Consider the following 142,913-nt stretch of genomic DNA (forward strand, 5'->3'; position numbering starts at 1 on the left):
CCAGTTAAAGCCAGGCTGTTGAGAAGCTGGGAGGAGATACAAGCCATCCAGCCATACAGAAGTGTGATTAATGAGTAACCCCATGGGAAAGAACTGGAGAGGGTGGGTAACAGGTGAAGGGGGCAGGGAGAGGTGGGATCTCTCTAGAACTGTCCTTTATAGGTAACCACACCCTCCTACTCAGTTAGAAGGAAACTCATGACCTAGGAGAGGTGAGGAGGCTCAGTGTTAATGACCCTCCAGGTGAAGTCATTCAGGGTTTGGAGTGAGCCAGAGATGAATTTTGGACTTGAAGCTTCCTGGGTTCATCTTTTTTTTTTTTGTCCATTCATAACACTTATGTTGATTATATTCAAGCTGTGGATAATTAGGGGCTGAATACTGGAGGACAGCGTACCAACTTGGACTCAGATTTCATCTCACTCCCACACCGGAGTGTGGATCAGAAAGGAAGGCAAATGTCCGTTAGAAGTGAAGAGCCACCATCACAATCACAAATTTAGAGCTGGAAGGAGCCTTAGGGGCCATTAAATCCAACTCCTCTCACTTTATAGATGAAAAAAAATAGTCTAAGAAAGTCTAAGAAAAAATTACTAGGCCAAATCCCCACAGCTAGTAAGGCAAAATTTGAACTCAGGTCTTCCTGTTTAAGTGTAGAGCTCTGTCCTCTACAGCACCTAGGACCCAAGGTCTGAGCAATTACAGAAAAACCAAGCTGCTTGGTCTCACAGGAGGCTGTATCTCTATGGACAGATTACCTGGAACATTCTTAGAGAAGGAGATGACTGTTAAGACCAGCATTTTACTACATTCCTGGCTCTCAGTCTAGGGAACCAAATTCCTACTGACAGATGGAATGTCCCAGGGAAAATGTACTCAGCACTTGGCATAGAGCTGTCTTCATATGGGAAATGGGAAGGAGCGAGCAGGTACACAACCCCGCTCAGGTCATCCTGCCCCTATATAAAAATCTTCTACTGATTCCTCAGTGGTGGAGATGATGTCCTGGGCTTTGAGACATTCTACCAGGAGAGCTCTCCCAGTACATTGGAAGTAAGCTCCATGAGGGCGGGGCCTGTTTCATTTTTGTTGGTTGGTTGGTTTTCTTGTCTGGATAGCCCTAGGGTTAGCACAGGGCCTGGCCCCTGGTAGCTGCTAAATAAATGTTAGCTGAATTGAATGTTTGTTTCCTGAGGTCCTTGACAGGCTAGAGCATTGGGCCAAATCCAACGAGAAAAAAATGTCAGAGAGATAAATGTGAAGTCTTAACATTCAGGTCCAAAAAGTCAACTCCAGTGGTATAAAGTCAACTCCAGTGGATTGTTAGCCAGACAGTCATTTGTGCCCAAAACATCTGGGGGACTTGGGAGACTACTCTAGAAGCTCAGGAGGCATCCATAGTGCACTATGGAGGTCAAAAAGTCCATGGGATTTTGGGGTGTGTTAGAGAGAGTAGGGAAGTAGAAGTCCCACTAGCCTCTGGCCTAGCCACAGCTGGGGATTGTGTTCAGTTTTGGACCTACAGGTTAGAAAGGAGGTCACGAATGTTCACAAGAGGGGGCCTGGCATGGGGGGAGTTTGGGTTAATGATAAGCCAGGATGAGCTGAAGGAATTGTAAGGGCAGGAACTGTTTCATTTTTGGCTTCACTATACCTAGTGCCTGGCACCACATTAAGCCCTGAATGAATGCTTATCAACTGAAATTGGAATGTTCAGGCAAAAGAAGAAAAGACTGGGGGACATGATGCAATCTTTAAGTATTTCAGTGTCTTGTGGAAAAGGCTTAAGGCTGATTTGGCTAAGGATGGGGTAGTACAGTGCAAAGGACCCAGGGCTCTGGAGTTGGAGGACCTGGGTTCAAATCTTGCCTCTAACACCACCTGTGATTTTGGGCAAGTCAATTTACCACCCTCAGTCTCAGTCTCTTCCTCAGTAAAGTTATGGGACTAGACTAGATGTCCTCCAAGGTCTCTTCCACCTCAACATCAATGATCTTATGTTTTAGATCAAAGGAGGGGGAAGCCGGAGAGAGGTAAAGTTTGGTTGCCTGTAAAGAAAAACATGCTAATGATGAGAAATACCCAAATTCAGAATAGACTGCTTTGGGAGGGAGTAGTGCAACACTACTAGGCCCCTGTACCCAGTGATTGACTCAGCTGGTTGGAAGGACCCCAGGCAGGTGCTGAGTGTCCATCCAGTGCACAGGTCTGCCTGTCATGGTCATCACTCAGCACGAGAGGGCAGTCTTGGTGACCACCATCTAGCTTCCTATGCCCCTGGGAGCTGCTCATTGTGTTTGTCCTTGAGGACCATGACATCAGAGAAATGATGACATGACTTGCAGATGACTTTGATTTGAGTGAGAGAGGGCAGTGCAAGGTCACCAGCCTCACTTTCTCCTCCAGAGCCATCTGTGTCCAATGGCCAGATATTCATCAGGACAACTGGAGATGGCCCAGGATTGCGATGGGACCCTGACCCTTTTAGGCTGAGGTCTTTTCATGTTCTCATTCTGACTGAGGTAATGCCCATTCAGTGAATAGGCCTCTTTAAGAATCAAATCAAGGGATGGCCCCTTTAATAAAAAAAAAATCAAACTGAGAGGAAAAGACCCTCAGGGTTGCTGGTCAAAAGAAAAACAGTTACTATTGATATTCACTCTGAACCAGGAGGGCCCAAAAAATAGCCATTAAGTTGTGCTTGGGCAGAGACCTATTGTCCAATCCCTGAGCTGGAGAGTGAAATGGGTTTAAGGCTTGGTCTTTGGAAAAAAAAAGAAGTCAATAAACCCTAAGTTAACTAGGCAGCTTTTCGCCATCAAAATTTACCTTCCCTTGGAGAAGAAAGGCAGAGGCAGAGGTAGAGGCAGAGCTGAGTTACCCAACTGGCTGGGTCCCCATTCGGGTAGCTCAGACCACTCACAGGTTGTGTTTGTCCTTTGTTCTTGAAGAGGACTATGACATCAGGGAAATGATGACATGATTTGGGTGAGGGTGGGCTGTGCAAGGTCACCAGCCTCACTTTCTCCTCCAGAACCCGGCAGCCACTCACTCCTTTATGGGTGGCCTCATTACTTTACTCTTCTGCCATCTCCTCCATGTTTCCCTTTCCCTCACTCCCCTTCCAGTTCAGCAATTCTAGTGAGCTAATACTGACACTACTCCCGGAAACAGGGTGTCAATCTGCTCCGCTATGGCTCTATTCACCATCTCTGTGCTTTCCAAAAAGGGTAACATGGAGGTGTCAGCCTGGACTCCTCACTCTCACCTCACCCCACCCCATCCAATATGGTGCCAAGGCCTGTCAATTTCACTTCTGCAACATCTCTCAAATATGCCCCCTTCTCTCCACTGCCCTCTAGTACAGACCCTCATCATCCCATGCCTGGACTATTGCAATAACTGTTGGGGGGGGGGTCTGCCTGCCTCAACTCTCTCCCCATTCCAGTGCATCCTTCAAAAGTGATCTTCTTAAAGTGCAGGTCTGACCTCGTCACCCCAACACATGCCCCAAACCCTTATTCAATAAACTCCAGTGACTCCCTATTACCTCCAAGATCAAATATAAAATCTTTTAAAGCCCTTCGTAATCTGGACCCTGCCTTCCCTTCTTCCCTTCTTATACTTTACCCCTTCCCTGCTACTCTGAGCTCCAGGGACGCTGGCTTCCTTGCTGATCTCTGAACATGACACTCCATTTCCTGAATTGTTTTCTCTGGCTGTCTCTCCTGCCTGAAATGTTCTCTCTCCTGATCTCTGCCTCCTGGCTTCCCTGATCTCCTTTAAGTCTCAGCCAAACTCCCATGTTGCACAAGAAGCATTTCCCAATCCCTCTTCATTCTAGGGCCTTCTCTCTGTTGATTATCTCTGATTTATCCTGTCTATTGCTTGTTTTATTGTTGTCTCCCCCGTTAGATTATAAGCTGTTTGAAGACAGGGATTGGTTTGTTTTTTTCCTTTCCTGTCTTTGTATCCCCAGGGCTTAGTACAGAGTCCAAAGACATTAAGTGCTTAATAAATGCATCTGTACAGATGACTCCCAGGTCTCTCTAGCCAGTCTGGGTCTTTCTTCCTAGGCTGATCCACCATCACTGTAAGATGGTAAGATGTTAGATCTAGAGCCATGGCAGGAGTTGGAGAGCACTGTGCTTCTTTGTTGACATGATTCATGCCATTTTAGAAGAAGCTACCATTTTGGTATTCAATGAGTAGTCACATTTCAACCGCGATATTTTACTTTTTTTTCCCTCAGTTTGTGGGGAACACACTAGTTCTGTGGGAGCTCAGTAGGTAGTACCAGATATTCCTGCCCCGCCCCCTCCTCCTGAGGAGAGATTTAGCTAGCTTCGCTCTAAGGACCTGACCAGCAGGCGTTAGGAGAGGGGTCCCAGAGCCTATGTGCTGCCTGATGATGCTATGGCAGAGTGAGAGAGTGAAGGGGCATTTGGCAGGAAGTCACCATGATGCAGAAAAAGAAGAAAATATTGAAAAACTATCAATGTAACTTTTAAAAATATATAATGAAGAGAGCAGAAGTTCAGAAAGGGATGAGCAGGGAAGTTTTGTTGACAACATTTAACATGTACACACATACGCACAATCATATGTAACCAAAGTTCACAATTTCACATACAGCTTTCTTTTCTATCCTTTGTATATAAAACCATCCACATTCACTAAGCTTACAATAAAAAATAAAACTATTAAGCCAAGAGACGTGACAAGATATGAAGAGTGGCCCAGTGGCCATCAGTCCACATTCTTCGTGGTTGGAGCCACTTCTAGGAAGAGCTGAAGCTGTACTGTCGCCTCCTGCAAGAACTGGGGCTGGTATCCAAAGTAAATGATGGGGAAATACAACACGAGACCACTGAGCGTGAACAGGAAGACGTAGAGGAATTCCATCTGTGGTTGGTCAATGATGGGGGCTAGGACCAGGTAGATGGAGGCCAGCAGCATGATGACCGGGATGACGATGGGGACCTTCAGTGGAAGAGGACACCGACCACTGGTCATTCCAGAACAGGAGGAAGCGCTCCAGCCATCAGCAGCCCAGCCCCCATTTCACAGATGTGGGGAGCTGGAAACAGGAAGTGCAGTAGACTTCCTGCCTGATGTGATTTCACTCCATCCAATGGGTTTAAAGGGCTTCTAACTCTACTTTGGGGAATTTTCATTGATTGTATTTTACCTTTGCTAAGAACCTGATAGATCTCACAAGAGACAAAGAATGTAAAATGGAGTCTGGAACCTTCTTTTCTTTACAAATGAAGACTGGATTGTAATCTCTAGAGTGGCAGATGCTGCAGCCTGGGTGTTTCCTCTCCCTCTGGGATCAGGAGAGGTAGGAGGAGAGGAAGGAGAGATCAGAGAAGGAAGTCCTTCACTGAGCCGACCCAGGCTGATGAGGAGAAGGATGACAGCCGACTGCCTTGATCATACCTAGAATTAACCCAGAGCTCAGCTCCTGGCCCATAGCAGGTGCTTAATAAATGTTTGATTGACTGTTGGATCGACTTGCTGACCTCGAGTTTCTCCTGACTCCAAGGTCAGCCTACTTCCTATCATGCCAGGCTGATCACAGGTCTCTAAGACCTAGTCCAACTCTACAGTCTATGGACAACTATGATTGCAGATCCCAATAGCCCACACCAAGGAAGAGCTAGACGAGCTCTGGCTTCTAGGCTCATGAAATCTCAGCAGAATTGGAGGCCCTCTCACCTGAGCTCTTCCCTTTGCCTACTTAGTCCCTTCCTGGCCTCACACCCTGTTCATTCCTGGTGAACTCTAAGACCTGGCACCCCTAAGACAGAAGGCATCAGGAGATAACCCCAAGTTGACAGCTGTCACCCAAATGGGGTAGAACAAGAGGATGATGTAAACAAAAGCGTCCCCAACCCTATCCCCCTTCTCTTACCAGTAAATTCTTCTGGTGCCTCCACTTTAGGGAGGGCCAACCATTCTCCATTCCTCTCCTGGCTCTGCTTCTCACTCCCTGGACCTCCCCACAAGGTCTCCACCCCAGTACCTTCCTTCTTTTGCCCCATTAGAATGTAAGCTCCTTCGGAGCAGGATCCAGGTGTCTTTTTGCTTGTATTTGTGTCCCCAGTGGCAGCCACATGGTAAGTGCTGACTCAATTTACCTTGTATGATCTTGGCAGGTCCTTCTTCTTAACTTTCAGATAAAGAAGGCAGCTGATGGTAGTTCCGTGAATCATCCATAATATAAAGCTAAGAGAGAACATGCTGGTTTATTCCCTGTCTTGAATAAAGCCCACAGTCAGGGAGGGAGGCAGCTGGGCCTGACAGTGCGCTAGGGGCAGCCTGCTGGCTAGTTCCAAGGCCATTTCCCCTGCAGCCAACCCCACTAGAGTACCTGGCAGAGAAGGGGAAGGAGGCAGCTATCTGTAAGGCTATGGAGTCAGGGACACCTGGGCTTGACTTCTGTGGAGCCCTGTGACCCTAGGTGAGACTCTTCCCCCCAGTCCCTTCTCTGTAAAACAGGGATAATACTAGGTTCTTCTTCAGGGTTGCTGGGAGGATCAATGTGTGAAGGCCTTTGGTAATAGTAAAGCTCCGAGGAAATGTTAGCAGCTGCTGCCTCTGCCCCTGTGGGGATGGTCAGCAGAGGCAGCACCAGCAGCCAGCCAGCCCCAGCAAAGTCCACACACTGAAGTAACTGGGAGTTTCCCCCTCCTTGTGCCTGGAAACTACTCCTCAGGACAGAGAGCTCAGCACTGGATTCCACCTTTTGACCAGCACTGGTGACTCATCTTGAGCTCACAATCCACTAAAGCCCAAAGATCTTTTTTAGAGGAACTGCTGAGGCACAGGCTGCCTGACATCTTGTGCTGAAAAGGTTGATCTTTGGAACCCAAGTATAAAACATTTAGCCTTATATTTGCTAACTTGACTCATCCTAAGAAAGATGTTTTGGTCATCCCAGACTGAGAAGTCTGTGTTTGGTTTTCTCTCCTCTTTGACCCACAGCACAGCAGCAGGGGGAAGGGGCAGTGCACTGGGTGTCAGAAACCTGCGGCCCAGTCTCAAGCATTCTATGACTTTGGATCCGTCCTCTCCCTTCTGTCCTGCTCTGTCAGAGGAGAGGAGTCTCTAGAGCTACTAGAGCTTTGCCTTCTCACCCTTTCCTCCTCCCTACCCACGCTCCCACCCCCACTGTCCCAGCAGTAACAGGACCTCCGCCCTTGCCTGCAAAAGTTGACAATGCTGCTGAAGTTTCCAGGGATGATCATGATCAGGGCCACTACGGACGTGAATGTCAGAGCTGGAGAAGGGGTGAGATGTTGGATATGGGCCATGGACAGGATACCTGGCTGGTAGTCACAGCACAAGGAAGAAGGTGGTTAGAGGCATTGGCAGGGACCTTCTGGGAGGATAGCCACAAGGGATGGAAAGAGTATCCAGGCTTCCTCTGGGCCAACACAAAAACTCCCGGAGCAGTCCTGACTCCGAGGATAGGGATCGGGGCCAGCATGGGCAGTGAGTGCCTTTACCCCCCAGCCCCATCTGTAGCCTGAAGAAGGGAGCTCGCTGCAGGCCCGGGAAGAAGCCCCCCCCCCCAGTCAAATGGTGGGGCCCTTCCTTACCATGTGCCCCTCCCTGGCGGCAACATAGCACACGCGGCTCCCGCTGAAAAACGCTCCGTTTACTGACCCAAATGTGGAGAGAGCCACTGACACCGGCACCAGCCAGGCCCAGTCTCCCAGGATTTGATTCCTGAAAAAATGGAAAGGACAAGAAAAAAACCATGTTCTGACCTGGATCTGTTCCTTCTTTCTCTGATTTGCTCTCTAGCCAAGCAAACCATAACCCGCCAGGGCAGGAGCCTATTCTGGAACTTCAGATCCTTTTAAGCGGCTGGGGCAGAGCTGGGCCTATGGCAGGCATTGTCGTTCAGTCATTTCAGTTGCGTCTGACTCTTTGTGACCTCATCTGGGGTTTTCTTGGCAGAGGTATTGGAGCGGTTCACCTTTTCCTTTTCCAGCTGTGCGAGGCACACAAGGTGAAGTGACTTGCCCAGGGTCACACAGCTAGGAAGTATCTGAGGTTGGATTTGAACTCAGGAAGTGGAGTCTTCCTGACTTCAGGGCTAGCACCCGGTGCGCTGTGGTGCCCCCTAGCTGCTCCATTGTAGGGACCAGTGAAATACTTGAAGGCAAGGGTTGCAGGTGACTGGGGAGCCAGGGGCTAGGGACTGTTTTCCTGAAGACTTTCCTTACAAGTCTGTGAAGGAAGAAGTACCAGGATTACCATCTCCATATGAGGAGGGGGAAACTGAGGCAAAGAAGTGTCCAAGGCCAGAACTGGTTGCCATTTGCACTTCCACCTGGAATCTTCCCTGACCCTCTCCCTGCAGGCTGACTTACAGGAGCCACAGGACAGGTGCATGGATGGTAAGGGGAACTAGCAGGGCAAAGGACTGGCCACAAATGGGCATTAGAGAACAGGACAGGATGGTCTGCTCCAGGATCACAGGACCTGGGTTCTAATCCTGCCTTGGCCACTTGCCAGCTGGGTAAGTTGGGGCTGGTCACTTTCCTTCTCTGGGATGGCTGAACATGACCCTTTCCCAGTCTATACTTGGGATCCTATACAGGGAGAAGGTCCTGAAAGAGCGATGGGGGCCATGTTGAGACAGCGAAGGCATCTGCCTTTCATTTTTTCAGTGGGAAGGATATCAGGAAAAGAGGCTTTTCCTTCTCTGGGCTCAGTTTCTACCTCTGAAAAGTGGGAGTAATGGTGCTTGGGCTTTGTCAGTACTCAAACTATAGGGATCTGCATCATTCTTTCTACACAGCCCGGGGGGTTTCCCCCAAGGGACACCCTGTGGTTGCTGCTCACCCCCAGGTGACGGCCAGAGCGCTGGAGTCCCGGATATCGCTGGGACTCATGACCACCATGTAGCTCAGGTTTACCAGTATGTAGAGGCCAGTGACCAGGGGGATGGAGATCACTAAGGCCCGCACCAGGGTCTTCTGTAGAGGGAAACATGAAAAGGGACTCAGGTGCCCTCCTCCCAGCCCTTACCCCCACCCCCAGGGTGGATTTTCAGTATTCAAGCATTTTCTTCTTCTGTTCCTACCAGGGGTAAAGCCCCTAGTCCCAGTGCTAAAGGCAGACAGGGATGATACAGCCACAGCTCCTGCTGCCTTGGGGGGCTTAGGATCCAGGTGTGTACACAGCCAAGAACAGGGAACTAGTGATATGAGCAGGAGACCGGTCCAGAAAGGTCTGAGTGAGGGTAAGCTTGGGGGCCTTCATGGGATGGGGTGGGGGAAAGAGGAGGAGGAGGAGGAGGAGGAGGAGGAGGAGGAGGAGGAGGAGGAGGAGGAAGAAGAAGAAGAAGAAGAAGAAGAAGAAGAAGAAGAAGAAGAAGAAGAAGAGATTGATGATGATAAAGGAAAGAAAGAAAGGAAAGAAGGAAGAATGAAAGAAGAGGAAGAGGAAAAGGAAAGAAGGGGGCAGGGAGGAGGAGAAGGAGGAGAAGAACTTAACACTTCTATAATACCTTTAGGCCTGCAAACCTTTGGCCTCCCCTGGGCCCTAGGAAACTGTGGCAAGAGAGAGTGGCAGCTTCTAGGAAGGAGCCAGGGAGAGTCTCACTGGCTTGGGCTCTTCTTGCCCCTTATCTGAAGAGTGGCCATCAGTTCTGGGCACTATTGTGTAGAAAGGACATTGACAACTGGAGATTGTCCAGCAGAGGGCAGCCAGGCTGAGGAGGGGCCCAGAGTCTAGCTGGGCAGCTGGTGGAGAAATGGAGGATAGTCACCCTGGGAATAGATGGAGTGGAGGGCAGACAGTGGGTGGACACAGATGTCCTCAGGTGCCTGCAGGCTCTCTGCTGTAGATTAGCCTGGCTCTGCTTGGCCTGGGGTGGGCAGGACTGGGAGCCTTTGGGGGGAAGATGCAAAGAGGCTGTTTGAGGCTGTAGGTCAAAAAGAGACCCCTGACCACGAGAGTCACCCCAAATTGGGATGGGCAGCCTGGGGGTGCTGGTGGGTCCCTCTCCCTTCCTCAGCAGTGCTGAGCCCAGGCTCATCAACCTCCTGCCAAGAAAGTCAGAGTAGGGATTCCTCCCTCCCTCCTTTCCTTCCTTCTTTCCTTCTCTCCTTCCTTCCCTTCCTCCTTCTTTCCTCCCTCCCTTCTTTTCTTCCTTCCTTTCTTCCTTCTTCCTTCCCTCCTTCCCTCCCTTCTTTCTTTCCTTCCTTCCTTCCTTCTTTCATAGGGGCATAGGATCAGAAGTCAGGGTCACCTCCAGTTGTCAGATTCTGTAAAACAGCTGCTCACAGTGATGGGAATGTGGAAAGAGCATCAGGACCTCCGTTGTGCTCTAAAAAGTAAGGTTGTTAGGCCAGCCCTTTATCTCCCATAGCAGCACACTCCAGCTCACAGTGAGAGGTATTTGATCAATGCTGGTAGAGTTGAATTGAGCCTTAGACTTTTAGCACAGTGGACCCTTGGGGACTTTCTAACCTGCCTCAGAGACCCTCTGGGCCAATAGTTCTCAGCTCTGCCCAGGACAGAGAATGGGGCTGTGGGGAGGGGGGGATGCAGGGAGGGGGATGTGAGCCCATCTGAAGACAGACAGCCCTGGATTCAGAACAGTGTTAGGTAAAGGGAAGAGGAGGAGCAGGAGAGAAGAAGGGAAAGAGAAGGGAGAAAGAGAAGAGGAGGAGAAGAAGAAGGGATGTTGGACAAGACTGGAAGTATAAGGGCAAGGTGTGTCCTGGAGTCAGCTGGTACCTGCTTGAGAAAGTTGATTGTTAAAATTTCAGGATAAACATTTACACCTTGGAATGAGCAAACACAACCAATCAGAGCTTGCTTTATTGTGTGTTCTTCTCTAGTCTTAAGGAAGTGATGGGGGAAATGGGAATAATGCAGATGAAACTTTCAAATCTGTCGGGGATACATTTTGCTCCCTTTGGAGAGCCAGTAGTTAAACATTTACCAGCACACAGTCTGGTAAAGGTATGGTTACAGAAAATACTAAGATAAATCAGTTAAAAAAAAAAACAATTCTTAAACGCTCAGCGCCTGTGATGGGTAAGCAAATAAATAGGAGCTAATGCACCGCTGCACTTGTGGGATCCGAGGGCTGGTTCTCCCTTCATACCTGACCTGAGCACTGGATTCCTAGAAGAAGATGTGAGGAGAGGTCAGCTGGCCTTCCCAGCACTCTCTGGATGAATGGTTAATGCTCTCTCAGCCCAGGAGGCACTTAGGGGAGTCCCCAGGACAGCCCGAAGCCCAGAGCAGAGGTTTGGCAGCAGCTCCTCCCCAGGAGCCCTGGGGGAGGGGAGGGCAGGGATGGCCTTGGAGGACTGTCTCCCCTCTCTTTCCCCCCAACGAAGTTCACTCTTCATTAAAGCCTCCTGAGTCAAGGGATGAAGGTCTGCTTTCCATGTGAGGTGTCTATCCCTGGGGAAACTACCCCTGCCAGGACTCTCAGGTCACCCTCATTTCGCAGGGCCCCTGGAATAAGGTCATAGCAAAAACAGCAACAGCAGTACCCCCTCCCCACCCCAGCCCACCCCCACCCTGCCCCTCCTCCCACCTAGCACTCTAAGGGTTTCCAAGCCTCCTCGTGCATGGTCCTCACCACACCCCTATGAGATGGGTTCTGAAAGTATTCGTGTTCTAATTCATTGAGGGGAAAACTGAGGCCTGAGGAGAGGAAGAGGTTGGTCCCAGGGCCCATGTTAGTGAGCCTCAGAATCCCCAGGGCCCCTATGGCACTTTGTCTCCCCAGCAGGCTCCCCAGGCTCATCCCTAGCCTCTACCCATCAAGCTGCTGCCCTGGCAGTCACATCCCCCAGTGGGGCAGGGGACGGCTGCAGGGCTGGACCCCTCCCAACCAGCCTCCAGTCCCGCTCCAGGGGACCCTAGGGGAGCTAGCAGGAGGCAGAGGACCCTCCCTCATTGCCCCTCCCTCATTGCCCCTCCTGCTGTCCACTCAGCACTCCTAAGGCTTCACTTGCAGAGGCAGTGTTGGGGAATGGGGTGGGGAGCCCCACAGGGCAGAAACTTCCCTCCCAGCCCTCTCCACTTTGCCCCTCCTGGGTTCTCCTGGCCCACTGCTTGGCTGGCTTTTTAAAATGAGTTGGCATTTCAGGTTGGAAAGGGCCTTGCTTTAGGGCCAAATGGCCAGTTCCTCAGCCTGCCCTCCAGAGCCCTCCACACCTTCCCAACCTGTCTGCCTCTGCTCCCCTTCTCCAGAATGCTCCAGACCGAGCCACCATTGGTTGGCCGGTTTCCTCCTCTCCCACTAGTGCCCACTGGCACAGATGGTCCTCCTGTGGGCGATACAATCCATCCTGCAGCAGTCTTCTGGGCTTTATCCAAAGTTTTGCCCCTCTTTTTAGGATGAAAGCTCCCAGAGCATCCACAGCCCTGGGCATTTAGCATTGTACCCAGCAGTCTTCAGTGCTTGTTGACTGACTGACTGACTCTGGGGAAACTTTTCCTGATCCCCTAGCTGTGAAGGAGGAGTCCCTCCTCCAGCTGTCCTGGAGCTCTTGGATGCAGCTCCCATGCCCCCCACCCCCACCCCATAGCCTCTTTATCTGTGCAATCCCACCAGAGGAGACCGTGGGCTCCCTGGAGTCAGAGAGCCCGCTATTTTGCTGAAGGTAAGATGTGGGGGAACAGAATGGTGGGCAAGGCTTCTGGGAGCCCTGCAAGCTGTAGGCCCCTGGTCAAAGCCAGTTAAATTTTCTGAGCCTCTAAACTAAGATGACATAAAATGCTTTGCAAACTTTAAAGTGCTACCCAACTGCTTCCTGTTAGTATGGGTTTTTTTTTTCTTTTTTTAGCTCTGTGCCCTTAGCTCCAAGTAGGTGCTCAGATGGTGACTGAATTGGCTCCTGGCTATCCCTCTCGCTGCACGGCAGGCTTCCCATAGCGCCATCAAATTAAGCAAACAGCTTTTGGGAGGGCCTCTTAGGGCCCTGAAACAATGTGAAATAAGGCCACCAGGTGATTAAAACAGAGCCTCCCAACGTGTGATTGATAGGGAGGGAGGGAGGGCACTCACGTCTGCGTTCCTGAGCTCTTCGGTCACCAAATTCAAATTGTTCCACCCATTGAAAGACCAGAGGCCCTGGTAGAAGGCGATGCTGATGCTTCCCAGCTGCTGGGTGGTACCTGCAAAGGCGTTCTGGAGGGTCTCCCCCATGTGACCCTGGACCAGGACCCAGAGCCCTCCGCCAATGATGACCAGCAGCGCCAAGACCTTGGCTAAGGTGCACAAATTCGTGATCCCAGTGGCCAGCCTCACGCTCCGGCAGTTGACCAAGGTGAGGATCATGATGCAGGCAGATGCCACACATTTGACCAGCACCTCGGGCAGCGAGGTGCAGCCAGGGTAGAAGGGAGCCGCGACGTATTCTGCGAAGGTCAATGACATAGCAGCAATGGCAGCGGGTCTGACCAACAAGATGGATACGTAAATCACCAGGAAGGCAGGGAGGGACCCGAAGGTCCTGAGGATGTAGATGTAGTCCCCGCCAGACTCGGTGATGAGTGTGCCCAGCTCCGCATAGCACAGTGCTCCCAGGGTGGCCAGGATGCCGCAGGCAGCCCAGATGAGCAGGCTCCCCCCGGGGCTCCCCATCTGGTAGAGGACATGTTGAGGATTCATAAAGATCCCTGCGCCAATCATGCAGCCTGCGATCAGCGACACAGCGCTGGCCAGCCCCAGCTCCCTCCGAAGCCTCAGCTTGGCGGGCTCTGCATCCCTGGGAAATGGCGGCCTTTCCTCCTCTTCCTTCATTGTCTCCAAGCTGTCACCAACAGGTGTTGTGGGCATCGAGGGGCAGAGACTGAGCCTGAGTCTGAGCTGAGTTAATGATTACACCTGGAGTTTGGCCAACAGGACAAAGGGCCTGAAGCAGCAAATGAAGAGACTGGCCTCTGGAAGGAGAGCAGCTTGACTTCACTTGGGACAGGGTAGTCTAGTGTGAAAGGCTAGACATTTAGAATCAGGGAACTGAGTGTAAGTCTGGCCTCTGCTCTTTATCAATCACCAGATGTTTATTAAGCACGGACATATGCCAGGCACTATGCTAAGCCCTGGGAATACAAAGAGAGGCAAAAAGACAGTCCCTGAAGCTTACAGTCTAATGGGGGAGACAGCATGCAAACAAATAAATTCAGTCAAGCTATATCCAGTAAAAATAGGGAATAATTAATACAGGGAAGGCACTGGAATGAAGATGGGTTGGGCAGGCTTCCTGCAGAAGGTGAGATTTTAGTGGGGACATAGAGGAAGCCAGACAGATCAGGAGTCAGAGCGGTGGAGGGAGCATGATCCAGGCCTGGGGGACAGCAGAGTCCAGAGATGGAAGGGCTTGTTCATGGGACAGCTGGGAGGCCAGGGTCACTGGATTGAAGACCTCATGTCAGGGAGTGAGGTGTGAGAAGACTGGAAAAGGAGGAAGGGGAGGGGTGGTTAGGAAGGCCTTTGAATACCAAACAGGGGTCTGTATTTGCCCCTGGAGGCCATAGAGAATGAGGGGTTTGTTGAGAAGGGGAGTGACAGGTCAGATCTGTGCTGTAGGAAAATCATTTTGGTAGCTGGAGTAAGGGAGAGACCCAAAACAGGCAGACCCCCCCAGAAGCTATCGCCACAGTCCAGGTGTGAGATGGTGGCAGCCTGCACAGGGCAGTGTCAGAGGAGAGAGAGATGCCACCCTCTGCCTCCATTTCCTTTTTTTTAAACAGGGGGATTGGCTCAGATCAGGGATTCTCAACCTTTTTGTGTTCTGGATCCCCCTCTGGTGAAGCCTACAAGTCCCTTCTCAAAACCTTCCTTTGTTGCTTACAGTCATGACAGAAGGAAACAATTAACTTTCAGTTGGACTTTAGTGAAAATAAAGATGTAATTTTTTTTCTCATCAAAATTCATGGACCCCTTGAAATCTGCCCACGAACCCCAGGTTAAGGCCTCTTGGACTAGTACCATCTAATCCTAATCCTCTGTGTGCTGAGCGAGAACCGGGAAATCTAGCACCAGGGCAAATTTAGAATGGGTTGGGAAGGAGAAGGGGCACAATCTGAGGTATTAGCCAAGGGGTAATTATGATGAGGCTTGGGAGGTCCAGGCACACCTGACCCTGACAAGGTCCCTGAGCCTGGAGGCTCAGGACAGGGACAAAGCCACCAAGCTCCCTATCTTGTGCCCTCAGATCTCTAAAGAAAGTATTCCTGTCTGGAGAGGACATGGCATCATGTCCTATTCATCATATACTGTTTCATAACTGGCCACTGTTTCATAACAGACCCCTTGGAGCAGTTTGGGGACAAAGGAGAAAATGGCAGGGAAGGAATTTGTAATGAGGAAAGAGAGTTGTTGGAGATGGGGGAGAAGCTGGCTCCAGGTTGTAGGCAGACCCTTTTCGGAGATGCCAGAAGCCCCGTAGAGCTGTAACCAAAGAAAAGAATGGCTGTCACTGCAGAGTCCCATCTGGGGCCTGGCTGCCTTATGGATTGGCTCACACAGTCAGGGTCCCAGAATGTGACAGGGCGTGGAGGGGTCCATGGCCACCCACACCTGAACAAGGTTCCTCTCTTCTTCACCTGGGCAAGTAGGGAATCATACTCTGAAGAGTTCTGAGAGTCGGACTCCATGTGTAGTGGGAAAAGCCTTGAGTCAGAGGACCTGGGTTCAAATCCCCCTTCCCCCCACCCCGACTGCTGAGTCCCTTGAATGCCTTGGGTTTCATTGTCCTCTGTAATATGTAGGGGTTTGACTCAATGATCCTTCCAGCGCAGCTTTCTGAACCAGGCAGTCCATTTCCTTTGGGAGAGAAGGTTAGAAAACTTTTCTTTAATTTGCCTATTCATAATTCTATTCCTTGGGGCCAAACAGAGCACTCCTATCCCTCTTCTGCTGGCTGCAGCTTCCCCCCTGCGGTTTCCCATGCCCCTCAGGCCTTGGGTCTTCTGCCTAGACATTCCTAGAGTAGCTAGCTCATCCCTCAGTCTGTCCCCAAGGGGAGACACCAACTACCTCCCAAGGAGATAGCAGATTGGTGAGAGGAGGGTTGGGATGCAAGCAGCGCTGAAATGAGGGAGGAGAAGATGAGTGTCCTCAAGGGGTCAGAGAAAGGTGACACCTCGGGTTGGCTTCCTGGCATGGGGCTGGAAAGGGCAAATGCCCAGGGATGAGAGAGGGCAGGAAGAGAGCAAAGGATGGGAAGGAAGCTGCTAGTTGGGGACTGGGCTTCTGTAGGGAGCTGCCAGAGCTTTATGTGGTCCAGTAGATGAAGCCTGGACCTTGCCTCAAATCCCACCTTGGATATTTCCCAGGTGTGGAATCAGTTAGCCTCTCAGGGGATCAGTGTCAGGGGTGAGATTTCAGAGTGAGCATTGGCACCTCAGAAATCAAACAACTTGACAAATCATGGCTGAATTGATTGTTTGGTAGATTGTCTAGACTTAAGGCAGTGTTAATGCAGATTAAATTTAGAGTGTGTCCTGCTTACATTTTTTGCCTTTGGAGGACTGGTTGTTAAACATTTACCTTTACACCCTTATTAGTTACCCCTTCTATAAAATGAGGATACTCAATTTTATGAAATCACTGTGAGGCTCAAATGAGAAAATGTATGCAAAGGGCATTGTAGACTTCTAGACAGAAGGAAGGGAATAAACACTTCTATAGTCCTACTGTGTGCCAGACGCTGTGCTAAGTAAGTGCTTTACAAATATTATATCATTTGATTCTCACCACAGCCCTGGAAGATAGATTTGACAGATGAGGAAACCAAGGCAGACTTGAGGCACAGCTAGGAAGTGTCTGAGGCTGGATTTGAACTCATCTCCCTGCCACCTCGATGCTTCCAGGGGAGAAATTAAAATTAACTCTAATAAAAAGAGATCATAAACAAGAAATTCTGAAACCCTTGTCATCCTCATCTCTTTTAATTATTATTCCAACCTTTGAACAGTTCAATGCCACATTATTTTCACATTTAACTCATAGAATCCAGACTTGGCAGGTGCCTGGGGGCTGTTTGTTCATTCAGACCAGTGCCTCAACAGAAGTCTCTAAATGATTTTGCTTGAAGACCTCCTGTGACAGGGAGCTCACTACTTCCTGAAACAGCACTGTTTCTAGCACATTCTTCCTTTGATTCAGGTGGCATCTCCTCTTTTGGGGGGTGGGAATGGGGCAAAGGGTGGCAGATGGAGAGCACCTTTCTATTTTGTTGAGGAGTGGAAAGAACAGCTGTTTTGGAAACAGAAGACCTGAAATCCTGGGTCTGACAATTTCCAATTGGAAACAGTCTTTTAGATGGGGAGCTCCTTGAGGGCAGGAATTACTTTGCCTTTCTTTGTATCCCAATCGCTAGCACTTAGCACAGTGCTTGGAACACAGAAGGTGCTCAGGCAATGCTCCCCGACTTGGCTTTTTGACTGTGTGACCTTGGGCCAGTAAGATGGAGAAACTACCCACATCCCAAAGCTGTTGTGAGGGAAATGTTTGATGAGGCTCAAAGCAAAGATACTGGAGTGGTTTGCCATTTCCTACTCCAGCTCATTTGACAGATGTGGAAACTGAGGCAAACAGGGTCAAGCGACTTGCCCAGGTCACACAGCTAGGAAGTGTCTGAAGACTCATCTTCCTATCCACCGCTCCACCTGGAGCCCCTATAATTGATGACATCGAAGGATCTCACGCTGAGGCTAACACATAACCTTATCCACAGGAGCTGGAAGATTCTGGGCTCGGACCCGGGTCTCTTGGCTCCCAGCCCTGGACTACGCCCACTGCACTACAGTCGCCAACTCAGCCAACTGTGGTTTGCGCTGCCGTAGGTTTGGAGTCCGCCTTCCCGGCTGCTTTCCTTAAACGCTGTGGGAAGACGCCCTCTGGAGGCTTCATGCCTCTCCAGCTCGCAGTGTTTCTGGGACTCTCCTGTCCATCCCCACCCTGCGGGAGGAGGGCCGTCTGCATACCCGCTTCTCCTTTATTTTCATGCCTTGCTTCAGCACCATCCTCATTCCTGCCAAACTGGTCTGGGTGACTCCCCTGCGGGCGCCCCACTTGCAACAACAGCTTTAATAACACAGCCTCTCCAGGAGCCACCGCCTCCCAGCTTGCAATCGCGTCCCCGCGAGCAGCCAAGCCTCGGGGCTGCGCGGCTACTACCACGGAACTGCGGCAGATGCTCTGTGATTGGCCGACAGGCAGACACGGTCGGCAGTGAATTAATTACTGGGTCTGGAGAGACTCATTTCCTGGAGATCTCACAGGATACGGGATCATCTTGCCAGCCTTGAACTGGGTTCTCTCTGGGATGTTTTTAAGCCTGGGATAAGATTTTCCTCCAAGAAGGGAAGGACAGATGGGATGAAAAAGGACGTTAAAAAAAATGGAGCTGTAGGTGACAAGGCCAGATTTGGAGTCATCCTCCCTGCTTCTGGCTCTGCCTACTTAAAGTCACCTGTGTGACTTTTGGCAAATCCCTTCCTTTCTATGGGCCTCAGTCTTCTCTTCCATACAATGGGAGGGTGGATGAGAGCATCCCTTTCAGTTCTGAATTCTAATACGCTCTTTCTATACTTGCTGTACAGTTTCATAAATTCCCAGACGTTATGGCCCCCACTGATGATGTACAACACACAGCAGGCCCCAGCCTTGCTGTCCAAGACACCTGTTGGATGTTAGAGAGGTAACTTTAGAGAAATCCATCTTACTACCAACTTTGTTAAAATAGTCACTTTGTTAAAAAAAAAAAAAGTGAGGGGAATGCAAGGCTTTTTCTCAATTCCAGGGCCATTAGCCATGAGCTATTTAGGGTTAGATATATAAACACAAGCCCCTCCTCCCACCTGGAGGGACAGTCAACCCTAAACTCCATCGACTTGGTCTGTAAAGGAGAGGATGACACAGAAGTGCCCTGTGAGGCACCGGCCACCAAGACTCTAGACGCCAGCAAGAGGCAGAAGTCACAAAGGGGCATATCAAGGCTCAAGGTTAGCACTAGCACGATGGACTCTTCCATACTGGCGGTCTTCAGAGACTGAACAACCACTGGTTGGCGAAATTGTAGAGCTCTTGGTCAGACATGGGTTGGAATAAATTACCAGGGAGGTCTTACAACTAGAGGTTTGGTGGGGGCATTAGCACTAATTCCTATTTGGTCTATAACTTGGTCAGAAATACTGGACAAAGCCACCGAGCTCCTTATCTTGCGCCCTCGGATCTCTAAAGAAAGTATTCCTGTCTGGAGAGGTCATGGCATCAAGCGATGGAATACCCCAGGCCTCCGCAATGAAATCCATAATCACTCCAAAGAGTTTGGTCTAACCATGCACACAGGACACACCAAGTGGATGAAATACACTAGTTGCCCAGACTATGATATGTTGGACAGACAGCCCATTGAGTCAGTGTCTTGGACAGACACTGTGGGTGCAGAGTAAGCTGAACCCAGACCCAAAGAAGAATAGAGAGAAGGCTGGATTGTCTTGCGGAAAGTGGGTGGTGTCATTTTTGGCTGCCCCAAGCTGCTTCCTGGCATCGAGGGTCATCTTTATAGCACTAATATTCTGGTAAAACAGCATGGTTATAAATTATGGGCAGCTGCCATCACAGCTGAGTCACAGTAGCAGGTGAGGTAAAGAGGAATGAGACACACAGCATATGACTGTTGATAATATGTGTGAGAAAGGCTGTATAATATATTCTCCAGGTCCTGTGTGACCAGGAACATGTGAGCTGGTCAGAGGTGAGATGGAGAGGGAACAGATTTTTCTGAAAGTTCCAATAACTTGGGTCAGTCCTAGGTGGGGAGTTTCTGGGGGGACATGGTCTTGGGCCTCAGTTTCCTTATCCATAGAATGATGGGACAGTTTTAGATGGCCTTTGTGGTCCTTTTCAGCTTTTCATCTATGCTCCTATGAGCCAAATCTTAGGATACACACAGAAGGAAGAGCCGTAGAGGTGTTGTGGCCTGCCAGGGGTGCGTTGCGGTGGGGATGAGGATAGTGCCAAGAACCCACATCCAGTGAAGCCTTGGGACCAATGAAATCCTGAAGGGTCCAAAGGAGGTAACCTTGTGGCTCTTCCTTATATTCCACCCCCCCACCCCCACCCCCTTTTCTCGAGACAGTCGGAGTTAAGCGACTTACCCAGGGTCACACATCTAGTAAGTGTCTGAGGCCAGATTTGACCTCCTTGATATTCCTTCTACATTGTAAGCAATGACCCAGGTCTGAAATCCCCCTGGGGGGGAGCCACCTTGTCCCCTGATATCTGCCCCCAAAGGCCTGCATTCTCTAGAACAGGCAGGCCCCACATCCTAGGGAAAGACTCGCAAGGCCTCGATGTGCAGCTGGAAGGAATCTGAGAAACCACTTAGTCCAAACTCCTAATTTTACAGGTGAGACAACTGAGGCCTCCAAGAAGCCAATCAAGTTGTCAAGGTCATGTGAACAGTAAAAATGGGCTCTAGTATGCTGCATGTCATCAAGAGGGTACAGCTGTCATTGACCTCCAGACACAGGGTCATCACTGCCCAGACCCAAACCCTGAGTCAGACCCAGCAGCACCAAGGAACAGAAGCACCGATTCATGGGTCGGGAGAACTGCCCAGACTCCTCAGAGCTGTCCTGCTACCCCAGGTCGAGGCCCCACCAAGATCTCTGGTCCTCTCTGCTATCAACACAGTTATTTCTGCAGCCACAGTGGAAGGATCCATTTTGGGACACCCAGCCAGGGGCTAAGTGGTCTCTTCCTCTTTCTGCTGCCCTTAACCTCAAGTCTGAGAGATACCGATGCCCTCATTAGGACCATCCACAGCGGCGACCCATCTGGATGCTGTAGCTTCAATAACCTGCCTTGATATAGCAACGACTCGAAAGTTTCTCTCCCCGCTCCATCCAAGCCACCCCCTCAATAAAGTCTTCCCTGATAGCCACAGCATTCTCTGATCTTCCCTTCCCCTGCACTCCTACCAAATTCCCAGTCTACACCCCTCAATTTACATGCTTGGTTTTAGGCCGACCTCTATTCATTCTTTTCCAGTTCCCCTCTTTCTAGGCTTCTTACACTTTGCTTCCTCCCATGGACTCTCCCACCCAGCAACACTGGCCTCCTGGCTGCTCCTTGGACACTCCAATCCATCCCTGCCACCCCCACCTTGGCATCAGCTAGCCAGGCTGTCTCTCTGAACAGGCAAGGACGGCCTTGAACCCCAATTTTCATTTTAATTGTTATACCGGATGAGGGCACAGTCTCTGGGAACCCCTTGAACCCTTGAATTCTCCTTGAATCTTCCCACTGGATCTAGCCTTGGCCTGAGGCTATAACCATTAAGCCCAAATGCCTACCTTGCCCAGTCCTCTATTGTCCAGCTGTTTCCTACCCTTAATCTTGTCTTCCCAACGACCTCCCGCCCTTAATCCTGTTTCCCATCCTTAATCCTGACCAAAATATCTATACCCTAGCTCCGCTACCCCAGCCCTTTATGGGTTGTCATTTCCATATAGCCTTCAGCTATTTCCCCCACCCGGGAGTCTGACCTGATCCCAGTCCTTTCAGGCTCCTCCTTAGACTCCTCCTTAAGTCCTTCCCTAGACCCCTCCTCTGGTCACCCCAGACCACCCCTCAATCCCTCCCACAACCTTTGTGTATATAATCTCCATTTTGCCTCCATGAAGTTGGTCAGATCCAATCTAGCTCAGATTGGTCTGGCCCACTTTCCTTACAGGCGTCGCAAGGGGTGGGATGTCTTGGGGCAGGCCTATTTGGCTAACTCTTAATACACTTTATCTTTTCCCTTGGCTGAGAAAACTTGAGTTGAATTCTTTCGGCAGGACCCGGCGTGTCGGTACTTTGGGGTGTCGAGCACCTCTCACCCCAAACCCTCATCACTGGGATTGCCCTTGTGAAAATTAAAATCTAGACTCTGCCACCCATGTAACCTGAGGTGAGTCACATGTTTCTGGGTCTCAATGATTGTGCTAAGACCAGTCTCAAGCCCCAAAGGGAGACTCTCCTCTCTCTTCTTAGGACTGTCTGATCATCACATTAACAGAACTGGAAAGCATGCAAACCTCTCAAGGTGTCCAGCTCTGGGTCCCCAACGTAGCCCTTGATAACAATGGGCTCTGACTAGTTTCACCTCCTGCTCACCTGCCTCAGAGCCTTCTCTTTCCTCCTCCTTGCCCCCAGTCAGGACCCAGATCTCTGAGGCCAGAAGGGAACAGACTTGTTTCTGAGGGCTGGCTTCCCTCACCTTCTACTTTCTCCTTAATGTTAACCCACACTCTGATTTCCCCTCTCTGAACCTCATATGGCTCACCTATAAGACCAGGGGTTGAACTAGGTCTTTTTTAGCTCTGACAGTCTCTGCTTCTGTCAGAGTAACAGTCATTCAGTGACACGACCACAGAGTGAGAAGGGGAGCCATCCAGGACAAACAAAGCTCCCCCCATCTCCCCCAAATCATTTCTATATCAGACCTGACCAGTTGTCCCTCGGTTTTGGCTTCTCTCCATACCATTCCCCTTCAGCCTCTAGTCCATTCCAACCAGGAATCCAGCTCATATAGGAGCATGGAGGATTGTTACAAAGAGGGTGGGGAGGAGGATGTTCCCATAAAAATGTTTCTAGGGAAGGTCGGCCTAGAAGCTCTCCATCTTTTGGGGAGAGGCATAAGGTATGTGTGTAAGGTGTAAGGCATAAGGTGTGACAGTTCTGAGCGCCTTCAGTATCTTTCCCTCCTTGAGCACCTTCTGGATCGATCCCAGCATGGATCTCTCCTCTCTGCACAGTCTAGTCCAGCTGCTTCCCCATCTTTGTTCCCTTGATTGTCATTTCTGTCTCAGCTTCATTGTCCTGGATGGTGAAAGGAAGTTGGTCTTTGTAAGGTTTTCACCCCTCTTTACCACTTGTCTCTATTTCTTCTGTTTTCATCTTTAAATGCCCTTTGGATGATTTGCCAAACTCTGGTTTTACCTCTGCTGTGTCTCTGTGTTCCATCAGGCTCTTCTATAAACCTTTTGAAGACCTTTAGAAAGTTTATCTTACTCATAGTGACGTCTTTGTTTTGACTTGACATTCATTTCAGAGTGGATCCCTCTCCCCACCCCAGTCCCCTGCCCAGTGAGTCATCTCTGATTACAAAGATTAAAAAAGGAGGAGGAAAAAAGCAGGTCAGCAAGACAAACTATCACGTAACTGTAGCTACAGTACATGGAATATTCCATCTACGCAGTACCTACTATGTGCAGGCACATAGTAGGTGCTTTATAAATACTTATTCCCTTCCCCCCTACATTCAAGGTCCCTCATCATTCTGCAATGAAGGGAGGGAGGTTTACTTAACCTGTTTGCCTCAGTTTCCTCAACTGTAAAATGCAAATAATACTAGCACCTACCTGCCAGGATCAGATAATATTTGTAAAGTGTTGCCCCCGCAAAAAATATGCTACAAATAAATTGTTGTACATAGGACTGTTTTTTGTCTTTGACCACGATAAGAGTTTACAAATGAATTTATACCCAGTGTTGCCTCTGGCTGCCAAATGTCTCCCCTTGTTGAGTTAGTGATGACTGAGGAATGCCTTAGGTTTGATTGTTCTGACAATGATGTACATGGTTGAAAATCACCAAAATCACCAGAGCGAACAGGCAAGGTCTTTTCTTCATTCCAGTCTCTCTTTCGATCTGTGATGTGTTTCCCTAGGTCAGGAGTGAGTTGCTTCATTTGTAAGCCACCTCTGACTCTCTGTCTCTCTGACTTTGGCCTGTTTCTGATCTTTTCTCTAACAAGTCTGTAGTCTGACTGTGTGCAGACATCAGGACTTAGGAATGACTCTCAGATCAGTACCAAGTAATTTCCTGTGTGTTAAAATGGAATCATTTTCATTTTTGGTGACATTATTTCGTGTTTTCTATGTCTAGTACCTTCTGATTTTTTCCCCAAACAGTCAAAAAGCATTTATTAAGCACCTACTATATGTCAAGCACAGTGCTAAACACTCAAGATACAAAAAGAGGCAAAGACAGTCCCTGCCCTTGAGGAGCTCACCATGTGCCACTGTGTGATGGGGAGACAGGACAGAAGGGATGATATGATACCAGCTAGGTAGAGGAGGGCTTGCACATAGTTAACAGAGGGAGGCTGCATGGAGAAGGTGGGGTTTTAGCTAGGACTTGGAGGAAGCCAGGGAAACCAGGAGGCAGAGATGAGGATAATGTCAACCCCACTTCAGGTTGTGGAAGGAAGACTTCTCATCTGGGCTAATTGAAATGTCTTTGACCCTAGAAGGTATTCAGGTCTTGTTCACACTTAGTTCTGCTTGACTAGATCAAGAAGTGTTCTCTCTTAAGTGGAGTGGGGCTAATCATTGCCTCCCCATCTTACATCTTCATAGAAACGCTCTCTCTCTCTCTCTCTCTCTCTCTCTCTCTCTCTCTCTCTCTCTCTCTCTCTCTCTCTCTCTCTCTCTCTCTTTTTCTCTCTCTCTCCTCTCTCTCTCCCTCTCTCCCTCCTCTCTCTCTCTCTCTCTCTTTCTCTCTCTCTCTCTCTCCCCCCTCCGACCCCTCTCTCTCCCCTTCCCCTTCCTCTCCCTTCACCTCCCCTCCCCGCCTCCTCTGGCATTTTCTCTGGCTGTCCCCCATGCCTGGAGTGCTCTCCCTGTGAAGCTCTGACTGCTGATGTCCCTGGTTTAAGTCCCCACAAAATCTATCTTTTACTGGAAGCCTTCTCAAACCCTTCTTCATTCTAGTGCCTTCTGTTTCATTGTCATTGAGTCATTTTTGAGTTGTCTGAGTCTTCACGATCCCATTTTGGGGTTTTCCTGGCAGAGATCCTGGAGTGGTTTGCCATTTCCTTCTCCAGCTCATTTTACAGATGAGGGAACTGAGACAAACAGGGGCAAGTGACTTGCCCAGGATCACACAGCTAATAAGTGTCTTAGGCCAGATTTGAACTCAGGAAGATGAGTCTTCCTGACTCCAGGCTCTGCCCTTTATCCACTGCATCACCCAGCTGCCTTCCCGTCTGTTAATTATCTCCTGTTTATCCCGTATATAGCTTGCTTTGCATATTTTTTTGTTAGATGGTAAGCTCTTTGAGGGCAGAAACTGTTGTTTGCCTCTTTTTGTATCCCTAGAGCTTAGCACAATGCCTTCCACATTATTGTTTATGATTGAGAAGGCTGCATGTTTGAGAGATGTTGCAAAGGTGGAATGGAGAAGCCTTAGGAACAGATTGGATATGGTGGTTGAGAGATTGTATGGTTGTGTGGTTGTCCTTTGTTCTCGAAGAGGACCATGACATCAGGGAGATGATGATGTAACTTGCAATTGACTTTGATTTGAGTGAGGGAGCGCTGTGCAAAGTCACCAGCTTCACTTTCTCTTCCAGAACCATGTGGGTCCAGTGGCCAGATATTGGTCAGGATAACTGGAGAAGGCCCAGCTGGTTGAGAGATAGTGAAAACTTGAAAATGACACCTAGATTGTGAGCCTGGGAGACTGAGAAGTCCTCTACTGTAATAGGGAAGGTTGGAGGTAGGGAAGGTTCGGGGGGAAAAACAGAGCTCAATTTGGGCATGTTGAATTTTAGATGTCTACTGTATATCTAGCTCAAGATGTCTGAAAGGCAGTTGGAGATGAGAAATTGGAGGTTGGCAGAGAGTTTGAGGCAAAAAAGGTAGATTTGAGAATCAGCACAGAGATGGTAATGAACTCCATGGGAGCTAATGAGATCATCGAGTGAGGTCACCTAGAGGGAGAAGAGAAGCAAGCATTCTGGGGGATGCCTATGGTTAGAGGCAGGGATCTAGAGGAGGATCCAGAGAGGAGCAGTCAGATCTAGGTGAGAGGAGAACCAGGAAGGAGAGAGGGTGTCCCAAAGATCTAGAGAAAAGAGTGTCAAGGAAGAGAGGGTGATCAAGTAAGTGTCAGAGGATGCGGAGTGGGAGATCAAGGAGAAAGAGGCTGGAGAAAAGGCCAATGATCACTGGTCACTCTGGAGAGAGTAGGGCTGGTGGAGTGAGTGATCAGGTCAGAAGCCTGATTGTCAGGGGTTAAGAAAAGTGATAAGAGGGGAAGTAGAGGCACATTTTCCAGTCTAGTCACAAAGAACAGAAAAGACTTGGGATGATAGGGAGTGGGGGATGGAAGCATCACGTAAAAGCTTTTTTCAGGGGAATACTGTAAGGGTAGGAGTCATTTATAGACTCCTACACATGCCTACTGCCCACAGGGATACTCAGAAACCCTGGGGGAGGAATGAACACAGCCCTCCTGGCCTGCAGGCAGTGGTGGCCAGGGTGGGCAATGTTACACCTGGACGGTCTGACTGGGGCTGCCCTCATCCTTGGTTACCTTTAGGCCTGGTTCAAGGTTCAAGACTAATCCAAGGGTGATTGAGGTGGGCAGCATCTCCTGCCCATTCCTCAACCTCTGGCAGCAAATGCTTTGCATGGAGATTGAGGGGGCAGACTTAGCCCTGTGGCCTAAAGGGTGGCATCAAGAACAGAAGTCTAAGTTCGGAACATTCCCGAAGGCAGAGAGGAATTGTTGCCAGATCTCTGATGCATCAGGGGCCCTTGGAAGGCAGATACTGCTGGTCCAGCCCTCTGAGCACTTCCAGGCCCACAAGGTTTCTTTTTTTTTGGATCTGCACTGTCTTCTCCATGGGAATCCAAGCACCAGTATCCAGGGGAAGGATTCGACCTGACGTGGGATTGCTCCTGCCTCTCTGACCCCAAAGCCCTGCTGTCAGTGAGGCCCTGAAGGTGAGTGCTGATTGGTCCTATCTGAGGTCCCTGGAGGCTCTTCTGAGTGGTGGTCAGACAGGACAGGGCACAGGAGCTAAGCTCATGCCTCATCCTTGCCACACTCAAGATTCATCAGCCTCAGATATACGTGAGTGTTGCTTTGGGAGGAAACCTAAGATGGGCTGATTCCCATAATTAACCTAGGTTTACCTAGGGCAGTTATGTGGTGCAATGGATAGCGTGCTGGCCCTGGAGTCAGGAAGACCCGAGTTCAAATCTGGCATCAGACACTTCCTAGCTGTGTGACTCTGGGCAAGCCACTTCACCCTGTTTGCCTCAGTTTCCTCGTCCGTAAAATAGGCTAAAGAAGGACATGGCAAACCACTTGACGATCTTTGCCAAAAAAACCCCAAATGTGGTCACAGAGTCAGATGCAACAAAGATACAGTTAGCAGAACTGGAAAGTAGCAGTTAACACAGAACAGGCACTACAACATTCACCACATGCCAGGCACTGTGCTAAGGGCTTTACAACTAGTCTCTCATTGGAGGCAGGCATTGTGTTGTTTCCATTTTATGGAGGGACAAATGGAGGCAGGCAGACTGACTTGCCCAGGGTCATGTGGCTAGTGTCCGAGGAGGCATTTGAACTCACGTCTTCTTGACTCTAAGTCCTGTGCTCTCTCTATCCACCTGCCTCCTAGCTGCCTCTGCAGAGGTTAGGCTTTACAGTAACATGGGCTACGTTGGACTATTTCTCAAGGTAGAAGTCCATCCACCAGCAGTGCCTCAGACTGGGAGGTCACAGCCAACAGAATGAGTCACTGCCTAACAATGAGAAAGGCCACTGAAGTACTCTGTGGGTCAGAAGCCTCTTCACACCAGGGCTCCCGAAAGCACAAATAGAGAGTTTATTTTCCCTAGTAGGCAGATGACACACAGTGTAAAGATAGGACATTTAATGCATAAACCAGTAAATAAATAATGACAGAACATTTCCCTCCTAAGTTTTGTGCTTCTTCTTTCACAAATCCATACATGCATTCATTGGAAAGACTATCTCTGCACAGGGGTGCTCACATGGGACATACACAGTGGGACATGTCTGCCCAGGGCACCCATGTGAAGGGGCTGCCAGTGACTCCTCCAAAAGCCACTGACAAACTCTTCTGATGGTCTGCCACTATGCATTAATCATTAAGGCCACTTAACACCTGGTCTATGATCTGCTGGGGGACAGAGCACTCTAGGGCATCAGTCTCTTCAAACCATGAAAAGCTGCTTCTACTATTGACTGGAGAGTGATAGTGCTGTGGTTAAGAAGCCTCTCCCTTGTAAAGGAAGCCACAACTCTTACAGCTTGACCTTCCTATCAGATTCCTGTGCTGTGTGGAAGAAAAACTCAGTACTCTGCCTGTCTTGCACGAATCTGTCATCTATACATTGATACATAGAAAGCTCAAGGGCAGAGTCATCAGCATTAATTGAAAATCTATCTTTGACTCAAGGCATCGCATTCAAGAAATAAAAGGCAAAATTCCACAATGATACAATGCTGAGGTACAAAGTTCAGTTTTAGGGTTTCCACAACACAGAATTTTAAAAATGCTGGTGTTGGGAGGCACACCCTTGGAGATGATACCTTCTAGGAAAGTCAAGGACAAGTCCAGGTGAACCAAAGTTTCGTTTTCCTCAATTTAGTCTGAAACCTAGACTTAATTAAGGGATGTCTCCTTTGGTTAACAAATGGACACTCCCTCTCTAGGAATTCCTTTTCACTCTCATAGAAGTTGTACCCAAGGAAGTTTTCATGGAGATCTTTTTCTTGTTTGCCTTATAGTAGAACTGACTGAAAAGAATGGAGATCATGATTCCTTGGAATTTAAGCCCAGATAAGGGAATGGCAAACCACTCTAGTCTCTTTGCCCAGATAGCCCCACGCCTTTGGTCACAAAGAGTCAGACAGGACTGAACAACACCAAAGTTTGAGACACTGGGATATTCTGGGCAAGGCAGGTTGTGACAACATCATGTCTTAATACCTTATGAAGAGGGAAGTAGGGCCAAGCTTTGTACGCATCCAGCACCCCAGCTAAGCGGCCCAGGTGGTACAGCAGTTGGAGGTCTAGAAGCCCAGACTCAGATGCTGCACCAGCTGGGTGACCCTGGGCCAGTCACGTGGCCTCTCTGCCTCAGTTTCCTCATCTGTCAAATCGGGATAATGACAGCACAGATCTCCCAGGGCTGTAGTGAGGATCCAATGAGCTTCTCAAAGCTCCTGGCTGCAGTAAGCTCTATATGAGGTAATGTGTAGAGGGCTCAGCACAGCGCTGGGCGCACAGTAGGTGCTATATGAGCAGGACCCTGAGGTCCCTCCCTGGGAGCAGATCGAAGAATGTGGCCGTGTCTGAAGCATGAAGCCCGCGGTGGGGGGTGGGGATGCGGTGTCCAGAGGATGCACGGGAAGGACAAACCACTGAAGGGTCAGTCACCCCGGACCTCACTGATGGGGGGGGCGACCCCTTCTCCGGAGATGGAGGCCCCCCCATCTAGAATACCGGCTCTAATAGGACTCTGCCACCCAAGGGGGAAGGAGTGGGGCAGAAGGGAAACTGAGGCAGGCGGCGGGAGGAGGGGCACCCCTGGCGAGTTGGGGAGTTCTCATGATCGCCTAGGAGGGAAGGGCTGCTCTTCGCCCTGTTGGACAGATGGGAAAAATGAGGCAGGGAGCGACGGCGGGGGCCTCGGCCAGGCTCCCCCAGCTCGGGTTTCCCTAAAACCCACGCCATGGGACCCTGTTTTACAGAGGGGGAAACCGAGGCGCGGGGCACTCGGGGAAGGCTTCCCGGAGGCCACGCCGGCTACGTGCCATCCAGCCACACGTCCCATCCCGGACAGAGGCGCATAGCGCGCTGGGGAGCGGAGGGAGAGGGTGAGGGAAGGCCAACCCACGCGGGACCAGAACAATGAGGGGCTCGGCAGGAAGTGGGGGAGGGGCGATTCGGAAGTAGCCCCTCCCCCTGAGGCCGGTCACGCTCCCGTTCCACTCTTCTTTCCCTTCCTCTCCCGGCCCAGGTTGGCCCCGCGGGATGCGCGCGCAGCCGCCACCTCCTCCAGCCAATGGGAGGGGCAGAGGAGGGAACCCGCGCGCTGGACGCGCTCCCCAAGCCTGGGAGGGACGCAGGGAAATAGGAAGGGGGGAACGTGCGTGCGTGCGCGCGCTCCGCCCGCCGGGCGCCCGAGCGAGCGTGTGCGCGCTCCCAGGGCCTCTGGGCCGCAGGTACTCCCAGAGTGCCTCGCGTGGCGGCGTCGGGGGCGCGCGCGGCGGCGTCCTCGGCGTCGGGCGCGCGGCCGGGGAGGCGGCGGCGGCGGCGGCCATGTTGTTGTGAGTGCGCCCTGTGTGTCTCTCACGGTCGGGCCCCGGCGCTTCGGGGGCGGCGGAGGCGGCGGACACGGGGACGGGCACGGGCACGGGCCGGAGGAGGAGGCGGAGGAGGAGGCGGAGGCCGAAGGACGCTGAGGAGACGCCGCCGCCGCCCGACGACCAGGAGCAGCCGCGGGCCCAACGGTCGGTCGGTGTTCCGGGCCGCGGAGGCCGCCCCGTAAGTGCCCCCCCACGCACGGCTCGCAAGCCGGCCTCCCCACGCGCGGCTGCCCCTCCCCACGCGCGTCCCGCCCGGCGTGGCGCCCCCCCCCCCCCGGCTTGCTTCGCGGGGGGGGGGGCGCGCCGGACCGCCCGTTGCGCATGCGCATTTGGGGCCCGCCGCACGGCGGGGGGCCAAGGGGAGGGAAGGGGGTGGGGGCGCGGTCCCATTGTACCGACGGGGAAACCGAGGCCCCGCCTGTCCCTCCTGCTGCCCGACCCCTGGTCTTTTTGTTTCGTGATGGGGAAACTGAGGCGCGCGGTGGTAAGGTGAACTCTCCGGGCGCGGGTGTTGGCGGGACCCCGGATGGGGGAGGCGGCAAGGGGCCCCGGACTAGTGACCTTGGGCAATCCGGTTCTCCCCCGAGCCTCAGTTTCCCCAATTGTCAGTGGGTCGTGTTCTGTTCGAGGGTGGGTGCGGTCCAGGTTCCAGTAGCCCCCTTCCGGCCGGCACGTGTCCCGGCCCCCCCACCTTGGGACAGGACTGGGATGGAGGGGAGAGGGCAAGGCAAGGAGCAAAGTCGGGTTCCCAGCCCGGGGTGCGGGACACACGGGCCCATCCACGAGCTCCCCCTGTCAGGGTCGGGGCTGCCCGTGCTCCGGGACCCCGAGGCCGTAGGGGGGCCCGCCTTCGGAATCTGGTCCTTGTGGGCAGTTCTCGGGGGGAAGAGGGACCCTGGGGATGTGAGGAGGCCCGAGGATGTTTGGGGGGGCCGCTTTCTGAATCCGGTTCTTGCAGGCACCAGGGTCCCGGGTGGGGGGTGGGGGGGAGCAGTGCCCGGCGCCGTGGCCAGAGCTCGGGCAGAGGCTCGAGGAAGGGTCTCCTCCAGCCCGTCGGGCCCCTTCCCTCGCCATCTCTCGAAGCATGGAAGCTTCTCCCGAGAATGGGCTTGTCTGGGTCCGAGCGGAGTGGGGGCTTCTTTTCCTAACTCATGCCGAGCTGTCTCTCGGACACCACTGGACTTTATCGAGGGGAGGGAGGTCTGTCAGCCCTAGATGGGGTCTGTAGGTGACTCTTTAGCACGTGACCCGAGGTATGGGAGGGGATTCTTTGAAGGGGATGGTCACCTTGCCAGGGATCGTGTGCAGGGTTCGGGAGCTGTCTGATTTAAAAAGAAGCTCTGCTCCGACCCCGATGTGCTGTTTGCCCTAAATTAGTGCTCCCTGCGCTTGAGAAAAAGGTAGTTTTACTAATGATGTTAGTAACAAGTAACCCCTCAGAAGGACAATGACACTTAGGACCCAGCTGCTTTTATATACTGTTGTTTGGCCAGAAGTTGGGAAGAGTATTAATGGTAGCGCCTTAAAAAGCTCATGCAAGTCACCTCCAATCTGCATGTGTGCAGCCTTCCCAGGACTGCATGGACGGTGGAAAGAATTCTGGATTGCTGCCTTGGGCTCCAAGTGCTCTCTAGCTGTGTTTCCCTGCACCTTGGGCCTTCTTTCTGAGAAGTGAAGGCAAAGCCTGAATCTCCCGTTGGTTGTGGGATACACGGTGATGGGGCAGTCTTCTTGTCACACTGCTTGCTTCCTCAACAGTGCTACTGAAGGGTCAGCATTTCATTTTTTAGGTATGCATCACCATTCCAGCTTTAAGGGCACTTGGATAAAGTCTAATCCCTGTGCAAACCTTGCTCAACCTTTTCTTAGCCAAAAACATGAGTGGGACCAAAAAGATAAGACCATCTTGTTTGTAACATTGCAGTGATTGCCACACAAGAAAAAGTTTTCATTTTGAAAAGCTTTTTAATTCCGGAAACATAAATGCACGTGTTGGGATTTTTCCGTTGAGAAATTCCATCTTGTGTAAACTTGGTTCCAATTCAAATATAGAAAAGTCACCTTTCTGCTCCTTACCTGAGGTCAGTATGGAAGCAATTTGCAGAATGCTTCTCTTGGTGATGTAGATTCAGAAGCACAAGGCTTTCTTGCTTTTTGTCATTGAATTTTCTCAATTTTAGTTGACAACTTTTCAAAATACTAGCATAGTTGTAGATAGTTTAGGACTTTTTCAGTTGAGCACATTTATAAATCTTTGGGCCTACCAGAGAGTCATTTCAGATTTTTCAATGAGCCATCCAACAAAAGAAAGGGATATCCTAACTTTCCATTAGATGCTTTGCTTCTCTCTGCATTTGGGAATCCACTTGAATAGTCTTTTTTTTTTTTTTTAACACCAGCCACTGGATGCTTTGGAATGAATTGGCAGTGGTTGTTGTTTTAGCTTTGGGGTGGTAGCCAGACCCTGCCTGTCCTGCATGCAACTTATTCTTAGTTCTTTATGTCTGCCTGTCCACCTCTCCTTTGTACGATGCTTATTTACATGATGATAGCAGTTTACACTTGATAACCCCTCCCCTTCCACCCCCCCCACCCCCACCATGGATGGAAAATCCTTTTAGATGTCAGTGTTTTCTGTACATCTTTCCAGATTGCACTGTGGCAAATAGTAATGGATTTATGTAGAGCTTTAAAGTTTTCAAAGCCCTGTGAGGCAGCTTAATCTCATTTTACAGGTGAGGAACTGAGGCAGACAGGGTCAGGTGACTTGCCCAGCATCTTTGTGGTTGCTGGAGGGGTTTTGTGCTGTGTGCCACACTCATGGGGGAAGAGAGTAGCCTAAGGAGACCATGATCTCTGGCATCTACTGAAACGTGCATGGTTTTCATGTTGCTGCAACTCTAAGTGTGGCGGCGTCTGTTTCCCTCGCTGTTTTCCTTGTGAACTGCATTTAAATTTTTTGTTCTTGTTGAGCACTGGAAGCTGGGAGATAATATATATTCATTCAGCATGCATTTTAGTAAAAAAAAAAAAAAAGTACATTCTCTTTGTCAAGACCACATAGGCTAAGCCCTGAGGAGGCAAAGAAAGGCAAAAAGACCCTTTCTCAGAATGCCCGTTTGAATGGAGGGTGTCAGGATGATACCAGGAAAGGCATGTATGTAGTAGGTGGGCTCCAGAGTGAGATTGTGAAGGAAGCCAGGGAAAGGAGGCTGAGATGAGGAGGGAGGACATGCATTCCACACGTGGGGGACAGCTTCTACAAGGCCTGGAAAGGGAAGAAGGGTCCACATTCTGGACAGCTTTAAATGCCTAAGGGAGAACTTTTCTATTTGGTGCTGAAGGGCAGAAGTCACTGGAGCTTAAATTGAGGTTGCCGTGAGACCCGTGCCGTAGGAAAATTGCTTTGGAAAGAAACTTGAGGCAGGAAGGCCAATAAGGCTGTCACAATAATTTAGGTAAGAGGTACTGAGGGCTTGAGCTAATGATAATAATAATAGTAGCTAACATTCCTATTGGACTCCTCAGTAGTGCAGTGAATAAAGGTCCAGCCTGGAGTCAGGAAGACCCAACTTCCTGAGTTCCTATCCGGCCTCAGACACTTATTAGCTGTGTGACACTGGGCATGTCACTTAAGCCCGTTTGCCTCAGTTTCTTCGTCTGTCAGATGAGCTGGAGAAGGAAATGGCAAACCACTCCAGACTCTTTGATAAGAAAACCTCAAAGGGGATCACAAAGAGTCAGACACGACTGAAATGACTGAACAGCAAAAATAAATACAGTGCTTACTATGTGCCAGTCAACACACTAGGTGATTTTTATAAATATTACCTTGCTTGACCCTCATAACAACCTTGGGAGGTAGGTGCTATCATCCCCATTTTACAGATGAGGAAACTGAGGCAGAGTTTGAGTAACTTGCCCAGGGTCACACAGCCAGTAAGTGTCTGTGTCCAGCTTTGAACTCAGACCTTCCTGACTCCAGGCCTGGTGCTCTGCACTGGGGTGCCTCTGAGCTGCCAGGTGAGCTGGTGTGGTAGCTGTAGGACCACAGAGAAGGGGGCTTCAAAGAGAGGTATCAAGGTAGAAGGGACAGATTAGCTCTGTGGTGTGAGGGAGAGTGAGGAACCTGGTGGTGACCTTGATGATAAGAGGGAAGCCCAAAATTGGGGAGCCTTTTGGGGAAAGCCTGATGCGGTGTATTTGGGACAGAGTGTGAGATGCCTATGGGATGTCCATTGGGAGAGGACCAAAAAGGGCTGTAGCTCTGGAGAAAGGCTAGGGCTGGGGTATATATTGGTAGATTTCAGTGTCGGCACTGGGCTTGGTTCATCTCATCAGCTGCACTGCTTGGTTTTTACCACCACCACCACCACCCCTCCCCCCATCTTGTCACTGGTAGACTCATCAGATGACTTCAGTTTTGGGACTCTTCCCTCCACAGCCCCCTTAGTTTTCTTGCCCCTCTGATTGGAGGAGGGGAGCACAAATCCTCCCAGCTTCTCCCTTTTAGAGAGCTCATAAGCCCAGCCAGCTCTTCATTTCCCACTACCTGCTTTACTTGGTTTCCACTCCACCATCATCATCACCCCCCCCCCCCCCAGGTTTTCAGCTTCCTTTTGTGTTTTGTTCCCCCTTTAGGTTGTAAACTTCTTGAGGGCAGACAAGGGCTGTCTTTTTCTTATTTGTATCCCCAGAGCCCAACAGAGTAGAAACATAATAAATGTTTATTATATTGTGGTGTGCTAGGCTATGCACTTAAGATACCCAGTCCTGCCTTCAAGGAACTTACATGGGGGGGGGGGCGGGGAACAACATAAACATATATAATCAAATACAAAATGTATACAGAGTAGTTTACTATGGTGGGGAGCCTCCACACGGGCCCTCTGCCTGCTTCCTCGGGCATTGGAGCTAAGCTTAGAAGGAGATTGGTGACTTGAGGAGGGCAGGGCCTCCAGGGCTGAGCTGCAGCAATCCCCCAATGCCTTGCATAGGGACCAGCAGGCAGGCCAGCTTGGCTGGCTGTGGGAGGGAGGGAGGTAATAAGGGGCAACCTGCCCTACATCCTCCCTCTCCCCATTCCCATGGGCTTCTGCTTCTTCATCTCTTCTTTGGGATCATTATTGGCTTTTCAGTTACTTACCTTCATTTTAGTGATTTTTTGTTTACATACTTTGTAATTTGAGTATCTGGTTCCTTCAGTTCTTTGTGTATTTCACAGTACTCACATGTGTTCTCCTATTTCTCTGAATTCCTTATATTTGTAATTTACAGCACAATAATATTACATTTCTGTATTAAAGTCATTTTTAAAAAGCAATTTTTAAATTGATGGAACACCTACCTGATTTCCAGGCTTTTTTGTTCTCACAAAAAGTGTTGTATCTGTATTGTGGTATACATTGTTTCTAAATTTGACTTCCTTGCAAAAGTGGTATCTTTGGGATCAAAGAGTTTCATCACTTAATTTGCATGATTTCCAGAATGTTCGGACCAATTCATAATTACACCAATGATGTGTTTCTTAGTGATTCTCTTTCTATGTCCCCTCCCCTCTAATGGTGACTGGTTGTGATTATTGTCATCTCCGTCAGTTTGCAGGATATGAGGCAAAACCTCAGTTGTTTTAATTGGATTTTCTTGGACCTAAGGATTCGGAACATATTTTTAAATGGTCATTTGCAGTTCGCAATTTGAAAACTTTTCACATCCTTTGATCACGTATGTTAGGAAATAGCTCTTAAATATTTGTGTCAGTATTTTCGATATCCAAAATACTTCATACACTTCCCCCTTTCCCAAACTAAACAGTTTTATTTTGTCTTCATTGTCCACACAAAAGCCTTTTAATTTTATGTAGTTGAAATTGTCTGTTGTCTTGTTATGAACTCTGACCTTTTTGGTTAAGAATTCTGTTACCCATACCTGTGAAAGGAACTTAACCTCATCTTGAGCTCCTCCCTGCTTTATTTTTCCTGTTACCTTGTTATGATATTGTCTCATGATCAAAGGAGATATTTTTGGGTAGCGTAGTGGCTAGCACATAGGGGGCACTGAATATTTCTTTTCTTCTACTGTATTCTGTAGCACGGGCAGCTCTAGCTGGGGGGGTTGGGGGGGTTACCTTTACTTGGTTGACCAAAACAAACTTGAGTTTTCTGGAATTTACATTGATTTGAAAGGCAGGACACACACCTTTTGCTCCTGTAGGTCTGGCATGCCACTGAACTTTGGAAAGGTGAGATTGAAAGCTGGTACATTGCTGCCTTTTTTTTTTTTTTGGAGGGGGAAGGCAAAGCAATTGGGGTTAAGTGACTTGCCAAAGCTAGTAAGTGTGTCAAGTGTCTGAGGCTGGATTTGAACTCAGGGCCTCCTGACTCCAGGGCCAGTGCTCTGCTCACTGGGCTTCTAATTCATTCTCATTACTTCTAATTCAGTCACTGCGAAGATCAAGTGTTGCTGGTTTGTTTTGAGGGACAAGACTATGGTTTCTATGATCGATACCTCAAAGGAGGCAGGATAAGATCAGTCCCTACTTGGAGAAGCTGAAAATCCCATCTTAAAACTGATTGCTGTGGGGTGAAATCCTGACTGTGCTTACATTGCTCTGTCTGGAGGGGAGCAGCCAGGAAAGGGCACAGTGAGGGAGAGCAGGACTTCTGACATTGACAGTGTCACGCTTTCCTTCTGACATTCAGCTCTCTACTTTAAATCAGTTCTGGCTATCTCTGAGATGTCAGAGTAAATTCCCATAGCCAAGTATTACTATTCTCCAAGCTTATGTTTTGCTTATGAGATTAAGAGCCAGTATATAAGTTTAATCAATTTTTCTTATGGAGAGTTTGTTTAAAACTCATTCTCCTTTGATGGAACTTTAGTAGGTGTTGTTCAAAAGTCAGATGTTGGCTTCACTTTTTTGAAGAGGCAAGCAAGTTCATTGTAAAGTGGTTCATGTCAAGCATAATTTGGCAGGCGTATTCTGAAAGGTTTTGAAGCTCAGGGAGACATTTTCTATCAAATTTGGCAAGTTACTTGTGAGTATTTGGGGTCTATTTTTAATCACAGAGTGTTTGGGTGATGATAATGGTCATCTGCATCACCCTAAACAAGGCATTGGGTGGTGAGGGGGATATGTGTGAATGTGCATGTAGATCCGTCTTCTACTTGTATGTAGTGTGATCAAAGCATTTCTCTTCGTGTGAGGCTATTTTCACTTGTAAATGTGAAATGAAGGTGTCTTGAAGCAAAAATTAAGTGGTTTCTCCCAGGTATCCCTAAGAACCCGCCACACTATACTCAGACCTCTCGGCAAGCTTAGGGCTTTGTTTAGATGAGTTGTGATGTACATTCAAGAGTTAATCTGCTTCTGCCTCTGGTATTCGGTACATTGGCCCTGAGAGGTTAGATTGGAAGGTTGTGCTTTTCAGTTTGCATTTTTGTGAGGTAACAAGCATTTATTAAGCTACTTTTGGGTGTTAAGCACTTTAATGGAGTCTCGTTTGATCCTTAGGATACCCCTGAGAAGTAGGTGCTATTCCCATTTTGCAGCAAAGGAAACAAGACAGACAGAGGTTCAGTGACTTCCCAAGGTCCCACTGTTAGAAATGCCTGAGGATGGGTTTGAACTTAGTGGCCTTCCTGTCTCTGGGCCTGATGCGTTGCTGACTGTGGCCCTACTAGCAGTTATTTATAAAAAACTTACCTTAGTTTGGTTCCCCTGTTGAGACCAGAGGTCTTAGGATCATTACCACAAAGCCGAATGGGACCTTAGAGGCCATCTAGCTCCTCAGTCAGGAGGCATTTAGTAAGTGTCTCTGTATAGGTACCCCTTACACCCTGGGGACCCACGATCACAAATGAAATCATCTCCAGTGAGAGGTCTAGAACTGTGATTTCATTGTGTTCCCTCCACCTTTGAAGGTTGGGGAGGTGAGTGATTAGTTTATGATCAGAGGCAAGACTTGAACCCAGGACTTCCTGGCTTGGAGATTGGCTCTTTATCTATTTATGCCATACTGTTCAATGTGTGGGATACAACATTACACATGTATGTGTGTATGTATGTATATGCCAGGTCCTTTAAATTTTTGGCTGGGGTGCAGGAAGAAGAGGCAGCTGTGAAGATCTGGTTTAGCTTCCTGTCAGAGGCGGCCCTCCAGCTGAACTTTGAAGGGATTCTGAGAGAAAGAATGCATTGGAGTCAGGGGCTGCTGATTGCAAAGGTGTTGAGCTGGGAGCTGGAGGGTTGTGTTGGAGGAATAGCAAGGATCCACTTTGGCTGAGCTCTGTAGGAAGGTCAGATTTGCTGCAAGAGGAAGGTGCCAGCCAAGGGGCCCCAATAAGGGGGGTGGAGGGGAGAGACACTTGGGGTTGCTTTTTGTTTCTTTTTCCTTTTCCTCAGCAGGCATTTGAGTAGGGATGAAGCCAAATGTGGCCATTGGAAAATTAACACCATTAGCAAGATAAACAAATCATTGGTGGTAGTAGTTTATTGTGTGCATGTTCTCTTTTCCAGTTTGGAAGGAATAGCACCTTTGGAGTCAGGCCTGGGCTTGACTCTTGGCTGTGTTGCTGCCTCTTGGAAAGAGATCTTTGTGGACTGAAGGAAGATGGTTTAACTGTTAAGGTTCCAGTTTGAGATGGATGTAAATCAAAACATTTGTTATCTTGTGTTACTGTAAGATAGGAGGGACCATGTAAGATTATTCTGCCATTTTGAGTCACCACAAATTTCCTTGTGCAGGTCTTCCAAAGGAGCAAATTCAAAATGTTTCCTAATCACACATGGGGCAGCAAGTAAGAGTACCTGGCCTGGAGTTGGGAAGGTCTGAGTTAAAATTTGGCCTCAGATGTAAAGTGCTTAGCATAGTGCTTGGCACATAGTAAGTAGTCTATAAATGTTACCTATTCTTATGAAGGAGAATTTCACTAAAAATTTTGGTACTTGAAAAATTGGGCAGAGAACAGGAAGGCAACATTTCTCTGCCCACTGGTGTGTAACAGATTGGTCAGCTCTGGATTCTGGATGAAGTTTCTAAGTAGATTCTCATTATGCTGATAAAATAATAGCTGACGTTTCTGTAGAGCTTTTAAGATTTGTGAAGCCTTTTCCATTTGATCTTGTGTGGGATGAAAGACCCTCACCAATTAAAAGTTAATTTATAATAAGGAGCCATCTCAGGGTGGGATCAGAAATAAATTTTATTCCATTCTCGAGAATAGGGCATCCTCTGCTAGTGCAGAGCAGAACCAGCAAAGGAGGTGAAGTACAAGGGGCAAAGCACCAATAATTATACCTAACACAAGAGAATTCCCGCCTACCTCTGACCCTTCTCACCATTGGCTGGGAGGTGGGCTTACAATTTGAGCACAAAAGCTAGACAAAGAACCGGGAAATCGAGGCACAGAAACTCCAATTCCCATTCCTTTAGTTAATGATTACAACTGAGGTGACATCTATAACTCTAAAGGAAGAGAATAGGATAAGGGGAGGGGGAGACCCTCTCCATTCTTTTACAGTACTTATGCAGTAAAGGAAAGGCGGTCACAGTGACCCTATTCTTACTGAGCAAATCTTTAAACCAGAACTATAAGAAAGCACAAAAAGTTTCAGGGTAAACTTTCCCAGAGGGTGAGCTATCAGACTCTCATGGCCTCAGAATTTTTCCACTTCCCTATTTTTTGATTTTTAAACATTTCTTATATATTTATACATATCTTCCCTGTGAAGTCTTTGCATTTTACCTCACACAATCTCATTTGAGCCTTGAGAGAAGTACCACAAACGTTCTCATTCCTATTTTGCTGATGTGGACAGGGGCCAGGTGGGTCCCACAACCTTTGGGGCCTAGAGGTTCTTGATTTGATACTTTTCTTAGATTTTAGGGGTGAGTCTGGAAGGCCCTCTGACGGACCTTGTGAGTGAAACAGTGCTAGGTACACTTAGATGCTTTCAGAAATTGTGTGGCCAGACTTGAGAAGAGTCTTTGGGGACTCATGGCAGCCTGAAGGTGGAGGGGTCTTGTGCTCTCCTTTGAGTTGTTGGGAGGGAGAGTTTCCACTTGGGTTCAAAAAATTAGCCTCGAGAGAAAGATTTGGGAGGTATATTTAGATTGCAGTTCATCTGAAAAAGATTGAGGGTGGTGTTTGAGGTTGGGGGCAGGTAGCAGAAATAATCAGAGTTTAGGCATTTTAAGTTTATGGTGTCTCTAGAACATCCATTTTTAAATAGCCAGTGGGCATTGCCAGGCTGAAGGTCTGGGGCTGGATATGTAAAGCTGTGAGTCATCTTCATTAAGATTTTGTAATTAAGACATTATTTGTAACATTGGAGAAAACTGCTTCAGTTGCCTGAAGGGCTTAGAAACCAGATTGCCCTGGTTTTGGTGAATGAGAGGAGAGGAAGTAGATAAAGAAAGTACAGACAGATTCTCCAGGAGTTTGGTTGAAAAAAAGAGGACAGATATAGGAGGAGAGGGCCTAAACAAGTGGGATATTTTTCTTCTAATTACATGAAAAGAGTGTTTTCAACATTGATCTTCATAAGATTTTGAGTTCCCGATTGTATCTTTTCCCCTCCCTCCTCCCCTCTCCGCAGGCAATTTGATATAGGACATTCATGTATAATCATATTAAACATATTTACACATTAGTCATGTTGTGAAAGAAGAATCAGAACAAAAGGGGAAAAAAACCATGAAAAAAAAGATGAAAATAGTCGTCTTCTGCATTCAGACTTCCTAGTTCTTTCTCTGCATGTGGATAGCATTCTCCATCATGAGTTTTTTGAAATTGTCTTGGATCATTGTATTGCTGAGAAGAGCTAAGTCTATCAAAGTTGATCATCGCATAGTGTTGCTATTACTGTGTACAATGTTCTCCTGGTTCTGCTCACTTCACTCAGCATCAGTTCATGTCTTTCCAGGTTTTTCTGAAATCTGTCTGCTCATCATTTATAACGCAATAGTATTCCATTACATTCATATACACGACTGGTTCAGTCATTCCCCAATTGATGGACATCCCCTTAATTTCCAGTTCTTTGCCACTGCAAAAAAAGAGATGTAATGAATATTTTTATACATGTGAACCCTTTTCCCTTTTTTATGATCTCTTTGGGATACAGACCTAGCAGTGGTTTTGCTGGATCATAAGGTATGCACAGTTTGGTTGCCCTTTGGGCATAGTTTCAAATTGCTCTCCAGAATGGTTGGATCAGTTCACAACTCCACCAGCAATGTATCAGTGTTCCAATTTTCCCACATCTTCAACATTTATCATTTTCTTTTTCTGTCACATTAGCCAATCTGAGAGATGAGGTGGTACCTCAGCATTGTTTTAATTTGCATTTCTCTAGTCAATAGTGATTTCTAAATAATTTTTTAATATATTGTAAGAGATGAACTGAGCTTTTGTTTCCACAGAAAGTGTCATATGCCAGATAATCTTGTGTTTGTAGGGGAAGGCAAGAAGGTGAATGGATTGGAAAGTCTTGGAAATGTTGATTAACACTTAACTGAACTAGGATGTGGGTGCCTGCTTATTCTCATATCTATAGGCAAACAACTCCTTCCTTGTACTTTAGTTAAAATCCACCAGTTCAGAGGCCAGAGGAGAATTTCATTACTCTTCTTATGTTAATGGTAAAGGAAGCTTGAAACTTCCTGATCAGCCTCTTATGTATTGGGGGATTCCTTTGTAGAATCTTAAGTGTAAACAGGAGTGGAAACACATATGGGGGGGGTGTCTAGGTTTTTTTCAGATTATGAACTCTGAAGTACACCCAACCAATAAGTGGCAGGCAGGAAATTCAAATAATATAAAAAGGCTGGCGTTTGTCTGAACAACCTATACTCTCCATATGGGAGGCACCCATTCCCTAGGAATGTAGAATAATTGGCTGAGTCCCTGTACTCCGTTAAGGGGGCTACCCATTTATTCAGAGAGAATAAATGTAAAATACAATGAACACCGTCCTGGCTTTCCAACGAGTATTGTTTGTTCCTAGACTAAGTATGTTTCTTACAATTTGGGGGCTCATTGCTGGGATTTCTATAGCATCAGGGAGGAGAGAACTCACTGGGGACAAGGGGAGGCGCTCCCGCTCGTTTCCAGTGGTCCCAAGTATCCACAGGTTGGAGTTTCCCTTCTTCAGACTACTAAATTCCTGGAGCTATTTTTTGGAATCTTTGGGAACCCAGGAATGTAAGTAAAGAGATTGAATAAGAAAAAGTGAAACTGGATGGCTGGGGATTGCTTAAGTTAGGTCCCTGAGCAAGGCAAGGAAAATTTGGGATCTAGGTACTGCTTTGTCAAGTCTCAGATTCTAGTTTGATAAGTCAGGTTTGCCTAGAATGGGGAAAGGAGCTCTTAAAAGAAAAAGGTACTGAGGACAAGGATAAGAGTTCCTCCTAACATTTTATCCAAAAAGCCTATTGGGATAAATGCTGGCTAACTGGAAAATCAGTGGGTTAACCCAGGATAAAGATAGAATCTGGACTTCCTGTTTAATTTGTTTATATGCTGGAAAAGGCAAGTCAAAGAGTGTAGGGGAAGTGTCAGGTCAGGATTAGAAAGAAATAAGATATGTGCAGTTTTAAAGGGGCTTTAATTAAAGTCCACCAGAAGGATAAATAGATAGAAGGAAAGGTGAGAAAGTTTAAGCATGTAGGAAGGAGAGGAACCTGGGTAGAAAGGAAAGTATAATCTATTTACAGGAAAGCAGAAAAGGTTTGGAAATTTTGGGGGAAAGAGAAGCTTTCGTGTAAGAGGACACAACCAAAAGGTAATTGAATTCATTCTGGTCATATTTAGAAATGTGAAATGTGTCACTCTTAATGCTTAAGATAGGTCTGAATTCAAATTCTAAATTGGTTTCCAAATTATCATTTTTTTTAATGTATGCTGTCTTGTCTAATGTCTGTGTGTTTGAGAAATGTTTTGTGGTTTGTGGTGAGAAATTTCTAAGAGAACATGGGGAAAGAACTCCTACTTTTAGGCTTTCAGTGGAGATTAAGATTTTTTTTGATTCCAACACTGGCCAAAGTTGGAATACCAGACTAAAAGTTTAATTATAAAAAGCCAGCACCTTTTAGAACAACCGATAAGGAATCAGAGCCAAAGCAGCCCAGAGGAAACAGGGCTGATAGGGAAAATAGAGCTGAGGTTTTGAATCCAGGCTATAAAGTTTGTATTTTATGTTTGAATCAATGTATCTGATATCAGGCAAAGTGTTTTAAAACTGCAAAAGTAAGGGCGTCTTCTGTATGATAATGGAATCACTTTAGGATTTCAGTGTTCTGTTTAAATTGCATTATAAAAAGCTCTTTGCAGAGGTTGGGGGATATTTCACTCCATATAGTTTCCTTAGGTGCAGAAGAGCAGACAAAATTGGGAAAGTGTAATTCTTTTATCTTATTTGAAATGTAAAGGAGTGTGGAGGTGGTCTGAGTGAAGATTAGGAAAGAGAAATAGAAGCTAGAGCAAAAATATGGAAGGTAAAATATAAACAGGAATGGTTTAGATGGGGTTGGGGGAGCAGCAAACCCATGTGCTCTTGGCCACTCCCTCCTCCATCTTTCTTTAGATGACTTGGGGAGGGACAAGGAAGTTTTAAGTGAAATGAAAATTTGTAGCCTGACTTGTTAAGCAACAGACAAAAGTTATGGTAAGATAGAAGAAATTATATCTATCTGTGTTTCAGGATGGACCTGGAGGAGTTTTATTAAAAACTGGGTTTTAAAAAAATGAGTGCTGACCATGGTAAAGATACTTATTTGAGGCAACAGTTAGAATATTGGCCTAGCACGTTTTAAGCTAATGTGATTTCAGACTTTTAAACTTTTCTCAGAAAAGCTATTCAGGGCTGGGAATATACAGCTAAATAAACTGTATTTAAGGGAATATATATAAATACCAGGATGTAATTAAAATATTTACTTATTGTTATTTGGCAATAACTGGCTGTACCTGATGGTTTTGAGGTGGTTTTTAAATACTAAAAGTAATAGGATCAGTAATTTCTATATGTGATAATCTGGAAATTAAATTGATGTCATCCTATTTCTAAATTGTATTTTTAGAGTTCTCTTAGGTTGTAAAATTTGAGAGACCATCATTAGGTAGAAATGGTGTTAAAGCAATTTTTAAAATCTGGACTTTCTTGTATATGAATTGGTCTTTTATAAAAGGATGTGATAACAGATGTGATAATTTGAAATGGTTATATTTGCTTATAAATAAGTGATAATAATATAGCAGATTTTCCATTTGAAATCTTGGCTACTTAAGAAAATACATACCGTGGTTTAGGGTGATAGTTTCCATGTGTTGGTGATAAGGTGAATGATTCTCTGTGCAAGGTGATTTAGAAATACATTCACCTAAATTGATAACGGGTTGTTTAAAAAGCAATTTCTCTCAACCTGAATGTTGTTAAGAATTGTACTGTCAGAGAAAAATGATGAATGGGTTAAGAAACTGTTCTATTGGACCATTGCTGTAACTTAAGAAACCATAAACTTCCAAGTTTTGTCTTTATTTAAAAAGAAGCTTCAGTTAAAATTGTTTTGCTATAAAAATATTTACAAAAGTATGTTTGTGAAAGGAAACTTGATAATTATGCGAAGACTTTGTAGTAGCTCCTCTTGTAATTTTTCTCCATTATGTACAAGAGGTTTTATGACCAGAAAATTTGGCACTTTGTGATATCTAGGAGTTTAGTTGTTATAATATTTTGGGAAACTATCAGAACAATAACTTATGAAATTAATGGGAAAATTTTATGAATAATGGTAGAAGTACATGCAGGCTATTTAAGGTTCACTTTAAAGATGTTTCTTAACCAATGTGAGATTATAGTTATATCTTAAACTGATTATTGGACCTTGCTATCAAAGACCTAATGGGACTGTTAACTGACTGTTTTTCTGAGTCTGACTCCAGGTTTGGATATCAAGAAAGGTTATCTGAGCCACTAATCCACGATGCCTGCAACCATATGGGGTACATCTATGAACTGCAGAGGGTGAGCTTATGGGAAGGTTGTGAAAATGGCTATTCAGCTTGAGCTGAGATAGGATCTTTCAGACTTGATCTCTCAACTGAAACTTGGCAGACATTAAGCCTGGCTCAATGCAGTTTGACATAACTTCTGCCTGGAATTGATGTGAAGTTGGGGAAATATTGTTCCCTTACTACAAGTTATGTCTCTAATCTCTTAGTGGCAAATTTCTATAACAGAAGATTTTTAAGCACAATAACAAATCTATTAAATAATTGATTCTGGAACATCTTAGGTTACTATAAGATTGAGCCATCAGCTTAGGATTTTAGTCCAAACAGCAACTGGCTATTTAGTCTTGATATCTGTTACTCGTGTGTGTTCCTGTCTGAGTTAGGGTATGGAGACAATTAGGTCAAGGGCTTGTGAGAATAGAATTTTGTTACATAGTTAACATCATACTTGTTTCAAGTTTTGTTACAGTTAGTTAATGTTAAAAGAAGAATGGCTTGTGGTTTATTTTATAAATGCCTTAAAAGAAACATGGCATGACTAGATGACTTAATATGTACTGTGTTAAAAGTTGATTACTTAATGTATTTATATATGTATTGGAGCCTATTACTAATTCCATAGTGAAATCTCAGCCTCCTGATGGGGGGATCAATATTGGATTAATGTAAAGTATAAAAAACTAGGTTTTAATGTGAATCTCTTAAACATAACAATTGGCCAAGGTTCCAATTTTGATTTTTGTAAGAATGATACGAGTGTAAGGATTAGGAATGGTAATTTAAAATTGTGCCAAAGTCACTTTTGTAGGAGAGGGGACAAAAGAAAGCGAGTTTCTACAAGAAGACAAGAAGAAGAAGATGCTGAGGTACTTTGCTGGAGATGTCTGGAACAGGTGCCCAGAAAATTTCATAGGATGATGTCCCTCTCCCCCAGACTGCTGTATGAAATGGGGCTTCTAAATGGACAATTCATTGATTTACCTTTTTCTTTTGGGTCTCCGTATCTGTATTTATAAAGGAGACTGCTCCCTTTGAATTGTCAATGCCTTGTTCAACCTTTACCCCTTTCTTTCCCTTATTTACTTCAAAGGGAGATAGGTGAGGGGAAGAATTCATATGGGAAAGAAAGTGGGGAAATATTGATTAGATTTGAGAAAGATGTAGAAACAAAAATACTTTGATTAAAAAAAACAGAAGGGATTGTAAGATTTGTTTCCACAGAAAGTGTCATATGCCAGATAATCTTGTGTTTGTAGGGGAAGGCAAGAAGGTGAATGGATTGGAAAGTCTTGGAAATGTTGATTAACACTTAACTGGACTAGGATGTGGGTGCCTGCTTACTCTCATCTATAGGCAAACAACTCCTTCCTTGTACTTTAGTTAAAATCCACCAGTTCAAAGGCCAGAGGAGAATTTCATTACTCATGTTAATGGTGAAGGAAGCTTGAAATTTCCTGATCAGCCTCTTATGTATTGGGGGATTCCTTTGTAGAATCTAAATGTAAACAGGAGTGGAGACCCATATGGGGGGGGGGGTTTCTAGGTTTTTTTCAGATTGTGAACTCTGAAGGTGCACCTAACCAATAAGTGGCAGGCAGGAAATTCGAATAATATGAAAAGGCTGGCGTTTGTCTGAACAACCTATACTCTCCATATGGGAGGCACCCATTCCCTAGGAATGTAGAATAATTGGCTGAGTCCTTGTACTCCATTAAAGGGGCTACCCATTTATTCAGAGAGAATAAATGTAAAATACAATGAAAACTTTCCTAACTTCCCAGTGTGTATTGTTTATTCCTAGATATATGACTATAGATAGCTGTAATTTTGAGAAGTGTTTTTTTTAAGGATGGAGGAAATTTGGGCATGTTTGGAGGCAGTAGGGATGGATAGAGGATAGGGAGGGATTGAAAACTCAGCAGAGGGGATGATTGAAGAAACAGTCTGCTGGAGAAGATGGGAAGGAACGGGATCCGAGTACATGGTTAATTTTCAAGGGGCTGTCTGTCATGTGGCCACAGAGAGGGCAGAAGTTACGGCTGGATGTCAGCAGAAATGTCTACCCCCCTTTGGAGGTCTTCAAGCAAGGACTGGGTGATGGATTCTGAGGAAGTTGGCATGGGAATACATGGGGCCTTTCTAACTGAATCCATGATCCTATGAGCTGCAATTCTGTGATTGTGACTAGGTGCAATACTCTTTTAATGTTTTTTAAAATATTTAAATTTAATGTTTTTATTTTTAAAACTTTAAATTTATGTGTCATAGCTCTTGGTACAGATATATCAAAGAAGAATGACATTATTCAGTGTGAGGTCAATTTACCAAATGTTTCTTTTTTTAAAAGTAAGTTTTAACATATTTTGTTGTATCCCTCCCCTCTTCTCAGAGAGCCAACTCATACAACACATAGCATTTTTAAAAGACAAAAAAAGGTGGGGGGAAATCAACATTAAAATCTGGAAATATGTACAGTGCCCAACATTTGAGGACCTCCCACTTCTCCAAGGGGTGAAGAGTGTCTTATGTCTTTCCTTGTGAGCACTGTGCCATCCATCTCCCCAAACTATCCTATATCTCTTCCGCCCTTTGTAGCTAAACACCTTAAAAAGGCCAACTCTACACTAGGTGCCTCCACTTTCAGTGCTCTTTACTCTCTTTTTAACTTTTTAACTTTTCCAACCTTATCATTCAGCCCAAACTGCTCTTCTAGAGTTATCTGTCTGTGATCTCTCAGTTGTCCAGTCCAATGGCCTTTTCTCAGTCCTCATTGTCTTTGACCTCTCTGCAGCTTTTGACACTGTCGATCACTCCTCCTTGATACTCTCTTCTCCCTGGGTCTTTGGGACTTCCCCCTTCCTCCCATTTTTCCTATCTGACTGTTCCTTCCCTATTCCTTTTGCTGGATACTACTCCAGAGCCCTCTAACCAGAGGTGTCCCTCAGGGTTTTGTCCTGGTCCCTCTACTTCACTTGGCTATCTTATCAGTTCCCATGGATTTAATGACTCTCCCTGCTGATAATTCTCAAATTTCCAATCCTGCTTCAGTCTCTTATCTCCACCTGCCTTTCAGACATCTCAAACAAGATGTCCAATAGACATCTAAACTCAACATGTCCAAAACAAAACTCATGCTCCCCTCCCACCCCCCTGTTACTGTAGAAGGCACCACCATCCTCTCAGGCTCTCAACCCGGGAGTCATCCTGTGCTCCTCACTTTCTTACTTCCATCCCTTACGGTGCTAAGGCCTGTTGGTTTCTCCTCTGCTATGTTTCTGGTCAGTTTCACCATTGCATCATCTCCAATATGTCCCCTTCTCTCCTCTGACGCTGTCCCCATCCTGGTACAGATCATTATGGCTTCAGGCCTGGACTGTTGCTCTAGCTGTTGGGTAGGAGGGGTGGGGGGTCTGTCTGCCCCAAGGCTCTCCCCTCTCCAGTACATTCTCCATTCAGCCACACAAAAGTGATTTTCCTGAAGTGATCTGACCTTGTCATTACTCATTAAACTACAGTGGCTCCCTATCACCCTCAGGAGCAATTACAAAATGCTCTGTTGGCATTCAGTGCCCTTCATACCTAGCTTCCTCCTCCCTTTCCAGTCTTTTTATTCCTTATTTCCTAACATGTACAGTGACACTGGTCTCCTGGTTGTCCCATGAACCAGATCCTCCATCTTTCAGCTCAGGGCATTCTCTGTGGCCGTCCACCATCCCTAGGACATTCTCTTTCCTCTACTCTGACTACTGAGCTCCCTGGCTTCCTATGCTAAGCCTTCTCTATCCCGTCTTCATTCCAGTGTCTTCCCTCTGTCCATTATGTCCTACTTAGACTTGTATGTATGTGTTTGCACATTGTTTTCCCCCATTAGATTGTGAGCTTCTAAAGGGCAATGAACTGTCTCTTTTGTATGCCCAGTGCTTAGCACAGGGCCTGGCATGTAGAAGGTGCTTGTTTGTTGGTTGGTGTATTTATGATTTTGCAGTATTCACTTTTGATATTTGGGGGGGAGGTTTCTCCATTTACATTATTGTAGTTATTGAATCTCTTGTTTTCTTGGTTCTGCATCAGTTCATGCATTCATTCATTACATTCATGTACCACAGTTTGTTTAGCTCTTTTCCAATCAGTGGGCTTCTATTTTGTTTCCAAGTCTTTACTATCACAAAAAGTTCTGCTATAATAAATAGTGGCCTCCTGTGATATAAGCCCAATAATGGAATCTCCAGGTATGGACATCATAGTCACTTTATTTGCATCATTCCAAATTGCTTTCCAAAATTGTTGCACCTATCCACAGCTCTGCTAACTGCACCATTGGCAGCTGGGTGTCTTAGAGTCACGAAGACATGAGTTCAGATTTGGTCCCAGGGACTTCCTCACTGTGGGAGCCTGGGCAAACCATTTGCCTCAATTTCCTCATCTGTAAAATTGGAAGCATAACAGCACCTACCTCCCAGGGTTGTTGTAAGGATCAAATGAGGTAATATTTTTTAAAGTGCTTAGACCAGGGCCTGGCACATAGTAGGCACTTAACCTCTCCCTCCCTCTTTCATGCCTTACTGTCCTGCAGCATTGACTGTTGCAATTTTTCTTGGTCTTTGCCAGTTTTTGCCAGCTATGAGGTAATTTTGATTGGCATTTCTCTTTTTAGGATTTTGGCCCCATTCTTCTGAGAAGTGTTTGTTCATATCTTTTGACTACTTATTTATGGGAGAATGGCTCTTGGTCCTATATCTGTCACTGATTTATGTATGTTGGATACCAAAACATCATCAGAGAAATTTGATAAGAGACTTTGTTCCCATCAGCTACCTCCCTCCTGGTCTCAGGTGCATGGTACATGCAGGATCTTTTCAGTTTCAGGTACTCAAAGTTTTCTTTGATAATTGCCTCCGCACCTTGTTTGGTTAAGCTCCTACCCCCAGAGATTTCTTAAACAGAAGTACAAACCTGAAGTTTATTGCAGATTCATTTGCTGTTTTTTAAAGATGATTTTTTTAGGAAGACTTGAGACAACAGAATGGCTAAAATAGGTCTTCATTAATTGCCCAAAGTTGTTCAGTGACCCTTTTCAAGTAACGGAACACAAAACATGAATTGATTCAAAGTGGCTAAGGAAAGATGTCAGCCAATCAGTGACTTGCGAGTTTTCGCTACGATACTGGCCAAGAAGTCTTGAATCCAGGTTGACTTTTCCTTCCGTACTGTCTGTGGGTAGCTTTTTGTTGATGATTATAATAGACCACAGAGCTGTATTTTACGAAATGTTCTCTTAATGAGAGCATTTGGAAAGCAGGGCTCTGCCTAACAAAATTTTTATTTACTTTCCATCATCAGAGCTCAAGACTAGATTCTTTGTCACTTATTGCTTTATCAAAATAGGGCCTAGAAGGCCTGTTAAGAGGCAAAGGCGCATACCATAATACTTGAATGTTATATTACTTACCTTCTCTAGGGAGCTCCAAAAGCATTTCAAAGCTATCATCTCACTGAGCTTTTTGAGATAGTTAGCTAGCATTTATATAGGACCTACTATGTACCAGGCACAACGCTAAGAGCTTTACAAATGTTCTCTCATTCAGTCTTCACAACCACACTGGGAGTTAGGTACTTTTATTGTCCCCATTGGACAGGATTCCATAGCTGGGAAGTGTCTGAGGCAAGGTTTGAACTCGTTCAGGACTTCCTAACCCCAGGCTGGTGCTTGGCACAATGTGGTGTCTCTTGTTTTGCAGGAGTACCCAAAACTGAAGTGGATGGGGTGTCCAGAGAGGACTAGCTCTTCTAGGGTGAGAACTGCTGAGCCCTTCCCGGGGCTGCTCATCCACCTTTACCCAACTCCCAGCTGTGGTTCCAGGAATCTGGAGCATGCACAGCAGCCACACCCCAGCAAACCCACCTCTGCAGATGGACTAATCCAGGTTGAGAGCAACTGTCAGACCTCATATCTGCCAGTGAGTTGGGGGGATGTCTACCCCAAGCATGTGAAGATACCCACACCCCCCACCCCACCCCACGGGTGAATGGGAACAATTTGTCCCAACAGCCCCGAAGGTGGCCGAAGCAGGTGCTGTGGAGACCTCTACTGCTTCCAAGTGAGTTGTTGATAGTCAAGAGGTTTCGTGATGTATTCTCTTGATTGGGTAAATTGCCAAAGGCAACTGAGCCCATCCCTTTGTTCATTTGTTGTGCGGTCATGTTATCCATTGGTACTACTTGACCAATATTAGGAGCCTTTCAGACAACTGCATATCCCAATACATCATAGGCATTCTTTACCCACTTAGTTTTTCTAGTAAGGATACTTTAGGCCATACTACTTTAAATGATTATTCATTTCACTAGGATGTTCTTGTAGTAAATGGGAGCATCCAAAGGACCCTCACTTTTCCCACTTGGGCTTTGCATTGGACATCCTTGGGGACTGTCTAAATATCCTCGGTGCTGAACACTGCCTAGTCTGAAGAATAGTATTTTGAAAGCCTGCCTGTTCCCTTCTACCTTCATCAAGGATACCTTTGAAGTATTGTGTAACTTAGTTTTACTCCTTTTTATGTGCATGTCTTTACTGTTGTTCCTCCTTGATTTTCAAAGAGGACCTATGACATCATGGGGTGATGTCTTAACTTGCACATGGATTGGATTTAAGTGAGGCAGAATTGCACAAAGTTGTCAGCCTCACTCTCTCCTCCAGAGTCATCAGAGTCCATTGAAGTCTGGATAATTTGTTGATGCCCTAGGATCCAGTGGATGACCTTGGCATATTCGATGTCTACCAAGCTCTGAGGGCTCCACAGCACCTTCTTGAGCCAACTTCATGGCTGTTGGGACAGATTGTTCCCATTCCCCCCTTGAGAGGGGTATCTTTACATGCTTGGGGTAGACATCCCCCCAACTCACTGGCAGATTTGAGGTCTGACAGTTGCTCTCAACCTGGATTAGCCCATCTGCGGAGGTGGTTTGCTGGTGTGTGGCCGCTGTGCATGCTCCAGCTTCCTGGAGCCACAGCTGAGAGTTGGGTAAAGGTGGATGAGCAGCCCTCACCCTAGAAAAGCTAGTCTTCTCTGGACACCCCATCCACTCCAGCTCTAGGTACCCATGGAAAACAGCCAAGGTGGAACTGGAGTGTTCCGTTAGACAGCATTTAGAGCCACACTGGGCACCACACTGGGCACACTAGGTCCTCACCATCTTGAAAAATTAAAGATCTAGAGGGTCACTCCAGCTCAGTGATGGCAGCTGGTAATGAATTTGTACTGGCTGGAGCCCCCCCCATGCCCCTCAAACCACCCCCCCACCCCACCCCAATTTTGTGTATTGTCTTCCCTAAAGGTTGTAAGCTCCTTCAGGGCAAGAACTGTGAATGTTTATCCCCAGGGATGCACAGTACCTGGCATATAGTAAGTGCTTAATAAATGTTTGTTGACTACTGACTGTTAGCTTTTGCTAGCACTTTAGTAAAGGGGTGGGCCAAGTTTGGGCTTTTCCCCAGAGATACTTCAAAACCCAGCAGCAACTCAGAAACAAGCCACCCCCTCATTTGCGTCTTTGAAGTCTGTTAACTGACTCATTTGCTCATTGCTGTTCTAGGGAGTGAAGAGAAGGGGCTTTTTCTTTTGTAGCAGGTGGGATGTTTACCAGATATATCTTCTACAAAACGCGCGCACACACACGCTCTTTCTAACATGCTTTTCTGATAGCCAGGTTTAATAGGTGTATCTAGTAATGTAAAAAACACAGTAATTAGGGTCTCCTTCTTTGAATTATAACAGAATACCATTGATGGATTTTGTAACTTATTCTCCACTTTTTATGGGGCTATCTTTATCAAGGTTCTCTTGGTGAGGGTTAAGGCTTTTCCAATCTTACTATACTTACCTCCCTGAGGAGGTAGGTAGCCTTTATATAGTGCTTTAAAATTTGCAAAATGCTTTACAAACACTGCTCCATTCGATCCTTACATATGGTGCATTTAGGTAAACAGATGACATTGTCACTGATGAAGTCACAAGACATTCAAGTCTTCAGCAGTAAATGACTGTTGCTGTTTCCAACTCCATTCTTCCCAAGGCCTCCCTGCCATATCTGATATCTAGGAGAGAGGGGAAAAGATAGGAATTTTGCAAAGTAGTTTTCTAATTGGACAGTTTTGTCGAAAACAAAATTGATTTTTGAAGCCAAGTTAAATATGGAGCCTAATGTATATACTTAATAGGTCTTTATTTTGTAGCAGTTCAGGCCCCTAGGTTCTAAGGAATCATTTCACATTCTGGTCTTTGCATACCCACACCCCTTTGGTGCAATTTGCTAAATGTGGTAGCTCAAGGGAAACAATACAAAGTTTTAGCCAGTTCCTTTTCCTCAAGTGATGGTGATTGCCTGTTTGTAATCTTAGGGATATTTCTAATCCAAATGCTTGGAATTAATTTTATTATTTTTATTTGTTACCTTTGCATATTTGCCAGGGTTTGCACACAACCTGTTTCCATGTAAGGGCTATCATATGCTGTTAGAATGTTCTTTCATAGAAGAAAATGGAATGGGTTAATTAGATGATGAGAGGCATATGGTGTATTAGAGAAATTGGGAGGCCAGAAATGCCGTGCATGGACCTAGATGGTCTTGGGTTAACTGCTCAATGTCCCTGAGCTTCAGTTACTTTTGTAGAATAATGTGGGTGGATTAGATGAGAGTTAGTGAATGAGTTCAGCTTATACTCTTCAGATTTTTTCTTTCCAATCACTTTTTTCCCCATTTCATCACCCATTCTGGTGATTTCAAATTCTGCTATTTAGAAAAACATACCCTATTTAATTTGGCATTACAATTCTTTTTCCATCATTCTAGTAATCATAATAATACAGAAAGGGTTATATAATTATAGGAAGGGCCCAGAAGCAACCACTGTGAAAATACCACTCATTTTTTTATGCCATCCACTGCACCTTATATTGATTCATTGAACTTGTGTTCTGTATTATATGGAGTCAGCTGTTCTCCTTGGTGAGATTAGAGAATCCCAGTCTGGATGGGAAGGGGGACAGGGAGCAGTAGGATCTGCAGTTGTCTAAGAATCTCTTCTGCCTTGTTCTCAACAAGTGGTCATCCAGTGCTTGCTTGAAGAACTCTTGGGACCCACAGTCCACTGGAAAATTTCTAGGATTTTTACTAACTGTACCTGGAATGACATAGGAATCTAACTTGGTGGCTGACCTCAAGTTTGCTGACTACATTTTCTTGCTATTTTTGAAATTTGAGGCATTGTTTGCTCTTCTTTAACCCTGCCAGACCCTCTCCCATTCTTCCTAGTCTTTCAGAGGTTGCAGGTACTCATCACCTGGCATTCCTTTTTTAAGTCCTCAACGAGATGGTTTGCTTTGGGCTGTCGAATTCTCTCTTCTCTCACCCTGTTTAGCCCCATTAGCCATTTAGGTTCTGTCCTTTCCAGGCCAAAGAAGGTGGCAGAAAATCCAGTTGAGCTCTTGTGCCTTCTCCTTTGTCAGTTCTCCCCACTGTGTGCACGGTGGGCTTGTCTTCTGATCTCCCCTGCTCCCACCAGATAACTGCCCCCCCCCACCTTCTTGTAGACCATATTTTTGTAGGCTAGTGCTCTGTGTCCCTGTTTATTCCCCATTACTTGCTCTTTCTTCAGTCTTCTGTATACATAGCTCTTAAATCCGCATGATTTCGAGTTCCCCAGGTCCACTTCATTTTTGTTTGACAGTTTCCCCTTTTTCTCCTCAGGAATTGTCTCCAGAATTTCATCCTTAGGCGCTTTGCATGCCTTCCTAGTTCATCTTCTGTCCATGAGATGCTCCTGCTTCTCCTTTTTCTGGATCTTTGGAAGTTTGTTCTCCAGAAGGCCAGTGTGGATGTCACACAGGCTCTGACTTTTCCTCTGCCATCTGTATCACAGACTCTGAGATGATGGTCATTTTCCCACCAGCTTCCTGCTTCTGCCCCAACAGTCAGTTCTTCTTGTTGATAGGAATCTTAGCAAGAATAGGCCTTTGGGGATTCCTCTCTTCTTTAGAGAATGTGAACAGATGTCTGGATCGTTGAGTCTCAGTTACTACTGCATCTTCCTCTGTACCAGACCTGGGTTGTTTTTCCTAATCATCTTTTTACTCTTTCTGTCCATCCAGGGGGTCAGTGCTTTACGGATTGCGTGTGTCCTTTAGGTGATCCCTTCAGCTTCATGCATGAAGGTGTGATGGCATCCAGACACTCCTACTCTACTTTTTCCCTCAGCTGTATCCAAATACTTTGATTTTCATTTTATTAATGAACATGTTGTTACAAATCACTTTTCTGTAATTGTTATGCATGTATCTCCCATCCCCCATTCCTTCCAACTGCTCCCTAACAAGCAGGTTCAGATTTCATAGCTTCTGAAACCTCTCTGTGCTTGGGCCCCATCTTCCTGTCAAGTTAGGTTTGGCACTAGAGGGATGTCACAGGCTGAAGCCTCAGCCCTTCGTTTTTCCCCCACCCCACCTTAGTCAGACCTGTGGAAGAGAAGCTCTTACGGGCCAATCTCCTGGTCATTCCTGCCTTGGTCCTAGTCCTTCCTTCTGGGGGGAGTGGAGCAAGTGGAAGGCCTCACTAAGTTCTTTCATCTTTCGCCCCCTGGGCTTAGTGTGTTCACTGTTTTCAGCAAACCTTTCCTTTCTCACCAGCCTTGTTTTCTGTCCAACTGTGGCGCATTTTCCCATGTGGCTAAGCCTCCCAGCCTTTACTTGTTCAAAGCCTGCCCACCCATCAGGGCCTAGTGGAGTCGGTGAACTCCTAGCTACTTTATCAGTTTTGTTTCATGGGTGTGTGTGTGTGTGTGTGTGTGTGTGTGTGTACATACATGTGAGTGCATGCTTAGGCAAGGATTCCCTGGTAGTATCTGAAACACTGTCAGCAGCTGTGAGGTAGGGCCATGAAGCCATGGCTAGAGCCCTGTGCGAAGCCGTGGAGATGGGAGGTGGCATTCTGAGTTTGGGGAGAGCCTTAGAGGTACAACCTAGAGGTGTTTGTCCTTATCCTGGGTGGGGAAGGCAGTGTTCTCAGCCCCTCATCTGCAAAAATGGGAAAAATAATCCTTCCTCCAGGGGGTCTTTCAATGACTGAATGAATTCACGTGTCAGGTTTTGGCAAACTTTGATGTGCTTATTCTTGTTGTTAGTACTTGTTGGAGGGGTAGCACCGGGAGACCAGGAGGGATTCAGCTGCTCATTTGCCTTTCTGTGTCCTAGAGAAATAAGACAGGGGCCACTTGGTAATAACATGTTGACTGACTGCAGGAGTGTATGACAAGGTGGAGACATCTGGGGGCAGTGGGGGGAGATAGTCTCTTTGCTGACAAGGGCTCTTGGTTCCCAGGCAGGCAGGTAGGAAGGAGGGAAGGAAGCAAGCAACTAAAGAGCAAGACTAGACCAATAGCAGACAAAGAAATGACAGCTAAGGGAGAAGGGCGACGTTGTTGTTCAGGCACTTGGTGGAGGCTGCTCTTCCGTTTGAAGAACTCAATTCTGAGTGGCAAGTAGAACCCCAGGAGCCCCTTCCTTTCCAGGGGAGCTGTGATGCGTGCCCTAGGTTTAAGCTTCTGCCCAGGACATGAAGAGCATGGCTAGATCTACTCACTGGTTTTTTGTTGGCATGTGTATGTTATAGATGGGCATAAAAAAGGACTGAACGAAACCTCAGTTCTATTGGAAATGATAAATTCAGAAGTCTTAAACATGAAATAATGAGCTGTGACAGACAGGGATATGAGCACCTCCTTTGTTGAGGGAGAGTGAGTACAAGTGCTCTCGAGCCAGCATTCCTACTCCTCTGCTCTGCCCTAGGTTTCTCACCAAAATCTCTCTTTTCTGTGGTGGGGGAGGGGAGAGGGGAGAGGGGAGGGTTGGGCAAAAATGCCCAAGGCTAAAGGTTAAGGTGATCTTCTCCAGGAAGAGTCTAATTCTTTCCTTTTCTTTTTATTGTTCAACAGGTTTGATCTGTGGATGAAATGAATCATGATTTTCAAGCTCTTGCATTAGAATCTCGGGGAATGGGAGAGGTAAATATTTACAGACTCGAACATTCACAGAAGACTATGGACTCAGTCCCTGGAAACATCAGTGAGAAATTTATTGACACATTGAAAGTAACAGTAGTTTTTCTGAAGTGCCCCAAACCATACTTCTCAGGCCACCCCCACCCCCTCCTCCCCAGGTTTTAATTTACAGCTCCTTGTGGTTGTGGGTTTTCAATGTGGTGATTTGCATCTAGGGGATTCACTGAGTTTGTTAGAGAATTTGGGGCTCAGGTAGAGTGTGAACCCCTTGGGTAGTTTAGTTTTGTTTTCAGAGCTCCAGGTCAGGCCCCTTCCTGCTCTGCTTTTTGGCAAGTGCCCGATCCTGAGGGCTGCGGTTTGTGGCCAGTTGTGGGTCAGTCCAGTGGCCTGCAGCCTCCTGAGCTTCCCTTTTCTCCTCGCCTTCAGCACCACCACATCTTGGAGGGAAACTGCCTAATACAGGTTGCCATATCCCAAGCACCTTAAGGTTTACAGAATGCTTTACTCACCTTTAATCATTTAATTCTCCTAGTGACCCTATTAAATGAGTCATTATAGGTCATCTTATTTCTATTTTATACCTGAATCAGCTGAGGCCCCAGGGAGGCTTCGTGTTTTGGTCAGGTCACACAGTGCTAAGTATCCATGAAGATTTGAACATGGGCTTCTTGACTCCCAAGTACAGCCTCCTTTCACACTAACACTCCTTAGTGCTCCACTGTTTAACATTTAAGAAGCATTCATGGATGGCAGTAAGCATCACAATGGCTTCCATGTTGTTGTCTGAAGTATCTCCTGCAGTGCCAGTGTTAGAATTGTGTCATCCTGAGCTGTCCAATAGAACTGAGAGCTTGTGAAGTCTCTCAGTGTTCAGGCGTAGCTTCTCCCTAGCAGGACAAGGCCCGGCCCCAGTCTCTCCTCCCCTTCTCCAAAGAATCTGCTATATAGCCAAGTCAATTCTGGGTCCCAAGCCAGGGACATGAAAGGGTCCCCAGGATAGCCTTGCCACAGCCACTCCTGTCTCCTTGCAGATGAATGACATTGGCACTGTGCCAGGGAGAGAAAAGAAGTAAAGGCACAGACCTTGCAACTTGGTGCAACAGGCTGGGGACCAACTGCAGACTTTAAGGGACCAGCTAGCACCTCCCCAATGGCCCCAGGCTCATCGTTCATCTTAGGCACAAACACCAGCCACATTCTTTGAAAGGGAGAAGAGGGAAACCCAGGATCTGGGGATAGTCAAGATAACTCCTCAGCAAACCACTGCCCTCAACCTAACTACTACCTGAGAAAGGGCAGCTGGACAGCTTTCCTTCCAAGGGAAATGGTGCAGTTATATTGTTACATGAAATATAGGTACTGCAAAATCCCATTTATTGGTAATCTCTTCCATAGAAAAGCGAGTTTTTTGGGAAGTTGGAGGGGCTGCAGCATTGTCTGGTTTGTAATCTTAATTGATAGCCGGGGTGTTGCAGCAGCCATCAGAGCCTCATTCCCTTTCAGCTGTTTAAAAGACACCATGAGAAACTTCTGTTGTCCACAGTCAAATTTCCTTTTTCGTCATCTGACCCCCTCAATCCTGCCCCCTGTGACAGGTGACTCCAAAACCTGTGCAGCTTTTCTTCTCTGGGTATCTGTCTCCCACCAGCCTTTCTGTCTTTCCCCGTCTCACAGGCAGCTAGGAACCTTCAGGGATTTCCTTCTTTGCCTGTGGGGGTCTCTCACCAGCCTTCCTCTCCTCCTGCCCTCTGACAGGTGAGGTGTTTTTGTTCCACCCCAGAATTTCTTCCACTCTGTAAACTTAAGTGTTGAAGTAAGTAAGTGTCAGCATCCATGAAGTTTTTCTTTGTTATTTTCTTAAATCTCCAACTCCTGTTTTTATGAAAAGGTCTTTTCCATAGAATGACCTGGGTCCGAACTATTGTGCAGAAATGGGATTTTGCTGTTCTCTAACTCAGCACATTGGCTTTCTAGGAAGTAACTGGAGCTATCTACATCTAAGGTTCAAAGCACTGCATGTCTGTGGGATGCCCCTTTTTGATGATGATGATGGTGATAATGATAATGTACTCTCCTTCAGTGCCATGATAGATAACTTTAGTAAGCCACCATCTCTCTAGACTTGGCTTTTGTGTTTTAGTTCTTTTTTTTTAATTTCCTTTTCCATTAGTGAGGATGAATTTGCATCAGTCTGTCCACGGAGCTCCAACCATTTCAGCTTGTGACCAGTGGAATGTTTTGTCTGAGTGGCCCCCAGGAAGTGGGATGTCCGGGTTGATTTAGCCTTATGAGCAGCAGAGCTCTCCACCCACTTCATTTAAACTTGCCTCCGAGTACAGGGGATTGACCCTCTAGAAGTGTATTTCTGTTGTGGGTAATGGGGGAAGAACTCTCACCTGTGATCATAGCTTGGTTGGACCAGAATTTAACTTGAAGTACTTGGGGAATGAGTTGGGGGAGGTGGGGTTCTCCTAGCTTGAAACATCACCCTTATTGACTCTGCCTCTTCCCTTTTCCTTTAATATACCATATACTAGGGCTTGGCTTTCCGGAAGGGGAAATGGGGAGGGAAGGTAGGTGTCCTGTGGCCATCTTGGACAAATGGGGGGGGGAATGGAAGAGGCCCAAGGCTGGACAAAGGCAGAGGACATGTTCTGGCAAGGTGCTGAGTGGCAAATTAGAGACCGGTATGCTTGACTTGGGTTTCTGTCAAAATCCTAGAATATCTTATCAGAGAGCTTCTTTGTGAGCATTTAGAGAGGGAGCTAATGGGGCTCCTCAGGAGCAGGTTGTGCTAGAGCAGCTTACTTTCCTTTGTGGACAGGATCATGAGGCTGATGGGTCAGGGCAGAGCTGGAGATGACATCCACATTTCAGTGGAGAATTGGAGGAAGTGTCTCCCTAGCTTTGAAGACAGATAGAAACATGGCCTAGAAGCTGGTATCTGGGTCTAGAACTGGTGGACTGGTTAGACCTAGAGAGGTGTCAGGAGGGAGTTTCCACAAATGCTGAACAGCCAAAGAAAACTTCTTTGGATGCTGACAAGATGGTCACCCAAGGAGGACTCCTTAGTCCCAGGGAGGTGAGGGGCTGGGGTAATAGTTTTGAAGTGTTGCTGTAAGGTCAGGAAGGCAGATCCCTGAATAAAGGCCAATTGACTTGTCAGGGAGGAGGATTTTGCTGACTTGGGAGAGAGCATGTTTTCAGTAGAGCTGGATTTCACAGGTGACTTAGGCAGAGATCATCTGATTGGGCTGCAGGGCTTTAAAAATAAAGAATTTGTGGTTTTCATGAATAACTTTTGAGTTAGCAGAATTAAAAAATGGGAGGGGTTGTGCAGGACTTTTCTGGGCATTCTTGGCTTCTTAGCAGCTAAAAACTTGTAGGTTTTTTGGAAATTGAGATGAACCTGTTAAAGCCATTCCAGGAAGAGGCTGACACCATGAAGGGCAGCACCTGCTACTCTGCCCTCAGTGGGGCCAGTGCTATATGGTTGGAATTCAAAGGCCATTTCAGAAAGACTTAGGACATAATTTTTTCCTCTTTAGTAGTAAAGATATAATGTTCATTTTAAGTATTTGACTTACCAAAGCATCTGTTGTGAGAATCCTAGAGTGAGGAATTTACTTGGGATCATGTGCCAAGGGAAGGGTATATTTGTTACAGTGATTCCAGTTTCTTATTTAATGTCAGGGCTTTTAAAAGACAAATGTGAGGGTATAGACTGCTAGCATTTGGGATAAGTGACTTCCACCCTAACTTCAAATCTGTAGTATTCAAGTACCCTTCCCTGCATGGCATAGTTAGTTTTGCTGAGAAAACTGATGGGCACCTTAGCCTTCTGTGGGGTAAAGCCCAGTGGGGAAAATTTCTTACTTTTCTCCCATTGAATCTGAAGCAGTCTTCAATAAAATTAGCAGTGTTTCATGTTTATATTATAGCTAGGGAGAATGTCTGTGGTTCATTGATTGAGTATGCGTTGGATTAAAGGCCATATCTGTAGGACAGAGCAGAGATAGGTAGTTCTGGTGTATTGTTCAAGTGGTAATTAGATTATGTTAGGCTTAGCAAAGGTTGGTTCATTTGAACCTGGTGGTATCTACACTGGGAGGTAGATATTAAAGGTATTAGAACATTTTACCAGCAAGGCTGAATAAGGCTCAGAGATTTCTCCTGTGGTCACACAGGGATGATCAGGGGAGGGCCCAGAAACAAAGCTGATGGTTTCCAGTCCAGGTTTATATCTGATTGTGCTCGCTGCCACTGTCAAAACCCAGAACAATACTGAAGAGAAGAGGGTAGAATGCGAGAAGTGAAGAAAGGCAAGGGAATGCTTCTTAGAGATAGAACTGTGTTCTCAGAATATTGGAGAGACAGAGTGGGGGTAGGGAAAGAAGCCCTGAATTCAGAGGTGGAGACTTGGCTTCCCTCCCTCTGTGACCTTTGAGAGGCCCTTCACCTCTGGGGGCCCGGAAGGGGGAGACAATGGGGATAGAACATCGAATGTGACTGACTTTGTGAGGTATTGATTACTTTTTATCAACTATTTCTTTCATTTGTTTGTTTTTTTATTTTAAAGAAAAAAGTAAGGAATGGTTCTCTAGAAGGGAAAGTGAAGACATATTGGAAAATGTGGGTCATGTGAAAAATAGGCATAACATTTTTTGAAATAGATAAGGGGATTGTTCTAGATCAGCAAAGACACTTTGTAGTCTTAGGGCCCCTTTATATTCTTTAAAATTATTAAGAACCCTTCTAAGAGTTTTTGTGTATGTGGGGCAGAGCTATAGATATTTACCGTCTTAGAAATTAAAATGTCTCAGTATGATTATGAAACTGGCCTTGACCTTGTCTTCCTGTGCTGTCCCCCATACACTTCCCTCCCCCTTTGCCCCCCATCCCTGGTATCCCCTGGATGTTTCCCATGGTCTGTCTGGTTGTGGGAGGTAGCCTAGCATTCAAGGAACCCCACTTGGCTGTGGCCTCAGACCTAAGTTTACATCCAGCCAGAGGCTCAGGTAGCTCTGTGACCATGGGTGAGCTGACTTCCCTTGAGTGTCAGTGTTCCCAGCTGTGAAATGAGTCACATGGGCGGGCAGAAAGGCAGCTTCTGTTCTCTTCCCTCCGTTCACTGGGGAGCAGATGGAACAAGAAGCAGCGTTTCCTGTAGCACCTTAAGCTGCACTTCCTCTTCTGGAAAGTAAGCACTGAGCATTGTCAGAGGACAGAGCATTCCATTGTGCTGGGACGTCTCAGGGGCTCTAGCTTGGTTTTTTTTAACACACTGCTGACTGATAGGTGGTCATGGATTGCAAGGAGTTTTGAAAGATCAGTTAGACTCAGTTTTTTTTTCCTTTTAATAAACTTGTCCCTGTCTCCTCCCCCCTCCCCTAGTGACCAGCTCTCCTTTTGGTCTTTTGGCATGTACTTGAACCAGACCATTTTCGTCCTCTGCATTTTGGCACTGATGTTGTCCCACACCTAGTCCAGCCAGTTGAGGGGCCACACACTTCTTTGGTCCTAGGCCCACATGGGGAGATTTGGGGGGACTGCTTGTTGGGGAATTTCCTCCCCCCAAGCAGTTCCAAAACAGGGTCCCAGGGAGGGCCTCACAGTCCAATTGGAACCCAGGTCTTCAGCCCCCTAAGTCTGGCCCTTTTGGCTCGTTGCATCCATCACGTCTTCCTTGTTTTTGCCTAACTGTTAAACTCCATGATGTCCTTGTGCCCCAGTGTGTTTGGCTGCTCTCCGTTGTGGTCTGTCTATGTTGCTTCCCATTTCTAGTACCTTACCAGTGGTGCTGTGAACACATTTGTACAAATTCATGTTTTTAGCTTCTTGATTTGAGTATCAACCCTAAATGTGGAATCACCATGTCAGAGGATGAACCATTTGATCCATGTGTTTTGAATAAGTCAGAGTGGACTGCACCCCTCCCAGGTTTTTAGTGTAGTTTTAAGTATTAAATGTATTAAAATGCTTTCCCTTTGACTGCATGATGAATCTTGGTGTTTGTAGCAAAACTTAAACGTTACCATTTTTTTCTTTCCAAAATAGCTTTTGCCTACCAAAAAATTTTGGGAACCTGATGATTCCACAAAAGATGGACAAAAAAGCGTCTTTCTTGGGGACGATGAATGGAGAGAGACTGCTTGGGGTACTCCTCGTAAGTGATGACTTTTCTGTGAATCATTGCTCCACTAATCCTCACTTCCTTAACACTGAACTCACGAACAAGATAATATTGACATTCTTGTTGTTGAGGATGTAATGTTTTAAATTGAGTTCCAGAGCACATACCTACCTGCCACTTTCCAGATCCCTAGCTAACAGCCTCCTTGTCACTTAAAGAGTTGACAGACTAACTGTGCTATAGGGAAGATACCCCCAGCATGTGTATCTGAACTTTGTCTTCCCGGCCCTGATCACACAGGAGATATGGAGAAGAGCAGGCCACACTGGGAGGGCTGCTGAGATTGCCAGAGTGGGGAAGGAGTTCCTGTGGTTCAGGCTGCTGTGGACAAAAATGAACTGCTCATTTTGGATTTTAACCCTGGGAGTAAAGAGAGTGGGATAGCCTGTTTTTCAGCCTTAACATGGAAGCTAGATATTTACCATCTTAGAAACTAAAATGTCTCAGTATGATTATGAAACTGACCTTGACCTTGTCTTCCTGTGTTGTCCCCCATACATTTCGGGTCCCTGGAGTCGGTGTAGCTTCAATGCTCTCTCACCTGGAGCCTCCCTACTGGCTACCTCTTCTGGGGTTCCTGTGCTCAGTATCCTCTGTCTGCACTGTCTGGGTTCATTGCCTGCTTGTGTTATTGCCCCTAATGGACTTTGTGGAAGACTTTCCCTCCTGGCCTTCTCTAGCACCCCTTCTCTACCTCTCAGTGGGGATGGGGTGGGGGGGTCTCTCTGAGAAAATAGAGGCTCTTCTCCATAATCTGTACCCCTAAGCCCTTGGCCTCACCTCCCATCCTCTCCTCCTTGATTCTTCTGCCAGAGCACTTCGTGTCTCATTCCTTCAAGGAGCTCAGCACATCCCAACCAGTCTAGTGCCAGCGAGAGTTTGGAAGGGCTTCAAACTCTGGATTTCTGAATTGATCTTCCTCCTCAGTGCCCTGCAGCATTTGGCACTGGACCCCTTCCCTTCCTGAGACTCCTTTCCTTTTGTCCTCTCCCTCCCTTTGTGGCCTCTGCTCAGCCTTGAGGCCACAGCCTTTCTGGCTGGATCATCCTCTGGGTTCTGGATGCACTTCACCCTCTGCAATTTCTCTTCTTGGCGATCTTATTAGCACCAACGGGTCCTTTAATTTCTGGGCAGGCCCTTGTTTAACTGCTGTGGTCCAATCCTATACCATTGCCTGCGTAGGGCATGTTTCCTACTGGAGCCCAGAGGCACCTCAAACTCATAATCTCCAAATCTGGCACACTTCCCTCCCCCCCAAACCCAATCCTACTTTCTGATTTCCCTGATTCATTTGGACACTGCTGTTCTTGCAGTTACCCTACACTCTTCATTCTTGTGCTTTCAGCCCCTCCCGTTGTTGGTGCATCTCTCTGTGGGCACCTGACCACCACTTGAGCCCAGGCCCTCAGGTCAGGACAGGAGCCCTCTCCCACCTGCCCAGCCCATATTCCAAATCCCAGGTTTGACCAACTCCTTCCCCTTGTCTAAAATTCGAGTGGTTTGCTGTTGGCACAAACCTAGGATACACATTTCCTTGGATGTAAAGCCCTTCACTTTGCTCAAGCTTTTCCTGAGGATTTCTCATTGCTGAGCTGCCATTGCCAGAGGATCAGGCTCATTCACCATGTCCCCTCCTGATCAAGAAGTTCCCAGATAAGCTAGAAAGCCACCTGTTTGGCGTGCCTTCTTTTCCTGTCTCTCACACTTGACTGTTCCTTCTTCCCTTGATAGCCCAGCCCTGCTCGGGCCCTGGGCCTGGACCTCCTCCCTTCTGATGCTCCCTGCCCTCCTTCCCTGGCCAAAATGGCTTGCTTTCTCTCTCTGATTACTTCCAGTCTTTAGCTGGGTAGAGCTTGTGTGTACATGGTTGTTCGCATGTTTCCTCTTTAGATTGGTCATGTTTTTGACAAGGGGAAGGAGCTGCTCGGGCCTGGGATTGGAATATCCGTTGGGCAGGTCTGGGCTCTGGTGTTGTCCTGGCGGTGTGCACAGGGAGAGAGATGTGGCAGTGTTGGGACAGGCTGAAGGTATGAGAGGGAGGCGAATGGGGGACTGCCCTCCTTGGGTTGCCTTCTCTGTCCCCAGCCCTTAGCAGCAGTGCCTGTGGGAGCATTGAGGGAATGTTTATTGACTGACTGCTTGGCCCCTGGGCCTTTGCACAGGCCCTCAGCAGTGGACTTGTACATAGAATCCCTAATTTCTTGGAAAGCTCAGCTCCAGTGCTGACTCCTTCTCATCAGAAGCTTTTCTTGTCCACCCCACCCCCCAAAACAAAACAGAATTAGCTTATTTGGACATGAATGTACATGAATCTCTGTGGATGCATCTATTTCTTTTTCTTCTTCCTTTATGCTACAGTACATGTTCCTAGAAAGCAGGGACTTTGCTTTCGGTGGTTGTGTCCCCGTGGTCTGGCACAGTGCTTGTCAAGACCCACAGAAGCTTAGTTAATGCTTGTTGGAGAAATGTGGAGCTTAAAATACTCCAACTTGTGCTGTTTGTATGTGGGCCTAAATTTCTGATCCTACAGAAGCATGTTAAAAGTGATTTACTTTATGGTGAGTTTTCTAGAAGACTCAGGGAAATGAAATGTTGCTTAAGGGGATTTGAAACACCCTTAAGTTATACCAGATCATTTTACTATATTTCCAGAATGAACTTTTCTTTGAAAGTAGAATTGAATGCAGCACTGCTTATGATAGTAATTAGACAGTAACTTTGAACAGCTCTTGCTGAGTCAAGTTTTAGGTTAATGGTGGTGTTTAGATCTATATGATGTTTGAGTTGTTGTTACATTGCTCATATTTTGAGGTAAAAATGGCTCAATTTTTATTATTCAAGCCTAAACACTTCCTTAAAGCAATCCTTAAGCACTGAATAATTTCTAAGGTCAGGAATTCCGCTTGAATGAATGGGCCGGTTCAGAGCCGGATTATGCCCTTTTAACAGAAATCAGGGCATTTGTAGTTTGTGTCAGTAAGCAAACATATGAGCTTTGAAAAGTGACATCATTATTAGGTCAGTGCATGTGAGCAGTTAACGCTCTTACCTAGATGGAATCCTTGAAGACAGATTTAGAGATGGTAAAGATTTAATTATGGGAATTGCATTTAAGGAATGAAAAATTAGAGGCAAGAATTTAACCAGATTTTTCATACTAAAGCTCCAATTCTTTATGTAAATTTAATGCTGCTTTGCCAGAACTTTGCCTAGTTTACTTTTTTCTTTGAAACGGCATATTGTGAATTTTGAGATTCTTTTCATTCTATTTTCAAAAATTCAATGAGACTAAGATTCCTTTACTATGTTGGTGGTCATTTCAATTTTATTGTATTTTAAGTATCAATAGAAGACTTTGGGAAGTGAACCATTCCTAGTTGAGTTAGACATTTATATTTATATTCAGTATGAATGGTTGGAAAATAGGTGGTGTGCTAGATAACCACTAGCAACATACATTAGCTGTATGGTTTTGTTTTTTAAAATGCAGTATTGTGTTCTACAAATTTGTCTCTGATAATGACTGTATAATTTTAATTTTGGAAAATGTTATTAGGTATTTTTAATTCTCTTGAGGTATTGATGGAGTTTTTTAAAGCCAAAAGTAAATTGCTTGCTTTCTCCAGGCTAAATCAGAAACTTTGGATGAATGGCTGAACAAAAAGTAAGTGCTTCCTCTGCGTGTGCCCGGCACTCTGCTAAGCTCTGGGGGCACAAAGAAAAGCAAAGAGACAGTCCTTGTGCCAAGAGAGCTTGCATTCTCGTGGGGAAAGACTCCCCATTGGGAAGACTTGGGCAGCGGTGATTGGGTGTCATAGCTGATGAAGGAGAGAAAGGTCTGAATGTGGTGGGGTGATCTGGAGAAGGTCTGGGCCAGCACTCAGCAGCTCAGAGTTGAGGCGCCCAAGATGTGGACCTCTGTAGTGGCATGTCCTGTGGACATCCCCTCTTCTTCCGAGGTGCCCTACTGCTGTCAAGGGGACCATCATCTTCCCAGTTACCTCAGCTCCTGACCCTCATGTCATCCTTGAGCCCTCACTTTCACCACTCATATCCAGCCAGTTGTCAAGTCCTGGCGATTCTTGTAACCTTCTCCAGTATATGTGTGCTCCTTTCTTTCTTCTGACTCTCGCCGTCTTGGTCCAGGCCCTCATGACTTCGTGCCTGGACTATAGTAATAGCCTGCCGGGGGGTCTGCTTGCCTACAGCCTCCCCTCTCCAGTCAGCTTTCCACTGAGCTGACAAATGAATCTCTCAGAAGTGCACATCTGACCATGTCACTCCCTTACATTATTTCCCACCCGGTTGTTCCTTTAGACTTCTCCAAGAAACTCACTTGCAGCATCAAATGAACTCTGAAACTCCCACCTCTTCAGCACCCCCTTTCCCCTTCTTTGGAGAGAGTAGAAGTGGACATTGGAGAGCTCCTTGAAGGTCTTTCACAAGTAAGGAGGGGGGCCTAGGGCAGACATGCAGTCCCACTGGCTGTGGGACTTCACCATGCCCTGAGTCCCCTCTCCCCCAACCCCTGATGAGATCCCCAAATGAACTAATCTAGAGGGAGAAGAGGGCCAAGGACAGAAACCTGAGGGACATGTAGGGTTAGAGGGTGTGGTGTAGTCTGGAGGAAAGATACAGCAAAGGAGAGGGAGGAAAAGAACCAGGAGAGAAGAGAGGATTCAGGAGGAGAGGGTGACCAGCAGGGTCAGAGGCTGCAGGGAGGTCAAGGAGTGTGAGGATTGAGAAAAAGCCATTGGATTTGGCAACCCAGAGATTATTGATTAACTTTAAAGAGAGCAGCTTCGGTGAGATGATGAGGTTAGAAACCTGATGGTAAGAGCTTAAGAAGAGATTGAGAGGAAGTGGGGGCATTGATTGTAGATGACCTTTTTGAGGAGTTTAGCCATCAAGGCAGAAGAGGAATAGGGTGATAGCAGGGAGGCACGTCTGTAGGCAGGAGGGAGAGATTGAGGGCAAGTGAGAGACGGGGCAGTCTGCTGGAGGAGACGGTGGAAGGGGATCAGCCCTGGTCAGGATTCAGGCCATTAAGGAGCAAGTAAAAGTGATCATTCTTCACTTGGAATACGTCGGACGTCCAGCCTGCTCAATACTGAACAAGAATATCATTTTCAGTGTACTTGGGAGCGTAGTAATGTAACATTTAGAACTCTAAGGAGGTAAGCTGTCCAGTCCACCTCCCTCTTTTCATGGATGAGAGAGAGAGAGATTCAGAAATGTGGCTAAGGTTACATAGCTACAAAGTGCCTGAGGAAGGACTAGAACTTGGGTCTTTCTGATTCCAAACCCAGTACTCTGGACTGTGCCAACTAGCTGGCTTTTTTAAGTGAGTACTTATATTTCTGTGGCTAGTTAGTTGGGCTAACCACTTCCTTAGCCTTTCAGACTTGATTTTCCTATTGATTAGATTGATTAGAGAATGAGCTGTGATTCTGCACCCTGTTGGGAACCATTTGTAAAACTTTGTGACAGAAGTTCCTTTAATAAGTTTTGCCTCAGTTACTATATCTGAGTGTGTATTGTGATCATTTTTACTTTCCACTTCTCTTAAACTGTCTATCCTTTTTTCCCTGGCATCTAGGATGCACAATGGCTGGAGCAATGGACCTAGAGTCAAGATTCCTGAGTTCATGTCCAGCCTCAGACACTTAATGTGTACAAAGTAACCAGGGCAAACCCCTTAATTTCTGTCTGCCTCAGTTTCCTCTTCTGGAAATGGGCATTATAGTAGTAGTTACCTCCTAAGGTTCTTGAGGATCAAATGAAATAACTTTGTAAAGTGCTTAGCACAGTGCCTGGCACATAGTACTTGCTATATATCCATGTTAGCTTACACACACACATGCATATAAATGTTGCCCTTCCCTCTCTCCCTTCCATAGTAGTAATAAAAGTAGTAGTAACAAAAAATATTACTGAAGCTAAAAGGACTCATTTTTTATCTGTATGGAAAGCTGCAGTGCTAGGAATGGGATTGCTTATGAGTGTTTCTTAAACTAGCTAGTGGAGTAGGTAGCTTGGAATTAGTGGTCTTTGAAAAGTTACTCAACTTGTGGGTAAGCCAGGTTCTGAGCGGGGAATATAATCTTGCTTGGTGGCACCTTGGGCTGTGCTGGTGAGAGTGCTTCCTGTTAGGGGAGCATCAGTCTTTCTCCCCTCCCTCCTAGCTTGTCCTAATTGTTCTTTTTTGGGAATTTTTTTCCTGAGGGTGCCTGTGATCCCCTGCCTGGGCCCCCAGTCCTCTATCTTACCTGTTATTTTAACCTCTTCCCCAGTGCCCTGACTTCCTCTGACCTGCTTTCAGGTTGTTCTTTCTCTCTACTTCCCAGTAGCTCAAAGAGTCTTTGTCATCTGAGCGACTGTCAAATGAGTGTCCTCCCATTGAGTTTACGTTGAGCAGCATTTAAGCTGAAATACGGCAGGGGGTTTCTTCCCTTCTGTTGTCTCATGACCTGTTTAACTTGGAAGTTGACGCAGTTTTCGTTTTATTCTTTCTTCCAAACAGACCATTCGATGTCCCAGCCTATTATGGTGCAGAGAAGACCTGGACAGGGTTTTCATGGAAACAGTGAAGTAAATGCAGTTCTGTCTCCTCGGTCCGAAAGCGGAGGCCTCGGCGTGAGCATGGTAGAATATGTGTTAAGTTCTTCTCCTGCAGATAAATTGGATTCTCGATTTAGGAAAGGAGCTTTTGTAAGTACCTCTGTGCTTGGAGGAAAGCCTCAGTCCTTTGCTTGTGTCTAATTCGGTTATCTTGAATACGGTTAGGGAGGATGCCTAGTTCTTGTCCTCAGTCCTCCTTATTTAAGGAGTCCTAAAATGGAGAAAAAGAGCAGCATTTGGGGAGGGATTTGGGCTTCATTATGACACAAAGCATAAGCCCCAGTAACTTCCTCAACCAATCTTCAAGATGAAATTTTAATGCCTTGTAGGGGAGCCGTGCACATTGCAATTCGAATGTGGCACCTTGTAATTGCCAGGAGATTCTCTCTGTGTGAAGCAGTCATTGTACTTTGTGGTGTTAGTGCTTTCCTTAGCCCCGCTATAGTTAAGGTTGCCTTAGCGCTTCCATTATAAACGGCGATGGTGTTGTATTCCAGTTCTGGCCTTTGGTAAACAAGGGAACCACTCCATTCAACTTTGAAGTGTATTTGTTGTTTCTGTGCACTGCAGCGTAGACTGAGGTCACCTTACGGTGCCTTTTTTGTGTGCTATTAAATTTTCAGAATCAAACAGATTCTTTCTCCTCAGGGCCCTAGAGATGCTGAAACAGATGGACCTGAGAAAGGAGATGAGAAAGGCCAGGCTTCTCCGTTTGAGGAGGACACAGACAGAGATCTTAAACAAGGAGATGAGGAGGATTCTAAAATAAAAGGCAGAGGGTTGCCAAATGGAATGGATGCCGATTGCAAAGATTTTAAGTAAGATTTTCGCTTTCTCCAGAAGACAAGCATGTCCTTACTGGGCTGTGGGGCTCCTTCAGACACTTTTCCAGGTGCCTCCCATTATGCCTGGGTCACCACTGCCTGGGACTACGGTTTTTTTGTTACTTGGGAGCTAGGCTAGTTGGTTTGCTCAAAACCTTTGGATCCTCAGAATAATTCATGGGAAATGCAAGTCTTTTGCAGCATTTCAAATGAACAGCACTGTGATCGAGAACTCTCATTTGTTTTGCTCTATTCTCCCCTGCCCAACAGTGCCTCCTCTTGTCTGAGCTCCTGGTGGTGAATCCTCCCTTCTCCTTCCCCCTCCTCCTCTTCCTCCTGCCCCTCCTCCCTCCCCTCCTCCTCCCCTTAATAGTTTAGTCAAAAGAAATGAAGGCTTTAATGTCACTGAGAAGCAATGACCCTATTGAAGGAGTCTGTTGGTTTTGATGGCAAGAAGACAGTAGATGGTGGAGATTTGGGAGTTAGTCTGAGAATGCACTTCATTGCTTTGAGGAATTAGTGTGGCCCAGTCATCTGCAGATGTGCTTGATCTTTTCCTTCAAAGGCTTGGTTCTTACAGCACCAAATTCTATAAATCTTACATATTATTACTTCCTATTGGTTTCCTGTTTATCAGCTTGTATCGAAACAGATACTAAATTAATTGTGTCTAAAAGCCAATTATCCACATGTCCAGAGGGACTGGTGTTTAAATCTGTTGCTTTTAGATAGCCATAGTGAGGGAGATGTTGGCATAAAATGATTTTAAAATCACGGATGCAGCCCACTGGGCTGAGTGCAAAACAGCATCCAGTAAACCTCTTTTGAAAATAGAAATGAATTCAGTGAAATGCAAGGAATTATGTTTAGAAAACGCATCTTGCATTTGCTTCCCAGCTCCTATGGAACACAGATTTCATCCCAGACTAATTAGTTAATACTAATAAGCCTTCAGGGTCCACATCTTTATAATTGAAGTGTTAAAACAACATTAACTATAGCAAGAAAAAACGGCACCACGGAAAGGGGCAGACCCTAAACACAGTAACCATGGAGAGACGGACTTCCTAGCAGCAGCCTTTCTTTTTTAAACAAATTAAGATGTGTTTGGTGGAGAATACTGCGGTTTTGGTTTTCTGCGTAGAAATGCTTTGCACTCGTATGAATGTTCTAATTCTGTTCTATGTTAATAGTGCTCTTATTTTGTCATGTTACTAAATAGGGGGATTCAGCTTCAGTTACTAGATGACAGAAAACATTTTTCCAAACCAGAGCCATTGGTGTGTCATCCTAGCATCCTAAACAGTGGGATGGAATCGTTGAATCTCCAAAGCTTTCCTGAGGAATTTGGAAGGTTTATTGTCAGTTCTGTTCATTTTGTCCTTCCTGTTTATGCAACATGGAAATGAGTCTGAGCATTAGCCTGAACAAATAAAATGAGAGTCACGTGTGGCTTCTGATTATGGCTGGATTCGTAGACTTGTCCCTAATATCCGTGGTAGAGAAGGAGCCTGATCTTCTCTTCAGTATCTGGAGAAGAACTAAGGGTGTTCTGAAATCAAGTCCGGCAAGGCCCTCTGGCCCACCACCTTACCAGGACATCATTCTAGCTTCCCTTTCGCCTCTCTGGGTCTGCTTGGAGTTAGGGTCCATGCTCAGGCGCGGGCCCCCTCCCCATGGCTTGCCCTCAGATACTCTCACCTCCACTTGCTCCACTCCATTATGATCATATACAAAGATGGCCACACTCTGATCTTGCCACCACTCACAGATCTATCACGTCTGTGTCCATGAGCTCTGGAATGCTGGTCTTATTCTGTTGTCAGGCCACCTCTCGCTCTGCCTTGTAACCCCAAGCTTTGTTCCTTGTCCTCCCTGTGACTTCCACTTGACCTGCAGTTCTCTGCCAGCCCATTCCTCCCTGCTCTGTCCACCTCCTCCTTTCCCTGTCTCAGCCCCTTGGGGAACCAGTTCATCTCCTGTCTCAAGTGCCCAGATCTCTGTTCCACTTGCTGATCTTTCCCTGCCAAGCCTTAGGCCTGCATCACTATCACCATCCTCTGCGTTTACTCCCGCTCACAGCTTGCTGAATGAAGCTGTGCTTACATAGGTCATCAGGGTCCTCCCTGCTGCCCGGCAGTGAGGTGGATCCATCCCGATCTGACACACTGTCCTGCGCTCTGCAGCAGCTCTTCCCAACCTTTTATCCCTCTGTGAGCTTCCCATGGCTCCCCCTCTATACCACTCTCCCAGCTGAGAGCCTGGCTTGTATTTCACTGAAAATATTGATACTGTTTGATGAGAGCTCCATCTTCCCCTTTCCTCCTGCATATCTCACATCTACTAGATCCCTTCTGCAGTCTGAAGGCCTTCTCTTTTGAAGGGCCAATGCCTCTTAACTGCGCAAGCGATCCCCATTCCATTGCCTCTCCTGCATCAGATTGCCATCTCCATTCCATCTTCTCACTTGTCTTTAGCCTCTCCTTATCTGTTTGCTGCCTCCTTGCTCTACAAACCTTTTCCTCCACCCTTCCGTGTTAGCTATTGTCCCATATCTGTCCTCTCTTTTCTGGCTCAGCTTTTTGAGAAGGCCATCTCCAGCAAGTGTGTCTACTTCATTAACCCTTCCTCTCTTCTTCATTCTCTGTAGTATGCCTTCTAGCCTCATCATTCAGCTGCAATGGCTTTTTCCAATGTTAGCAGGTATCTCTGGATTGACAGCTCTAATGGGGTTTTCTCAGGCCCCATTCTTCTTGCCCTCTTCTCCTGGATCCTCTCTTGTCTCCTGGTTTACCTGGGTCTTCTCTTTATCCTACAGCGTCTTCTCAGTCTCTTTTGCTTGCTTTTCATCTGGGTTGTGCCTGTGTCCCCAGGTCGCTGTGCTGTGCCTCCTCTCCCCTGCCTTCCCCTCCTCTCCATAAATTCACTTGGTGGTCTCACCAGCCTCCCACCTTCTTGCATCTCTTTATGCAGCCCTGTCTTCTCTGCTGACCTCCAGTCTCATATCTCTTGCTACCTCATTGTCCTCTTAAACTCAGCGCAGCCCAACTCATCCTCTTTCCCTAAAGCCTTTCTGTCTTCCCGACTGCCCTGTTCTTCTCAAGGTTTTTGCTGTCCTCTCATTCCCCCGAGCTCACAGTCTCGATGTGCTCCTGGACTCCTGGCTCTCTCTCATCCCCCCGTGGTTTCTACCTTTGCCCACCTTTCCTCTGTGCTCTCTGCTCCTGACATTGCCATTTCCACACTGTGTATGCCCTCATCACACCCAAGAGCCTGCTAGCTTCTCATTCAGTGTTAACTCGTCGCTTTGCTCTGGCCACCTGCTCTGCCCAGGCTTCCCTCTTCTACAAGTAGCCTTTCGTAGTTTCCCCTTAATGCTCGTGCCTTCCCTCTGGTGATTGCCCCTCAGTTTACCCTCTCTGTACCTTGTTTGTACACATGTAAGCATGAGGGCAGGCACCGTGTCTCCACAGTGCATGGCACTTAGTAGGCACTTAAGAAATGTTTCTGATAGACTGACTTGGTAGAGCCCTGTTTGGGAGGGCCCTGGGATCTGGCTTCTGGAAGGGCCTCTGCTTGGAGAGTGGGGTTGGGAGGGAGGCCAGAAATCATGCAGAGAGAAGGGGGGGTGGTGTGGTTATAAGTGACAAGAGTTGAAATGAAGGAATGGATTTTTTCTCTTTTTATTCCGTGTCCACAGTTTCCAGCAGTAATGTGGAGGAGCCCTTGCAGGGGGAAATGCTGCTGTGTGGTGCTGGGAGCTATTGGCACAGCCTGGCTTTCAGAAAAGTCAGGGATATCTGTGTGTATACGTATCCTCCTTATCCCTGGACACAAAAGAGAATTATTTAGGGGAATGGCTAAAAAAAACCATTGGGGATGCATCCATGGAGATTTTCACACAGGCAACTTATTTTGCTGCTTGCCTTCTGTTTTATTCAAGTGACCCAGATCTCTGGGGCGAGAGCTTTTGCTTCCAAGCTTCAGGGGAGCCCCCATTTTTCTCCTGGCCTTTCTCCTGGACACCAGGTTAAGCCATGTTTTTAGTCTAGGTGACTGAGCCTTCCATCTCTTGGTCAAGTCATCGCTTTTCATTGATGGCACAAAAAAACCTGCTGGCTGATTCCTGGAAGTTCTTTCAAAATTAAAGTTCAGGGTCTTTTTTTCATCATGAAAACTGGAGTTTGGTTTCCATTCTGATGCATTTATTCTGTTCTGGTTGGCAGTGATTTATTTGCTCTCATCTACAAAGTAGAGAGGTTACTTCCTAGCTGTCCCAGCGACAGCTCAGTGGAGTTGTTGCCTGGAGTGCTGGGCCTGGAGAGTCAAGAAGACTTGAGTTCAGATCTAGCCTCAGATACTTAGCATGTGACCATGGACAAGCCATTTCACAGTTGTCTTCCTCACTTTCTTCAAGTATAAAGCAGAGATAATAGCTTCTACCTCACCTCTCAGGCTCAGTGTGAGGATTTGAGGAGATAATACTAGAAAGGTGCTTAGCACACTGCCTTGCACATATCAAGCCTTTAAGAAATGTGCATCTCATGCCATCTTTGTCACTGCTTGTGTGACCTGCCTCTCTCAGCCTCCATTTCCTCACCTGTTAGATGGGGATAATAGCCCCCACTTCCCAGGGTTGGGAGAGCTTGGATTAGTTGGCCCCCACATTCCCCTTTACCTTTTAATCTTTGGTTCTATGAGTAACTCAACAGTGCCAAGAACTTAGAACCTCTTCCAAGGCACTATGAGTAGTTCTAGCTCCCATGAAATGGGAGAAGTTCCATTGGAGCTTTGAGTTAGCCATTCATGCACCAGCCTTATTCTCTTCAGTAGAGCATGGGAGACCCTGATTCCTGGTCTGAGGTTCCTTAGGTCCTACAGGGCTGGGGGCCAAATGATGCCTAGGCCCTTCCTGGCTCTAATTAATAACATGGACATTGTGCACTCCTTGGCTATCTTGGATTATTACGTGTGTTGTCTAGACTTGAAGCGTTTCTGGAACCTTCTGTGTTTCTTTAGGATACTGTAACCTTTTCCCTTGTGCTGGGAGCTTTTCCTCGTTCTGATCCTGCCTAATTCTCTTTATTTAGTCGTACTCCAGGAAGCCGCCAAGCTTCTCCCACAGAAGTAGCTGAGCGCCTGGGCCCCAGTTCAAATCCTCCTGAAGGACTGGGTCCTCTCCCCAATCCTGCAGCTAATAAGCCCCTCGTGGAGGAGTTCCCCAGCCCTGAAGCCCAGACTTTGGATGCCATGGAGCAGGTGGGCCTGGATTCCTTGCAGTTTGACTATCCTGGAAATCAGGTGCCAATGGACTCTTCAGGAGCTGCTGTCGGCCTCTTTGACTACAGCTCTCAGCCACAGCAGGTAACTGGGCTTACTGGGGCAATTGGTGCTGCCCACAATGAGGGTGAGGTCTACGAGAAAAGCTCAAATGGGCCTCTCTTTGTCTCCTAGCTCTTTCAGAGGACCAGTGCATTAACCGTCCAGCAGTTAACGGCCGCCCAGCAGCAGCAGTACGCGTTAGCTGCTGCCCAGCAGCCGCACATTGGTGAGTGAGGAGCGCAGCTGGTGTGGGGACAGGGCAGGGAGGGGCGGGTGTCCTCCTCAGCAAAGCAAAGGGGGTTTTATGAGAAGATCCTTGGCCTTTTGATGCTTCCCTAAAGACCATGTTCCTAGCGAGTGGCCTCCTTTGGTATTTTGGTGCAAGGTCAGGGCTGAGTGACACTTCCTGGTGGGTGCTGGTCAGTTTTGTGGCTGAAGAGCAGCAGGGTCTTATACACTTGAGAAGAAGAGTTAGAAATTCCACCTTGTAGCACCTGGGGGGCTCTGGCTAGGCTGCCCACTCCCTCCTTGGTGCAATGGGGATCAGCACTGTGCTTGGGTACACTTGGAGACCGGCCTGGGGTCATTAGGCCCTGTGATCCTGGGCCAGTCACTTAACTGCTGACTCCTGTATCTGTCAATGGGGTGGTTGTGAGGTTCAAACTAGATCCTGTTTGTAAAGCTCTTAGCACAGTCCCTGGCACACAGTAGGCTCTCTATAAACGTAAACTCTTACCACTATCATCATCTGCTGTGTCTGAGACTTGAGACTCTGTGCATGACTGTGGCCAAGTGACTTCCCTCCCACCTGTCCCACTTTTCCCAGCATTGTTGTCAAGGTCAGATGAGAGTGACAAGGGCAATGGGGAGGCGGGTTATTGAGGATGTTATCTGTCTAAGGCTTTGAGCAGCAGCAGCAGGGTGTGAAAAGGAAGCTTATTTCCTGCAGGTGATGGAAGATCTTGGGGATCAGTGATTGTGCTTTCTTAGCTCCTACAGGGATCTCTTTGTCCCAATTGGCCTGTGCCTATGATCGTGCTCTTTGTCCTGTGCTCTAGCTTGTAGGCTTTGGGAGCCTGGGACTGGGTGGTCGGGGCCCTGGGGCCAGATGTGATCTGCTTGCCTCCCCCAGGTGGAGGAAGAGCTTCCCTGCTAGCTCCCCTCCTGGGGCTGGGCCTGGAGCCTGCTGTTGGCAGCTTCTGATTGCTGTAAGGAGGAGGCAACAGGCCCACAAGGGACACCTCCCCGGGGGCAGTGGCAAAGTCCTTGGTTCCCATATCTCCAGAACGGGCTGGTGCCAGGGTGTAACATTGGTCAGGGACCCTTTCTGTTTCATAGACTCCCTCCTGAGCGTCATTACTGGGCTTCTCATTAAACACTTGACTGGGGAACAGTATGAAGCACTACCTCCTCCTCTGGCTCTCTTGCCTTTTTCTTGCTCTTTCTGAGGCTCCCCGTGCGTATTTTGTTTAGTTTAGGACATAGGGAGAGTGATGAAAGGAGGACTCCCCCTCCTCCCCCAGGTTTTTCCTTAAACAAGTGTTTTATTTTTGCTTTTAAAAAATATTGTCGTCGCTTCTCAATGAGTTCTGGGAATCTTTTTTTCCTGTCTCCATCCCCTAACCCAATATAACCAGCTCTTGTAACAAATCCAGTAAGGTCAAACAGTCCATCGCATTGGCCATGGCTGACATGGGATGCTTCACTCCCCACCTGTAGTCCAAGGCTTTCTGCCAGAGAATGATCAATGGGGACTCTGGAGCTGAGCCAAGTCCAAAACTTTAATTAAGAACCTCCTGTGTGCCAGGCACTGAGCTTAACCTTTGAGACAGAAAGAAAGGCAGAAAGCAGCCCCAGCTTTTGAGCTTCCAGTGTGATGGAGGAACCCATGTGCAGACAGGACATGTACAGACTAAAGTGGAGATGACCTCAGGCTCATCTGGTGTGTGTGAGTGTGTGTATGTCTGTCTGTTTGTCTATGTCTGTCTGATGGAGCTAAGGTTGGCCATTGAATTGCTGGAATTTCTGATTTCTGTAAATGGTGTTTTCCTACTGATGTGGCCCTGTACCAGTTCGTTCGAGTTGGAATTTTCGTGTTCCTTGTTTCTTTCTGTGTAAAAATGTTTGTTCCATGACATCCACACATCAGAGAAGGAGAGCATTTCAGTGCCTTCGTTACTGTCTAGTCAAACTGAGACACCAGAGGCCTCCCTGATAGTGATGCCCAAATGGAGAGTACTCATCTGGCCCTTGCTTTACGGGCTCTGGGAGGGGGTGACACTTTTCATTATTAGTAAAGTTTGCTTGAGATCAAACATGAATTTGCCTCTTGGCAGTTCACTTCCACTGTCCTTGGAGTTTGTTAAATTAGACACAGCTACATGACAATGGCTAGAGTGATGGGCCTAGGTCAGGTCAGGGATACCTGAGTTCTGATACAGCCACAGACACTTACTAGCTGTGTGATGTCTGTTCTGCCTCAATTTCCTTATCTGTAAAACAGGAGTAATAAAACCATGAACCATGTAGATCAAATGAGATAATGTATGTTGTGTTTTACAGATCTTAAAAGAATAGAGAAATGTTTGCTATTATTAAGCTAACTATACCTTTTATTGCAATACAAAAAAGCATGAACGGCAGCTATTCCATGCAATACCATAGAGAAAATGCATTTAGTAACATTCTTCTGTGGACGGGGAATCGCAAAAAGGAATGGAGGGAGGAGGTTCACAGTCTGGCGCATTGGAGAGAAGGGATGAGGAGATGCCTAGGCTGGGCACCGTCACACAGGAACCTGGGCCCAAGCCTTGTGCTAAGGCCAAGGGAAACACATGCAAATGAAAGAAAGACTTGCACTGCCCTAGGCACCTTACGTTCTTTTTTCTCTCTCACTCCCTAATTCCTTGCTTTTTAATTTAAATTATTTTGAAACAAAAATCTACCTTCTTTCTCTCTCACATTCCAACATCCTTCTGCCCTCTTGGTTCATACCCCTTTGGTGGGGAGCCCCTCAGAATCTAGTTTGTCATTGTGTTCCTTAGAGTCCTTTAATCTTTTCTGTGATTGTTGTATACGTTGTTTGCCTGGTTTGGCTCACAAGTCTTCCCAGGTTTTTCTGGAATCTCATTTCTTATAGCACAGTAGTATTCCATCCTAATCATACACCACAACTTGGGCAGCCATTCCCCAATTGATGGGCATCCCCTTGATTTCCAATTTTTAGTCACCACGAAAACAGCTGCTATAAATATTTTTGCTCATATGGGCCCTTTCCCCTGGTTTTTTTATTGTACAGACCTAGTTGTGGCATTGTTGGGTCAAAGGGTATGCAGTTTGCTAGGCCTTTGGGCACACTTCCAAATTGTTCTCCAGAATGGTTGAACGAGTTCACACTCGTTCCACTAATAATGCATCAGCATTTGTCAGTGGCTAAAGAAAACACAGAAGGGACAGCTGAAGAGTGAGATGGAGGGGTGACCTAGGTGGGAAGGAGCTCAGTAGTAGCAGTGAGCACAGCTGGATGAGTGGGCCTCAGGGCGTGGGGAGCCACCAAGGCCTGTGTGCCCAGCTTAGTGTCCCACTTCTCTCCTCTGCCCGGCATTTCAAGGGCCACCTTTATTTTGGCCAAACCATTCTTCTCGGGCCCCCCCCCCCCCCCCATTTACACATACCTACAGAATTGTTTTTACTAGACTATTATTTGTCTGTTGTTTGGTTCCAGTGAAATCTGAGAAATAACCAAAGTAGCCTTTTCATATTCCTTGACATTGTGCCATACTCTTGGCAAACATTTCTCTTTGGATCCTCACAACCCCCAGGGGGAGGTGCTATTACTCCCATTTTACAAATGAGTAAACTGAGGCAGGTGAGTGCAGTGACTTGCCCTGGATCACAAGGGGCTATGGCCAAATTTGAACCCAAGTTTTACTAATTCCAGGTCTAGCACTCTATCCCCTTAAGTCTAGGGATTTCCATTTTTATTTAAGGCTAGCTCACTCTCTGGCACACACGAGGTATTTCCTAAATGCTTGTCAGTTGGTCATAGCACATTTTGTCCTTGTCCACAAAGCTGACGTTCCCTGTATTTCACCAGTGGATGTTATTTGGTGCTGGGATCCAGTCCTCCTAAATAATCTGCAGTGCCTGGGGTCACTGGGCTCCAGCCTCAATGTCAGACCAGCTGCTGCAGGATAACTAGGAGTGTGCTGGTGAGGTTTTCAACGACTTCCTGTTCATCATCATCATATTCCGGTTGGGAAGCTTCTTACTCTTGATGCCCCTTAATCCTAAACAAGAGCTGCTGTTCTGGGGATCCCTCTTGGCTGTGTTGATGATGATCTTTCTCACTCTTCATTAGGCAAGGTGATTCTGCAGGGGGGCTGGAGACAGAGTCCTGGCGTTATGCTCACTGCCGAAGCATACTTTGATTTCCAGAGCCGTCTGTTAATGGTACCTTTACAGTTTAATTAGTAAATACATGAATGCTGAAGACGACCAGGAATTGGTCAGAAATTGTGAGGCCTGCCTAGGCAAAGGAGGTGTCCCAGGGCCTTAATCATGAGTGATTATGAGGATTAAAGACATGGCAGGTTCTCCTGTGTTAGAGAAGGGATCCTGGGGGCCATTGTGGGACATGACTCTCTCAGCTATGAGGCAGCTGGGCTCAGTAAGGAAGGAGTGCTCTGACCATTGGATGGTTGGCCCTGTGGCCATGTGGAAGAACCTTCCCAACACGACCAGGAGCATATGGTTGGTTTCCGATGAGGTGATACACACGTAATTGCTTGCTGTGCGTGGAGAACCTGAGTTCTCTCCCAGCCCTGACCCTCCTCATCCTGGTGCCATCAGAGATGGTGGCAGAAGGTGTCTGTGAAAGGCCTCATCTGGGATGGTTGGGGAAGGGGAGGCATAGGAGCAGTGAGGAGGGGGCTTGTCAGAGGCTGACCTTGCCATAGTGAGGGCCAGCACCAATTTGTAGAGGGTTCATCCCACTGTGATGATTTTTCTCCAACTTTGTTCAGTACCCAGTTAGCACCTGAGATAGTAGATAGGTGCTTAAACATTTATTAAGCATCTACTGTGTGCCAGTCACTGTACTGAGAGCTTTACTAATATGTTCACATTTCATCCTCATGATGACCCTATCTTTAGGGCCATACTCTTATTCACTGTACCATCAAGGCCCCAGAGTCAGACTGCGGTGAAGTGACTCATCCAGGATCTCCCAGTTTGGAAATGTCCGAGGCCGCATTGGTATTTGAGTCTTCCTAACTCCAGGCTTGTGATACCAGCTGCCCCTTTGGTGGAAGTGATGCAAGATTTAGCCTTGGCAAACCAAGATAGCGGCAGGAACAAGGCACAGGGGATGAGGGACTCAAGAGAAGAGGGTAGGGAAGGAAGGAGCATCATTAGTGGTTGGAGTTCATGTTGAAGTGAATGATGTGCCTTGGGATAGTGAGGGAGGGGGAGGGGAATGGAAACAGATGGGGACTGGTTAAGAGCATTTCTGGGTCAGTGAGTTATCTTACCTGCAGCACTCAGGAGTGATGGCCCTTCTTGGGGGTTAGTTGAGGCGGGTGGAGGAGCTCAACCTGGGACATGCGTAAATTGAAGCCCTGGGAGGTGTGGGGGACAGGGCTTGGGGAGGAAGACCATGGATGTGTGGAGGAAGACAGGAGAGTGCCCTGGAGGCTGGAGGTTAAGGAGTTGGGGAGGAAATAGAGGGAGAGCCTGGGGGCCACCTACTCCCCATGGCTGACTCTTCAGTGCTACTGTCTCCCCAGGTGTCCTGGGGCTGGGTGCCCCCCACAGGGCATTTCCCTATTCTGGGGGTCTGCCCAGAGGGTGGCCAATGGAGAGGGGTGGGGCATATTATCATGGAGAGTCGTTCCTGTCTCCTGAGTTCATTTTCACTTGTCAAATGTTGCAGGATGAGCTTCCCAGAACTCTTACTAACTTTAGGGGTAGTGGAGAGAGCACTGGGCCTGGAGTCAGGAAGTCTTGAGTTCAAATCCGGCCTCAGACACTTTCTGTTTCCCTGACTTTTCTGAAATCAAAATGGAGGTGATGATAGCACCTGCCTCCCAGGGTGGTTGTGAGGATCAACTCCTTGTCTTTCCATTTGATGAAGTATCCAACGTGGTTTGTCCTCTTAGGAAAAGAGTCTTGACATTCACTCTCCTCCCTTTTCTCCTCTAGCCGGTGTCTTCTCGGCAGGCCTTGCTCCAGCCGCTTTTGTGCCAAACCCCTACATTATTAGTGCTGCCCCCCCTGGCACTGATCCCTACACTGCAGCAGGCCTGGCAGCGACATTAGCAGGTAAGGAGCCACTAGCCTGCTCACTTCCATTGGTTTGCATGCGTTCTTCCTGGAACTGTGTGATCTTGGTAAGATGGCCCAGGAGCTTTGGGTCAGAAGGGTCAGAAGAATTTGTTCTACCAATTGTGTTATCCCTTGGAACCAACTGACAGCTTTTGTTGTTCAGTTGTTTCAGTCACATCCTGCTCAATGATTCCATATGGGATTTTCTGGGGAAAGATACTAGAGTGGTTTGCCATTTCCTTCTCTAGCTCATTTTACAGATGAGGAAACTGAGGCAAACAGGGTTAAGTGACTTGCCCAGGCTCACACAGCTAGTAAGTGTCTGAGGCCAGCTTTGAACTCACAAAGATGAATCTTCTGACTACAGTCCTGGCACTCTCTTCGCTGTGGCGCACCCTGACTGCCCCAGCTCTTTAAATTTCACATTGAATTCTTCATCCAGCCCAGTTCTCAAGCTGTTTCTTGGAAGTGCATAGCATTTTGCTATTCACTATTTTGATTTTTGTTATTAGCCTCATTTTCTTAATCACATAAAATGTTTTTGTTTTTCCACAGAACTAATTTTGTGTTAATTAATTGGTTTTATCAATTTCACATTCAGCACAACTTCAGTCTCCTTAAGGCATAAAGGGAGAAGAGCTATGTACACGTTTAATTAAGCCAGCTGGCCACCTTGGTACTACATTTATGTAGGATGCAGAGCTAGTTTTAACATGAAAAAAATAGACTGTTTACTATAATCAGTTTAGCAGGCTTTGGGCAAACTTGCCGTCACCTTGTTGTTCTTGGGCAGTCCACTGTCTGGAGCCTCTGCTCTTCTGTCTAGAACATGAGGGGCTGGGTCCAGATGGTATCTGACCTTTGGACTCTAGCCCCTGGATCCTGTGATGATGAGAGATAGAGGAAACCCTCCCAGTGCTTCCATGGGAATCTCTCTGAGTCCTGGCAGCTCCTTGCGGTTTGCTTCAGGCGTCTTCTGCCTTTACTCCTAGTTTCCATTGCTGTTGCTCCTAATGCATGCCCTTCACACCCTCCTTTTTGAGTTTATCCAATAGTAAGCACTTTGTTACCAACTTTTTCTGGAATATCAGCAGAATTGAAAAATGAAGAGCACTGGAGAAGATTTTGGCAGTTTGGGGAAATGTTATCTTCTAGGAATGAGAATGCAGGAAAGTTATTTATTTCTAGAGATGTCTCAGATTTATCCTTTGAAAAAAGGGAGGATAATCGGTAATCTCGAATGGTCTCTTGTGCTGGCTACATTTCTGTGCTAGCAGTGAATTAATTCCTCATCCCTCTGTTTTGGATAGGTCCTGCAGTGGTCCCACCCCAGTATTACGGCGTGCCCTGGGGGGTGTATCCAGCCAATTTATTTCAGCAGCAAGCTGCAGCTGCTGCCACCAGTGCAGCAAATCAGCAAGCCGCATCCCAGGCACCACCTCCGGGACAGCAGCAGGTAGTGCCCAGGGCCTCCCTCATTCCCAGAGCCACTCCTTGAGATCTTCTGAAATGGGTTTTCCGCTTGTTTATTGCAATGCCCTTAATATGGGAAAAGCTGAGCTGCTCCTTCATTCTGCCCAGTAGGTGGGGATGGGTTGTTGGGTTGGTAGATAGGTAGACCGATCGATAGATGATTCCTCAGAGCCAGTTTGTTTTTCAGCTGTGTGTTATTGCTGAAGATTAAAAAAGAATATTATTATCAACAATTAACTTTTACTTCTTAGCTTAAAGTTCTTTATCTTTTGAAGAAACAGACCTGCTGTCAAAGGTGACCATGATGTGTGTACGTAACATATCTTTACATAAATACCTGTTTGTCACAGTGAGGTGGCATTATTTGCTGCCAGATTCATGACTACTTTTAAAATCAAAACAGTGCCTTAAGATTGGAGTTTCTTTTTAATGTGGCCTGGTTTAATAGTAATGATGAAAGTTGTTTGTATGATTATCACTGTGTTATGGTGAACACTGTAGCAGTGTTTTGGGGGCTCTTAGTCTAAGTCTGTGTTATGGGAAACTATCAGATCTTGGGTACTTACAGTGGCCTAAGACTGTCAGGCGAATTGGGAGGATGCTGGTGGTGAACCTGTGACCTTTGTCAAAAGCTGCTGTTGGGTGGGTCTCTGCACTCACTACTGGCAGCTGGGATCTCATCTCAGCGGAGCAGCTCTAGCTTCTTTTTTTACTGCGGCTTGTTTGTCATTCCTGATCAGCCCATCTCTAGAGGCAGAGGGTTTTGTTTATCCCACTTTGATTGTAGGGGCCCAGTTTTCTACACACCTAGAGCCCATGGGATGTTCTCCCTTGAGGTGCTGCTTCCCGGGGAGCTCCCCTCTTCTGGCTCCATCCCCTTCACATCAGCTGCATTTGTCAATGTGCTGTTTGGTTCTTTATATGTGTGCGGAGCTTGGTGGAGTTGATACAGTTTTACACACATGAGCTCTTCAACTGAAACTTTGTCTAGAACATCAGAATTGAAAGAAGATTGAAAAATGACAGCTCTGGAGAAAACTTTGGCAGTTTGGGGAAACGTCTTGGTCTAGGAACAAGAGTGCAAGAGAGTTGTCTTTTCCTAGAGATGCCTCCAATTTGGTTGGCAGATTCTACCTGGATGATGAAAATCCAAATTGCTTTTGGGATTAAGAGGAAGAAAATTGTTTTTCAGAGACAACTGTGGGATAAAACTAAGAACAGATGTTAAGAGTTAAGCCTTTACATTTCCAAAATGATGTGAAAGAGGGAATAAACCAGATTTTGGTTCATTCATCCCATTTATGATGGATAAACTGAGGTCCTTTTCAGATGAGAGAATTTCCCTGTACTCCTGCAGTTTGAGAGACAGCCTCTGGTCATTTCCATGTTTTTTATCCTGAGGTCCAGGTGTTGGGTTCAATCCCCCAGTGTCTGTAAACTTGTAAAATAGTCAAAGTGAGTTGTCCTTGACAGCTTATGTGACCAATTGTTTGGTTATGTGCTTTCTTGGGTCTCTCTCTTGCAGGTTCTCCGGGCTGGAGCCAGTCAGCGCCCTCTCACTCCCAACCAGACTCAGCAGGGGCAGCCAGCAGAATCCCTTGCTGCTGCTGCCGCCGCCGCCGCTGCCGCCGCCGCCGCCGCTGCTGCCAATCCCGCTCTGGCTTTCGGGCAGGGTCTTGCTACTGGCATGCCAGGTATTGGATTGGCCAAGCCATGTTCATTCCATTTTACTTTTGCTGTCGTGGGAGAAAGGGCTGCCCTGAGTTTCCCTGAGGTTCACATGCTCATGGGCATCCTGGTAGGTGCTGGAGCATGTCCCAAGAAGGAACTGTACTTGCGCCCATTTGGGCCAGGCTGCTTTGTACCACCGGGTCTGAGTGGTGGGCTTTGATTGGCAGCCTATAAATGTGAAGGGAGAAGTCAGAGAATGTGCTCCTTTCCTATGCAGAAGAAGGAAAGCACAATTGGATGTTCAGTCTGAAAGGTCAGCTGTGGATGAGTTTGGAAGTCAAAATACAGTCTATACAGCAGCAGAAATCCCTTGTCCTATCATGGCCCTTTACATCCTTTCCTCCTTCAGCAATGGAAGCATGCCAGGGTTGCCCAGGGGCCTTTTCTGGTTGTGTCATGGAGCTCCCTTTATCACGTGTGTGGGGGCCTTCCTGGGTCTCCTCCTGTGGTCATTGCAGTATTTGAGAGCTCTTGGCAGCAGCTGTTCCCTGTCTCCAGGGCAGCCTGAGGAGGACATGTTGGCCCTCCTGGCTTTAGTTGGGCTTCCTTTGAATTCCTATGCCTCTGCATTGCTCTGTCTGGTGGCTTTTGCAGTCAGATGCTTTCTCAGGAAAAAAAAACATGCTGAGCGTGACCCTTTGTCTGTGTCTTCCCCAACCTCTAGGCTATCAAGTCCTTGCCCCAACCGCCTACTATGACCAGACTGGTGCCTTAGTGGTGGGTCCCGGAGCAAGAACAGGCCTGGGCGCCCCAGTCCGCCTCGTGGCCTCCACGCCTGTCCTCATTAGTTCTGCAGCGGCACAGGCTGGTAAGTTGGAAGGACAGAGGCTTTCTTGCAAAGCTCCTTCTGAAGGGTAGGACTCAGCTTGAACAAGGATTTCAAACTTGTGTCTTGCAGCTGCCGCGGCTTCTGCTGGAGGGACTGCCAACAGTCTGACGGGAGCCACTAATGGCCTCTTCCGGCCTCTTGGCACCCAGCCCCCACCACCACCACCGCCAGCGCCACAGCAGCCTCCTCCCCAGCCCAGCACCAATCTTCAGTCTAGTTCATTTTATGGGAGCAGCTCTCTGACCAGCACCTCGCAGAGCACTTCCTTGTTCTCTCATGGGCCGGGCCAGCCTGGAGGCACGTCTCTGGGCTTTGGGAGCAGCAGCTCCTTGGGGGCTGCTCTCGGCTCGGCTCTCAGTGGCTTCGGCTCATCCGGTAAGTGGCTTTTGTGCCCTGAGCCTCCTTAGTGGTTTGGTTTTTAAATAAAAATGGGAATCATGATTCTTCTCTTGATAGTTCAGCACAAAGTAAAACAAGGCAGTGTGCATTGAGTCTGCTCTCTTGGTTTTAGAATAAAAACTTTAACATAATTCAAGTAATCTAGAGCTTTTTCAAATACAGGGCCTTGTCTTTAGAAAGGTAAGCTTTTAGTCAGATTTTTCAAGGACCAATAACTTTTACATTGATTTTTAGACGTCATTGGCTAGCCCCTTTTTGTTCTTTTGAGTGCCAGTCATTCGGCTAATTTTTCATGTGATGACAAATGACGTGTTCATCATGTAATTGATAGGACTCACTAGTCTGTGGTTGCCTTAATTTTTCTTATAGAAATTCAGTGTGGTGGTAAAGAGTTCTAAACTAAAGCCCCAACAATCCATTTAAGGATCCAGCTGAACTAACTGAAGTCCTAAGTTTTTCTTGGCCTATTTCCACAGGAAACCTTAGTGTGTAGGAAAAGCCATGCAGAATCCCTCCCTCACTTGCCTTGATGACCTATTTTTATTTCAAACCACACAAAATTTGGCACTTGCAAACCCAATATTGCCCACCTTCTGAAGCCTCCACAGTCCTGCAATTTCTGTGGCTGATGATGCTCAGGCTTCCTGCCCTGTCTGGGTCTGCTCTTCTCACCACATGCTCCAAGGGCCTGCTTTCATGGCCTAGTGGGCTGTGCCCTGGGGGGGACCCAGGCAGAGCTTCCTGCCCCCGGCCGGTCGTGGCACCAAGCTCAGAATGATCCCCGTTCCAGTGTGGCATTGAGCAGGATGCCTGCTGGGAGAGAAGCTTCGCCATCAGGTCCCAGCCCTGAGCCCCACTTCTTCTTGGCCCATCTCATCAGAAAGAGCAGCTGTTTGTGACACAGAATGAGAGATGCCATCATCAGCTTCTTGTGTCATTGCTCTAGGTGTGCCCTCCTGGTTTTCAGAGATAGTTTAATTAAGCTACACTGACTTACTCTCCTATTTACCTAGGTGGTTAAAGATTTTCTTAATTATTTTTCAATGTTTCGTTTTCTTAGACCTTTGGGTGGGGGAGCTAGCACGAAGCAGTCCTATTTTGGAAAGAGCTGCTACTGGCTCTGGGTCAGAGGCATCCGATGTCTGCAGAGACTAGCCATTCAACTTTGGAACAGTCACTTTGACAGTGTCCTTTTAAATTGGCTTAGTTGGTAAAGACGTGCCCTGAACAGCTTTGCCAAGCCCAGCTCCAAGAGAGCTTCTCCTTTCTTAGTCCTCATCTATTAAATTGTACAATTTTTTTAGTATTTCCTTTAAAAGACCTAACATTTTGCTATTACATGATTGTCTTAAATTTGAAATTTGTCCCTAAAACAAATATTTCATATTAATGATTTTTTTAGACTAAAGACTGGCAGCAAGTTTGGATAAGTCACCTCCTTTTTGGCTTAATATATAGTAGGACAATAAGTCTTTTTCCTCCTTAAAATTTTACATTTTGTTGTGCCAGCATGTTAAAGTTTCACACTTGTATTTTATTAGCTTAGCTTGATCTGCAGGCCGCCTCGTGCTCTGCTCATTTTCTCTTTCTAATCTATGTTCTGTATGGATTCACCCCTCAAAGACCTTCCATTGGAAAGCCAGGTCTTTCTAAAACATTTGAAGCTGTCTTGAAAAGAATTGCCGTATTGGTCCGAATATGCAGCAGGATTTTTGACCTCGGTCAGATTTCCTGATCTTCCCTTTCGCTGGTGATCTCCTCAGGACCATAGTCCTAGTTGAGAAGGGCTGGATCTGAGGAGCTAGTTGGGGAAGAGGTCAAGGGGTCAGGCCAAGCTTGCAGTGCTGGCACCTCTGCTTGCCCAGAGTCACAATCTGGACTGCCCTACGGGGAATGAATGCTCAGCTCAGCAGCAGCATGTGAGAATTGAATCCTGCCCACTTTGTCCAGATTTCTTGGACATGAGCAGTGAGAGAGGGGGAGCTAATGTAGTGTGGAAAAGGGGAGCGCTGTGAAATGGCCTGAGACACTGGTGGCAGGGGAGAGGATGAGGAGCAGGGCCAGAGAAGGGCACTCTGCGTAGTGGTGTCCTGAGTAGAAGGCCTGGGTCTGGGAGGTGGCCATTAGCTGGGGTTAGTCTCTGATGATCCACCTCTGGAGGACTGGCATGAGGAATTGCCATGCACATTTCAGAAAGAAGTCTCTGGTATTCGGGCCAATACGGACCTCCCATCAGGTGGCAAAGTTTGAAGTCTGAGCTAGAAGCCAAAGCACATGGGACTGCAGGAGACCATTTTTGATTTTTTTTTTTCCTTCGTGACTAGAAAAGATTGAAATGGAAGCTCTAAGGACTGGTTTCCTGAGTTTAGGAAACTCCCCAAATCGAACTGTTTGACATGAAATGGACTGTGGTTCATTGTTACCCCAGGGCTGCAGAAAGTCCCGTGCTCCAGTGGGACAGGCTTTAGTCCTGAGGGAAGCCATCAGAAGTGTAATGTGGACCTCAGAAGTCTTCTGCTCCTTGTCAGGGTGCATTGGCACCCTGCTGAATTTCCTAAGGGAATCCTTACAGGTTGCAGAGTGACCATTTTCTCCCCAATGATGTTTACCCAATGCTTATTGTGACCCCTCCTGGCATTACTCAGGAGGAGCTGGGGATAGGGTTTATCCAGTTACCACTGTATGTAATTAGGGTTTTTTTTATTTCTTCTTCAGTTGGCAGTTCTGCAAGTAGTAGTGCTCCAAGGAGAGATTCTCTGTCTACTAGCTCTGAATTGTACAAAAGATCTAGTAGCAGCCTAGCTCCTCCCCTAGGGCCGCCATTTTACAATAGTCTGGGATTTTCCTCCTCTCCAAGCCCAATAGGCATGCCTCTGCCAAGCCAAACGCCAGGACATTGTCTTACGCCACCGCCATCACTCTCATCACACGGATCTTCATCCAGTTTGCATTTAGGTAAAAAACCAACAACCCTTTTTATTTGTGTGTATACGTGTGTGTGTGTGTGTGTGTGTGTGTGTGTGTGTGTGTGTGGCTATTTATAATGTGTGGAAACAATTTCATGTGGGATAAGAGATTCACAATTGCTTTTACTTCTAGAAATTTTCATAACCTTTTGAAAATTGTTCACTTTTCTGTCTCACCATTGAAATAGGAGTCTGATGTACAGTCAGGTTCAAGACCTTTTTATATCTTAACGTTCTTTTGATGAAATGCAAAAGTGTGGTTTTTTTTTTCATCTCTACTTTTGATTCTCGTGTGTGTGTGTGTGTGTGTGTGTGTGTGTGTGTGTGTGTGTGTTTTTTCTCAAACCCCTAAAGAACCAAATGCTTTTCTAGGTTGTAGTGGAATGAGAATTTCACTCTCCAAAGTTTGTGTATGTGAGAAGGCAAACGCTTAGCCGAGGTTTGCGTACTGGACTGGTTTCCTTGCCCTGTGACCCCTCTGTGCCTACCAGAGTCAAGGAATTGAGGGTGGCTGGGAACAAGAAACGGACGGGGGCTTCTTAGTCCCGGGCACATGGCCCCTGTATTTGGTTGTTACATTAGTTTGAGGCCTTTAAACAGTATTTTAGATATGTGTTATGCCCCATTTCTCTAAAATATAACAAGATGAACACCAGGTGGTGGATTTTTTTTTTGAGCCTAAATTTTTGATGAAAAAATTTATTTTGCATATGTAAAAGTTCTGTGACTGTTCAATTTGGGTATAGAGTCGCACTTAAATTATAAATGGGTAATAGTCATTTTGTTCTCTCCCACATGGATGTACTTGTCCATGTCCATAATAACCTGTGAATGAATTTTAACAAATAATTTAATATAAATGATATTCATATAGGGACTGTGATAGTCTCATCTTAAAAGGATTAACACTAAAAGGACCAGGTACCTCTATTGATGCAAAATTTTTATTAGTTTTACTTTGAAATATAAGTTTTCATCCTGTCTCTTCTTTTCTTTTCCTTGTGGGTTAAAAATGTACTGTGTTAATTGATGTGGCTTGATCCTTTGAAGCCTTCAGAACTTGCAGTTTTCCTGGGGTTAGATATTAGGATTGGGTTCCTTCTGTTCACCTCAAAGTAAAACTTGTAAAATCTTGCCAGTGAGTGCCGTGAAAAGCCATTTGATTGTTTAAAAAAAATTTTTTTTAGTGTATTCTGAGCAGTTTCTTATGAGGGTTCTATCAAAGTTGTCTTAATACCAAAGTGTTTGGGAAAGCACCTGTCCCGGAAATCATTGCCTTCCCTCTCCGTGATTACAGTTGCAGCAGAGCCCCCTCTTTCTGTCATGATGGGGGCTGGTAATAACACCCCCTCAGAGAGGAGCCCAAGAAGAGCTGCATGGTTCTGGGCTTCGGCTGACATTGGTTTAGCGAACACTGGATCCATTTCTGTGGCTAGGCTCCCCCAGGGACTGGCCACTTGGGAGCACGTTGCCTTCTTGTCCTCTTTTCCTCAACATTCGCTGCGAAGCTTTTCTGCCCATGGGTTTGTTCCTTTTCTGTGAACTTTGCAGAGGAACAAGGTGGGGAGCTTTGGCAAGCAGTACCTGGGGCCCCGTGGACTTCTATGTTGGGTGTGAGGGCTTTTTTCTGTGGAGGGGAGCTTCCCTTGAGTGACAAAGCAACCTTGTACATGGCTCAGATGGTTATTGGGGATTTCCCTCCAGGACATGTGTCATGGGGTTGGGTTCGATGATAGGCAGGTGTCTGCTGTGAGACAATGAGGATGGAGTCAGCCAGGGGAAAAGACCTATTAACTGGGCCAACCAGCCAGCCCACCAAGGTAGCACCATGCCCTGCCCTCGAAGGCTAGCCATCCCTGCTACAGAGGGTGGACGCTAGATTGCTCTCTGAGTTCATGCTCCAGAGAAGCTGGAGCAGATGGCCTTTTCAGCAGGCTTCCTTGAGCCAGTAGCCAGCTGGCTCTACTGAGGAGGTTTCTTGAGTTGGGTAGAGGGAGTAAATAAAACATTTCTAGGTTTCAGTGATAAGAAGGAAGACAATGTGCCTTGGGCATAAAAGTGGTGCCCCTTTCGAGAGCAGTTGCCCTGAGAAATTCTCATTCTAAAATAATCAAATGTTCTGCTCCAGTCAGTCCATGTGTTTATTAAGCACCTACTCTGTGCCAGGCACTGTGCTAATTGTTGGTGCAAAGACCAAAATGAAGTCTTTCTCTGCCTTCAAGGGTCTGTCGTAAGGTGTAGCTAAAAGGCAAGTAAGCTTCTCAACACACTTGATGCCTTCTTGTCTCTGTGCTCTCAGGTCAGGTTTTCCTAGTGCTCAGACTTCTCAACTCTGGAAGGTGCATCTGGAAAGTCTCATAATCCCCTGCTCTTTTATTTGTGCGGGCAACTTCTACTAGGAAGATGGGGAGAAGAGGGAGGACAAGCTTTGAGGTTAACTGTTACTTACCCTCAGCCCCACCTTGCTCACACTCTGGCTGGGCAGCCTTGGGCACTCACGGAATCTCTCAGGCTTCAGGCAGTTTGCCAAGAGACTCTTAGTGGGGAGAGTAATTACTGATAGAATGGAGGGCGAGTCATTACTGGGAACTCTCTACAAAGAGGAGGTCCCTAAATCCTAAAATACCATAAATCTCAGTGGAGGTTTGACAGAGCATGGAATTCTTCTCCAAAGGTTTGCAGGTAAACATTGACCATGATATTTGTAGCTGAATAGATTAATCAAGATGCAAATACTTTTCACTTTAAAAGGTTCCCACTTCCCCATCACATGTTAGTGCCATACACTATACAAATAAGCATTTTACAGTTAGCCTCCATCGGTTTTTGTTTGATTTGGTAGTAGTGATCCCCAAAGTGTACAGCTAGCCGTCCACCTCACCTAGCAGCCAATTGATTCAGGCAGGATATGGCTTTAGTTGGTGGTATTATAAGGTATAATTACTTCATAGCAACATGGAAGGTGGTTTTGTTAGTGTGAAATTCAGAAAGCTGGATTTGGGTCGTACAGAAATCTGAGGTGATAGTTGGGCTGGGGGAGAGGATGTCAGGGTGGCTTGAGTGCTGTGTGAGTTCTTCAGAGACCCTGAGGTTTAGGACTGGGTTGGCCTGCTGGGAAGGTGGTAGAAAGGTAGAAGCTGTCCAGACTTGAAGATGAGAAGCAAAACTTTCTTGCTTGTAACTTTAAGGTACGGCCCATCTCTCCAGAGGAACAGAATAAGGGTAAAGGCTTAAGGCTTTCCCAGTGAGAAGGAAGGCTATTGATGTGGATGCACTTCAAGCTGAAGCTTGGGGATGCAGGTGCCACATCCCCCTGGTCCTCTCTCTGGGATATATTGGAACAGTAGGACAAAACAAAGAGACAGGGACTTGGCCCTCAGTGGCCCTCCAACTCTGCTTGTAGGCTCATTGATTAACAGGATAGTAACACAAAAACATAGAGATCCCAGGGGAGCACCAGGGCTGAGCTGGGGCAGCCTCCTGGGGTCAGATGACATCAGCAAGCACTCATCAAGTGCCTACTGTATATGAGGCAAAGAAAAAGGGACCAATAAATGGATTGGTGGAAAGTTCTAAAATTATCTTTGTTGAGGTCAACTTTTTGTGGGTTGTACCCCTAACTCAACTGTCTCAACGTAGGAAAATAAGGTTAATAGGACGTAACAAATGTGGCTAGTGGGGAATTAAAACGCAGGATACATAGGGACATGAGGAACAGGCATTTATTAGCACCCTGCTATGTGCAGAGGATACAAACTACCAAAGGAAAGAGCCCCTTCCCTTTAGGCATTCGATGAGTCAGAGACACCAGCCCCTGAAGACGTTTATCTCAGAATTCCAGGTTAGGAAGGAGCTGCCTCAGTGCTGTCCCCTGGTCCCTTCTCTATCACCCTGGCTTCTCTATCAGTCCCACAGGGGTTTGTCCATTCCCTTAGGTTTGAAAACATTCTCTCTTGATCCTTCCACAGTTGATTGATGGATTTTTATTTTATTTTATTTTAACTTTAAAGGGCAGTTACGATTTATGGTATCGTTCATTTTATGGATCACTCTTTAACCCAATTCCATAGAGTCTTTCTGGCAGAACTGTACTTGGAATTTTCTGTCATCTGCCTTCTTTCCAGGATTGAGCCTTCTTCCCTTTGGAGCATGAGCTGAAAGACCCTTGAAGGTCCACCTCTGCTCTGGCACATTTGTGCTCAATATAGACATTTTTTGCTTTATAGATCATTTTATAAAGGCAGATTTTGTCCACATAGTGAGGGGCCTGTTCATATCAGAAGCTTGGATTAACAACAGTGGTCTGTTTTATCAGATTTGCTGGTGATACAGAGCTAGGTTGTGTGATGGATTTCATTTGGGATCTAAAAAGATTACCAAGTGGAATTTGGGACAGAAAGAAGAATCACTGTGAAAAAGTCTCACACCTGGGTTTGCCTTTGACCTCCCTCCCCACCTCGCTCTCTCTATCTTGGACCTCTTCCTCTTACTTTCTTTCATTTCTTAGCCCTCCCTAGCACCTAGTTACCCACTGATGGAACTGACTCCCTGTGGTCCTGTTGAGCATGGCTGACTCTCCCCCTACCCCCATGCCACAGCTTTGCACCCTGGTGGGGAAGGAAGAGTCAGGGCACTCATTCCTCTGCACTGTTCTTCTCGACTTCCTCTACCTCCTTCACTTAGCACCCTTCCACTCTGTATGTATACACATACACATGTCCTCTCAGCATCAAGTTTCCCTAACTCTGACTGACATTCCCCAGCCCCTTCCTGGTTCTCTTCTCTCTCTTCCTCCTCCCAAGCCAAGGATGCAGCTGGGAAAAGTCTCACAACTGTGCACATTATAAAGTTGGCTTATCCAGGCACCTGGGCTTTCACCGTGCAAAGGAGCCCTTTCACTTCTCCAGAATTCATTCTATCCATCACTCCCCAGAGGAACTGCTAGAATCCTTCTTTTGACACCTTTTCTACCCTCCTCTCTCCAGCTGAACATCTGTCCCCTTCCTTTTCTGAGAATGAGCAAGGCGTTTGGTGTCGGCTTCCTTGTCTCCTATTCTTTTCCCGTCAAAACGCCATCCCTCGTCCTTCCTTTCCCTGCTTAATAGTGAGGTGGCCCATGCCCCTCTGTGTACCTGCCTGTCCACTCCCATCTTTCTCAGCACCCTCAAGCATCCCCTCTCCATCCCATGAATCTTCAGCCTCTCCTGATGTCTTAGTGCTCCTGCCTTAACAAAGACCCCAATCTCCCATAGCCTTTAAAAAAAGCAACCATCCATTAGAGTCTACTATCATCTCAAGCTGTCAGCTCGTATCTGTTACTCCTTTCTCAGCCAGACTCCTAGAAAAGGCTATTCACACATACTGCCTCACTCATCTCCCCTCACTTGCTCCTGAGTCCTTTTCAGTCTCGTTTCTGACCTCATCGCTCAATTGAAAGTGCTCTCTCCAAAGGTACTGATTATCTCTCTTTGTCTGTCTCACTCGCTTACTAGACTTGTATTTCCAATTTTAAACATGATTTTTCCACAGGAATCTGAGCCAAACACCACTGACCTCAGACCACAGCTCAGCCTCTCCCTGTCTGAGACCCAACTCGTCCTCTCTTCCTTACAGGCCTCGATTTGCTGCCTTCTTTGCCTTACCATCATCCTGGACTCCTCACTTTTCCTCCTGCACATTCCCAGTCATTGTCTTCCCTATCTCCAAAACATCCTCCTCGTTTGACCTGTTCCCTCCAGTCCCACAGGCACGACTCTTGGTTAGGCCCACATATCTCCTCCCTCCCCACCGTGCTGCCAGATCTGACTATTGCTTCCCCATGTAGTGGCCCCATTACCTCTAGAATCAAATGCAAGTTCTCTTAGCTTGATCCCAGCCTCTCTTTCTGCCCTTATTGGACATTAACACAGCTCCCCCACTTAGTACTCCAGCCAGAGTGCTTTCTCTCCCTATCCCCTTAGCCATGGCTCTCCCACATGCTGACCGTGAACTCCCTTCTTAACTTTGGGTCGATGAATCCTTCTTTTCCTTTAACATAGAGTCTAAGCATCATTTTTAGCATGAAACTTTTCCATACACATCCCCTTCCCTACCACCAAATGCTACTGCCCTCTCTTCCAGACTACTTGTATACATTTTTATTCATTCACTTACATAAATCTGTACTTTAAAAGAGGCCATTCTTTGCCTCATTTATTACCTAGCCTTAATCACTGAATGGATATTGCCTCAGCCAAACTGAGACCTGGAAAAGACCTTAGCTTAGAAAGGCCAAGGTCTCCCACTGCATCCAGGGCCATCTCCAGTTGTCCTGATCTGTATCTTGCCACTGGGCCAAAGAAGGTGAGGCTGGTGACTTTGTACAGCTGTTCCTCATTTAAATCCAAATTCACTTGAAAGTCTTGGCATGACCTTTCTGATATCACGGTCTAGCTAAACCATTAAAAAATGTGAAGATGACTTTTGGTTTGGCTTATATTTTTGTATATTTGATTTCTTTACCTCTGAGATCCTTTAATAATCCCTGAATTCCTGTTTTCTGTTAAGACACTTGTTATTTATGTGCTCTTTTTGATATCTAGTTTCACATGATTTGGTTAAAATATAGTTCATTTTTGTATTTTAAGCCTTGTATGAGCTCTTGGAAAACACTTCTTTAGTTTCAGTTATGTTTGCTTAGTTACATTAACAAACTCTAAAATCCGCCTTGCATTCCTGGTGCTTTCCATCAGGCTACATGTGGCAAATTTTTACTGGCCGGCAACCTTTTTTTTTTTTCCTTTTCCTTTGGAGGGGGGAAAGCAGGGCAATTGGGGATGAGTGACTTGCCCAAGGTCACACAGCTAGCAAGTGTGTCAAGTGTCCGAGGCTGGATTTGAACTCAGGTCCTCCTGACTCCAGGGCTGGTGCTCTACTCACTGCACCACCTAGCTGCCCTGGCAACATTTTTTAAAATCAAAGGTTGTAACATCTTAAAGTCTGTAAAATATAAAGCATCAGCTATAGGTCCCTGCCCTTTCCAGCTTCCTGGGAGAGAAAAGATGATCATAGCTTACTTGGCTTTATTAGGCTGTTGGATTGAAAAACAAGAATTCATTCTGTCTTACATGTAGGATGTTGTAATCTTAGTATGAATGATCTGTGATTTTGAAAACATGAGGTGTTTTTATAACTTCCCTTGATAACCTGTTCCACTGTCAATGAACCAAATTGGTGGGAAATTTTCCCTTGACAGCAGACAGCTCCCATTTATGATTTTAGAATCTTCAGAAGTCATCTTGTGCAAACCCCTCACTTTATAGGTAAACTGAGGCATAGCATAGGCAAATGACTTCATCCACGTATTTAGATTGTGGGCAGCAGTATTTGAACACAGGCCTTCTGACTCCAAATCCAGTGCTCTTTGTGTCTCCCACCCCCACCTCCCACTCCCATTCCCTTTGGGGAATAAGTGACATTTAAATGGTGTCACATTTAATGGCTGGCTGGCTAAAAAGGTTCTTTTGACTGGGCTTGTCTTCTCTTTCTGGTAGATAGATCCACTAAACATGTAAGCTTTTTTATTTAAGCTTTAGTGGAAATCCATTCAGGTAGTGTCAATTTCCTGTTCTCATCTTTACTCCCATGATTCATTTCTGGAGTCTTTCATTATTCCTCTACAAATAGTTTCCTTGTGTTCATGTCCTTCATTACTCTTAAGTCTCAAGATCAAGTCTTACTTCTGTGAGAATATTAAGAAAAGCATGCCTCAAGTGCCTCCTCCGGGCCTGGCACTGTGCTAAGCATTGGCTCCTCATAACTAACCTGGAATGTGCTTCTATAGGACAGATGGCTTTGTATGGGGCAGAGCTCTTGGAGCAAGCATTCCTTTGGTACCCCAGCAGTTATGTGTTAAACTCTAGCATTAATTAGATAATATAAAAAGCTTTGGGGGCAGTGAGACAGTGACCCCTTTTCCTGAAATGCTTCTCCTGGTTGAAAATCTTTCTTGGAGAGTTCCAGAGACTTGGGATTTAATGGGAGCTGAGCCTGAGCTTTTAGGTGGTATTGGCCACATGTGTGAGGTTTTCTATTTCCTTTTTTGTACTTATTTTAGTAAAATAAAAGACTGCCTTGTTCTGGTTTTAAATCTGGACTTTCTTTTGAATGTTAATGTGTTGTGGTAGTTGGTAGTTTAAATAGCGACTTAATCATAAAAATAAATTGTTAAGTGTTAACATAGTGAGACTGGGTGGAGGAGGGAAGCAGGCCCCGTGCTTCCCCCCATCTCCCTCAGCATTTCCACATTTATAGTCTTTGAGAGTTGGCGAGCATCGAATGATGGAGCAGACCACAGAATTAGTGCACTTGTCAGCTCCCAGACTGCGCTGTCCACCAACCCATTCAGTAGAATGGGAGACATGAATGATATTTCTAGTCAGGGAAAGCCAGAAATGGACATTTCATTCATGAAACCTTTATGGAAAACCTGTTTATACAGTGTACTGAACTAACGACTCAGAGAGATAGAGAGATGAAGAATTCATTCCACTTCAGGAGCTGTTTATGACATGCTTACTGTGTGGTAGCTACTAAGGAGCTTTTATCCTAGAGATAAATAATAAGAATACTAGTTAGCATTTCTGTAGCACCTACTATGTGCCAGGCACTCCACTAAGCACTTTACAGATATGATCTCATTTGATTCTGACAATGAAGGCAGGTGCTGTTATTCCCATTTTACAGGTGAGGATACTGAGGTAGACAGAGTAAGTGACTTGCCCAGAGTCACATGACTAGTAAACACTTCAGGCTGGATTTGAATTTAGGCCTTCCTGACTCAAGGCCCAGTGCTTTATCCGCTGCACTGTGGAGCTGCTAGACTGGGGAGATTGGACAAGGAAGATACCTGGGTTCAGGATAGCAGTTGGAAGAAGGCAGTCTAGTAGTCCTCATGTGAGGCCATAAGGATCTGAACTTGGGCAGAGAACTACAATGACCATAGCTATTATGGACCTTCAGATTAACCAGCCTTGGCACCAGTGACTGCTGGGGTGCTGCTGAAGGGGAGAGAGCGAAGGGTCTGTGATGTCGCCCATTGCTTCTGGGCATTGATCTGTGACACCTAGGGTATGGCAGGCACCGGTGATGCCAGGTCGTGAAAAGAAAGTGTTCTTAAGGAACCAGCATGTCCATCTGAGTAGTACAAAATCAACGTGCCTCTGAGGCAATCCAGAAAAGGCTTCATGTACAAAGTGTGGCCCCTGCAGGCAGTAGAAGAGAGATCAGTCACCGGGAACTTGATAGGCATTGTCAGAGGGCTTATTCTGCCAACAAATAGGAGCTGGCACTTGGATGATGTTTGCTGCAGGGGTCAAAATACACATCACAACCAGAGTGAGGTCTTTTCGAAAAGGAAAAAAAAACATATTGTGTACATGGTATTAAAGTAACACTTTTTACATTTCTCACTTCGGCTCTATACAACCCGAGTTGGAGGAGAAGTTCAGAAGTTCACGCTTACCCCCTCCCAGGGCTTTCCCATTGCCTCCAGGATAAAAGGGCATGCCCTCCCCACAGTCACTGTGGGCTGGCTCACCCCTGGTGTGTGCAGCCTCTCCGGTCTTCCTGAAGTGACTGTTTCTCTCCTTCAAGAGGCATTTTCAGAGTCCGTTATTCTGGATGGGTTTTATTTATCTAGGAACATACATCTCCCCAGTGCAATGACTTTCCCACATAGCCCAGTGCTTGGCACATAGGAGGCGCTTTTGAATTGGCTGATTGATCTGTATATATCTGTGGATTGAACGATGCTTGACACAGTAGGTGCACCGAGGCTGCTTGATCAGTAGAGAATCTCTGAAATTTCTTTGAGCTGAATTTACAGAATCCAGCCCTGGGATTCTGTAAAGTTTTGGGAGGTTTCAGGATGGGTCCAAGGTCCTCAAGCTGGCATTGGAAGCCTGCTAGCCCTTGGGAGTGCCATCCCCTGAGGTGGTGAAGCAAGCAGAAACCTCCAGCCCAGAGCAGGGCCTCAGAAAATGAGCTTTAACAAGAAGCTTGGCAGCCACTGAAGAAGCTCTTTGACTCTAGGTGCCAGAAACATGAGGGCTAATGAAGGCTGCTCTTTGAAAATCTCCCCTTTCTTGATTAGAAAGATCAGTAATCATTGCCAAAAGGAAATGAAGTGGGGTGGGGATGGTGAAGAGGAAGAAAGGAGGAAAGCTAGGTTTTAAAACCATTGTAATTCTTACAGAAAGCTTGAGAGGACAGCCATTTTCATGGTATTCTTTCACCCCACTTTAAAAAAGATAAAAAATAAAAAAGATAAATTCCCCCTATTCTAGCCTGGACAGTGGCTGGGATTCAGTCTTTTATTCACTGGCATTTTCATGGAGCAATGTCCCCATCTAGTGGAACCACAGGTTTTTGCTAATACAGGTGCTTCAGATAATTGAGGTTGCAAAAATAATTTTGGACTGGAATCCCTCTGGCCTTTGTTACTGTTTCTTTCTATAATTTAAGACGGTCATTTCCCCGCCCCCCCTCCCCTTTTTTAAGCAACATTTCTATGGGGAGGTGGGAGACTCACTCTTAAGTACCTCTGGTAATGGGGCTGGTAACAAAGAAGACTTGCTACCAAAAGTATGATTTCTGACCCAGGATTGCCATGACATTTCAGGATTGGATTCTTTTTTCTTTTCCTCATTCCTGCCTGGTTCAAGTCATTAGTTTTCCACTGCCTTCAGTCATTCCTGCTTTGAGCTTCAAAGTCACATAAGAGCCAGGCTTTTTAAGCCTTTTTTCCCCTTTGTAATCCTGTGTTTTATTTTAGGCATTTTAAAACCTGATTCTCAGGTTTTAAATCTGCTTCAGCAGCCTTGCTGCCCATGGGGCCCATGACACAGAGGAGGGTTAGGGCCTCCACACTGAGCCTCGGCTGCTGATCTGTGCCCCAGGAGGCTTTTCCTGTAGCCTCTATTTTGTTTCCAAGATTAACACTTTGTCATTAGGAACTCATTTACAGGGTGTTAAAGCCTCCAAACTGTGAGGGCTGTAGTAAAAAAAAAAAAGTACAATTCTTATATGGACATCTTCCCCCCCACCCCCACCCCCCATTAGCTTGTTTCACAAAGACTACAGAATGATTTCTTCCTTCACAGTCACGCTCTTTACCAAACTGATCCTTACGTCTATATGGCCAGCCACACAGTGGCACAGCTAGCAGCTCCCTAACCTGGCTGGTTTCACCTCTCTTGACTACGGGGCCAGGGTGACTTCTAAGCTCCCATCCTTGAGAGGACATGGCTGGCTCTTTGAGGAAATAGAGTAGAAAATGTAGGGGTTAGTATTAACCAAAAATCTCCACTCCCCCATCCGTAAAACAGCCAAATTGAGTGGCCTGTAAAGAAAGGCAGGAAGTTGGGTCCCAGGAGGAAGAGCCCTGCAAAGCCCCAGAATATACTACACCTCTAATGGCCACGTCTGCCTCGTGGGGCCAGGAGGGCCTTGAGGGAGGGGGCAGTCCGTATGCACTTTTCCCTCTCACACACTTGTTACAAATTTCCTCCTTGAGTCGAATGATGCCATTTTTCAAGGGCTCAGGTGTTTTTTGTTTTTGTTTTTTTAAGGCAGCTGGTTTTTTAGCCATTCAGACTTAAGAGGTGCTCCCTCTCCTCCTGATCTTTGCTCTCTCCTCTTTCCCCAGGCTCTGACAATGAGCTGATCCTTGATGCCCTCCCCATTCCTCTCATCTTCCTCAGCACAATGTGATCTCTCTCTGAAGCTCCCTGAGTCTTCAGCCTTTGCTGATCTAGTCGTTCCTACCTTCAAACATGCCTCAGTCTCCTCCCTCCTTCAAATAAAACCTTCCTTTGACCCTTCCATCGCTTCAGGCTATTGTCCTATAGCTCTCATCCTTCTCTCAGCCAGTCTACCAAAAAAGCTGTTTCCTCCCCTTCTTGTCTCACTCCTAAAACCTTACCATGCTGGTTCTGGCACCCAGCCTTATCACTCTACTGAAGGTGTTTTCTCTTGCCTTGAAAGTTAGCAGGAGTCAAGAGACATGAGTTCAAATCCAGCCTCAGATGCTAGCTGTATGACCTTGAACAAATCACTTCACTTTAGTCTGCCACAGTTTTTCCTCATTTATTAAAAGAGGATAATAAAACACCTGCTTCCCAGGTTTTTGTGAGGAACAAATGAGATATTTGTAAAGCACTTAGCAGAGTTGGTACATAATAAGTGCTGTATAAATGTTAACTTTTATTAATGTTATCAAATCTGATAGTCTTTTTAAAAAAATTCTTATTTATTTATTTAATATTTTAGTTTTCAGCATTGATTTTCACTAGAGTTTGCATTACAAATTTTCTCCCTATATCTACCCTCCCCCATCTCAAGATGGCATATATTCTGATTGCCCTGTTCCCCAGTCAATCCTCCCTTCTGTCACCTCTCTCCCCCCATCCCCTTTTCCCTTACTTTCTTAGGGCAAGGTAGATTTCTATGCCCCATTGCCTGTATATCTCATTTCCTAGTTGCATGCAAAAACCTGATGGTCTTTTTAAAAAATCCTTATCCTTCTTGACTTATTTGCTGCATTTGACACTGCTGGTCTCCTCCTCCCTGTCTTCGTGTCCTGTTCTAAGTCTCCATATCATGACCTCTGACTGTAGATGTTCCCTAGGGCTCTCTCATAGGCCCCCTTTGCTTTTCCCTATTGAAAGCCTCATCAGCTCCAGTGTGTTAGTTCATTTATATGTGGCCTGATGTGCTGATCTATTCCCATGCTCTCCCCCAAGCTTCAGTCCTCCAGCACCAGGTTAGCCAGGTTTGTGACCTTGGCCGTTTCCCTGGATTCCTCACTCTCCTTCACTCCACACAGCCAGCTCATTCTGCCTTTTCTGTCTCCATTGCATCACTCCCATCTCACCTAGTCTCTCCCTTCATGATGCTACCTCTCTGCTTCAGGCTCCCATTTCCTTTCTCCAATAGTATTGCTGTCTCAGTAGGACTCTCCTTCTCAATTCATCTTCCATGATGATGCCAAAGTAATTTTCTTATCCTCCAATTTGACCAGGTTACTCTTCTCCTCTGCCTGTGGGATAAAATAACAGCTCCTCTGCTTAGCTTGGGAAGCTCTGCACAAACCCACTCCCCCCTTTTCCCTATGTTTGTGATCCTCCCTCTTTGGCCTCTGTGCCTGGGTCAGCAGAGCCCCCTCTTTTCCTTGAAGATAGGGCTCAAGCCTAGTGCCCTCCCACCCAAACTTCCTTTTGTATAGTCAGATTTATTCTACTTCTATTTTCCCCATTGTGTGTTTCTTTGTAATCCTCAGGACCAAGCACAGCAGCCAATTAATCTGTATTTGCTGACTGGGGGGAAGAAATGGATAGTATCCAGGAGAGGTGACCTGGTGAGGTCATCAAAGGCCTGGGGACAGTCAGCAGGGAGAAAAGAGGGCCTGGGCACTGAGATGGTTGGAAAGGGGTGTAGGCCCCCTCCCCCTCGAGTCTCTTCAAGCTTACTTGGTTTGAGTTGTCATGGCCCTTCTTGTCCATGAGTAGATGGGTTGGTGTCAGTGCCACCTCAGAGAAGGGGTCTGGCCTTATCCTGGGATCTCTTTTGGCATGGCTGCCAGTTAGATGATAATTTCCTTGAGGTGAGCCTCTCTCTACACAGCTCTGCACACCCAGGGGCTGTGGCCTTTCCTGTGGTAGGCTTCAGGTTGACTTGTAATTATTTGTAGACATGTCCTCCTTCCTAACTAAATGGTAAACTTCCTAAAATCAGCAACCATGTAGCAGGCACTTGTGCCTCCTCCTCCTCCTCCTCTCTCTCCTCCATAGAGAGGATCTGATAGATGGGCACTACTGGGGGAGGAGTAATCCTGAATCCTAGAATCCTGAAATGAGCCATTGTCAGGTTGACATGTCATCCTCGATGGTGATAGTTCTAGACCATACCCCCAGTCCTCAGCCCCTGCCCCTTCTGACTTCTGCAGTTTGGTTGTGGGCTCAGATGGACTCCAGAATGCAGATAATCCTCCTCACTAGGTGGGGCTCCTTTATGTCCACTCAGTCCCATGCAGCCCATTTTCACAATCTCCGCATTATCCTTGGGCAGTCTTTTCTGTTCAAGACCACAGCCTTCCGCCAGTCCTTTTCCCTTCCTGGACCTCAGTTTCTTTGTCTGTAGAATGATGAAGTTAGAGTCGAGGATTCCTTCATGGCTCTCCCAACTCGGAATCTTCTGGTGTGGACCTGAAGAGATTGTGGAAGGCTGGCCCATTTGCTGCTTGAGCATCTCCCTAATAAAAAGCTTTCAGTGAACTTTTTAAGACTTTTTAAATATAGGAGCATATCTCTTATTTATAATGGCCATGGAGAAAATGTAATTTGTTCTCCGACAGCCAATTTTGCCCAAACTCATCTACTTCATGAAAAGAGTAGGGACTTGGAGTCTTCTTGAAATGTTGCCTTAGGATATGTTTGAAGGCAGTCAGGTGCAATGAAAATAGGAGCTTAGGTCAAGCAAAGTCCTCAGAGGCATCCCTGAAAGTGAGTCATTATGGAGAAAAAGCAGGGCTTCATTACTTGCATTGTCTTTTTAACCACTTCATATGATTAAATGAAGTTTTAAAATGAGCAGGTTCCTAAAATGTAAATGGTGAATTAGAAATGCCACCTTCTGTCTTCCAGAAATTTGTAGCTTTAATTGGGGAGGTAAAACATCCATATATAGTATCGGGAAGCGTGTCTCACACACACACACACACACACACACCCCTTAGAGCAGCATCCTAGTGACAAGAATTCTGGAAACTGTGTTTAGTGCAACAGGAATCTTGTAATCTGTAACCTTGAGCACTGGGCCTGGATTCATACCCTAGCTGTGCCACTTACTACTTGTATAGCCTTGAGCAAGTCACTTCAGCTATTTCTTGGCCTTGGTTTGTTCACTTTAGAAGCGATGGTATTGGACTGAACATGGACTCCAACTTTTGTCATTCCTTTGTGACCACCAAGGTGACTTACAGCTCTGAAAATACTGCTGGTGGCCTTTGAATGTATAAATCCAAGTCAGATAACCCTGCCACAGTTGCGTTTCCAGAGGAGTGATGGATTTCAGTGGGAAAAGCTGTGGATTGAGGGGAAGGAGTCAAGGGAATTCAGTTCGCTAAAGCAATAGAGGAGATTCTTCTTAGAGAAGAGGCTTGGCTGAGGAAACCTCATCAGAGGGTGTAGTAAGGCATGAATTCACCATGGAAGTTGAGAGAAGGGTATTCAGATACCATGCTGAATGGCTTAGATTGGAGATGATGAGCAGGGTTTCCAGCAAAGGAGGATCATCTTCAAAATAGTCCTTGTAGGGGAGAATTCTATTACTTTGGGATGGCTTAGAGAGTATCTAGGACCCACTCCTGGAAGAAAAGATGAAGAATGCGGGATACCAGCTGTTTGTCACTTAGTCTAGGAGCCAGGGATGAGAGCTGAAGCAGCTACGGGGGGAGTTGACTCAAGCAATATGAAGGCCGTGGGTTGTGTGGGGTTTTCTCTCAGGGGTGAAGGAAAGGGGAAGAAGTTACTCAGCCAGCGGGGGCCATTGCTGAGAACCACAAGCTGATTCCTAAGGAACCAACCAACCTGGGAGTCTTTCTACAGGCCTTAAAATGGGGACTTGGAGATGCTTTGGTTATGACAGGGAAGAAGGCAAAATTGTTCCCTGGCCCTGCTGGGGGTGTCTGTCCTGCAGCCCCTGGCATCCTGTCCTTATTTGTGTGACTCTGTATAGCATAGGACTGGTTTTTGCCATCATGAGATCAACGCATAAATCTGATTTAATTGGACCGCCCTGTTCCCAGGGGATGGAAAGATTCGCTGCATAGTTTTCATAATTTGGCCTTTAAAAAAATAGACCCTGCTCCTAAATCCCTATTTTTCCATTTTCTGTAAGGTTTATTTAAAAGGACACTGTCAAGTGCTTTCTTCCCCTTTGATGTTCTTGTTTTCTTCTTTTGTCTTAGTGTTGGCAGCCATTCAACTTTGTTGTTCAAAATGGACCTGAAATTAGCAGTTCTTTGTTCATTCCTTTGCCCAGAGAAACCCCTAGGAATTTTTGGTGTTGACCACAATGTCTGTATAATGTTCACAGAACAGTATGACGGTTGCAAAAGAAGCATATTTTTCAAAATTAATATTAGAAACTCATTATTACAGCTAACTCTTAATATTTAGTGTATCCATCCCCCTAAGGGTTCTTTTTTAGGTGACTAGTATCACCCGTGGCTTGATTCTGTCTGACTCGCTCAAGGAACTCTGATCCCTTATGCCAGAGGGTATGTGTTTGAGAAATAGCCTCCAAACTGAAGGGGCTGGGACATTTAGGCTGGAGGGCTCTTGAAATCTTGCTTGTGAGCTTGAGCTGCTCTTGAGGCGACTAGAGGGCGCTGCAGAGCACACAGTGATGGGCCTGAAGTCCCTAATCCTGTAATAAGCATTTGGCCCAGTGCCTGGCACCCAGCAGATGCCAAGTAAATGCTTGCCTACCTCCCCTTCCCCCAAGATATTCCTGGGCACACTTCGAACTCAGCTGCTGAGGTTTGGTTAGAATGGGAGTCTCTGCATATTTTCTGTAAGTTCATTTTTTCCCTCCTGCTTTTCGTATTTCTTTTTGCTAATTGCACCTATACACAGTAAGGCGTTTGAGGAATGTTAACCTGCAGTTTAATGAATCTCACTTCTAAAGGGGAAAATGTCTGTTTGCTCATGGCATCTATGCTCTCAGTAAACTTGTATTGGAGGAATGCTTTGACACCCCCAGTTGACAAGAGCCCCTTTGCTGTAGGAGGCCTGGCCAATGGCAGTGGGCGTTATATCTCGGCAGCTCCTGGAGCCGAAGCCAAACACCGTAGTGCGTCCAGCACATGCAGCCTCTTCAGCTCCAGCAGCCAGCTGTTCCCTCCCTCCCGGTTGCGCTACAGCCGGGCTGACATCATGCCCTCCGGTCGCAGTCGCTTATTAGAAGATTTCCGGAACAACCGTTTCCCGAACCTTCAGCTCAGAGACCTTATGGGGCACATAGTAGAGTTTTCCCAAGACCAGCATGGCTCCAGGTGAGTGTCTTCAGCTCGTCCTCATGTGTGCTTGTTTCAAGTTTCCTCAGCAGTCTGGGTGGTGGGCAGCCCCAGATTCTGCTCCCTGGGGAGATCTGACCTGGAAGGTTCCAAAATTGCCCTTTTTGCTGCATTCTCCAAGAACAGGAAAAGCTAGCTGGTGACATGATTGATGAGCCTGCATTTTCCCACCGAAATTTTGTGAAGAACCCTAGGCCCAAAGCCGCCCTGAGATATTGTCTCTTCACACTTGCTCTTAGTAGCTTGATGATGTCATTGGCATTTACCTTTGGTTTTATTTCTTTTAATGGGTTGGGAATGTCAGGATTTACCGTAAAGTTGAAGGTAAAATGCAAAACAAATGGCAGTTATCATGTGCTGGAGCCAAAGTGGCTTTGGTTTGCTCAGTGCTATCCTCTGGCATTAGTGTTTCCCATTCCTGCTTAAGGTCACTCCTGACTGTAACTGTATAGCCCTGAAAAATGTGATTGGGTAACCTGCATGCACTGAGATATATAAATTAGGGGTTAGGGGTGACATTTAAAATGTTCTCAAAATAATTAAAGCATAATAATAAAAGGTTACGCTGGGAGCCAAAACCTAGACTTGTGTTTTGATTTGGTTTGGGTTTTTTTTGGGTGGGGTAGGGTGATCCAAGATTGGCGATTTCTGCAGGGGTTGGGGTAGGAAGAAGAAATGCCCTCCACCAGTGCAGACCTACAGGACGTGTTATACACATTATCGTGGGAAAGTTGCCTACCTTGGAGAGCTTTGTAGCCTAGCTCCATGTCATATAGCCATTGTATGTCAGAGTGACTCGTCCGTGATTTTCTTCTCAAAGATGAATTAAAGTGACGTTTGATACACATGAATCAAGCAAGTTCATGTGTAAGATTGGCTGGTGCCATTTCTGCATATTGATCCATGTTACTGCCCAGATTGTGCATTTAAGAAGTATTTTTATAATAATACAGAGGCTAAGGACTGACCTTGCAGTTGAGTAGGACTGGGTTCAAGTTCTGCCTGTGATAGTGGGGGTGGTTGTCCTGAATTTTCAAAGAGGACCCAGACCACATCACTGTGTCTTGACTGTGGCTGATGGGAAGGCTCTAGCACAGGGTGGGCACAGTGCCTGTGGCACATACCCTGTGACCCCAGACAAGCCCCTCATGCAGCCTCTTAGTCTCCCAGACAACCCTGTGTCAATACTTAGGGGTTAATCACATACCTGGGCTTTCTTGCACAGACAAAATCAGGCTCAAATGACTCTTCCCTCCCCCAAAACAAAAAACAAGACTCAACAAGTCATCTGGGCCAGAAAAGAACTGAATAAAGTCTGAATTGTTTCCATCACTCCCTTTTCTCTTCTGAACTTTGTGAATATGCAGCCTGCATGGTACAGTGATAGTAGATTTCAGGTAGAAAGACCTGTGTTGAAATTCTAGTCATACACCTTACTCTGAAGCTTGGGCAAACCGTAACCTGACTGGTGGCCCCTTCCTAGCTTTCTAGTCTTTTTTATACTCGACTGCCCTCTAAATGAGCCATGTGCTGCCTCTGTACCTTTCCATTAGTAGCCCCTCATATCTGAAATTGCCCTTCTTCGGCTTTCTGGATTCCCTGGCTCCCTTCAAGACTCAGCTTGTGTCTCCCCTTCTTCTTCAGGGGGCCTTTCCCAGCACTGTCCCATCTTCACCTGACTCCCTCTGAGATATCCTTGCATTTACACTGTTTATACTTTGTTTGCAGAGGGTTTATTTTTCTTTTTTGTATGTTGTCCCCCTCATTAGAATGTGAGCTCCTTGGGGCAAGGACTATATTTACCTTTATTTCTTAGTATCTCATCAGTCAATATGCTAGAAAGCTCCATGTACTCTGTTTTAAAGAATCCATCTGCAGATGAAATCATTAAAGTAATGATAAAACAGTCTCTTCTCAGGTAGGGAGAGGTCTAGTGGAAAGAGCATTGTCCGTGGAGCCAAGAAGACATACCCTGGCTTCTTACCTGGACAGTGGCCCTAAGGAAGTCAACACTGGAAAGGCTGTCAGGCTCTCAGATGTCATGGTCTATGCTCAGGAGATCCCATGACTTGGAGCACCAATACAGAACGGGAGGGGGGGAGGAGGAATGGATTACCACAGAGCCAGAGAAAGACTGATCTTGTCCAGTTTCCCCCCAAAGGGAAAAGAATGGCATGAGTAACTGAATTGACTTTGACTCCTGATAGAATTCTTGGGCATCTGAGAAAGCAATAATCAAGGAAGGCCAGCATAGGCTGGACTGAACTCCATTGACATTTTTAAAAATGGTAGTTCAGGGAAATGTTATAGACATAGCTTATCGAGATTTTAGCCAAAGAAAGAAACAAACCCAAAGTAATTAGCCTCATGTTAGTCATTTCAGAAAAATCGATGTCAGAAACCCGAAATGAAGGCAGGTAGGCTTAGGTAGAGTTTTGAGATCTAAGAGTTTTAAGAAGTGATGACCTCACAATGTTTGTGATCAATCTGTTGCCATCTCCCATTATATCTACAAAGGACATAGTTTATAGAATAGGAGGGGATTAGGGGGTCTCAGTTTCCTCATCTGTATTAGATTAGATGAATTTTTGGGAGTTCCTTTCAACTAGCTATCATCTGTGGCCAGACCATTACTGGAGCCTTTTGATAAGAGGAGAGCCAGGTACAGAAGGGCCTTAGGTTTGTCCCACGTGAAGACTGGTTGAAGAAACTGGGCAAAGTGTAGCCCTGAGGAGAAAGAACTATGGCCTTGTCCTGCAAGCCCAACGGTTAGGGCGAACTCAAGGGAGGGAGATAGGTGGTGGATTTGGCCTCACAGAGGCAGGACAGACACTTGTCAGAGAGGTTGAGGGGAGGATTAAGTTCTGGGTTTCTCTGAATATGGGGAGTAATGAGAAAACCAGAGGACCTGCGTTCAAACCCAAGCTCTACTTCTTTCTTAGCCGTGTGGCTGTAGGCATGTGTGCCCTTCTTTCTCTGGAGCTCCGTTTCCTTGTTTCCTCCTGTGGAGGGAGCAGATTGTATTCTAAGAGACCCCTCTCAGAACAACAGGCATTTGTATCGGTTACAGTTTCCCATTAGCTACAGATGGCCTTTGTATTTTTGTTCCATGTAGATTCATACAGCAGAAGCTAGAGCGAGCTACACCTACCGAGCGTCAGATGGTATTTAATGAGATTCTGCAAGCGGCCTATCAACTGATGACAGATGTTTTTGGCAACTATGTAATTCAGAAGTTTTTTGAGGTAAGCACGTGCCCAGTGTTGTAGCAGTGATGATTCCATCCACCGATTCTGGGTGTTTTTACTTTGTATCTTACTGTCCAAGGATTCCAAGGCCTTAGGGATCATTTGGTTTTTGATGGACTCACCTTGGCATTCAGAAGCATGTGCCTTGTATATCTTCTTTCTCATTTTGTCTCTTTCCTACCCAACCCCTCCTTCCTGTCTCTCTCTGTCTCTGTCAGTCTCCGTCTCTGATGGTCTTTGTTTAAGAATTTTTATGTAACCATTCCAGACTAGTTTGCCTGTATATCCAGAAACTTATTTAGCTTTGGATTGGTAAGGATCAAATCTAGGCATCACGTTTGTGAGCCTTGCCTCCCATGCCCTTCCTCCCCTCCCCACCCCCTTTTTTTTTGTGGGCTTGAGTTCTTGGCCTTTTCCAACCTTGTTCTTTACCCACTGTGGGCAGTGCTGGTCACTCAGCTCAGGTTGTTTCTTGGGCCGGACAGAACCTTGGGAGGCCAGGAACAGAGAGCTGGGTTGGTCACGTCTGGGTGTTTGATTTACCACAGCAAGAGGATGTTGATGGTCAGCAGCACAGGTTGCAAACTCACAGCTTAACTCACTCCATTCAGAAATTACAGGCTGTCTGACATCGCTGTCGAAGGATTCTTTAAAATGGGAAGGACAGAAGAAACCCTTTTATAAACTGTCTAGTTATTATTAACTAGATTGTGCATCTGTTTTTACAAAAAGAAATGCCAGTCACAATGTGATCCTGCTCAGGAGTATGTATGGACTTAGTTTGATTAGTGAGTAGTTTCCTGCCTTTTTTACTCCTTTTTTTTTTCTTAGTGATGACATTTTAACAGTTGCTGATGGGACTGGGAGCAGACCTTTTCAGTCTGGGGTTCTGATAAAGCAGGGGTTCTAATCGTGGGGACAGAGGCAAAACCTCTTTGGTTTCAGTGATGGAGTTAAGCAATACGGAGGCCCAGGAATATCCCAGATGGGCCTTCACTCCTGAAGACCTTGGGAATAGGGACCATAGAGAGATGGCTGCTTCCTGCATAAATTAATCTATCCCTGTTAGGCCAGAACCATAAAAGCCATTTCAGCTTGCAGAGAAATTCATGTCAAGCTTGTCTGTCAATAACGAAAATACTGATTTCCAGGGTCTCCAATTTCATCCATGGATACAGATCAAAACTTTTTTACACCTTTGTCCAAGCTGTTTGTGAGTTTTGGTTTCCAATGAAATACATGCTTTTTACCAGTGCCTGTAAGCCCCAGCTAGGCTGGTTCTCAGAGAGGCACAGTTGCAGCCGTGACAGCTGCCTGCCCAAGTTGGTGGCCTGCAGGCGAACTCTTGGGGCCTTTCCTCAGCCTCTAACACAGTGAGCCTCCTCACCTGGATGGACTCTTCTCTCTCTGGGTTTTTTCAGACCTGTCTTTCTCTCAATTCTCTTTCTACCTGTCTGACTGTTCTTCTCCATCACCTTTACTGTATCTTCATGCTTGTTACCTCCAAGGGTCTGTTCTGGGCCTTTCCTCCCTCTGTACTTTTTCACTTGGTTGTCTTATCAGATCCTGGGAGTTCATTTATCATCTGTTTGCTGATGATTCTCAGATCCAGTTGTCCAGCCTTAACTTCTTTCTCGACCTTCATTCTTAATCATTGGACATAGATAATCATTGGACAATCATTGAACTAGATGTAGACAATTTAAACATGTCTAAAACTGAACTCATTTTTGTTCTCCCGCAGCCCTCCCCTCTTCCTTACATCCTTCCAGTCACCCAGGCTCACAGCCTAGATGTTACCCTCGGCTTCTTGTTCTCCCTTTCCCGCTCCGCTCCATATCCAACCAATGGTCAAGTCCTTCTCTTTTGTTTCCGCCTTATATGTCTCATGTTCTCTCCCTTCTCTCTTCTCGCACTGCCACCACCCTGGTACAAGCCCCTCATGACCTCAGGTCTGGACCAGCCTGCTGGGGCGTCTGCCTGCCTCAGCTCCCTCCTTGCTCCAGTCCATCTTTCACTTTGCTGTCAGAATGGTTTTCCAAAACATAGGTTTGACCTTGTTGTCCATCTGTTTTCTAAACTCTAGTGATTCCATTTTACAAACTCCAGGGTCAAATGTAAAATCCTCTGGCTGGGCAGGCTCAGGGGAATAGCTTCTGCAAGGCAATGGGGAGACAAGGAATGGAGTGGCCCTTTTGGGCCAGGACCTTACATACTAAGCGGGGAGGAAGTTGGAAGGAAGCAGAGTTGGTCACAGTGGGGAGTAACGTGGTTGAGCCTGCGTTTAAGGGATATCATTTTGTCAGTGGCATGCCGAATGGACTAGAATGCAGAAAGACCTGAGGCAGGGAGAATAGTAATGGAAGCGTGAGGGGATGAGGGCCCTGGCTAAGATGGTGGCCTTAGGAGTGGAGGGAGGGGGTCAGGTGTGAAAGGCTTACAGAGGTGAGGTTGATGGAGGGGTTAGCCCAGGATAATGCTAAGACAAACCCAGGAGAGGAGAGGGTGTGGGGTGAGGGTGTAGGGTGAGGGTGAGGGGTCCCATAGGCAGTCAGGGAACTAAAACTGATTATGAGCGATTGAGGCAACTGAGGCAGAGAGAAGGGGGCCCAGGGCCGAATCTTGGGGAGCACCCCACAGGGCGTGACAGGAGTGATAGACCCACAAAGGAGATGGCCTCCTTATGTACCTTGGGCACCACCTCCTGCTGGCCACATGTTCTGTCAATGAAAGAGTGGTCATAATGCTCACCCAGAACAAATGAGAATTCCAAAGAATTAAAGTCTCTGCCTTCCCCCTCCCTGCCATTGTTCCATCACCCCTTTCCCCAAGCAAAGGTCTGAACCCTGCTTTTGAGATGCCTTTTTCTCCCAGTATGCCTTTAAAATAAATATCCCCTTTGGTGGACACTTTTTACAGGACCAAGCTATGCTTTGTTTTCATCGTTAGTTCCCTGACCTTTATTCTATCTTCTGGACATTTTTTAAAAATACATTTATTTATTTTTAGTTTTCAGCATTCATTTCCATAAGTTTTAAATTTTCTCCACTTCCCTCCCCTTCCCCCTTCCCAAGAGAGCATGCAATCCAGCATAGTCTCTACACGTACATTCTTATTAAACATGTTTTCACATTAGTCCTATTGTATAGAAGAATTAGAACAAATGGGAGTAACCATGAGAAAGAAAAAACAAAACAAAAAAAAGAGCCAGTAGTCTGCTTCGATCTACATTTAGACACCACAGTTCTTTCTCTGGACGTAGGTGGCATTTTCCATCATGAGTCTTGGAGTTGTCTTAGGTCCTTGCATTGCTGAGAACAGCTAAGTCTATCAAAGTTAGTCGTTGAACATTCTAGCTGTTAGTGTGTACAGTGTTCTCCTGGTTCTGCTCACTTCGCTCAGCGTCATTTCATGTAAGTCTGTAGGTGCATGTCTTCTCTCTGCCCTTAGCAACTTGGAGCCTCCCTTAGTTTCCTCACTCTTAACGTTGGAATAATGTTGCCCTCTCCCCTCTTTCATTGGGTCACTGAGGTGAATGTTTGGGAAAAGCTGCCAGATTCTCCTTACTACCACACATCTTTTATTTTCTTATAGTTTGGGAACCTGGATCAGAAACTTGCCCTGGCTACCCGAATACGAGGCCATGTTCTGCCATTGGCCTTACAAATGTATGGCTGCCGGGTCATTCAGAAAGCATTAGAATCGATTTCCCCTGACCAGCAGGTAATTGTAAGTTATGACCACATCTTTTAAATTTTTATTTTCTTAGAGAATTGTTTCAAGCTTATCTTTTCTGCCCATTTTCATTATCTTTGAATAACCTTCAAAAATAAACTCAATTTTTTTCCAAGTAGGTTAACGTAAGATGATCTTTAAAAATTGTCTGTGCCAAATGTCAGTTGTTTAAAGTGGCTCGAGAACAGTCAGTCATTGTGGATTAAAATTCTTGAAGCTGGGTCAGTTTATTCCCATCAGGTTTTCTTCCAGTCAGTCAATAATGATTTATTTATTAGATACCTCCTGTGGCCAAGGCATTGGTCTAGGTGCTGATCCTCACCAGCTCTTAATTCAGAACTGCCTCTCTACTGGTTGGGTCAAATTCTACAAGAAACAGGCACTGCTGAACTGTACTGAGGATCTCTGTGGGCCACAGATTGACTTAGTTTTAAAATGCATTCTGATCTGGGTTGTATTGCATGTGTATTTATTTGGTTATCCCAGTTCTACTTTGACCTGGTTGGGGCTGTCCTCCAGAGTGTTATAGACCTCGTATTCGGGCCTTGTGGGATGAGAGTGCCAGTCTCCCCTCAGGCTCCCTTGACCCCAGACCCATTTGCTATGTGAGAGTGAATTGGTAACTGTTTTTCAGAATGAGATGGTCAAGGAGCTGGACGGCCATGTTCTCAAATGTGTGAAAGATCAGAATGGGAACCACGTGGTTCAGAAGTGTATCGAGTGTGTGCAGCCACAGGCTCTGCAGTTCATCATTGATGCTTTTAAAGGACAGGTAATGCCTGCGACCTGGGCACTGCTTGTCCTGGTGCATGGGGACAGGGGGCCGGCCTGTTCAGATGGGGAGGTCTCCTGCAGCCTGTCCTTCGCCAGACTCAGGTTTCCTCCAACCTCCCCTTTGTCTCTCCTTACAGCGTAGTGGTGTTCAGTCGGGTTTAGTGATTCAGCTCTGCCCCATTAATGGCACCAGAGCACTGGGCCTGGGCTCAGGGGGCCCTGAATTCTGATCTCTGGACTATAGTCACTTTGTTGCTGCCTACCTCAGTTACCTCACCTGTAAAACAAGGATCCTAACAGTCCCTCCCTCCCCAGATGGTCGTGAAGATCACCCTGATAAAGTGTTCTGTAGCCTCTAAAGGCTGTGGGTGGTGCTGCTCCCAGCTTCCCAACATAACTGTTCTGTTCCTCTGCACTTAAAGGTGTTTGTGCTCTCCACCCACCCATATGGCTGTAGAGTCATCCAGCGCATCCTGGAGCACTGCACAGCTGAGCAGACCCTGCCTGTCTTGGAAGAGCTGCACCAGCACACGGAGCAGCTGGTCCAAGTAGGTGCCACCATGTAGGTGCCTTGGGGGAGGGGCCAGGAACCCGAGAGAGCCCCCAAGGGTTCTTATGCAGGGGCCTGGTGAAGGAGGCTTGTGCTCTGGGCACATCGGGCATTGGCCACCAGGCCCTGCCTTCATGGAGCTTACAACCTAAATGGGTGAAGGTGGCTGAGGGTGTGTGTGTGCAGGGAGGCTAAGGCCGAGAAAGACTGCCAGGAGGTGGATGGACAGGCATGGGACACCCTGAGGGGCTGCACACCTCCCCTTTCCCACCCCCCAGGGAGTCTCCAGGGAGGAGCGAATGCATTCTCTTCCAGGCAGGGTTTCCTGGTTCTTGTCCTGCCTCCTCCCCATAACCTGGGGCTGAGGGTGACTTTCTTGTTTGTAAACACTTCTCTTGCTTGGGATCCCTGGTCTTCCTCCAGGCTCAGTTCAAAAGCTGCCTCCTGCAAGAAGTCTTCCTTAACCCTTGACTGTCTCCCCTAAAATAACTTGATTTATACACGTGTGTATTGTCGTCGTGTCCCGTCCCGTCCCCACCAGCCCCCCCGCCATAAGATGTCAGGTTTCTTGCAGCAGGGCCTGTTGTGTGTGACTCTTTGTGTTGTGGTGCACAGAAGGCGATGAAAGAATGTTGGGTTTTTGAAGCTGGTGGGGGACACATCCTTGCCAAGGCTCAAGGGGTAGATAGGGCTGGAGGAGCATCACTGAGGTGATGGGGTGGGGGCCACTGGGCAGCTCCTATGGGTCCACAGCCTTTGGACTCCCCTTTCTTCAAGAATTACACAGGGAGGTGATGGCCAGCAGCATGGAGGCCGAGGGGTTTCCCAGTCCCAGGGAAGGGGTCCGTGGAGAAGTGGGAGGGCTGTGCCCAGGGATGGCCTTGGACTTCAGGTCTCAGGTACTTAACACCTGACTCCATGTCATCAGTGACTCTGTCTGTTTCTAGGATCAATATGGAAACTATGTTATTCAGCACGTTCTGGAACACGGCCGTCCTGACGACAAAAGCAAAATTGTGTCCGAAATCCGAGGCAAGGTCCTAACCCTCAGCCAGCACAAATTTGCCAGGTATCATTGCAGCATCCTCAAATAACCCAGCCTCCTCCCTCCTGCCAGTGTGTTGGGTGTGTGCCCAAGGTCTGGGTTCCTCAGATATGTCCTAAGTGGGGCAGGGGAGTCCTGGTGTGGAATCTCCATACGTAGAGAGCCGCAGCTTTCCTGCATTTTCCTAATACCTGCTCACGAAGTGCTATCTCTGAAGTCAAAACAATTTTCAAGACATTTTAATTTTTGCTATGGTAAATGTTGAGGTAGTGACCCACATAGACAAAAGCTCTGGTCAGAGGTGGGGTCCTGAGATGAAAAAGCTTGAGCACTGCTGGTCTAAGGGAAGTTTCTATGCATTGGGGCCAGAGGCAGGACTGGACCAAGGCTGCCCGACCCCCAGACCCTTTGTCCCTACCAAGCAGCTAGCTTGTGTCAGCTTTTGTCATTTGTGAATACCATTCACACTCGTTGACAAAGGGTGGGGGGGTGCAAGTCTGCACAGCACTAGCCAGAAAGCTCAAGTTTTGTGCCTGTCAGTGGGGGGATAAATCCCAGATTGCTGAGCAGGAGCTACAGTGAGACAGTCCCCCCACTGAGACCCTGGAGCATCACAGGGTATGTTTGAAATTCCTGGTTCTGCAGTCCCAGGCTTTCAGATGCCCTTGTCTTGGAAGGGCAAGCTTTTGAGGGGGAGTCAGTGTGTCCCATAGCCTGTGAAGTATTGACATTCCTGACTATTTGTTTACAAAAGTAGATTATTTTCCCTTTGAAATAATATCATCATTTCAGAAAACAGTTTAAGCCCAGTGGACAGAGAAATGGAAAACTTGGGTCCCTCTGTGAGTCCACATCCCTGGGATCCTGAGTCTTCTGAAGCAGCCTGGGCATCCTCCCCACCCATGTCCTTTATCTGGAATGAGTGTGCTGTGTAGTGCATGACGTCTGCTTCACCTTTCCATTGGATATTTGTTTCTGCTGTGATTTTTGGACCCAGTGTTTTTTGTTTTTTGTTTTTTGTTTTTTTTTTTGAGAAAACCTTGATTTAAGAATCAGATCTGGACAAGGCTTCACCTTTGATTAGACCTCCAGGGCTGGGGACCTTGCTCCTGGCCATCTAGGACGGGCTGCTTGGCATTGGCTGGAAGGTGGCCAAGCCTGGGGCCAAGGAACATGGTGCCAGGTGTCTGTTAACGGAAGCCTTGGCTTGGAGGGCCAGGGAAGGAAGCAAGAGGTGCCATCATCAGCTCAGCAAACAGTAACCTTGCCTGCCATCTTCTCTTGGCCAGCAATGTGGTGGAGAAGTGTGTGTCGCATGCATCCCGTGCCGAGCGAGCCCTGCTGATTGATGAGGTCTGCTGCCAGAATGACGGTCCTCACAGTGCCTTATACACCATGATGAAGGACCAGTACGCCAACTATGTCGTCCAGAAGATGATCGACATGGCAGAGCCCGCTCAGCGCAAGGTCCTCATGCACAAGGTTGGTCCTGGAATGTGGTGGGGTCAGGTGGGCAGCGAGATGGGGCCAAAGCCCCAGGCTTGGGCTGTCCCTTCCCTGACACCCTATCTGGGACTCTGGCCTGGCAGGGAGGGAAATGCAGCCAGGCAGGAAAGAGGGGCCCACTGGAGAGGAGGGATGAAGATGGCGGCTGGGTTCGCATGGGTGTCTTGTCTTTTCTCTCTGGGACCTTTTGAGTGACACTGCCGGACACCTGAGGGAAGCTCCGTTGGAGAGCTGGCAGAGAGGAGTGGTCAGGCAGGGGCATGGGGGAGGGCAGAGCCACTGAGCCCTGGGCACTGACAAGGTGTGTGATCCTGAGCAAGTGATCTAATGTCTCTGTGCTTCAGGTTCCTCATCTGTACAACGAGGGTGTTGAGGGTGTTGGCCTCGCTGTCCTGCCAAAGTCCCTTCCAGCTCTGGATATAGACTTGTGTCCATAGGAAGAGCCTGGGCCTGGGAGACTGAAAGATCTCACAGGCCCTGGGGGCAGAGTGAGGTTTGAAACCCAAGGCTTTTCCCTTCTCCACCCTGGGCTTTAGCCCTGGGGTCGCCCCAGGGTCATCTGCTCATTAAGCACCTGCTTCTTAAGTTGTCCAGAGGGGCAGAGGCAGCACAGCTGAGGTAAGCAGCCTGCCCTGAGACTCTTCCCAGCTCCGGACCGGGCTCCGTCATTCTGGGCATCGTGGCTGTCGTGAGAAGGCTCCAGGACAGTGACGGTTCTTTCTTTCTCAACCACAGATCCGGCCCCATGTCACCACCCTGCGCAAGTATACGTATGGGAAGCACATACTGGTCAAGCTGGAAAAGTACTATCTGCGAAACAGCCCTGAGCTGGGGCCCGTTGGCGGCCCCCCAAATGGGGTGCTGTAGGGGCGCTCCTCTGGTGAATTATCAAAACACAACTCAACTCTGAAGGTGGCAGTTTTTTGTTAAGCAGACCTATTTATTGACTTGATTCATCCATTTGTACATTTTTTAAGGTTCTTGTGTATATTTTGGGGAGGTGAATGATAGAATATCTCCAGCCCTGATTAAAGACCTATCAGATTGGATTGCTGGCAAAGCACAGAATGCCTGTATATGATGTAATTGTATCAAAAATAGCTGTCACATATTTTGTAAATTTTTACCTTGTAAAGTCACAAAAAATAGTTTTTAAAAGGAAAAAGTACAGTATTCTTTTAATAAACTGGCTTGCAATCTGGTAGGTCTACTACCCCATAGCACAACAGGTTTATAGAAATGTATATAGAATAATAGTCCTTATGTCCCCCTTCTGTGAAGTCTTTTATACCAGATTGACAATTACCTGCATAAATATGACTAATATTTAACCGAGGAAGTTAAGTTGTATTTTGGTAATTCACAACCTGTTACCCAGGTAACTAAATGAGGACAAGAACAGAGATGATCTGAGAAGAGAAAGGCTTCCCTCTTTTGCTGTGAAGCTGGTTTTATTTACAGACACTGCCCTTCATTTCTCTAGCAATGTATAGAAGACGAGCTGTGTCTGCTTTTCCTGTAGTGGTCGTGAGAGGTAGTGGAACAAAATCATGGCTGTTCATCCATCCCCCGAACGGCCCTGCTGGGGCAGACTCAGTAGCGAGTCTGGGGGAGGAGGGGATTGGCCAGTCAGGGTAACCACGAGGGCCTGGCTGGAGGTGACATTGAAGCATGAGGACATATTCAGACAGCTTTTTTTGCTTCCTATAAATATATGCATTGTATGCGTGTAGTTCTTAGGTGTAAGTTTACAGTTTGACGGCAGATCTTGGTTCAATGTTTATTACAAACTTGGCTAATTTGGTAGTGAAGCTTTTCTTGGCTGTACAGATGTACATTTGTAAACCTTCATGCTGTAAATGTAATTTGTTTTACCCTGGGGGGGGAGAAAATTGCATTTTAGTGTATATTCAGATCCCCAGCCCTTTTGCCCTGACATATAGTGTTGTATAATGTAAATTTATTTCTCCAAATCAAGAGTGATTTTTAAAATATTTTATCTTTATATGGTTTCAGAAGTCTGAACCAGGTTTCTTTTTAATCTATTGTGAGAAATGTCATTTTGTTTCATAACATAGCTTTTGATTCTGTTACTACACACATTTTGAGAATTGGATTGATTAAACTAGTGAGAAAGTTCTGGATTGAGAAGGCAACTCACTGTGGAAGCCAATGCTTTTTCCATCTTCCTAAATGTGGTATGATTTTTTTTTTCTTTGTACAGAAGAGTCCTGTATTTTTGAATAACTTCCCAAGTAAGAGCAGATCTGTAAAATACCCTTGTCTTCTCTGGACATTGGACATTGTAACAGTAACACAAAGATGATGTACATTTACTAGAGGCCTTATGTACATTTCCCAAGGAGCTTTTTAAGGCAAAATTGTGATCATATGTGTATAATTAAAGTCGTTTTTAATCCTTTGCCTATGGAAATATTTTGGAAAAAAAAAAGCTTGCTTTGTATATTCAGTTTCTGAAAGATAAAGAAAGTGCTTTGTATTTTGTTGAAGTCAGTATTTTGTATAAAACATTTCTGTTGGCCCATTTCGGTTTTGTGCCATCTCAGTCTCATTGGATCATGTCAAAGGGCATTTTTTCCAGGCTCTTCAGAAGAGAAGGAACCCTCTCTGGGGCAATCTTGCATGTAGAGAAATGTATCTTTTTAATCATTCGTATCATGAAATCTGGACTGACAGGGATTTGGAGATGCCAGGAATGTGTTGGAGCATTATACTTGTGAAGAAGAGAGAATTTAGCCAGTTTTTATTGGCATCTCTCTGCTGGTTTAGGGAGTGTTTGGTGAGCAACTTCGATCACCACAGCCATGGTTTTTGACCATGCGGAGCTTATTGGTCATTTCCACCCATGCCGTATCTCCTTTGCCAGTCCTAGGGAGGGACACTGGTCTCCTAATGGGGCTTTAGCCCCTGATCCCAGCTTTTGAGATTTGATCATGAAACCCCTCTGTGGGACACTATGCATAGGCCCCTTCACCTTCCCTAAGGGCTGGTCTTCCTTAGAGTCCTAGTCTGGGAGTGAGTGTGTCTGTTCACAGAGAACAGGTCAGTCTGAGATCTCCTCCCTTTCCCCGCCCTCACCACCCACCCCCCCACCCCTCCAAGTCCAGATGTTGACATTTCATCTCCCCACCACTTGGAGGCCCATTCAGTGGAAAGGTTCGAACTTCTGTGAAACCTCAGAGGGTTACCTTGTTACCTAGTAACAGGGGTTACCTTGTTGGGGCATCCCCCGCCGGGCCCCCCCCCCCCCGCACCCCCTCTTCCTATGCCTTTGTGTTCATCTGGGATGGAGTTAGGGTAAGGCCTGAAGGGGGAGTTTGTTTGGGCAGAACCATTCAGTTTTTGCACAGGAGCGTCAGCTTTTGATATGCATTGTTTATGGACCAGTTTGTTTAGTCTGATAAATCCTGGCTCTTTGGTTCGTATGGAATAATGTTTTATTCACTTATTTGTATATTCTGTATAAACTAGAAAATGAAAAAGTGTGAATAACATTGTATGAAATAAACCTGGTCTTGTGTTTTTCTCTAGGGAGATAAAAGCAAATCATTGATACCTCACTTAACCTGTGAGGTGTCCACTTGTAGGTTTCCTGGGACTTGGGGGTGGGGTGGAACTACCACTGTAAATCATTTTGTAATTTTGGTGGGGGGGTGGGGTGTGGAGAGGGATGGCCGAGTTCTTCCGGAGCCTCACGTCTCCAGTACTAAATAAAGCAGTTTCATTGAATCTAGTATCAGTATGACTGACTTTTCACATGGGGTGCCTTACGCTGACTGAAGAAGGTTAATTTGTCATGTCCCAGAAAGATTTCACTGCTTTGGGGACCATTCATGATTCCTATTGTGGTCTCACCTTCGCTAAAGATGAGGCAGAAGGGCTCTTCCAAGCTGCCCCTTAGAACCTTTCAGGAGATGGGTGCATCTCCAGTCTGTGTTCCATAACAGTTCTAGATCTACCTGGCACCCTCCTCCATCTTGTCCCCACAGATCGTTCCTTTATCAGCTAAGCAGAGCTTCCCCTCATCTTGCTGTTAAAGGCTCTTCACAATTTGCTCACCACCTCCCTGTGTGCCTGCAAGGGACCTCTTGCCTGAAGCCATCCCTCATCCAGCCTCCTTCCTGTGATTTCACCCTGAAATTCCTCATCACTTTGTATAGACCATCTCCTCTCAGCAGTTCTCCCACACTCCTTTTAGAGTGGTCATTTGAGTCTTTGTGCACCTTGTTCTCCAGCCCAAGGCCAACTCCTTGACCTTCGGTCACTTTTTGACCCTCCTACACACAGACAGCCGTCCCTCCTTCCCCCTGCCCCAGGGGTCTGCAAATATTCCCTGGCAGGCCTTTCTATGATTACCCCCCCCCCCCATCATGGGAAGAACACGGGACCAAGACAAATCGTTGTCCCCAGGTCTGTTGATCCCTTTGTATAATTAATAAAGGAGTTGAACTCTTGGCCAGTGTCTAACACTTCCCTGACCTTCCTGCAGGAACATCTTCACTTTAGAAAGGTCAGCTTTGAGTCTTGGTTGCCCTGAGTAGAAAGCTTTTCTCAAAATAGGGATAAAGCAAAATAGTGGTTTGTAGAATGTTTGGTGGTAATTTTATTATTCAAGAATCAGTGAATGGCTCATGGTGTAAGTCAACTTCACCCAGTATGTTGGGCCTTCCATTTGGGGTTGTTTGAAGGCAGCAAAGAGAGCCTCACCCTGGAGGGTGACCATATTCTGCTCAAGCCAACCCTGCTCCTTTCCCCGTGAAGCTCTTAACTTAAGCTGTTAACAGATGTTTGAAACAGGAACATGGCCCAACAGAGAAGAATCTGAAAATGGGAGAAAAGATGGGATGACTAATAAGAAGCCTCTAGTACCCTGGAAACTTCCCAGAGCCCCTGTCCCTGACTTGAGGACACCAGGTCATGGGCGTGTACCCCTGTAGGGCCCAGCACCACAAACGGTGGCCCAAGTGCAAGGCTCTTTACGTACACATGCCACCTAGAGGCAGCTGTGAAATGGGGCCAATAAGGGGACCTCCCTCCCAGGGTGCTTGTGAGGATGGAACGCTAGTTATGGAGCCCTCAGCACAATGCCTGGTACACAGCAGGTGCTTAATAAGTGCTTGATTCCTTCCTTCCACCAGAGGACTTTGGTTTCTGCTGACGATGAAAGTGAGCTCGGCAGTAGCTGGCATGTGGAGTTCTTCCTGCCTGAAGGATGGGGATGGGAGGCCACCGGTGAGAGACCCTGATGGTCAGTCCAAGCATTTGTTAAGTACCTCTTATGTTCCTAGAACTGTGCTCAGCTCTGGGGGTACAAGTGGACACAGTGAGAGAGACAACGTGCGAGTGAGAGATGCCACGTGAGAGGCGGGACAAGTGTGGGCTCTCCTGCCCTGGAACAGTGGGCTCTGAGCTGAGCATGGAGGGCAGTCAGGAGGCAGAGAGAGCATTCCATTCATGGGAGGCAGCCATTAGGTGGAGGGAAATGTAAGGGTCCTGGGGAGCAGCCACAGAAGATGGGTGGGTGGTGCAAGGTTGTATAAGAAGGGGCTGGGGTGGGGGTGGGGGGTTGGGAAGGCACTGCTGGCAATGGAGGACACTGAGGGAGGGAGAGGAGTATTTAATGGAGGTCAGTCTGGCTGCTAGTTACTGTACAGTTGGAAGTGAAAACCTGGTGGGAGTGGGGAGCTCCTCCATGACCTGCCAGTACCTGTGCCTCCACCTCCCAGCCCCACACCAAATCCATTGTCTCACTGGCCAGGGTAAAACTTGGGGAAGAAACCTGCTGATTTCCAAGGCTGTGAATCCAAGAATGAGTGAAGGAAGAAGGCTTGGGGAGCGGACCCCCACAGGGCTTCCTTCTCTGCCTGCAGGCCACTTTGCAGGCTTTCCTTCAAAATGCCGGTGCCCCTGGTCTCTGCTCCAAAGACAGAGGGTCATCGGGTAATGTACTTTGCAAACTTTAAAGCACTTCACAGATGCTAGTTATTACCTTTATTATTTTATTCTGGAAAAGGAGGGGAAGGTACCTAAGATCTCTCCACGATCCAGGTTGTTGGGGGTGCGAGCAAAGTGTTCCTAAAGAATAAAAAAGCCCAAGCAGGACTGGGGGCGGTGGGGGGAGGTGGAACCTGACATAAGAGAAATTTGATCCTTATTGCTAGGTTGGAGAAGGAAGACGGTGACCAAGAGGAGGGATGGAAAGCGATCACTGTTCCTGGAGCTGAGGGTAGAGAAGAGGGAAGTAAAAGCTCCAAGGAGGAAGCCAGCAGCAGGTATCCAAAGAATATTATGGCAGAGCGGCCCCTGGTCTCAGCCAGTGCTCTGCTATACTTCCCTAGGAGGCAGCCGAGGTCAAGGGGATGGGGCTACTGGGGAGGCTGAGGAGGTGGATTGCTTGAGCTTGGAGATTTTGAGCTACAGTATGGCCAAGGCAAGTCCAGCCCCAATATAGTAAGCCCTTGGGGGCTCCGTCAGGCTCCCTAAGGGAGGGCAAACTTGCCCAGGACAGAAATGGAGGAGGACACGGCTTCTGGGTCAGTCAGGAAGAGGCCTAGACCTTCCAGTGGCCACTGCACTTCCAGCCTGGTGAGAGAGGGGCTCCCAGTCTCCAAAAATGAAGAAATAAAAACCAGAGAGGATTAAAGACACCCAGAACCCAGTGGAGGTTGGGAAAGGGAAGCCAGACCAACCTGTAGCAAAAAGACCTGTAAGCTCAGGAAGGCTGAAAGAGTATCACGTCAGGGAAAATAGGAACAAAGAGAAGGAAATGCCAAACACAACAAAGAGGAACCCAAGAGGTCATTGGTCCCTGCTGAAGAGAGTATAAACAGAACTGAAGGAGGCTATGGCAACAAGGGCCCGAAAAACTGAAGAAATGAAGCAAGAAGAAGAAAGAAGAGCTTGGGGTGGGAGGGGCAGAAATGGAATGCAAGTAAGCAGCTTAGGCACAAGGCAGGAAGCCTTACCCAGGTGATGAGTGTCTGAGAGCTCGATGACTCTGCAAGATGAGAAAGACTAGAACAAAATCAAATCTGAAAACAGAATAAAATCTAACATACTTTTAAAAAAGAACACACCTGATGGAAAAAATAGGTAAGGGTTAGAGTTGGAGACATTCTAAGCTTCATTGCGTTCCCAAGAAATCATGATCCAACACAAAACCTGGATACTGTATTTTAAGGGAGTATACTAGAAAACTGCCCAAATCAATGAGAACCAGAGGGAAAAAAGGGAATATCAAATATCCCCCAATCACCTCCTGGAAGATAGTACAAACTAGAAATACTCTGGCCAAATTCCAGAGTTTCAAGGTGAAAGTAAAATACTGTAAATGGCCAGAAAGAAAGGTTCCAAGGACCAAGAAACCACTCATGTTCACATAAGACTATGGTGCAAGTATTTAAATGGAAAAAAATATTGGGATACAATATTCCAAAAGACAAAAGAGAGAGGCTTACAATATGAATAACCCTCCAAAACTGAATATGATCCTACAAGGGAAAAATAGATCTTTAATAGAACAGCCTATGGTTCTTAACCATTTTTGTGTGACAGACCCCTTTGGCTTTCTGATAAAGAATATGGACTCCTTAGAAAAATGTTTTTTTTTTTAATTGTATAGAATAAAATCATTGGATTATAAAGAAAACCGATTATTAAATATTATCAAAGTATTTAAAAAATAAGTTCATGGACCTCAGATTAAGTACCCTTGTAATAGGGGATTTTCAGGCAATCTTGATGAAAAGACTAGAACTTAGTAGCTTTGAAATGCAATCAAAGGAGTTGAGAAACTTGTTAGGAAATAACATTTGAGCCAATGGAAGGGGCTAAGTGGTGCAAAACCACTTATATTCTGATAAGAGAAGTGATCAGCCTTACTCCTGAATTACTGCTGCTTTCAAGGGTCACAGAGGCTTTTAAGAAATGTGTAAATACACATGTATAACCTTTATCAGATTGCTTACCATCTCTAGAATACAGCCCTGCTTGCTCCAGGTTAAGTACTACTCTCCACCCCTCATTTCTTTTTGTTCTGTTTTTTAATGAGAGACTGTATTTAATTCTTCAAAAATCTAAGCACAGACCAAATGTGTTTCTCTGTGAACACTTTGTAGAGATGAAGTGAGAAGGGAGTTTTGCATTTTGTTTTAAAGAAATAATTGTAAGACAATAATGATAAAGAATGCAAGAATTCATGCATTGTGTGAAGGGTCACGTCATCTCCAGTGAGAGGTGTGTGGGACGAGTGAAGACCTCTCGTAAAAGGGAACAAATTAAATAAATGGAAATAAGTAGGATAGTGAGTCCTATTTCCCTACTTAGATATTTTCCCCTCCACAAGCTTAGCTAGTGACCATAAGGCCCCCGAGGTTAAGAACAGGACACAGGATGCTCGCATCCTGTGTATTTACCTAATGGCGAGAGGCCTGAAAGAAAGAAGGGTTGAGGTGAATAAGTCAGCAGCCATAAAATCCTCTGAAAGTACGGATAGGACACAGGATGCTCACCCCCTGTGCATTTACCCCAGGATAAGGGACCCTCAGCTCAGCAGAAAAATGAATGAAAAGCCGGAAAGCCAGGTGCAATGTAGACGTGCAAGACCAGTCAGGTATGAATGATGGGAGACAAGGTGTAAGGGTACTGGGGATATCCGTCGTAGCCACAGATGTGAAGATGAGGTAAAACAACTAATTCCTGCCTGTTACTGATAACCGAACTGTTTGTTCAATCGTCATTGTCGTTGTCATTAAGACAGATTTAGTACCTTGAGGTTGATGGTAGAATGAAATAAGAATGGTGGGAAGTTCATGTCCGTCACCTGCTTGTCAAAAATAACCACACTGTTTGTTCCTTGCCATTGTCCCTGGGTAGATTTATCGCGTCCAGATTGTACCCTCAAAGCTTACGTCTGCAAGCTGAGAGGAAGGAGGTTGGGAGGGGGAATTGCGGTTAGGGACCTATATAAACACCCCAATTTTCTGTGTCCAGTGCGCTCTGACACTGAGAGGACCCCCAGTCCTTTCGATGTCCGGGTTGCCCTTTCCCCGCGGGATCGTAATAAATTTTCCTTTCTACTTTCACCTTGAGATGCCTCTGTTTTTAATTCTTGGATTCGTAAAATCCATCCAACACAGAGGTCCACAAGGAGATCCATGCAGCAAAAACAACGCTACACACATTTGTTTTCCCCACCCCCTGTGTATGGTTTTTGCCACTGGACTGCTGAGTTACTGCAGCTGCCTTTGGCGTGGAGCAAAGGGATCAAGTCACAACTCCTCCTTCCCAGAATCATCATCATAATGGTCAGCATCTTCTTCCTCCTCATATTCACCATCATGCAAGTTATCATAAGGTAAATCTGAACTGTTGTCATTGGAAGGGGTGGGATGGAAGGATAGAATTTGGAACTCAAAACTTCAAAAAACAACGTTTTAAAAAGTGTTCTTACGTGTTTTGGGGGGATCATTTTAAAAAGGAAGTGTGCAAACACAAGGACTGGATGTGACTTCAGTTTCCTTGGTTGTAATAGTGAAAAGAAAAGAATAGGAAAAAAAATTATACTGGGGAACAAATGAGGAAGAGACAGAATCTTACTATTCAAATAATTGGGGTACACAAGGAAAGGATAAAATCTATAGAAAGGGGGGCATGGGGAGCTGACATAATCACTAATCTGACATGCACAAAGGAAGGATATACACAGAGCTTGGTGTAAAAATGCATGTAGAAAAATGTAGAAATATAGAAAAAATGTAGGAAAAACCAGAAACAGGAAAAGAGAAAGGAAGGATTTGAAGAAGGGGCTGGCTTGGGGAGGGAATATTCAAGCAAGTCACTTTGCCTCTGTTTGCCTCAGTTTCTTCATCTGTAAAATGGTATAATAATAGCATCTGCCTCCTAGGGTTCTTGTGAGGATCAAATAAAATAACTGTAAGGTGCGTGGCATAGTGCCTGGCACGTAGTGGGTGCTGTACAAATTTTACCTTTTAGCATCATCAAAAAAGCATTATATATAACATATAACAATTTATGTAGTATTTGTCATTCGGCCATATCAATAATTTTTCAGTCATGTCCAATTCTTCATGATCCCATTTGGGGTTTTCCTGGCAGAAATTTACTGGAGTGGTTTTGATGCGGGATGGGACCTGGACCGCTAAAAGGAAAAGATCACGTCTTTGCCCCTGAACTTTCCCACAAATTTCAGGAACCCAGTTCCTGGCATTGGCCTGAGGCAGTCAGCCCATTGCAGCCTATCTTGATTGCTTAATTAGCTTACTTGACACTCCTTAATCCCATCCAGACTCTTTCTCTGTTACCTCCAGACCATCCCACTCCTTGATCCCATCCAGATTTTCTCAGTCTTTCTCTGTATAAACTTACCGATCTTACTCCCATTACATTGTGCAGTTCTTAGACTCTCACTGCTTCTATTGGTGATACAATCAACCTTGTTACTCTGACTGAAAGAAGGCATAAGTGGTTGAAATCTTTCGAGGCAGACCCTTGTACCTTTGCATTTTGGGGTTTCCAGCCCCAAGCTGCAACAGTTTGCCATTTCCTTCTTCAGCTCATTTTACAGGTGAGAAAACAAACAGGGTCAAGTGACTTCCCCAGGGTCACATAGCTAGTGTCTGAGGCAGCATTTGAACTCAAGTCCTTCCTGACTTCAGGCCTGGTGCTTTATGCACTGTGTCATCTGCTCCCCACCACTATGCAGTATAATATATTATTATTAATGAACATTAATTTAAGAGGCAGCTCATAAAGCAGAGGTCAAAAAGAAGGTAGGAGTGGACATAGTCGAGAGAGCAGGAGTGGGGGAGTAGGAACAATTAAAACAAAAACACTATGTGTTTCTTAGATTCTTTTCTAATTCTCTTTACAGAGAAGGAACAGGGTGAAAATAAAAAAGTCAAGCAAATATGACAGGAGAACACACAAGAGTTTGCCTGTAAATGGTAGATGGTAGCAAAGAGTGGCTAGCATTTTTATAGAGCTTGAAGATTTGTAAAGCACTTTACACAAGTTATCTTATTTGGTCATTGTAACAATAAGTGACTAGGTTCTATGAATAGCTCCTTTTAGGTGCTGTTGAATAGATGCTATTATCGCATTTTACAGATGAGAAAACAGAGGCTGAGAAAGTCTAAGTAACTTCCTTAGGGTCTTAGAGCTAATAAGATTTGAACTTAGGACTTCCTGACAATAGATCTAGAACTCTATCCACTGTACCTGACTCCCTCTGGAAAGAAATTAGATGCTCACTGGTTGGGGAATGACTGAAGGAACTGTGGTATGTGGATTTCTTGCAATATTACTATAAGAAACAATAAAAATGGTTGCTTTTTTGGGGTGGAGCCAAGATGGTGGAGTAAAAGCAGGGACTTGCTTGAGCTCTCCCAAATTCCCCTTCAAACAACTTTTTTTAAATAGTATTTTATTTTTTCCAATTACATGTAAAGACAATTTTTGACATTCATTTTTTATAACATTTTGAGTTCCAAATTTTCTCCCTATATATATAGACTAGTTTTCTTTGTTTTTGCTCTCCTTGGTTTAGCTATCAGCACCATATTTGTGTCATAAAAGGAATTTGGTAGGACTCCTTTGTCTATTTTTCCAGATAATTAATATGGTATTGGGATTAATTGTTCTTTAAACGTTAAGCAACTTTTTAAAAATGCCTCAAAGTTGCTAGAAACATACTCACATTGTCTAGGAATAAGCAAGACACTTTGGGAAGTCAGGAATGTTTTAATTATAATTTACACTTATTCCCCCTAAATAAATGGGCACCTCCCCTGAACAGAGTACAGGAGAAAATACAAAGGACTCAGATGGACACCAGTCCTTTAATAGACCCTCACCTCAAATCTCCCGCCAGGCCCTTCGTTGGCCAGATACAACCCCCTGACTGCCTATGTCATGCCCTCTTCAAATGGCTCTTTTAAGCATGCTTACAAGCCTCTGACCTTTCACCTGACCAACCTGAGGCCTGGTTTCTGCTAAAGCTGGGGTGGGGGAGGGAGGTACACTTTCAATTCTGTGGAAACAAAACTACTCCCATTTCTTACAATTTCCCCCCTCTTCTTTTATTCGAATTTTTGTTTCCACATTTTTAATACTCCCTTATTCTCTTTCTCATCTGAATTTTTCCCCTTAACCATCACCCCTTTAAGTAAATATGGGAAGGATTGATCGATGCATTGACAAATCAAAGGGGGCAGTCCCATTTGTAAATACAGATACAGAGACCCCAAAGAGAAGGATAATGCAATTTTCCTTTTAAAATTCAAAAGTCTCTTCCCATAAGGCTGTCTGGCAGGGAACATCCATCAATGAAGCCCTCTGAACCTTGGTATTTGTTCCAGCCATCTCCAGCATCTTCTTCTTGCCTTCTTCTAGAAACCAGCTTTCTTTCCATTCTGCTACAAGAGTTACCTTAGCACAATTTTAAGTTACCATTTCTAATCCTTATACCCTGATCATTTTTACAAATTCAAAATTGGAACTTTGGCCGATTGTCATGTTTAAGAAATTTTACATCAGAACCCAGTTCCTCATACTTTACATTAGCTCATTATTAATTTCCTCACCAGGAGGATGATGTTTCACTAAGGAATTAACAGGCTCCAGTACATACGTAAATACATTAGATAACCAATTCTTAACACAGTACATATAACATCATAAACTTTTAGTCATGCTATGTTTCTCTGATGACATTTACAAAATAAACCACAAGCCATTCTTCTATTAACATTACTAATTGTAACAAAGCTTTAGACAAGCATGCTATTAACCAAATAACATTCTCACAAGCCCTTGACCTAATTGTCTCCATACCATTACCAAGAAAAAAACCTAACTTATACAAGAACACTAGTCACAGTCCTGTAGTAATCTAAGATGTTCCATAATCAGTTATTTTAATAGATTTGTTACTGTACTTACAAAACCTTCTGATTATAGATATTTGCCACCAAGAGAGTATGGACTTAAGAGTAAGGGGACCATATTTTCCCCAGCTTCCTATCAACTCCAGGCAGAAGTTGTGTCAAACTGCAAGCTGCGTTAAGCCAGGCCTAGTCTGCCAGGTTACAGTTAAGGGGATCAAGTCAAGAGGGTCCCACCTCAACACATGCTGAACAATTGCCCTCTCAACCCTCCCATGAACTCATACCTCCAGCTCATGCCTGTCCTCCCACGGAGCTGCTGGCATCTTGGGTCAGCCTTCCTTGATACTCACACCTGGACTTAGACTCAGAAAAACAGTCAGTTAACAGTCCCATTAAGTCTTTGAATGGCAAGTTCCAATAATCAGTTTAGGATATGAGTATAATCTCACATTACTTGAGGAACATCCTTAAAGCTAGCTCTAAATAGCTTGCATGCATTTCCTCCCTTGTTCATAAAATCTTCCCATTAACATCATAAGTTATTGCTCTAACACATCTGCATCAGTTTCTCCTCTGTTTTTCTGTTCTTCTCTAATTATGCCTGATCTGAAAGAATTGAACCACATAACTTCGATCCTTATGTTTTAGACTATGGAATGAATTCAAATCCACATTTAACTTTTCCCATCAATGCAAAAATATTCTACAACTTATCTCTCTTAAAGAGGCTTACATTGAAATTCTTTTCCCTAAACTGAAGATGTCTCTGATTTAGTTGCAGTAATTAATCACATTATTTGTATTAACACCTAATTTGCTCTTTTATCACTTTAAAACATCTAAGGACTCTATCTCATGTGGATACAGTATAACTTTAAATCCCAGCCTTAGTCTATGGGATAATGATTCAACTTTACATTGGCACCTTCACTTCACAAACCTCTCCCCCCTGTCCAAACTACTCCCACCAATATCCAGAAACACTATCTTTCATTTGACTCTACTAGAGTACCAATGTAACCAGTCATTTGATTAAAAACAACAAGATTTACCCAACAAGGCCTTTGTATAAATACTTGATTTATAGCAAAAACAATTTCAACTGAAATTCCAGACAAAACTTGGAAGTTATAATTTCTTAGGTTACAGCAATTGTCCAACTTCTTAACCTAATACAACTCTAACAAAATGTATACTATAGAAATGTAATAATGCCCTAAACATCATTATGTATTGTTTTAACAATCCGGCTAGCAGTTTCTGAGGGGGCGTAAGATCCCCCCACAGCCAGCACCCAGGAGGCTGCCGGGCACGCCGGGAAAGCACAGGTTCTTTTTATCTGCTTAAACAAGGAAAGCGCAGTGAAGGGGTTGACCAGCTTTCTTTAATCCAGCATTCAGTTAGTTCAGGGGAGTATACAGACAAGCATCAACAGACAGACCAAATACAGATTACAGTCAGCTAGTTCAGGGGAACAAACAGCCAGCATCCTGAAGTTCAGAACATTCATTTAGTTCGGGAGGAAACAAAACCAGCATCCCGAACTTCAGAACAAAATACAAACAAATTACAAATATCAACAGACAGACCCAATACAATTCATAGTTACCAACATCTGGGTTCAGCCCGAGAGCAAGGGCTGGCCCAGAGTCACTCTCGCCACTGCTCCCGCGCCAACCGGAAAAGGAAAGAGGATCTTCAAATTGTCTTCTCCCCTCTTATAGAGTTTTTGACATCATCAAGCGCCACCTGAATGACCAGAGCTGATTGATTCTTGAGTTGGCCCCTTCCCCTAGGACCCTGGGAGGTTCACCTAGGTTAACACCCAATAGGGCATGGCTCTAGAGTCAACACCTCCCCTCAACCAGCCCCATGAATCATCACACAGGAAGTTTTCTGCACCCAGGCATGGGTCTCTGGGCTTCCTGCCCCGGAAGAGGTCACACAGACCCAGCACCCAGCAAGGCTCAATGAGATAAATTGAGTCACTCAAAGAAAACAAAGGCCACTCTGGCCACATGTATGTAAAATTTGGACTACTCATTTCAGTCTAGGTAAATACATTTCTAAACCAAATATGACAGTTTAAAATTATCAAATTTTCATCCTTTAGAAGCACCCAATTCACATATATCAAACTCAGATTAAAATCACATAATGGTCTTATCAAATTTCACAATCTTAGAGAATTTTAGAAATACAATATAATTTTGGAAATACAGAAACAATAAATTTCAGATGACATCAATTGCATTTCCAGATTATCACATATTGAAATTGTTGATCCTATTACTTCTGGTATTTATATATTAATACATTAATACCTTAAATACATTTTATTTATTTAGCTGTATATTCTTCAGCACTGAACAGCTCTTCTGAGCTATCCACTACCTCTGGCCCAGGTATTAGGAATATTTGCCTGGCCATGAAGGAACTTCTAAAAAAAGAAAACTTTATTTCATATCATTATTTGCTTTCATGAACCATCCAGATTTGAACTTGGCACCCTGCTTTCTCCAAGCTTCATCTTATGTATTCCAATCCCTGACTCCAATTCCTTAGAGTTGTTACAAAAAGGTTTGAATTAACAAAAGGCCTAAGGAATTTGAAAAAGATAGGCCACTTCCCTTTCAAGCAAAATGACCAAGCTAAAACATTTTTAGTTTCCCCTCCCTTTGTCTGCCTCAGCAAGGGAGGTGGATCCCTTTCACTTGCTGAGGAGGATTGACAAAAGTGAGTTGAAGAGGAACACAGGATTATTCATAATAAAGATCTCAGCCATAGGTAAATTACTTTGGGGCTGGCATCCCTTTGAGAACAAAGGTGCCTGCCTTTTAGATATGCTAATTTTCAGATGGCCAGCTTCCTCAACCTCTTTGGAATGCAGTTTGATTTCTGCCACTAGCCAACAGTAAGACTTCATATTTTTATATAATCTCTGTGGAAAAAAAATTCATACTTTACATGGGCAAAGCTTAATGATTATGCAAATCAAAATCTTTCTCATAGTCAATACCCAGATTCAATAAAACCTTTCATCACTAACTAATCAGCCCTATTTTCCAATCAGGTTACAAGTTTTTTAGCTTCAGCTCCTGATTGATACACCTAGTCTTCTAACGTGGAGTGGGGGGGAGGGGGTGGCCAGGAGCACATGGCAGCAAAGAGAAGCCAGGCAGTCGAAAGCTGCCATTCTACAACCCCCACCTAAATTCCTTTATCTTCAGCTTCTATCTCTCTTTCCCAATATTTACTGAAACTTTACCCTCTGAATACCAATTTCAATCTTTCTTTCCTAATCTTGATCCAAACTACCTCAAACATTTCAAATAAATGATAACAATATTATACTCACCAGTCTTCTTCTCCAACTGCTTTTTACCTTAAAACTTAAGAATTAAATGACTAGCAATTTAATCACATTCTAAACAGACCACTGAATCCCCAAAGCAATCATCCCATCATACAGAAGATCCCCTTTGCTTCTCTTCTATAGTTTAAACTCTTGCTTGATGTTAGATAGACTGAGTTTAGTGAAAATACACAGATTTTTAACCTTTAGGATCCAATCAAACCTTAATTTTAAGAGCTCCCAGGTTTCTTCTCTTTCGAATTCGGTCATATGTTTTCTTGTCCTCCCTCAACCCTGCAAACTCAACAGAGCCAATCCTTACAAGGACTCCCTGTTTCTTGTTCGGGGTTTCTTGAGAGCTTGCTCCAGGGTGTAGAACAGCACTTCCCCTGGGTCAATCCACCAGTGCTTTTCTTCAAAGCACTAGGAGAAATCCATTCTTCCCATTCTAGGTCAAATATTTTAAGAGCTCTTTTCCCTGTTCCAAGCAAAATCTTATTTCTCAACTTGGAGTGAATCTAGACATGGCAAAGCAGGACTCACCCACCTTGCTCAGGCACCTGACTTGCGCTGTCTATGGTCATTTTCCTCCCCTTTTCCCCCTTTACTCACATTCCTGGTTTCCCAAGGATTCCAGAAAAATACTCCCTGGAAATTAGCAGTCTGAAGAAGGAAATTTTCACCTGCAGATACTAGGGCCCACTGCAAAAGAGTGGGGGCACCACCCATTCTCTGCATGAAGTACCTCTTTCTTCTGATGCTACATTGATCCCAGACAAGCCCCCAACTGTTAGAAACATACTCACATTGTCTAGGAATAAGCAAGACTCGTTGGGAAGTCAGGAACATTTTAATTATAATTTACATTTATTCCCCCTGAATAAATGGGTCTCTCCCCTGAACAGAGTACAGGAGAAAGTACAAAGGACTCAGATGGACACCAGTCCTTTAATAGACCCTCACCTCAAATCTCCCGCCAGGCTCTTCGTTGGCCAGATACAACCCCCTGACTGCCTACGTCATGCCCTCTTCAAATGGCTCTTTTAAGCATGCTTACAAGCCTCTGACCTTTCACCTGACCAACCTGAGGCCTGGTTTCTGCTAAAGCTGGGGTAGGGGAAGGGGGGGAGGTACACCTTCAATTCTGTGGAAACAAAAGTCCTCCTCCCATTTCTTACAAAATGAATTCTAGAGTGGCAGAACTAACAAAAGGTCAGGGTGAAACAATTTTCCAGCCTAAAACAACTTAGAAGGTCAGCAAGAAAGGTCTGTATCAGTGGAGTGAGAATAGAGCTCAGTCCAGTACAGGCTGCACCCTGGCAAGCCAGCAGCAAGCCTTGGTGGTTGCATTGGTGGTGGCAGCAGCTTCCAGAGCTCTCAGTCCACAGACAGGAAGGGGGTCAGACAGCTAGTCAGAAGGAGATTACTGGGGACCCTTTGCTGGCATTGGGATCAGGACTCTGTTGCATTGCCTATGAGGTGTTACAGGGTCACAGTCCCAGGGTGATGAGCAGTTTGCACAGGAGTAGGGACCCTGGACACAGTTCCAGGGTGAAAAGAGTACTTGTCGTCATGCACAGGCCAGGAGACCGGTGAACACATTCTTCTTTAGAACATGCCACTTTGGAAGAACTGAACACTTATAGACCAAGAACTAGCTCTGAAAACAACAACAAGAAAAACCTGAAGCTTGGGACAGTGCCCCCTCCACCCAGAGAGCAGAACACAACTCTAACACAAAGGTAAAAGTATTTAAAAAAAATAGACTGGGAAAATGAGCAAACAACAATAACAACAACGACAAAAGAACCTGACCTGTGGTGACAGGGAAGATCAGAACAAATGTAGAAGGAGACAACAGTGTCAAAACAGTTACATGCAAAGCCTCCGATGTGTGAATTGGTCTCAGACCCCCAAAGAATTCCTGAAAGAGCCCCAAAAGGGGTAGAAGGCCCAAAAGAAAAGTAGAGGAAAAACTGGAAAAAGAAATGAGTGATGCAAGAAAATCATGAAAAAAAGTCAACAACTTGGTTAAGGAGGCACAAAAAATACTAAAGAAGATAACACCTTAAAAAACAGAATAGGCCAAATAGTAAAAGAGGAACAAAAATCCACCTAAGAGAAGAACTTCTTAAAAAGCAGAATTGGACAAATGAAAAAAAATGTACAAAAATCCCGGAAGAAGAGAACTCCCTAAAAAGTAGAATTGGCCAAATGAAAAAAAGGGGTATAAAATTCCTTAAAAATTAGAATTGGGCGGCTGGATAATGGCATAAGACATCAAGAAACAATAACAAAATCAAAAGAATGGAAAAAATAGAAGAAAATGTGAAATAGCTTATTGGCAAAACAACTGACCTGAAAAACAGGTCCAGGAGAGATAATTTAAGCATTATTGGACTACCCGAAAGCCGTGATCAAAAAAAGGAGCCTAGCCATCATTTTTCAAGAAATTGTCAAGGAAAACTGCCCTGATATTATAGAACTAGAGGGTAAAATAGAAATTGAAAGAATCCACCAATCACTTCCTGAAAGAGATCCCAAAATGAAAATTCCCAGGAATATTATAGCTAAATTCCAGAGCACCCAGACCAAGGAGAAAACATTGCAAGCAGCCAGAAGGAAATAACTCAAGCATCATGGAGCCACAGTCAGGATAACACAAGATTTAGCAACTTTCACATTAAAGGATCAGAAGGCTTTGGAATATGATATTCTGGAAAGCAATGGAGCTAGGATTACTACCAAGAATCACCTATCCAGCAAAACTGAGTATAATCCTTCAGGGGAAAATATAAATATTACTGAAGTAGAGGACTTTCAAGCATTCATGATGAAAAAAGACCAGAGCTAAATTGAAAATTTGACTTTCAAATACAAGACTCAAAAGAAACATAAAATGGTAAACAGGAAAGAAAAATAAGAGATTCAATAAGGTTATATTGTTCGCATTCCTACATGGGAAGATGATACTTGTGACTCCTAAGAACTTTATCATTATTAGGACAGTAAGAAGAGCTATACAAAGACAGATAACATGGCTATGAATTGAATATGATGGGATGATATCCAAAAATAAAATAAAATTAAGAGGTGAGAAAGAGGAATGCACTGGGAGAAAGGAAAAGGAGAGGTAGAATAGGGCAAATTATCTCACATTAAGAGGTACAAAAGAACTTTTACAGTAAAGAGAAAGATGGGGGGTAGGAATGGGCAACTCTTGAACCTTACTCTTATCAGAATTGGCTCAAAGAGGGAATAGCATACACATCCATTTCGGTATAAAAATCTATCTTACTCTACAGGGAAGTAGGAGGGGAGTGGGATAAAAGTGTGTGGGGGGCTGATAGAAAGGAGGATAGATGAAGTGAGGCAGTAGTCAGAAGCGAAACACTTCTGAGGAGGGACAGAATGAAAGGAGGGAGAGTAAGATAAACGGGAAAAAATAGGATGGAGGGAAATACACAGTAATCATAACTGTGGATGTGAGTGGGATGACCTTATCCATAAAACAGAAGTGGATAGCAGAGTGGATTAAAAACCTGGATCCTATGATATGTTATTTATGAGAAATACATTTGAAGCACAGATACAGATACAGGAAAGGAAAGGGCACTGAAGCAGAATCTGTTATACTTGAGCTGAAGTAAATTTTTTTTTTAAAAAGCATGGGTAGCAATCATGATCTCAGGTAAAGCAAAAGCAGAAATAGACCTAATTAAAAGAGAGAAGCAGGAAAACTATATTTCACTAGAAGCTATCATAGACAATGAATTAATATCAATACTAAACATATGTACCAAATGGGAACAGCATCCAAATTCCTAAAAGAAAAGTTAAATTAGTTACAAGAGAAAATAAACAGTAAAACTATACTGGTAGGGCACTTCAACTTTCCCCTCTCAGAGCTAGATAAATCTAACCAAAAAATAAACAAGAAAGAAGTTAAGGAGAGGAATAGAAGTTTAGAGAAGTTAGATATAATAGACATCCGTAGAGAATTGAATAGGAATAGAAAGGAATATACCTTTTTCTTAGCAGTACATGTCACCTACAAAAAAATTGACCATATATTAGGACAGAAAAACCTCACAACAAAATGCAGAAAAGCAGAAATATTAAATACACCCTCTTCAGATCATAATACAATAAAAATTATATTCAATAAAGGATAGTGGAAACATTAAGTTTAATTGTTGCAATCTAAACAACTAAATCTAACTATCTAAACTAAATAAGTTCGTTAAAGAGAATGACAACAGTGAGAAAACATACCCAAATATATGGGATACAGCCAAAGCAGTGTTTAGGGGAAATTTTATATCTCAACAGATCAATGAATTGTGACAGGTGACAAAAAACCCTAGGGAAAAAAACAAATTAAAAATTCCCAATTAAACACCAAATTGGAAATCCTGAAGCTCAAAGGAGAGATTAGTAAAACTGAAAGTAAGAAAACCATTGAACTAATAAATAAAACTAGGAACTAGTTTTATGGGGGGTGGGGTGGGGAGAAACAATAAAATAGAGAAACCATGATGATTATTTACATAAATACAAATTTCCCAGATTAACAGAAGAGGAAATAAAATACTTAAATAACCCCATCTTAGAAAAAGAAATTAAACAAGCCATCAATCAAAAAATCTCCAAGACCAAATGGATTCACAAGTGAATTCTACCAAATATTTAAAGAACAATTAATTCCAACACTATATAAACTATTTGGAAAAATAGGTAAAGAAGGAGTTCTACCAAATTCCTTTTATGACACAAATGTGGTGCTGATACCTAAACCAAGAAGAGCAAAAATAGAAAGAACATTCTAGACCTATTTCCCTAATGAATATTGATGCAAAAATTTTAAATAAAATACTAGCAAGGACATTACAACAATATGTCGCAAAGATCATACATTATGACCAGCTGGGATTTATACCAGGAATTCAGGCTGGTTTAATTTTAGGAAAGCTTCCAGCGCAATTGACCACATTAATAACAGAAACAATAAAAAGACATATGATTGTCTCAATATATGCAGACAAAGTACAGCACTCATTCCTATTAAAACACTAGAGAGCATAAGAATAATTGGAGCTTTCCTTTAAATGATAAGTAATATCTATCTAAATCCATCAGCAAATATCTGTAATGGGGATAAACTAGACACCTTCCCGATAAGATCAGGGGTGAAACAAAGATGCTCATTATTGCCACTGCTATTCAATATTGTACTAGAAATGTTAGCTATAGCCATAAGAGAATAAAAAGAAATTGAAGGAATTAGAATAGGTAATGTGGAAACAGAACTATCACTCTTTGCAGATGATGTTAGACTTAGAAAATCAACTAAAAATGATGTCAACTTACTAACAACTTTAGCAAAATTGCAGGATACAAATAAAGCAACATAAATCATCAGCATTTCTATATATTACCAACAAAATCCAGCAGCAAGAGATAGAGAAATTCCGTTTAAAATAATTGTAGAAAAAATATAAAATACTTGAGAGTCTACCTGCCAAGACAAACCCAGGAACCATATAAACACAATTACAAAACACTGTTCACACAAATAAAGTCAGATCTCTACAATTGGAAAAATATCAATTGCTCATGTGTAGGCCAAGCCAACATAATAAAAATGACAACTCTACCTAAATTAATTTACTTATTAACTGCCATACCAATCAAAGTACCAAACACTATTATATAGAGCTAGAAAAAAATAATAAAATTCACCAGGAAGAACAAAAAGTCAAGAATATCAAGGGAATTAATAAGGAAAAAAAGATGAAGGAAAGTGGTCTAGCCATACCAAATTATGAAGTACAGTATAAAATGGCACTCATCAAAACAATCTAGTACTGGCTAAGAAATAGAATGGTGGATCAGTGGAAAATATTAGGTACGTAAGACGCAGTAGTAAATGACCATAGTAATCTGTTTGATAAACTCAAAGATGCAAGCTTTTGGGAAAAGAACTCACTATTTGACAAAAACTGCTGGGAAATTTGGAGAGCAGTTTGGCAGAAACTAGGTACAGACCAACACCTCACACCATATATGAAGATAATATCAAAATAGGTACATGATTTAGACATAAAGGGTGATACCATAATCAAATTAGGAGAGCAAAGAATAGATCTATGGATAAGAGAAGAATTTATATCCAAACAAGAGATAGAGAATATTATAGGATGTAAAATGTATAATTTTTATTACATTAAGTTAAAAAAGATTTTGCACAAACAAAACCAATGCAGCTAAGATTAGATGGAAAGCAAAAAGCTGGGAAACAATTTTTGCGGCAAGTATCTCTGGTAAAGAAATCTAAGTGATGTGTAAACAAAAAGTATCAATTAAAATCTGTTTTTAAAAAGCGAATCACAAATGTGAATGGTATAAACTCATCAATAAAATGCATGAGGCTAGAAAACAAAACCCAATGATATGTTGTTTATAAGAAACACTGAAACATAAGGATTGAGATGGTTAAAATGAGATTCTGAAAGAAAATTTATTATGCTCCAATCAAATTTTTAAAAGGAGTAGCAAACATGTCCTCAGACAAGGCAACAGAAAAAACAGACATGTATAAAGTGAGGTGAGCAGGGTAAACTGCCTTATGCTTAAAGGCAATTTAGATAATAAAATATTAGCAAAATAATACATTTGCACCTCAATGTGCCCCTTTCTGAACTGGAACATTTTAACAAGAAGTTTTTTTAAGAAAGAATTTAATGACATAAACAGAATTTTAGGAATGTTAAATATAATAGAGGAGGCAGCTAGGTGATGCCATGGTGCATAAAGCACGGGGCCTGGAGTCAGGAAGATTCATCTTCCTCAGTTCAATCTGTCCTCATACTCTCAGCAAGGAACTTAACCTCTGTTTCCCTCAGTCCACTGGAAAGGAAATAACAAACTACTGCACTGTCTTTGTCAAGAAAACCCCATAAACAGTATGGACCATGGAGGTCACAAAGACTAGGCCAAAACTGAATGACTGAACAACAACAACAACAAAAATATGAAAGGTCTCTGGTGATTAGGGAATGGGAATAGAAAGGAATATACCTATCACTCAGGAATGTGTAGTATCTTTTTTTTTTTTTAAATCATGTGTTAGGACATAAAATTCTCATAAAAATGCAGAAAAGTCAATATATTAAACATAACATTAACTGACCACAATGCAATTTAATTATAATTAATAAAATTCAAACTTAAATGGTGATAAAAAATTTAATCCTAAAGAATGGATGGGACAATAAATATATAAGAAATAGAAATTTTTGCAAAAGAAAATGACAACACAAAAAAGCATATCAAAGTTTCGGAAGGCAAATAAATCAATCCCTAGTAGACAAATTTATATTCCTAAAAAAGCTTTCATCAACAAAAGAGATAAAGGATAAATCATTAAATTGGGCAAGAAAACCCCCCAAAAACAACAAATTATAAATCCTCAATTAACTAAACACAAAACAGGCATACTAAAAATAAAAGAAAAAGAAAACTAGCAATTTTTGAATGACTAAAACTAGGAACTGTTTTTTTAAAAATTAATAAACCATTGTCTGACTAAAAAGAAAAGCAAATTGTAAATATCAAAAACATGAGAAATAAGAAATAAAGAATAGAATTTTTTTTTCACTTTTTGGCAGGGCAATTGGGGTTAAGTGACTTGCTCAAGGTCACACAGCTAGTACATGTGTCAAGTGTCTGAGACTAGATTTGAACTCAGGTTCCCCTGACTCCAGGGCTGGTGCTCTACTCACTGCACCACCTAAAAGAACAGAATTCTTAAGAAACTATTGTACCAAATTATATACCAACAAAATTGATCATCTAAATGAAATGGATTCCTATTTACAGAAATATAAATGATCCAGATTAGCAGAATAAAAAATGGACAATTTGAATAACTTAATCTCATAAAAATAAAATGAAAAAGCCATAAGAACTCCCAAAGAAAATAAGCCTGGGAGCAGATAAGTGAATTCTATCAAACATTTAAAGAAAAAAATAATTCTAATATTACATGTTATTTGTAAAAATAGGGAAATAGGGGATCTTACCGAATTTGTTCTGTGAGATTAATATGTTCCTGATAACTAAATCAGGGAGAAATCCTAGAAAGAAAACTGTTGACCAATATCTTTAACGAATATCAGTGCAAAAATTTGAATAAAATTTTAGCAAAGAGATTATAAAAGCATATAAAAGAATGTTATACCCTATGATTAGATTGGATTTACATCAGCAATCTAGGTTTCATTCAGCATCAGCCAAACTTTATATATATCCCACCATATTAGTAACAAAAATAATCACATGGTTTCATTAATAGATTCAGAAAAAGCTTCCAAAATATACAACACCCTTTTATGTTAAAAACACACACACATTAAAATCACAAGAATGAATGAAACTTTTTTAATATAATAAATAGTATTTCTAAAGGCACAAATTAGCATTATATTTATAAGGGTGGAGGTGGATTGAGTCAATCAATAACCCCACCTCACTTAAAGTAACTAACTCTAATTCTATTAGCTCTAGCTCTGATACCTTTTCTGAGAAAAGATCTTTATTTAGTGAATGGAATGCTAATATATTCCCTCTCATACCCTGTGGGTCTTCTGAAAAACAAGAAACCGGTTTGGAACCCAACATTCAATGTTGTGGCACCTTCTGAACAGGTCCC

The 142,913-nt window shown here is 45.5% G+C and overlaps 2 protein-coding genes across 7 annotated transcripts; one reads left to right on the plus strand and one right to left on the minus strand.

Moving 5' to 3' along the window:
* Positions 1-4,501: 4,501 nt before the first annotated feature.
* On the minus strand, positions 4,502-13,827 carry LOC118840898 (b(0,+)-type amino acid transporter 1-like). The gene is made up of 6 exons (XM_036748266.1): positions 13,058-13,827; positions 8,863-8,996; positions 7,608-7,737; positions 7,210-7,334; positions 6,144-6,231; positions 4,502-4,983 (listed from the first exon to the last, which is right to left on the minus strand). The coding sequence occupies exons 1-6, from the start codon at positions 13,793-13,795 to the stop codon at positions 4,750-4,752; spliced, it is 1,449 nt and encodes a 482-aa protein (XP_036604161.1). The 5' UTR covers positions 13,796-13,827; the 3' UTR covers positions 4,502-4,749.
* A 16,428-nt stretch (positions 13,828-30,255) lies between these two features.
* On the plus strand, positions 30,256-121,476 carry PUM2 (pumilio RNA binding family member 2). Of its 6 annotated transcripts, none has more exons than XM_036749165.1 (21): positions 30,256-30,371; positions 57,198-57,266; positions 63,321-63,429; positions 69,980-70,167; positions 70,726-70,895; positions 75,992-76,265; positions 76,356-76,449; positions 82,425-82,544; positions 83,858-84,003; positions 85,546-85,714; positions 86,416-86,559; positions 86,650-86,955; positions 89,695-89,934; positions 106,773-107,040; positions 110,177-110,306; positions 113,904-114,038; positions 114,679-114,816; positions 115,241-115,366; positions 116,316-116,437; positions 117,703-117,895; positions 118,655-121,476. In XM_036749165.1, exons 2-21 carry the CDS (start codon positions 57,216-57,218, stop codon positions 118,784-118,786), a joined length of 3,255 nt encoding a protein of 1,084 aa, XP_036605060.1. In that variant the 5' UTR covers positions 30,256-30,371; positions 57,198-57,215; the 3' UTR covers positions 118,787-121,476. The 6 variants fall into 6 exon arrangements, with proteins under 6 accessions (XP_036605060.1, XP_036605061.1, XP_036605062.1 ...); XM_036749166.1 differs by having other exon boundaries at positions 113,904-114,032; XM_036749167.1 differs by lacking the exon at positions 118,655-121,476 and adding an exon at positions 118,264-118,646.
* The last annotated feature ends 21,437 nt before the right edge of the window (positions 121,477-142,913 follow it).

Source organism: Trichosurus vulpecula, chromosome 3 (assembly GCF_011100635.1).
Source record: "Trichosurus vulpecula isolate mTriVul1 chromosome 3, mTriVul1.pri, whole genome shotgun sequence".
Taxonomy (NCBI): Eukaryota; Metazoa; Chordata; class Mammalia; order Diprotodontia; family Phalangeridae; genus Trichosurus; species Trichosurus vulpecula.

Bases quoted from the DNA above. Each gene is read 5' to 3' on its own strand.
- LOC118840898 (XM_036748266.1), bottom strand. From the start codon at position 13,795: ATGAAGGAAGAGGAGGAAAGGCCGCCATTTCCCAGGGATGCAGAGCCC. The intron at 7,738-8,862 runs GTGAGCAGCAAC...CCATTTTTTCAG, and splicing joins GCTCTGGCCGTCACCTGGGG to GAATCAAATCCTGGGAGACT. The intron at 4,984-6,143 runs GTAAATTGAGTC...CTTCCACTGAAG, and splicing joins ACCTGCCAAGATCATACAAG to GTCCCCATCGTCATCCCGGT.
- PUM2 (XM_036749165.1), top strand. From the start codon at position 57,216: ATGAATCATGATTTTCAAGCTCTTGCATTAGAATCTCGGGGAATGGGA. The intron at 57,267-63,320 runs GTAAATATTTAC...TTTCCAAAATAG, and splicing joins AATCTCGGGGAATGGGAGAG to CTTTTGCCTACCAAAAAATT. The intron at 86,956-89,694 runs GTAAGTGGCTTT...TTTCTTCTTCAG, and splicing joins CAGTGGCTTCGGCTCATCCG to TTGGCAGTTCTGCAAGTAGT.